The sequence below is a fragment of the Anas platyrhynchos genome, chromosome 1 (assembly GCF_047663525.1).
Source record: "Anas platyrhynchos isolate ZD024472 breed Pekin duck chromosome 1, IASCAAS_PekinDuck_T2T, whole genome shotgun sequence".
Lineage (NCBI taxonomy): Eukaryota > Metazoa > Chordata > Aves > Anseriformes > Anatidae > Anas > Anas platyrhynchos.
Window position 1 is genome coordinate 110247560 of NC_092587.1, and position 121701 is coordinate 110369260.

At 42.1% G+C, this 121701-nt stretch overlaps 3 protein-coding genes across 4 annotated transcripts; 1 reads left to right on the top strand and 2 right to left on the bottom strand.

Annotated features, from left to right (window-relative positions):
* Positions 1 to 45315: 45315 nt before the first annotated feature.
* MIS18A (MIS18 kinetochore protein A) lies at positions 45316 to 48289 on the bottom strand. Its single transcript, XM_038165782.2, has 5 exons — positions 48035 to 48289; positions 47891 to 47957; positions 47612 to 47734; positions 46759 to 46852; positions 45316 to 46176 (listed from the first exon to the last, which is right to left on the bottom strand). Exons 1-5 carry the CDS (start codon positions 48240 to 48242, stop codon positions 46099 to 46101), a joined length of 570 nt encoding a protein of 189 aa, XP_038021710.2. The 5' UTR covers positions 48243 to 48289; the 3' UTR covers positions 45316 to 46098.
* A 114-nt stretch (positions 48290 to 48403) lies between these two features.
* MRAP (melanocortin 2 receptor accessory protein) lies at positions 48404 to 64018 on the top strand. 2 transcript variants are annotated; one of them, XM_021268406.4, is made up of 4 exons: positions 48404 to 49046; positions 53794 to 53893; positions 61345 to 61541; positions 61697 to 64018. In XM_021268406.4, exons 1-4 carry the CDS (start codon positions 48941 to 48943, stop codon positions 61702 to 61704), a joined length of 411 nt encoding a protein of 136 aa, XP_021124081.1. In that variant the 5' UTR covers positions 48404 to 48940; the 3' UTR covers positions 61705 to 64018. The 2 variants fall into 2 exon arrangements, with proteins under 2 accessions (XP_021124081.1, XP_005013896.1); XM_005013839.6 differs by lacking the exon at positions 61345 to 61541 and having other exon boundaries at positions 48411 to 49046.
* Positions 64019 to 66024: 2006 nt separating this feature from the next.
* URB1 (URB1 ribosome biogenesis homolog) lies at positions 66025 to 112300 on the bottom strand. Its single transcript, XM_027449198.3, has 39 exons — positions 112098 to 112300; positions 111826 to 111965; positions 110341 to 110492; positions 108566 to 108698; positions 107740 to 107836; positions 106266 to 106351; positions 105794 to 105919; positions 104598 to 104728; positions 103256 to 103451; positions 101835 to 101972; positions 101290 to 101463; positions 100508 to 100658; positions 97855 to 97977; positions 95955 to 96067; positions 95119 to 95238; positions 92013 to 92129; positions 91212 to 91350; positions 89984 to 90154; positions 88714 to 88910; positions 88173 to 88397; positions 87697 to 87876; positions 86028 to 86883; positions 85080 to 85281; positions 84810 to 84987; positions 83975 to 84033; positions 83050 to 83243; positions 81737 to 81847; positions 81585 to 81648; positions 79625 to 79796; positions 78935 to 79037; positions 74842 to 75002; positions 74347 to 74458; positions 73178 to 73284; positions 72451 to 72594; positions 71597 to 71706; positions 70753 to 70929; positions 69798 to 70039; positions 68391 to 68981; positions 66025 to 67780 (listed from the first exon to the last, which is right to left on the bottom strand). Exons 1-39 carry the CDS (start codon positions 112240 to 112242, stop codon positions 67575 to 67577), a joined length of 6843 nt encoding a protein of 2280 aa, XP_027304999.3. The 5' UTR covers positions 112243 to 112300; the 3' UTR covers positions 66025 to 67574.
* Positions 112301 to 121701: the final 9401 nt, after the last annotated feature.

The following is a 121701-nucleotide window of genomic DNA, read 5'->3' on the forward strand; positions in this document are numbered from 1 at the left end:
TGAGGCACTGGAACGGGCTGCCCAGGGAGGTGGTGGAGTCACCATCCCTGGAAGTCTTCAAAAGACGTTTAGATGTAGAGCTTAGGGATATGGTTTAGTGGGGACTGTTAGTGTTAGGTTAGAGGTTGGACTCGATGATCTTGAGGTCTCTTCCAACCTAGAAATTCTGTCTAGTTGTTAGGGACAGTTGTCTAAGAAAGGTGTGAACTGGATAATGTTTCAGAGGAGAGCAGCAAGAACCAGGTCTAAAATACAAGACTTGTGAGGAAGTCTTGGAGGAAATGAAAATATTTAGGCTGAAGAAAAGAAAATGAAGGGAAAGATGCCAGCAGTCTTCAAATGCATGGAAGGTAGCTGCACGGAGGAAAACATAAACTGTTCTTCATGTGCTCAGGGCGCAGCGAAAGAATTAATGGCCTCATGGGAAGATTTAGGTTAGTTGTGAGGAAAGCTTTCTAATGAGCTTTGGACAAGGCTCTGTACCAGCTTGCCTGAGAAAAATGGAAGCTCCAGCAGGGAAAGTTTTTAAGAACAAGCTGAAGTAACATCTGCCAGGAGGGGTTAAGTACAACTGATCCTGCACATAAGCTGTGAGACTGACCTTGTCGAGTCCCTTCCAGCCCTCTCCTCTGTCAGCCCATCAATGGTCCCACAGCGAAATGAGAATTTGCTCAGTATATCATTAGCCTGTCTGTTCAGAGCCATCCACTGTAGTCAAGGCTCCTTTGGCTGTTCCTGCCAGGAGAAGAAACTGATGGTGGAACTGGGGATCTGTGTCAGAAATCCGTTTGTTTACAAAAGGTGGACAAAACCCTCTTGCACTGAATCCAGCAGAAATCCTACAGCAGAAGCCAACTTCTTTGCTTACAGTTTTCAGACTCCTTTCAGCCAACTTGCAGATCAAAACCATTCCCACAGGAGTTTCGAGCTAGTGTATCCCCAGTGCTGAGTCAAGCTGCATCTGGTGTTTTTTTACTGCCTTCTCTTTGACTTCTTTCCATCTTTCTGCTATTCCCCTTTTAAAAACACCCAAGTCTTCACTCTCCTTTCCTCCTCCCTGCATCACATTATCCCTTTGTACATGTGTTTCCATTTTGTGAAGGATACCTGATTATGCAGAGGCATTTCACTTCTTTCAATCTGTTCTTTCAATAATCAGAAGTGAAGGGGGTTACTTAAACATCCACATTCAAAAAGATTTAATTCAAATCAAGCCAATATTATGAATGACTAAAAACTCCCCGCAAACTGTAAAATGGCAACATTTGCAGGCGACAAAAATGACTTAGTGTTAGTCATGATTGTGAATGATGATTTGGGTGAGGAGATTGTGAAGAGAAACCTAACAGAGCTAGGTGAATGAGAAAAGAGATATTCAGTTTAATGCTGGAGCATGCATGGAGTCTTGAAATTATGCAGGTGAACTCTGCTGAGGCTGGAAAAAAAACAGAAAGTCAGCTGCAAAACAGTTCATACCAATGACAGATGTGCTATTCCTGTTTAACAAGTACTTTTGGGCTCTTTTGCCTGGAGAGTAGTCTCCTCGCTCACGTTAATCGTGATGATTCTTTTAAAAACACTAAGTTAAGCAGCAAAGAATAAAATATATTTATTCTAAATGGAGAGGCAATTACCTCACCAATGTTCCCCTGTGCATAAAAATCTACACGCGCTGCTCAGTGGAGCTACAGTAACCTGCTCTTGCAAGTCGTTTAGCACGCGGGATTGAGTTGTTTTTAATTGCTTGTTGAATTACCTGGGTTTCAGCTCTCAGCCAGTTCCAGATGTAACTTAGTTACGAGCTAAAGCAGAGGAGGCAGAAAAGTTGTGGGTTTCAAAGGAAGCCTGAAGAGTGCTTTCCATTTCTGATAAGGTATTTCTGATCTGGAATGGAATTGTTCTCCAGCTGGGAAAAAGAAGTCACTGGGGATGCTCCATTCAGACCTCTAAACAGATTTCTTGTTCAGGTTCTCCCAGATGGAGGTAGACCTGCTGGTTTTGGCTTAGTTTCTACCTATCGAAGGCAATAACAGATTGTCTCAACATTGTCTACAGCTAATATGAGGGGACAGGTTCACACTCATAATAACTTCTTTTTTTTTTTTTAAGCCTTTTGGTATGCAAAAAGGTGAGATTAAGTGAAATTTTTGAAGGATGGCTTGTCCTGAGTTAACTGAGGATCGTGGGTTGGATTTGCAGAAAGCCGTTCTGACCCCTGCTGTTAGTTTTGGGGAAAATAACGTTTTCAGCAGCCAACAGCAATGCAATCCTGGAAGCTGACCTGGAGAAGAACTGGTATCGCCATGAAACGTCAGTGAGTGGAAAGCCAAGTAGTTGAGGCTGAACCTGCCTTTACTGGTTGCTGCAATAGAGCAGCTGAAGCTCCCACCAAAGCCCAGGGCAAAGAGCATTAGCTACAGCAGGCGCTGGGCAGAGCCCTGCCAGGCAAATCTCCTTTGCTGCACCTCCCACATTCTCTCTTATCTGGGGGCCTCATAGTCCCTTCCTCTGCTCTGGATCTGAGCATGCTACTGCAGAAGCAGGGCAGAGCAGCTCCTCTTGTTCCTCTATGACCAGAAACAACAGCAGCTGGATTTTTCTGCCTCAGTCTCTTGCTTTTCCCATGCTCCCTTATTTTTGTGACAGCACCTGAATCTCTGAGAACTCAAACATACTGACCTGCTACACCCCTGAAAATAGTAGCCTTTTGGGTAGTCTTGACGTGAAAACTGACCCTTTGCTCAGCCAGATGTACAGCTACACAGCAAGGAAGAGGAAGAGGATTGCTGCTGGCAGACTAGAAGACTTTTAGCATCTGTATCACCAGGAAAGCTGGACCCTCAAAACCAACCCACACCCATGCTTCAGAGTCCCATAAAATAAAGCCATGATGGCAATTAAAAGCAAAGCCAAGCCCAGCACTGAAGATACCACTTAATGCTTTGCAAATGTGCATGTTTTGTTCTGTCATATTTGTTTGCCAAATTCCAGCCTGATGCAATTTGAAGCAGCTGGGACCTTTAAGCCCTGTGGTGACTCTGGCCTTCCGAAATCAGAGCTTTTGGCACCGTGCTGTTCCTGGTCACCACAGGACTCTGTCTCCTTTCCTTCTGGCAACAAGGGCTGTGTAGCTGCCACCAGAGCCTTTAACACCTCCAGGTGTCCCCTGGTGTCACTCTCCTGTACATTGGAGAGAAGCTGGCAGCTATATGCTGCTTCATGGTGCTTCATCCCAAAGCTGCTAGGATCCTGCCACCTAGCAGGACATCACCCCTTTGAGCTGGCCAGGAAATATGGGATTCCACTTCATTTGCTGCTCACAAGCAATGAAGCTTGGGAAGTGAGTCAGAGGAGAACACACACGTGCTCTCTGCTGGAGGAGCACAGATGCTACAGGGAGAGCCCACACATCCAGGTCCAAAATAGGCTGTGACAGGGAGCATCATGAACCAACAACACACTAAAGGTAGAACAACTGCAGTCGAGTGCTGGGCTGAATACACTGAAGAGGCAGCCCAGGAAATCATTGTCTCCATGACAAAGAACTGAAAAGCTAGTTCCTATATTACATGCAGCAGGCTGGCTCTCCAGGCCCTAGTAGGCTGCGTGTTGTACTGAACTGCTGACTCCTGTGATGAAAACTCAATGGGAAATAAGTCCAGTCAGCACATACATTACATTACACTTTTATTTTCATTTTTCCTTTTTTTTTTTTTTCTTTTTTCCATTGTGATTCAAATACCAGTCTGAGGAGGTCATTCAGAGAATGGATTTGTTCTTTGCCTATCTGGCTGGAAATCAGTGTCAAGCTTCAGACATGGCCGTGCTCTGAGACCCATCCAAGGCAGAAAACACGGTGCTTAGATGTCCTTTATGAAGATTTGACCTCTTCTTTCACTGTTCTGCAGAGAGTTACGCACTAGACCCTGGCAGCGAGGTATGTTTTCCTGTGCTGACGGAGCCATCGCAGGCAGAGACAATGGCACTCCAGCACATTCAGGTCATGAGTTCTGCTTTTCACCCTGTGATGGATTAAAAGCTCACAGACATTGCTGGAAAGACTCCCAGTGTCTCTGACAGTCTCTGGAGCAAACCTGCACACAGCGTTAATACCTCACGGTAGGTTGCAGCTGCACATCAGGCAATGTTCGGAGCAAGGATGAAATCCAGCCTCGTGTCCTCGGTTCAGCATATCACTGCTGCATGTAGTCACAGGGGAGAAAGAGCACATACAAAGTCAAGTAGGGGCAAATTTACTGACTAGGAGGGTTTGACTGTCTCATCCCATTAGCCATGTCTGCTGCTGCACGTCTGCTCTCAGCTGTGTGGTGTGGCCACGTAACTCCTGATCGGCCTTTGCTCTCCAGCCATACAGCAGCTGCATCCAGCCCTACACGCACACAAAAATCCCCCTGTGGAAGTTGTTTCAAACCCATTATAGCTGTGACCTTGCAGAGCCCAGCTCAGCAAGCTGGCAGAGCCAGTGGCACCATGAAGCTGCTTTTAATGCAGAAAGGGCCATTGCAAAATTCCTTTCTCCTTTCTAGTTATGTCTTTCCTAGAGGAAGTTTTTTGACATGGCTTTAGTCCAGCTGGCTCTCTGAGGAAAGACTTTCCACAAATCTGTTGAACACATAAACCTGCTCTGAACTTCATGATATTTTTTTTAAATTGACAAAGTTAAACATGTCAATTTTCAGTTGGTACAATGAAAGTAAGGAGAGGAAAGAAGTAGTTTTATACACGTGAGACCTCTTGTTCTTAAAAACAAAATGGAAACTCAAAACCAATCAGTGCTGCATATGGGCCCAAATGATCTCTGCAGGCAATGGGAATGCAAATAAAGAGGGTTATTTTAAGAACTCAATAAGTAATCAAGTTCCCATTTAGGTTTGGCTGATCATAAGCAAGTGAATAGTTCCTTCAAAAAAAAATAAATTAAATGCTATTTCAGAGCATGTAGCCTTGGAAAGTCATTGCAGTGGTTAGCCTTTTAAGTAGTTTGCTGCCTCTCTATAGGACTTAATTGAGGGACAAAGGGAATAAAATAGGAAGCACATCACTTTGTTGATGTGTGACTTGTGCCTTATCTGTTACAGAACGCATTCTACAGAAGGAAAAGGGGAGTGATCTTCATGGCACAGTGAGGCCTTTCCACTGACACTCTTACAAAGGGTCTGAAGCAGATAAAAACCTTCTCCAAAATATATCCAGATCATCCTTGCCCTTCTTGAGGAATGAGAGGAATGAGAACTATTGAGATCTCTTTGAAAGGAGCCGATCATGCCACTGTCTCAAAGCAAAGTGACTCCTGAGGCCACATAAGGTGATAAGAAAATACCCCTTTTGGCCTAGCACAATAGTGGACTAGCAATAGAGAATATGACTGTGACTGCAGCACACATACCTGGACTGTCAGCAAGGGATTTTTGGTGACAGAACAAGGGATTTAGAACATGGATGTGTGAAACAGTAGAGGCCAAATTCAGCCCCAGTATAATCAACCCAAATCTTAGCCATATGAGACTCCATTTGTTTTAAGCATTCCCCAAATTGAAGTCATGCCTTCCTCTGGCGCATGGCTACATATCTTCAAGGCAATAGGTGCACGAGTCTCTTCTGGGTCTTACCAGACCCTGGGAGCACAACCACAAGGTCCCTCCTTGAGCTGGTTGGCTCTACAGCAGCTCTCTGGTGGATATGGAAGGAGTTGTGTGTCCCTCAGAACCATCAGGGCAACTAGGCCCATAAAAGGGATCTGGAGACCAAACAGCACTTTGTGAGGTCCCCTCTCCCACCCTGGCAAAGTGAGCGGGTTCCTGAGTTTGACAGAAGCTAGATCTGACTTTCAGCCTCTCACTCAAGACCAGCCAGCTAATTCAATCTGCAAGTCTGCCTAACTTGAGTCAGAGACTTTTGTACCCAGACAGGGTAATTGCTTAATAATCCAATTGAATTTCTGTTGAAGATGTATTCCTAGAGTAAATACAATTATTTAGACACGCAACAGGAATTCAGGATGAGCGTAGCATAGAAATTAGTTATGCTGAGCGATTGTCCAGCAGGGCACACTGGATGTTGTGTAGCTGTACGCTGATGGCAACGATGTCTCATCTTGTAACTGAGGATTCGTCCCAGCATCTTCTCAAGGTGAGGACTGACATAAAGAATTTTCCAGTCTGGTCATCTGCATGGAAAATGGGGACAAATGAACAAATACATACAATGAGCAGGCTGAAAGAAACTGTACCTTTTAATTTAGTTTTGTTCTGCTCCTCTAAAAGTCAGATGAATAAGTTGTTAGGTTCTGGAAAGCCATTTTTTGGTGTGTGTGTCTGTGTGTACATACAGATATCTGTCTACATGTACTATTGTACAAAATATGCCAAAAACCTGCATATTCTCAGAATCAGTAGCTCTTTAGGCTGAGGGCTAAGTGCTATTTCTTTTGAATAAAAGGCAAATTATTGCTCATTAGTAGACTAGGTGCTCTGTTCTCTTTCACTTTAGAGTATTACATTTTCTTTCTATTGAAAGAATGCCATATCACATTGAAATAAGTGCTGAAAAGTGCAGTATAACTCTAAATACCAGTAAGGAGAAGAAAAATGCTTTTAAGCCTAGAGAAATCCTCTTACTCCTTAAACTTTGTGGGTAAAATCTTGGACATACAGAAGCCAAAGGCGAGACTCCCACTCATTTTACTGAGGCCAAGATTTCAATATGCTTTGTGTATTCTCAGTGTGCATAACTTGATCCCTTCTAAAGAGATTTATAGCAGACAAAAGAAACTACAATGCTATAAAATGTTGGTGTGTACATACAAAGTGAATTAATAGACACAAAAGATTTTGGCACTTGAAGTTGGGTTTGAAAACATAGCCCTTTTTCAGCCTGAGCAAATGCATGTAGTAAATCCTGGTAATTCTTGTGGAACTGCTTGCACATTTTTGAGCCTGTGGTTTCTGGGTATTACATGCTTTGCTTGCCGAGCACCAGAGCCTGCAATCAGTGGCAGCTCCGTCTGAGTCAGGACTAACAAGCGAGCCCCAGTAATGCGTTGCAGAATATTCTGCTCCCTGTGTGTTATCTCTGCAGACATTAAGTATAGATGTTAAATCTGGAAACTTTCTGTGGAGAATTCAATCCGTTTCCCATAAACAAAAATACTGCCTATATGCTGAAGCAGGCAATCTCTCATTTGCAGAAAATTCATACACCTGGATACAATGCAGAGTTTTAAACTATCACACCATGAATTCTGTATGAAGAGGAAACACAACTGAAGGGCTCTAAAAGAGCTGTGACATTTTAAACAAATAGCCCACCATTAAACAAATACATCTGAGATTCCTACTGGTAATAAGAGGGAGAAATCATATCTCTGTGTTATATTCTCCAAATTAATCTTGAAAAAGACCTTTAAGCAACCCAATATCCCTGTCAGTTATGAAGCTGCAAGTTGACTATTGATCTGTAATGAAAACAGATTTTAACCTCAGGACCTTCTGTGAAGAAGAAAGGCTGGCTGACGGGCATGTGAGGGTACAGCTGGCTCTCAGGTACTTTCGCCCACAAGTCCAGCACCTGGGAAGCAGCCATGGTGTCACTGGAAGCATTTCCAGGTATTGTCATCTGCTACCCAGCCATCTCCTACCACATGGAGAGGCTGGGTGGGTGGAAGGGGATCCTGCCAGAGCCTCCTGGAGAAGGCCCAGAGCCCCAGCAGGGCATGCAGAAATGCTTTATCAAACAAACAAACAAATAGATTAAGGATCCAGATAGCTTTTCACAGGAGCTACATGATTGTCCGTTGCTGCTGTTAGGTTTGTTGGGGACACAACGTGGCATGTGATGGTGCCACCAGCTCAGTGGGGACATGCCTTTGAAGCAATTGTGTGAGCTGTGTGCCCTGCCAGGGTGGAAATGAGCCTGTAATTACTATGTGGGGACAGGCCAGGGGCATGGTGGAGCTACCTGCCTGTTGGCACCAAGCTGAGCACCACCAACCAGCCCAGCAATGCTCCGTCACCTCCTAACGGCCTTGTCACTGCTCAGGCCATGCCAGCCTCCACAGCAGGAGGGCTCTCCCATGACACTAATGGCACGCCAGTAGGGAAAGCACTGGCTACAGATGAGGTTTGATCTCACACCAAACAGCAAGCACCCCAAGGCTTATTCCTGCTCCAACTTTCACTAAAACTGGGTTTTACAAGTTGCTGTGTCGCGGCACTTTGCAAAGTGTAAATTGGAAGCGCACAGAGCAGCGCCTTTGTAGGCAAACAGGGCGGCCATTATGTGCTTGGCAGCACACAGGGGCCTGAACACTGAGGGCTGTTTTATTGAGGGAATAAATGCAGGTCAGAGGGGTGAGGTTGCCCTCTCCTCTCTGAAAAAGACTCTGGCCAGTGACCAGGGAGAGCTCACCAAAAGAGACTCTTCCATCTCTTTCAGGCGGGTTACTTTTCAGAGGTAAAATATTCAGGCTGGTAATAAAGACATTAATCTGAAGCACCGCCTATGCATTTATCTAAATGCCCATAAACTGTCGGGCTGTAAAAGCAAAATGTTTTATTTAATTCCAAAATAGACTTGCATAACCTTAACTCTCAAGCTTGGTGAAAGGAAAACATGTGTATAAAATGTGCTATCTGGCATCTAAAGGCAGTACAGTTTCAGCCTCAGGCTTTTCCACAACTGTTGTGCTTGGGGCTACAATTAAACTTTTCAACTTTGAAGAGAAATATTTTTAAAATGAGAATAATCCTCCAAATTATTCTGACACAAGTTGGAATGTTTACTTTTCATAAATCAATGAGGAACATTTCCACACCCGGTGATGAACTTTAAACAGGATTCAAGGTGCTGCAAGAAATTTACCACCTCCAATACTCAGGTTAAGGCAGCATGGGGAGCATTTCAGTGACAGGCAGCGGTACATGATGGAGTTAGTCAGGGGAAAGATTTATTTACTTCTCTTTGTAGGAAATGGATTTCCTAAGATCTTAAAGCCATTGAAACACAGTTCCTAAGACTTTAACAATCTAGGGCATGCATTATATACATGATACTCCCTTGCATATTTTGCAAAGGATTAAAATGATTAGTAGATATTGTAAGAAGTCGCTGACATGAGCAGTATGTGCTACAGATGGTTATAAATACGTCAGTAGAAGCTTGCTTCAAAAGATTTCATTGACCAATGGTCTCTTTCTTTTTCTTTCTTTCTTTCTTCCTTTCTTCCTTCCTTCCTTCCTTCCTTCCTTCCTTCCTTCCTTCCTTCCTTCCTTCCTTCCTTCCTTCCTTCCTTTCTTTCTTTCTTTCTTTCTTTCTTTCTTTCTTTCTTTCTTTCTTTCTTTCTTTCTTTCTTTCTTTCTTTCTCTAAGGACAGTGAAATATTTTCAGGACATCCATTGCATGGCCATTCAGCATAATGGTGGCATTGAATAATCAGTCATTAGGTGAACAACTAGAGAAAAGCTATCAGGACAAAATTATATACTTTTAATGTATGAAAGTAGCATGGTCAGAAGAATTGTCCATACACTCGTGTTTCTGGGAAGGGAACACTGTTAAGTTAGCCATGCTTTTGATCATGGGCAATAGGAAGTGTTCCCACACCCTTGCTCTGCCTTTCACACACCTGAGCTACCTACAAGCTGTCAATAGGGGGGGCAGACAATTATCTCAGAAGCTACTTCGACCTTGGCTGTCCCCACTGAGGGAGCTGTGAGCCAGTTGGCTGGTCACTCATGTCAGCAAACCCACCCCAGCCCGTGCCCCAAGGAACCAGCTATCCACCTCGTGCTCTAACCAGGAGAGTCCATGCCTGAATGGCCAGGCCAGAGCTGCCTGCAAAAACCTCTTTGAAGCCCTGGAGAGAGAAACAGAGCAGCAGGGCAGCCACACACACATGCATATGGGCTCTCTGCTATCTGGCATTTTAAGGGGGTGGCTGTTCACAGGTGTTATGGGGAGGTATACACCAAACAGGATGGGTAAAACCTTCTCCTTCCCAGCAAGCCATCTCTGCTTCTGGGGATCAGAGGGCTAGAAATAATAAGAGGCACTTTAAATCACAAATTTAAAGAAGTCAAAGGTCCTTCTTTAAAGTTAGCTCTAACCACTTTCTCCCCAGATAAATTCCTTCATACTTTAATTCCCAGGATATATTACTAATTTTCATTTGTTGAACTATTTCAGTTCAATCTGAGTTCAGAGCAACAATTTCTCTCTCACACTCAACTCCCCACTTCTTGCCCTGCCCAATAATCTGAAGCACACTGTGATATTAAGTACACAGGATGCATTTTGGACAGCTTTTGTTTCTTGTTCATACAAAAAGGAATGACAAACCTGTGCTCAACCGTGACTGTCTGCATGACCAGGACATTTACCACCATGTGATTGATTAACTTATATACAGAGAAAGGTGAATTGCGAAAAAAAAAAAAAATAAACCATTTTTTCTTTCCAAAATAGTACTTATGCTCTTGCCAGGCAAGGGAATAACTGTGTTCCTCTTTATATCAAAATTTTAAAAGAGGTTGGTTCAAAGCAAACAGTAAAATGAGCTTAGAGGATTCCTAACTTGATCACAGAATGATGTATGCAGTCTTCTGAAATATCTGCAATTTTTTAGAATCAACAAATTGCCTAAAGATTCAAAACACCCAACAGGCAAATCATTTCTGGTTGATATGTTATTACAGTTTCCTTGGGCTCCATCTGCCCTTCACCCAGCTTGTAAGTTCTCTGGATCGAGGAGCGTCTTCTTTCCCCATTTGCAGAGTCTCCAGCACCAATGGTTCCCAGGCTGATGGGTATTGTTTTCACTGTAATAATTGAAAATATCGGATTTACCATGGAGCCTCTGTAGCCCTTCTGAGGTTATGCAGCTCTGCTTCCCTTAACTTTGCAGCCCAGTTTGCAAACTGTACTTATTCTGGGGAGTTTCTGACAGAAACTTGGCTTTTAACAAGGACTTAAATTATGAACAGTTGCTATTAGACTGTACCGAAATGCCTTCTTGAACAAGGGTAGACTGAAATCCACATATACATGCTTTGCTGTAGGTGGCTTTCAAAGCCCACTTCCCTGGAAAGACGTGTTGCCTTACTCCTCTCCAGGTGTTAATTTCAAGCACTCATGAGCCAGCGAGTTCCTCTGAGGTGACAGAGGTCCTCTTCCAGAGTCTGCAGTGGCTTCCCAGCCACGTCATTAGTGCCTTCGGGGAGGAAGCATGGCCTCATGTTGAAGGAACCAGGCTTCCTACCTGGATGTTGAATTACTGGAACTGCAAATACTGTGCTTTGCATTAGTCATGAAGAAAAGGCCTCAAGATCCCCTCTGCCAGCATCCGTGGACAATATGAAGCATCAACGGCACATGCTGCTATTCTTGCTGGGATTATTACTAATATGCATTATAATAAGAAAGCTGCTCCCTACTCCTAATGAGCAGAGAGGATTTAAACATCTCCCTTGAAGAGAAAACAGGTGATTCATCTCTCTTACTGGGAGGAAAGACTGACATATGCTGAGCATATTGTACCCTCTCTTGTGAAGTGATAAAGCTTCCTCTGTAGGCAAGGATCACTAAGAAGAAAATGCCTTCCTTTTCTCTCCCTTCCCCCCAAAATGGAAACCATTTGATCCTTCCCTACGCTATAAACAAAGCTGCCTGTGTGCAATTGAGAAGAGCTGTTCAAAGATGTGAGATGTACAACTGAAGTCAACCACAGAAAGAATGGCTGAGGCTTGGCTACAGCTAATTAAAGTCATTCCCTTACTTATGCTGGAAACCCAGACGATCTAAAAATACCTTGGCTCTTTTTTCTGCCTCTGATTTTAGGCATGTGCTCTGTGTTTATTTCTTTTTGGTGGCAGAAAAATGTTACCTAAGAAGTTGCCCCTCTCTTTTTTTTTTTCTTTACTTTTTTTTTTTTTTTTCACATGGGCTTTTCATAAATCCTTTCCTGAAAGCCAGGACACAGATTTTACAACAGTTGGGGAATAGCACACATCTGATACATCGGTAAGGTATATTATAAACTATAGCCATTTCTCTGTTGAAAAAATGCAGGTGCCTCATTTGTGGTGGGATTTTTTTTAGACTGCAGACTAGCTAAATAGCTGAAGCAAGATTCTTACCCTTATTTTTTCCAGCTTGTCACACAATTCTAATACCATCAGCTCGACTTCTGTGAAATGGTCCTGAAATTGCTCACACCCAAATTTTTTCTTTGAGCAGAAGGACTGGATTAACAAAAGGAATGTTGCTTTACACCATACTGACGTCTGTGTATATGCAATATTGGCATCTCAGAGAAAGGGTCTGATCTGATCTGTCTGGCTAATTTTGAAATAAGTCCAGAGAAGTTCCCCAGCTTACTCTCGCTGGCTTTTGTTTGAGGCCTGGATCATAAAAACATATTGAAGATCATGGGATCTGGAGGATGAATTTTGAAAAGTTTTCAATAAAATGGGTGTTTCATCATTGTTAGGAACACAGAAGCAGAAAACAACTATTTATAACAGCTTTATGTTGTTGATTGCTCTTTTCATTTTTATTAACTACTAAGAAAAAAATAAATAAATGACCTGCCAGTCACACTGGCATACAAAATACAAAAAGAAGTTGATGATTGAAAAATGTATTTTTTCCCAAACATGGTCATGAAAATGCTATCTTTAACCAAAACTTCAAATGTCAAACAAAATGATGTGTCAGTTTCAATTTTTTATAAGCTTCATAGCTGATTGGAAACAAGATTATATTTTCAACCTTTTCAGCTGAAAATGTTGATTGAAATTAAATATCTACTCCAAAATAGCAAATTTTGCATATTACATGAGCAACAGCTCATTCTTGTGCATATAAAAGTAAGCATTTCATGGTATGGCTATAATACTTACACTACAATCCAAGATGGTATGAAAGAAGAAAGCAAAAAGAATAAAACCATCTAGTAAAAGGACCATGGTACGACGAGAACAGCAGAAAGCACACGACCCATTCTTGCCTCTTATTAAGTTGCAGCTCTTATTCTCGCTTTTGCAAAATCAGTCAGAAACTTTAGTCTATGGGGGATTCTCACAGGACATTTAACATACTGTCATTTTATTTTATTTTGTGGGTGCTCTGTCCTTGCCTTTGGGGAGCAAGCTCCCTGTGAAGCTCTAGCAAAGCGGCTTTCTTTGGCATCCTGGGGCTGCTGCAGTCACTCTGGACACCCAACACTCCCCTCTCCCAACCTTGTGGGTCTGTTTCCCAAGCCCAAATACTGCTGCATCAATAAAGGAGCTGCTCCAAAGTAGTTCCCCCCAAGTTAGCTCTGCAGTCCTGGCATTTGCCTCCTGCTTCCCTTCTCCCTCCTTCCCCTCTCTGTTTGCTCAGCCTCTTCCAGGCCCACCAGCAGATGGGGAAGAAAGTGCTGCTCTGACAAATGTGTTCATCTTCATTTGGATAGTCCGCAAAGCTACACGTGTGTGGGAGACCCTACTGAATATACACACCCAGGCACTGACGGGACTCCTGCACAGAGCACTAAAGTGTGCTTCGAAGCTTGGAAAAGATAAAAACTACCTGCAAAGCAGCACCAGAACAACAGAAGCCCACCTGTGGGCCACCAAAAAGCTATAAAGAGATTTATCATCTGGGCCAAGCTGCACATCTGAGGGACTGCAGAAGGAGGGATGTACTAAGGGGCGGGGGGTCTTTACAATACCAGCTCTACTCCATGTGGCCCCACCAGCCTGTCCCATGCACAGTCCTTCCACCCATCATGGCATGCAGTGTCCTTCCAATATCCAGGGGTCCCTGTGTCCCTGCAGCGTACAGGGGCTTGGAGTAGGGGGGCAGAGTAGGTCCCTCACCCCAGCCCCATTGCTGCCCCTAGGCATGGTGCTTGGAAAGCTCCTTCTCACATGCTCAGCTCACAAACCTCCCTCTCCACTCCTTCAACCGCTGTGTTCACATGCTCTGGGAAGGTATGCCAGCTTTCCTGGGTGATGCAAGGGATGGTGAAATAAATGCACTAAAAACCTCATTCAAAAGAGCTACCTCAAAGCAAGCCCTGAGCTCTGAATGGAGACCAGAGTTGAGTGGGGTTTAATGGAGAACAGAAAAACCCTAGACTTTACACTTTCTGCTACAAAATTATATGAATAACCACACTTACACAGAGCATATAAGCACACATGTGGAAAGACTTGCAGTAAAGTATGATTAAGACCCTCAGAATTGCCAAAGCTGAGCAATGGCAAGCAGATGTTTCACAGGGCCTTTTGGTACAGCAGCATCATGGCAGGAGGGAGTTGTGCCTCTCAGAGACTCTCAAAAGCCACTTCTTGACTCAGTCCCAGATCTCTGGGAGTTTTCTCTCATTCACCACACCCTTCAATTTAAAGGAGATCATGAAATGTAGAGAGATGATGTGATGTGCCCAATCCTGCAGGTTAGGTCAGTAGGATGGTCCACAAACAGCCACGGACGTCGCTTCATGGAAGGCTGAAAGCTGCACAGCTTCCAGGACTGGCAGCCTGTGCATAAACTGAAATAAATAGCCTGAAGTGGCAGCTTGACAAAAGGTCAGGGAAAATATATTAAATTAGTCTCCAGAGCAGTGTCTGCCCAAGTACTGAAAGCTGAGTTATCTGAACCAAATACACAGAAACAAGCAAATATATGTGTATATATGTATATAAATATGAAAGGAGTGCAGATAAGAGAAATAGGTGTGTTGCTCTGAGTTTATTTTCTTGGCATTGGAGCTGAATTTTGAGTGGCTGCATGCCAGACAAGGCACGAATTTACCCCAGTCTGTCAAGTCACACCATTTTGCTGCCAGCCCTCTGCCCAGTGCAATTGGAGGGCTTCACCTTCCAGACAATGTGGGCTGCTCCTGTCAAGGAGCCATGGTTCAGCTCTACATGGGCATGACCCAACACACACAGGTTGTGCTGGGGGTCCCGTGGCCATGGGGATCACAGCACCAAGCTGTGCCCCTGCCAGCTTGCAGCTCAGGACCTCACCTGCAATGCAGCTGCTGCAGCCCTGCAGGGCTGCAGAGACCCCTCTGATACCTTGGAGGCAGAGTGCCCAGGTGTGAAGACCCCATATCTTTCTTCCCCATCTATTTTTTAATTTTTTAAACTTACATTACTAAAACAATAAGATTTTGCTCCTCTAGGGGCAGAGAGCGTCTTTTCTGCAGACATGCAATCTCTTCCCAGACAGATGTTAGGAGGTGAAAATATTTTCCTTTTGGGTGTTCTTTTTTACTCCCTCTCTGTGGCACAGTGAAAAAAAAAAAAAATTAAAAAAAAAATAAATTACTGCAATAACTTTCTGCCAATGCTTTCCCTGGGTCCTGGCAAAGGGTGTGCAGCTGGCTGAGATTCTGACTAGTTAATCACAGCAAGTCAGGCTTTAACCTTTAAATATCTGAGAAGGGGCCACCCGTAACAGATATAAGGCTTGAATTTATGGTCAGGTTCCAACGGAGAATTTATGGTACTTTTCCCCACCATTTTTGTGTTCGACTGCCATACTGAGATCATGCTACATAAAAACTGTCAAAAGACTTGCAGAAGATGGACAGGAAAAGGAAAAGCAATTGAATCACTAAGTATAAATACTTTTAAAAACAAGTCAGAAGATTCCTATTATAGCTGAAACCCTGGGTGAAAGAAACTTCAAAACATCAAGATAAATGTCAAACACTCACCCCTGGAAGTTAGATTGCTTAGAGCAGGTGGATATTTTTTTTTTCCAAGCAATAAAATCACAGAAAAATCTCATTCTGGGTTAACCAAAGCTAATCACAACTCCAGGTCAAAGCATCATACATTGATTCAGTATGATAGGAAAAAAAATAGCATTCAGAAAATTTCAAATGTTTCAGCTCTATTTTCATAATGACATTTTCAGCTTCTCATTTCACAATAGCATTTTCATTTCAAATTGACCTGAAAAAAGGTTTTCAAAAAAGGAATGAAGCACTCTGATCATCCTGAGGCAATTCCCTCCTTTATCCTTCCTTTCTTCACTGCTAATGAACCAAATCAAAACCCCAAACCATTACCACTTTAGCTGCATTGCTTAAAAGGAGAAAGAATTCTTCCAAGAAATTGAAACCTTTTGTATGCCAGCCACCTAATATTTTTTCATGGGTTACAGACCAATATAGTACAAGTTCTCTTTGGATTGTGGACAAATCTAGTAAGTGCTGAATTCGTTTACTCCAGAGCACTTTCAGCAAATACCGAGGATGCCCTCGTTAATATTCCACAAAGGTTTCAGGATCAACAGTAGCATGCATAATAGTATTTAATGACAGCCGGGCTTATTATCAGAACAATTTGGCCTCATCTGGCCTCTTTTGGCAAAATAACATGCATAATAAGGTATGTTAATATTAGGCTCTTTGGCAGGTCTTAGAAGATGAGACGGTACAGCTGGCAGGATGAAATGGAAGCAGCTGGAAGAGGAAGACTTGGTTTCTACATATTAAAACATTTGACATTTGGTATCTGAAGGGAACACTGTTTGTTTAGAGCTAATAAATAACTCGCCAACGATGACAACTTGTAATGACAGCTTTTATTATGGTCTGGTTAATCCTCAAATTCAGCTTTGTCCTTTTAGACCATCTGCCGTAAATTTTTTGCTGTTGTTAAGTGTCGCGCACTTGAAAAGTTGTAGCCGTGCAAATACAGAGCGCCTGTCCTGGAGTCGCTGCGTGGTAGGGGGCAGAGCTAGAAGATAAGCAAAAGTGAGTGCACAGATATCCAAATGGGCAAGCAGAGATGTTACCATAGATCATACGGTATTCCCTCCAAGGCAGCAGTCAGCGGATGCTGGTTTGCGTGGAGGTCTGTTTGAATGCACTTTTCTTCAAGCATTCACTTTTCTAGGCATGGGAAAATGCCACTTTTCTTCCCACTGGATGAATGTGGCCTCTTTCTGCCAGAGAAATCATAAGCCTCTCTCTCTACAAACATCAAACACATGCCAGCACCCATGATGCCTTCAAAGCCTGCAGAGATAACTAGGCGAGGCCATACATATTCCTTGCAGACACATCTGGTCAGTGTGGATGTGATGTTGCTGTTTCTGTCATGGTCCTCATGATGTCTGATGTCACTCATTTTTGGTACATCATTGGAGCTAAACATAGTTCACAGAAAAGAGTGCTTTGCACGGAACTATGCAGAAAATAACCTTTGCTTTCAAAAGCCTGGCTCCAGTGTAGTGACAGGATTGTCCTGTCTCCTTTATTCCTATACCTAAAATACCTAAAAATGAGGTATTTTTTCATCTTACTGAAAAGAGCCACACCATAGAGGCTCTTCAGATATCAGAGGTACTTCAGATACCTCAGTAGATCCATCAAGGTTTTCCTGGCTCACACTTTGGAACTGAGATACATAGTTGGTTCACTGAGCTTTCACGTACTCTGCTGGATCTCCACGTTGAGAATCAGCACTCTGCTCCTGCCTCCAATAAGGTTTCCAGCATGACCTTGAGTGAAGCCTTCAACTTCTTTGTCCCACAGGATTCCTACCTGTAAATGGGAATAACATCCTCTGTCCCAGACAAGAACTATGAGGTTAACTTCCCTTGCATTGCTACAAAATGCCTATCTGGAGAGCATTTATCATACAGGCCATACTAAAGAAACAACTGGTTTAGGCCAAAGAAAAGTCATTTGTAACACTGTAGGTAGTATATCCATAAAAATATTCTTCAGTTTCCCTTAGGGAAGAAATAAAAAACTTCCAAATGAAAAGTTCAGCCTTCATCTGTGTGGGATTTCTTTTGTTGTTTAATGAGTAAGATCCCAAGGAAGAACTGACTGCCCTTTTCAGACACTTTTTTCGTGTAGCGGAGTGTTTTTTCACCTGTTAATTGATTTCCATCACATTACTCATGTTATGAAGTACGCATCACAGCAGCCTTTCCTGAATATTAAGTGCAATATATAAAAACAGGTCTGTCTACTGATCATGCATTTAATCATATCTAATAATGCTTAAATATAACCACAGAGAGTAATTAGAATCAAGAGTGCACATCTTACTACTGATTTCACAGCACTTTTTTTCTGTGAATTTGCCTTTGAGATCCTGAATGAAATGAATCAAGCAGAATATTTTAACACACTGCTGCTTTATGAGCAGCCTAGGATGACCAGTCATTCTCAGCATATTTAGAAACAGGCTCTAATTAGGCCACTTACATTAGTCAGGCAAAATCGATGTTTACATAAAAAGCCTTCAAGTGAATGCAGCAGAGTGAAAAATATTATCTTTTTTTCCACCTGGGCAGATTAGATGGGGATGCCTGCCAGGCTATCTGCTATGTGTATTTCCATCAGTGCTGAGGAGCTGCAGACCCAGCCCAGCCTAGTGCCCTCAGCACTGCTCAGCCCAAGGCGATTCAGGCTGCGAAGAAACAGGTCCTGCCCAGTGAGGCACTTTCACCACCTACAGCATGGTTTCCTGATAGCACCCAGTGGTCATCATGCTAGGACAGCAAATGACTTATTTGGGAAGGTTTGATCTCTGGAAAACACCGTGAACTCAGCCCCTTGCGAGCAGCTTGGTAATTCCTTTAAACTCATGAAAATTTCCCCTTGGGGGTGTAAGAAAAGCCCACTGTGTCCTACCTCTGCTCTGACCTGGCAAGCTCATGGTGGCAAGAGGCCTTTGCTGTGGTGAAGGCATCGGCCTGTGTCCAGCTCTCTTGGGGTCATCCTCTGTGATGCTGGGCAGCTACCTGGATCTTTTCCTTTGGTTACCCCTCTGTAAACGGGGTATGGGACTTTCTTTTGTGCAGAGATGGTTTGAATTTAATAAAGCTCATGACATCCTCAGCCAGCAGAGTTATAATAGCTGAGAGACACACTTACAAATATGTCAACCCAGAGGTCAAACGTATTTCTGCAGTTATGTCCATGTTTTCTAGTACTGCTTTAAACCAGCTTTGTCCACAAAGCATAGAAACAGCATCCCAAGGGGGCTGGAAGTCCTGCCCATGGCACTGGTGCCTTTAGCAGCTCACAGCTTATTTGTGCTACCTGAGGTAGTTTTCTCTGTCTCTAAACTAACTCTTTATAAAGCATTTACAAATTTAGTGTCAAAGGCTAACAGGACATTGAGGAAATTCAGAAATTCAGGACACTAAACTTTTTTTTCTCGCTACTCTGGACATGATTATTAGAGAAACATACATCAGGAAAGCTTCATAACCAGACAGTCTTGGATTTTTTTCCACTAACTGAGCCACAGATGTCCTTTACAGACAGAGCTATAAAATACATGTAAATGTTTGTTGCTGTGTGTTTCTTTTTTAAATCTGTCTCACTCCCATCTTTCATTGGGACTTTGATTTGACTTCTTAGAAAAAGCAGTGAAAAACCTTAATTAAAATTTTGCTGCTCCCTGGACATCTGTTCCTGACTGTTATATAAAATATTACACATCGTTATAAATATACATTCAAATTTTATTTTAAACACATTAGTAATTGGGATTTTATAGGGCCATAGTGATTTAAGCATAGGATTGCAGCAATAGAGGCATATGTGCACACACATGGCCACAAACCTGTATAGATGTCAATATATGTATAGATGTGTATGTATGCATATGTGCATGTATAGAATTTTGTGATGTCAAAAAAAAAAAAAAAAAAGGAAAGCTTTTTGTCAAATAAGCAGTCAACTTTTGCATTTACAGTGTGTGCTTTGCTTCTAATATTGCTCTTGCAACTGCAAAAAAAAAAAGACTCAAATGTCCTGTAAGTGAGGGTATTCAGGGACAGCAATAACCTGCAGCATTTTTCTTCCTTTTTGGTGCTTTACAAATGGATATCTGCTACAAGGCATGCATACTAAAGCGCCTCTTAAGGATGCATTTGTAAGCACTAGTCCATTCATGCTGCATCCAATGCATCCATCCGTTACTGTCAATGCTGCAAAACTTAAAATGTTGCAAAGAAAGCTGTCAGGGCTCATCATTCATTTATTCACTTGCTCTGAATGATCCAGTAGATGCGATTTTTTTCCCCAGACACTTTTGAAAGAACTTGCAATGGGTTTAAAAATAAAAGCCTCCTTGCAGTTATGAACCTAGTTACCATCAGAGACCTGATCCATCTCCAGGGTGAATCTAAGTAGTCTCAGACTTTCTGAAACTTTCCTGTGATCACTTCATGTCACATAAAATTGCACGGCTAATTAATAACAAGTCTTTATTGGAAACTGCTCCAAGTATGAATCACTCCCACTTAATGTTCAGCTAGAAAGTCTAGGAGCAAGAGCCCTTGAGCATGCTGCCTCAGAACTGCTACTGCATTTCCAAGGAGTCCTGCTTTCAGAACAAAGGAGACAACGTGTGGCAGTTCCTCTCTAAACACTCCAGCCCAAAGCTGAAGGTGAGGAATTGGCCAGAGCAGTGCGAGCAGAAGAAAAATCTCGGTATTTCTTCTCACGTCATGTCAGATAACATGGGACAACGAGTGCAGCAAATCAACTGCTCCACAGATTCTCTCAGATAGGTCACTTGTTCACCTTTGGACTTTCCCTGAACTCCTGTCCCTCTCTGTTTTCATTCTTTTTTCCTTCCACATAGTCTCTGGAGCTACTGCACTGGCCTCTCCCAACACATGCAGATGCACAGAGCATCTCATCTCAACAGCACAAACTCAAAACGAAAACAGTCTGATGTCTCAAGTAGAAGTTTGACGAGGATGTGTGAAAGTCCATGAGACTTGTCATACAGTCTGTGGGACACACTGGCCTATTGTATGTGGATGTGTCTAGTGCTGGATTTACCTAAGCAGGACGAGGCTTCACAAAATGTTTGCTCTTACCCTTTGGTGGTCAACAGGGGGAAATCTCATGTCCGTGTTGAGTTACTGCCTTTAGCTCACACATGCCTCTGCATTGGCTGTATCAGTAGAGGCCCATAATTTAGTGCTATATGCTGTATTATTTCACAACTTCATATGAAATTTTTTCCAGTCCTCATTCTTCAAACACTCTTGTAAGTCAGAGGCAAGAAAAGGGTCCGGTGAGGAAGAATCCCCCCTACAAAGGTACCGTAAGGAATTTCAGGGTGGTTTGTAAAGATCCCCAGCCATATGAGAGATATGTCCAATGATTCCTTATAGATAAATGTCTCAGCTGGGTTTTGCATCTCTTCAGCATTATATCTGATATATATGCTTGATGAATTTTCAAAGCCTCCAATTTACTGGGGTAGCTATCAGGAAGATGTGTAGGTCTGAGGCCTCAAAGCAGGCATCAGTTTCGAGTATCGACATGTATCATGACACTCTGGTTTAATTAGTATTACAGAACAGGTGAAGAAAATCTGTCTTAATAGCACCCTATCTCGGGAAACAGGTGTCTCTGGGAATGATGTAATACACACAGGAATTAATAGAGTTTGCATCAGATACAGGAGATGTCTTGCTCCATGAAAAGGGATTAAAACACAGATAAGCCTCCCTTTCTGCAAGCCTGGGAAACGATTACTGGAGCCAGCGAAACAGCCTGAGCTGGTTTGCTGTGCACAGCTCAGCAATCTGAAGAGCACTTTATCCAAGCAGTGTGTGGCCACTCTTTATGGGGCAACAGAAACCTCAGACCAGGTGTTGGTCCTGGAAAATTAATAAGGGATCTCGTAACCACCTGACATAACCATGGATTTCCGTGTCTTTCTCTAAAGCTTAACAGAAGCCCAAGCTTCCTGTTGTGGTGACTAAAAGAGACTCTCACACTCCGTACGTGACCTGGTGCAACCAAAACCCAGCCGTGCCACCAGTGCCCCACGGGGAGGTAACTTCCTCCTCGCTTCTTCACCTGAGGCATGAAGCTGGTGCCCAGCATTGCAGGCCCTTATACAGCAAACCACGCTGAGCTGCAAATAGGTGACAGGGAGCTGTCCCTGGCCCTAAAACCAGCCAGCATGAAGAGCTGCAGGATGCAAGCTGTACTCTGGCAGTGGGAGAGGTGGCGAGGATGTGCTTATCTACCCTCTAGGGAAGAAAACAGCTTGTTTCATGCAGGAGTGGATATGGCAAGTCTGACCTAAATCTGTGACGGCTCTAGTGCAGCAGACTGGAAACTCAGTGGCAGCTCCAGATAAATTAAAAATGGGGCAGGCTTTTGTTGGATTGTGGAAATGATTAGCGTGAAACATGATTGTGTCGTACTTAATTGCATTAATTGAATGTTCCCACATCACGTTTCATATTCAGAGCGCTGCTGAATATTGTATGGAAAATAGCCACACAGAGGCTTAGCCTAGCAGGGAGAGAAAGACAAAGATTTTCTGATTGTGAAAGGATAAGGATATACCTGGAATTATTCTGCATGTTGGGTGTTTCCTCTAAAATGAGCAACAGGTGAATAGTCAGGTGCTGGTTTTCATTCTTAGGTTCTGGCATTAACTCCCACATATACTTTTCAGCAAGGGCAGGAGTCAGACTCATCAAGAGGCTGCTTGCAGGTTCAATCAAGCCTCACTGGCAGATGGTACAGTGGGTTTCTCTGAGCCACGTCTCAGGATTTTCTTCTTAGTTAACTGTATTAGCTAAAAATCAGAGCTGGCTAAAACCTGCTAGTTTGCATATTCAGACAAATGCTCTAAATCTTCTTACACCCCTTCAGTTCTGTCAGCCTTTGCGGGTAATTTTGCTGAGAAAGATGTTTGTGATTTAAAATGCCTATGGCAACTTTACACTGGAACAGCCAGTATCTGTTTGGAGCTAGTTTGGGCATTTTATGGGAACCAATGTTCTTATGAATACGCTTATCAAGCTCTCAAGTAGGTAATTGTTTACATCTTTCATCAAGCTCTACACAGATAAATATGTATTCACTTTGAAGGGAGAAATCATTTTTCCTGACGAGCACAATGACTGGCTACTTCAACACAAGTTCTTTGTCGTCTGACTGAAAGGTCAAGTTAACAAGTTCAAGCCAGTATGACTGCTCCGGTCAATTCACTGTGCTCCACTGTATGATTTCCTAAACGAGCCTATAATTATTTTAAATTGACGGATCTGAAAGGCACTTCCATTCCAATATCTTTTTAACTTTAGAAATTGCCAGGCTGATACTCAGATATCAATTTTCAGGCGGCTACCGCAGGAAAGTGCTGAGCCATGGTCATCACACTCTGTTTTGACGATCTAATGAAGGTTCCTGAGCACGCAGAAAATGTGCCTGCAGTACAGGGGTCAGTAGGCAGGCGTCTGAAGTTGCGGGGACAGAAAAGCTGAAACAGAGTTTCTGGAGCGGACATGGAGGCGTGAGCTTTGACCGTGTCTAAGTGTCACAAGTTGGCTGCTCCTCATTTTTTGGCCCATCTTCTGGCTCAAGAGCTACAGTTCTCATCACACAACATAAGGAGCTAGTTCCAACATTACAAGATAGTTTAAGAGTCAATACTGTGCAACCAGGGTCAGAATCCAAATGCGGTGTAGCAATGGGGCGACACAGCTACAGAGTGTTTGCTGTTGTGTCAGGATACTACCCCCAAAACCAGGTGCCTTGGTCCTACTGGAGGTGTTAGGAAAGATTTCAGCACTTCTGTATCTGAAAACAGAAATATTATTTCAACTATTGGCACTGTCTACACGTACATGGGAGAACGCTGTTACGTTTTTCTGCTGGAATTGTTTGAATTGAAATGTTCCTACTTTTAGAGACATTTCCAAGATGATGATGTTTTGTAATAGTTCATCATCTTGAAAATTACAATCCATTTCCACTTCTTTCATGAGGAAGGCAGTAGGTTGTCTGCAAAAATCCTGTGTCCTTGATTTATGTGTTTAAATTCCTGTATTGTTTGCTCGTTTTCTTCAAAAAGAGCAAAACCCTGTCATGCCCTGCTCTTATCATCTGCCAGATGCCGCTGAGCACTCCTTGTTCTGCTGGCTCATCTTCCTCAGACGTTGTGTTTGGTCATAAAACAGTCTTCCCCAGCAGCTGTATTGCTGTTGTACACGTGAAGGAGCCAAAGTTATGAAACCTAGGTGTACAGCATGAGCTTTATAACTCAGTGTTCATGCCTCTAAATAATGACTGTGTGTTTTTTGTTTTTTTTTTCAAGGAGTCATCCTTATCAGTTTTCATTGCCCTTCTGTCATTGCTGATCCTGTTTTCAATGCCTTGGGCTTTAGATAAAGGGGAAAGGATGGACACAAATCACAGGGACATCTTGGAAGCCAAATAGCAAAAGAGCTTCAAATGTTATGTAGCCTGATATCTGTCATCTCAGGAGTCCCACCCATTCCCAGGGGATGTTGCCTCTCTTTGAAATCAGTGACATTTTCTGCTCCTTCCTTCCCTCAGCTCTTCCCAGAGGAAAGCCCCCCAGGCAGTGCTGAGGGGAGGTGGAGACCCGCCACTCCATCACAATGATTTCAAAAGAATGGGACTCCGACAGCCTGAAAGGAGAAACAAAAGCCGAGGGATATTTCCTCTTTGCCCTGTTAAAAGGTGAAAAGAGACTCGCAGGGTCTCTTTTCTCTCCTTTTTGTTTGCAGCTGAAGAGGGGCTGGGGCTCAGCTGGGGGAGTTCCTCTGCTGGAGGAGGCTGCTGTAATTGCTTTTCCAGCTGGACTGCTCCAAGGCAGCCTCTCCTGCACCCTGTGAACGAGGACCCTTTATTCACATGCTCCGGGCACAGAGACACTTAGGGAAAGGCCAGGGCATAGACACTGTCCTGCTAGGTTTCTAACAGATACAAGGCTCTCGAGCACGTGAGAAATTTTGGGTGCCCTTTGCAAGCCAGAACCATTCCCATTTAGAAACCAGTGTTTGGTCAAGCAAGATCATGGCTTGAATTAGTGGACAGGGCTCACACAGCATTGCAGTCAGTTCGTGGACTTAGGGAGAAAGTAGAGGTTTCCCCCAGAAACCCATAAATGAAGTACTGCTGCTGTGGGGTCTGCTGAGGATTGTCTCCAAAGAGAAGTGGAATATTTTCCTTATGGTGAACCACAAGAGAATGTTACTACATCCTGCTCTTTGCATGGCATATAAATAGAACAAGGAAAGGAATGACTAGTTAACTGTTTGACCTCAGTTCAGAAAAAAAAAAAAAAAATGCTCCCAAGAAACCTCAGGAACTCACCCCATTAAGCATACAGGAAAATGTCACAGATCTGGCACCTTAATTATATGCTAATAGCATCCTACTAGGAAGAAAAGCTTCAGATGTCTGAAGGAAAAATATTTGACTGAAAGGGGTTGTGTATGCTCACATAGCATTTCCCAACAACTATCACTTCTTTCTTTTTCATCTTTTTTTTTAGCATTCAAAAAACAAAGAAAAAAATAAAAAGCAGACTGAAGAACTAGGTGAACCTTTGACATTTGTGCTTGATTTTCAGCCCCTAGGCGTGAATCAAAAACAAAACAAATCCCGCTGCAGATTTGTTCATCAACTGTGCAGACTTTCAATGACCCTTCTGTTCATAATACTTTTCTGATATAATTCTTGCTAATATTGCAAAGGGCCTTTGCCCAACGCTTCCTGGTGAACTTGTCTGCAAAACAGTTAGCATTTTTCTATAGACTTATTTGCTCCACATTGAAAAAAAAAAAAAAAAAAAAAAAGTCTCAGCTGGTATACATATGTAGCAAGGTTAACGAAGGTATGCCCAGATATTCAATGTAAGAGCCTGGTATGACTTTAATTGACTGGCTGATTTGTTCAAATCATTACTTCACAAGGACTTTTGCATTACACCTGAATGCTCATTGAGTCCTCTACTAATACCAGAAGCTAATGATTACATTTAATTGGGCAGTTCTTCTGACTAATATTTACATCCATTTGCATGCGGTGCACTTATTAACATTGGAATTGTGCTGTATTTGATTGCTAAATATTCTTTTGCAAAACTTTTAGCTGAGTACCTTAGTTTTTTCATTGCTTCAAGCCTCAGTTTGATTGGTACTTCAAACCAGGCCTGAACCTGCAGGCAAGGAAACCACAAATTGTCTGCTGGATCCCAAAGAGGTAGGAGGCAGCTTGGCATGCCCCAAGTCTTTCCTTCAAGGTTTTACAAGTGGGAGATGTTTCACGGGGCTCCAGCTGGGGAGCTAGGACTCCTTGTCTGGTGGAGCTCACAGTGGGAGCAGAGGAGCTTCAGCTCTTCTTACAAGGCCTGCAAAACAGCACGTCAGATGTGAGCATGTGAGCAGAGTCAAAGTTGCTTGCATGTTTAAGAATGACAGTAATGAAAGAGAAAGAGATTTCAATGTCTGGAAATAATTAGGAAAAAAAAAGTTCCGGAAGGACTACTGAATATTCATAGACAAAAAAAAAAAAAAAAAGAGAGAGAGCCTCCATCATGATGAAAGCAATCCCTAAAATAATGGTAGAAAACTTGTTTTTGTCTCCACTGAGTTGAAAAAATATTTGAGCCCAGAATGCCAGCTCCAACCCCAACTAGCAAGGGACTCATGTGGCAAAGGCTGCATGGAGAAACTAGCGAAACTGGTGATGGAAGAACAGATACTATTGTAAAAGAATTAGTGCGTTTCCAGGGAGAAGTCATTATTCCGGAATAAAATTGTTTATATTATTTTATTTAAGAATAACACAAAGAGGTTATTCCAGGATAGCTATGTGAAAGCCTAATGTGACAGTAGCTCTTCCAGTTATTTTATCCAAATGGGCAAGTCTTTACTTACAAGGACAATCCTGCTGACTTCCCAAGAGTGTCTCATATATGGAAATGCTGCAGACTTGAGATCTCTACCTTGCTTGTTACAAAAACGTTACCAAAAAATGTCTTTTGCTCCCATTTTCTTCCTCTTTTCTCCTTCAGGATGGCTATTTTTTCCTTTTGTTATTTTTGGGGTCTATAATTCTCAGCAAAGTCTATGTGATAATCCCTTCAGGCTTTATTTAACATTCAGGAAGTAGCACTGCTATTCGGGCAATAAAAGGAATTTTGTTTTCTACCAGAGGGCATAAATTGGGTTTATTAGATTTAATTTATTGGATGAAAAACTGTTTTGTTTAAATTATGCTAAAAACATTAGCCTTGTGTGTGTCACAAGGATTAGCAGTCATGGGACACAACAACACGGTTTTAAGAGACGTAGAATAGAGACAGATGAAGCCAACTTGAGGCTTTCTTCTTGCTAGAAGATGTGCCATTTACTCCAATATAAACAGGCTATATGGGCTAGCCAAAAGCAAAACCCCATTCAAAGCTATTTGGGATGAGTTAGCTTTACTCTGAGATACTCTTGTTTGTGTTCTACTTAAGTGACTCGCTCATCTGCTGGATTGGGTAGAAAGGAGAGGAAGGATTTCATCGTGGGGAGCAGGCTGAGCACAAAGCCAGGAAGTAGAGAGCAAACTTTTCATCTAGCTGAGTTTGGCTGATCCTACAGCCTCTTGATCCCATAGCCTCTTGTACCTGCAGTCCCCACAGTGGCAGGTCCCAGCATGGCCTGCTCTTGGAGGTGCCATCCTCCTCTCTGAGGCACTCCTCACTGTTCCTCCTCCACCTCTGGTCCTCGTGTTAGGAATGGGATGCAAATGTCTTTTGCAATGCCTCCTAGAGCCAGGCACTTTTGTATCTAAAGGAGTGTTCACCTTCTACTTTATAGCTAAATAGCTCAAGTACAGTAAATATTTTTGTGGGGAGGACACATGGTGCTAGAGGCCCCGTTGGATTGACCAAGTGTACCAAAGGTCAAACTGTCAATTAGACATTTGCTCCATTAAATTCATGATCACTAATATAAAAGCAGCCTTTTTAAGAGAAAAATTGCCTTATGTCATTAATGCCTGACAGGCCTCATAGCGAGTTGCTCTGCCTGTACAAGTTTGTTCCTTTCCACCACCTCCATCCCAGATGAGGGGATGTAGCCATCACTCCTTATGAGCATTAAGTGATGTTCTCTCTGCCAATTAATAGCAAAGAAGCTGTACATATGTCCATAGGATCTGCATTGAGATCTAATAGAAGAAAAGTGTCTGCATGTACTCATGAGTGCATGAGGAAATGGGCGTATGTCTGCGGGCATGTTCGTCTGTGCGTGCAATTGTGTCTGCACACAAGTGTTCACAGGCTTGTACGTGCAAAATGGAGAGAGACAAACAGGCTGTATGCCTGAAGCAGCTGGAGTCCATGTGAACGAAAGCGAACAACAGGAGCCTCTATTCGATCCGAATGGACAAATGGGGTCAGGGAAGTTCTCCCAAACTCTCTGCCGAGCACTTCAGCTCACACAGCAGCACTGAACGCGCTGCTCTTTCCTCGTCTACTTGACGGGGCTTCTAACTCCTTCCAGATGAATGTTGTTTATTTAGCTTATTGATTAAACCAGCTGCTGCAGCTAACAGGAACTTCACAATATACAGAAAGACAGATAGGAAACTTTACAAACTTTTAAACTGGCGACCCTTTCCCCTGCCCCACTTCTAAGTGGATATAGCTGGTTCTTGTGAAGAGAGGCAGCTTGTGCCACACAAGGTTGAGCAGCCACAGGGCCAGGAGTCCTGGTGAGGAAATGAAAGGAAGTTCTGCTTGAAGGAAATTTCTAAAGTTTGGGTGTCCGTTTCACTTTTTAAAAAGAAAATACTAATTTTCTTCAGCATGAAAACAAAGGTGACATCAGAAAATACATGTACAGTCACTAAAACAGCTTCATTTACAAAAGTGTTTTGACTGTCTTGCCCACTGCAGAGCAACCTGGTGCACTAGACAAAATGCTTTGGACTTGCATGGAGGAGCACACGAAATATCCCCTCAGCCACTGCAGCACCACCTGCATGGGTAACATGGCTCTCAGAGCCAGCTTTCCTCAGTTAGCCATGCCTGTGGCCTTCACTTTTTCAGTGGGAGGTGACATGGTTTCTTTCTTTCAGGAAGTTGTTGAACCATCTGTGCACCTGGATCAGTCATGAGCAGTGCAAAGCTGCATTGGTCCAGTTTTTACTGAAATCACAGGACACTCACTCCCTAGCTGCCCCTCTGGGGCAGATGAGGAGGCAGCAAGCATTGCACAGCTTTCTCCTGGCTTGGTCTGCCTCACAGCTGCATACATGCAAACCACAATCTCACTGTCTGATCACCCACTGATCAAGGACTGTGTAGTGGCTCCATCAAAGTAAACTGCAAAGTTTTCCTTGATTTTAACAGGAGAAATTGGAGACTCCAGCTCACTCGGTCTGCTTGTCCCCTCTGTTTAGGACATGCTGGTCTTACAGCATCTCACTGTCATGTACGAGCAAGGTCTTTGTTTACCAACCTTCAAATACATTCACCAGCCTTTTCAAGACAGCTGAAAATCCCTGGAGAATAAAGGGGCAAAAGGGTAAGTCTTATTATCAGGCTGCTGAACCTGCATAACTGCTCTGCAGCCAGAGCAGCCTAAGTACTTCATGCCCTAAGAAAAGAGAAGTTGGGCCAAGTTTAAACCAATCTGCCCAAGAGCATAATTTCTTACTATGTCCCATCCCCAAGACCATGAGGAGCCCAACCAGCTGAGATAATCCGTTAGATATTAGGACACGCATCACAAAACCAAGCATACAGTCTTAAACTGCAGGCTTTCCTATGGAGTGATGACTGATCTCCGCTCCCTTCGCCAGCACTGCAGTAACTCTAGCTGCTCCATGTCCTCTGTCGCACACGTACCAGATGAGCACTGTCATGTGCTGCAGTTCTTCTGAGGCTATGTTATTCCCAAGCGTATAATGATTTAATTCTGCCCACCTTTCCCTCGGTAGTACATTCTATACTGCCTTCCCACCACACTGCTGTATTTAACAAAGTCTATAGCCCTCAGTTACCTTGGATACTCTTACTGCTTTGTCAATCTTGACTGAAATGTCCACCAAAAAAAGTTATTACAGGGAGAGACAACAGGCAGTCAGGCAAGCCCACCTCCATAAGACAAAAATCCCAGACATGTACTGGCACAGCGTATATGAAACACATTCAAATACCAGCTTGTAGGAGACTCAAAGCTGTGTGATGAGGCAGTGCCACCAGCCTTCCTGTGCACTGCTCCTATGCCTGGTGTTTCTCCCCATGAAACAACCACCCCTTGCTGGTTACACTTCAGAGAGAGGCACTGGGACTCGTGCAGACAAACACAGAGCAGCCTGGAAGGAAATTGCCTTCTTGTTCCTTCCTGATAGGCAGCAATCCCAGGGAGTATCTGACTGAAAGCTATACATCTTGAAGGTGCTCCCTTCTGCTAAGAAAACATCCAAGGGGGCACATCTTTCCTACAGCTTGGAGAAATTCCAGCAGCTTGACAAAACATCACCACTGTGATACACAAAAAATCCCAGAGGAAAAGATAACTCAGAGTGATCTCCCTGATGGTTGACATGTTGAATGTTTCCTGGGGATCCTATGCTTCACGGAACCCTAGAAGCCTAGATTCTTCTAGGTTGGAAAAGACCTTCAGGATCATCAAGAGATGTCTTACCACACCAAGTGGAGAGACAGCAAACAACTATTTTGCTGTGAGATGCCAATTTATCTGTAATACATCCAATTGAAACTGTGATTTTCCTCAATTCCTTCTTTTCCTCCAGGAAGGAAGGGAATTACAGCTGTGCTGGAAACCAATGTGGATAAAATGACTGAATTTGTGAACATTTTGAAAGGTCACTTTAGCAAATGAGTTTAGTAAACGAGTTTCCTCATTCAGTACCCCCATTCACTGCAACTTTTTCAAGTCCCATCCTAAGCACAACAGCCTGGAAGGTACAGAACTGTTTAAAAGCAATCCTCTTGGCCATGCCACCCAGTGGTACTTCTACATCATCATTTCCTGTCAGTTCCTTCTGTGTCCTTTCCACCCACCCAAAAGACTTCTCAAGAGAAAGCAGAGGGCAGACAGATACTACTCCCATCTTGTGCTGTGTGACTGAAGTATGACTTGCAAATTGTTCATTTAGAAATAAGAGATGGGTGAAGAAGTAAAGGAACAAATTACAAGCTCTTCTCCACCCCAAACAGGAGAATGCCCTTGTCAGTGTCTGAAAATCATTTTTCCAGTATAGCATACTGAGATTCTAAACACAGTTGGTTTTGCTGATGATGTTCAATCCTTTTCTTGTTAAAATAAAGGGTAAAGATCCTCGCCGGTTTTAATGGAGCTAGGCTCTTGGCTGGCTGGTGTGAGCCAGCACAGTCCCTGTATGGGCAGACTGATTCCCCTAAAGCTGTGACTACCAAGGATGGGGGTGCACTACAGGGACAGCAGGTGAGAAGCACATTTATTAAGAGCCATATTGTTAATGCAAATATAGGCAGATGGCATCTCCACTTGAGTGAACGCAAACCCCTAAGAGCGTCTAAACATCCTGAGAGCTTTAATGACCTGTTCAGTTCTTAGTGATTTTGCCCTTCAGTCAAAATTCAATACCTTTAACCATACAATAAGGCTGCTATCTAGAAGGGACAGTATTTCTTAGGTTTTCACTAAATAATAATTTTAAATGGCTTTTTTTTTTTTTTTTTTTTTTTTTTTTTTTTTGCTAGTGAGTATGATTTTTGCAAGACAAAAATCCCAGAGGAAAATATGGTCTTCACCAGAAGATATAGGGTTTGAAGAGACTCCAGTGTGAAAGTACTTTTCTTGCAAGCAGTAACTCTACCCATATGTGCATTTTGATCAATATCAATGTCATCATCTGTGGTAAGGTAGCCTCAAGGTGCCCCAGCCAGGCTCAGGGGTTCATTCTCCTAAGCTTTGGTGACAGTCAGCTGAAGAACTGTAGCAAATAAAAGGGAGAGCAAGGATGGAGAGAAGAATGTGTGAATGCATAGGAAAGTATAGGCATTAATTTGTGAAAATACTTTCTAAACAATATAGTGTTTTTAAACCAACATGCAAACACAGTAGTCACCAGCATCTTCCAGTGGCTTCTTGTTATTTCTACAAAACCCCTTGAGGAATCTCCATGAGAAGAAACACACACGAAGCTGTGGTATAATTCCTGAAACTGTACAGGGCACTGTGGTAGCAGACTGTTATTGGTCTGCAGAGATGAGATGCTTTCCAGCAAATTACACCACCTCCAATTCTACTCCCTCCAGATATGACAGCTGTGGTGTCCAGGCTCCCAAACTATGTGAAGCCATTTACTGACAGGGTTACCATTGTATTGTTTCTGTTTTCAGAGATAACATTCACTCTTCCCAAGCAGAGCAGGAAAAAAAAAAAAAAAAAGTAATAATAATTAAATAAATAAACACAAGAGCACACAATCTCCAAGGAGAAGAATGTGATCAACCCCAAAAATTCTGTCATGTGCCACCAGGGCAGACAGATGTCCGCTTAGGGGTAAAACAGGCAACAAATCAAGAATTCCTAGGGCTCCTACTGCAAATATTCTGAAATATATTTGAGAAACAAAGGAGGAAATAGAAAGTAAAACATTTCTTTTGGATTAGCAGTGAATAAAATCTTGTGAGCAGGGAAAACATTGCAAACAACCAAGACAGTGTTAGCAACATGCCAGTTCACAGTGAGATATTGAAGCTGAAGTGCTGGTCCCATGGGAATCAGACAGTTCTGGGTAGCTTACTGATTCCAGCAGATGCAGTATTTCCTTCCCTGTGTAGTGGCAGCTATTTGCTTAGCTGCAAGATCAAGAGACAAAAATAAATAAATAAATAAATAAATAAATAAATAACAAAAACAAAAATAAAAAATAAAAACAAACAAAAAATATAAAAATAAATAAAAGGGGGGAAGTTCTGGCATTTAAGATAGGTTTTTGTTTTGTTTTGTTTTGTTTTTTCTGAGCTATCTAGTTTAGATAACAGTTCTGTCTCAGTCTTATTAATGCTGCTCTCTACCCTGTTGGAAGACTGCTCTGTGTCCTGTCAGTGCTATCTTTCAGTTTTTCCTGGTCAAATTTACAAACACAATGTTGTTTAATAAACTTTTAAAATGGTATTTCCTCCTCTCAGTGTGGAATTGGATCTGCCTCATCTGACTGACAGACCATGTAGCCTTGAATTATTTGGGGTCCTTTGGCCATGTTGCTTATTGATTCACAGGATTTTCCCTGCAGCCCGATGCAACCTTCTGTTCAAAGTTGTCTTTTACCCCTGTATGTGCCAGATTTGACAACAGCCAGCATCAGGCACATGGATTTCTTTAGCTTAGGCCAGTAAATCTCTACCCTTGGTGAGAACAGAATAATCTGAAGGACATTGGGACATTGCTGTTGGGTGTTGAACAACTTGCAGCCACTCTACAACTGAGCCAGACATAGTTGTGTGTCCTTGCTCACCATCACTGAGGGCCCACAAAACACGTGGACAACAGAGGGGAGGCCTGGAGCATCCCTAACACCCCAGCTGTGGAAAGAGGGAGACATGATAGGAGACAAGCTCCATAATAGCTCCCTGCATTTACCCTGACACATCGAGATTTTTAACATCTGGCCAAGCTTGTGTTTCACCAACAGATGTGATCGTTTACCCCCGAAGTCACCCTTGTATTTTTTTAATTTCTCTTAAATGCCAAAAGCCCATGTTTGGCCAGAAGCTGTACTATGTTTAGAATATCTCCTGAAGTTGATTTTTTATGCAGAGTAATGTTTGTATTGTATCATCGGACTTGTGATGACACAGTGTCCAGTGATGAGACAATATGTCCATAGTTTCTCCTCTACATGTCCTAGGATCAGATAACCTTGACAATTTCAAAAGGATCATACATGAGCTAGCCCAAAGCCATTACAGGAAACATTACTGATCTAATCATGTGAACATGAGGCAGTTATGTATCCTGGTTTTCAGTGGAAATCAATGACAGTAGGTAAAAACCTATCCAAGAAAAAAAGTGACAGGTTTTTGTAAAGGAACGCAGAGAATGCACTCTGTGCAACTTTCCTACCTCGTGACTACTACAGTAGCCAGGGCAGAGGAGAGGACAAAAATGGTCATTTGAGAACATTTTATTTCTACAAAACAACAAATTCCAGACCGAATTTTACTTCTTTAATGATGATTTCCCATGTACATTACTGCGTTATGTTGCACCATCATTCTGGGTTTAAGGAAGAAAAGATTGTTTGTGCCTAATAATGAGTCAGTGCCATTGGCAATTTAGTCATTATAGGCTGATCTGACAGAAGTTTCACAGCTGGGGACCATGAATTCGACTCTGGTGGCAGCAGAGAAGGCAGGCTCAGTGAGGTGGAGGACTACAGACCATCTGAAACATGCTCACAACTCCAAGCAGTAAAAGGTCTCCAGTATTTTTGCAAGTAACTTTGTCTCTCCACTGCTCTGACAACATCTATGTGCTCAGAACTGCCTTTGCAAAGTCTGTGGTGAGTAAAGCACAAGTAAAAGGGGTGCAGAGTGGCCAGAGAGGTGAGCTGTGAGATGTAACACCAGGTGTTTGCACAGCATTGCTAGCCAGTTGAGGGAAAGCATTGTCCTGCTTTACTCCATGCTGGTGCAGCCTCCCCTCAAGTACATGTGCAGTTTTGGGCACCACAATATTAGAAGGCTGTAAAACTATCAGAGAGCATCCAAATGAGGGCTACAAAGATGGTGAGTGGTCTGGAGGGACGTACAAGGAGCAGCTGAGGCCCCTAGGTTTGCTCAGCCTCAAGCAGAGCAGGCTGAGGGGAGGCCTCATGGCGGCCTGCAGCTCCCTCAGGAGGGGAGCGGAGGGGCAGGCGCTGAGCTCTGCTCTCTGGGGACAGCGACAGGACCCGAGGGGACGGCATGGAGCTGGGACAGGGGAGGGTCAGGCTGGGGGTTAGGGAAAGGGTCTGCACCCAGAGGGTGGTCGGCACTGGGACAGATGTGAGCTCCCTTGTGTATAGACAGGCCTTGTGGCGAGATCTTGACAAGTCCGAGTGCCAGGCAATCACTGACGTATGAAGTTTAACAGGGACAAGCGACAGATTCTTCACCTACATGTAGGTTGGGGCAACATTGCCTATGCATACAGAGTGGGGGATGAGCAGCCCTGCAGCAAGGGATCTGGGCACTGTGGTCAGTGGCAAGTTGAATAGGTATCAACAGCGTACCCTGCGGCCAGGAGGGCCACCCATACCCTGGGCTGCATCAGGCACGGCATTCCTAGCCAGCTGAGGGAAAGGATTGTCCTGCTCTGCTCTGCTCTGCTCTGCACTGATGTGGCTTCACCTCAAGCACTGTGTGCAGTTTTGGGTGCCACAAAATAAGAAGTACTGTTAGAGAGCTGTTAGAGAGTGTCCAAAGGAAGCTAGGGAAATGGTAAATAGAAGGTCTAGAGGGCAAAACGTGTGAGGAGCGGCTGAGCTCCCCTGGTTTGCTCAGCCCCGACAGGAGCAGGCTGAGGGGAGGCCTCATGGCAGCCTGCAGCTCCCTCAGGAGGGGAGCGGAGGGGCAGGCGCTGAGCTCTGCTCTCTGGGGACAGTGACAGGACCCGAGGGGACGGCATGGAGCTGGGGCAGGGCAAGGTCAGGCTGGGGGTTAGGGAAAGCTTCTGCACCCAGAGGGTGCTTGGGCACTGGGACAGGCTCCCTAGAGATTTTTGGGGTGGTCCTATGTGAGCCAGGATGACTTGCTGATCCCTGTGGGTCCTTCCAGCTGAGGAGATTCCATGATTCTATGACAGAGCGTAAAACAACTCTGGTCAGTTGTTCTACGGGAACATCTCAAACAAGTTAAAAGAGGTCTTTCATCCTTCACAGCTGAGACTGACAGCTCACAGAGGAGGTGCCAGCCTGAAACTCAGTGCCATAGCACTATGTATGTTGGGTCCTGCTCTCTGGCTGGGGCTCAGAGTCAAACTTTGGGCTGGTGGAGTCAAACTTTGGGCTGCTCCACTCATGGAGCAATGGGATGGGCTGCAGCCAGCACTGCCACCATATGATGCTGCCAATTTTTGAGTTGTGTTTTGAATACTGCAGTGGCACACAAGCAGGCATGTGGGCAGAAAAGGCAGCTGGTCTGGGGAAGAGTATACCAGCAGCTCCCAGATGGAGTGGGGTATACATGGATGAACTCATCACCAGCACTGCAGAGTCTGGCACCACTGGTGTTCAGAGAGAGAGAAGAGTCTCCATTGACTTTCGAGGCAATTACAAGTCCTGCATGCAATTCCTCCACAGGGGATTTTTGTGATCACATGAGCCTCTTTGTGTTGAGGTCTTCTCTAGAAAAAACTCACATGTTATAGGTCAGGCAGTGAAGATTGTGCCACTGAGAGATGGACACTCCTAGGAGGTGGCTCCTCTCTTTCTTGCTTTAGAGTAGCAGGCACCAGACCCAACTTCTGGCACATGGTATCTCACATCAAGAGTGACATGGCAGCTCTGCATGGCCATGAAGTATGGGCATGGGGTAAGAAGAGCTGCAGGTGGGTTGGCTGCTCAGACGGTAAGGGCTGACAGTCTCACACTGCCCACGCTTTCATTCTGGCTGACTCACTAAAGTTAAGGCAGAAGCTTCAACATGGTGGTAAGGAATCTCCATTTTCAATTAACCTTTTTTTTTTTTTTTTTTTTTTTTTAATTCAAGACAGCCAATAAAAACAATTATGAATTTAAACCCGAATGGACAACGTGCTGCTGGGGGAAAGTGCCCTGAAGTGAATCTGGTCCAATCACCTTCCCCAGGATCATCCAGGATGTCTTATTTCTGCAGAATAAAGCCATTGGATCTAACTAACAATGTGGTCAAATGACACATACAAATAAAAAAAGAGGTCTGCAAGTTGTGTCCCTGAGCCTGGGCACCCCAGCCTGGGGACCCAGCTTTCACCATGCATAACAGGCTGGATTATTACTAGAGCAAGACGGATAATGAGACACTGGGCTAGATAAAATAAGCAGCATGAAATTTAACAGCATTATTATGAATGGGGACTTTCATGGCTAACCCAACCCTGCCTGATATATTTATTACAGCTGGGGAGGAGGCACTTCAGTAAAAGATTTTTTTTTTTTCTGATAGTGGCAACCAGGAAGAGTTTGTGTATTTGCAAATGGCTTCCAAACCCTGTTAATTTATGCTCAAATACGGAGCATTGTAAGCTTAACCTTCTTTTCTCATCAACTGCTTTCAGAAATGCCCTGCTGGCTTGATATAATGCAGTTCTACGCTTATACAAATCTTGAAGAACAGCCATTAAAAAACAGCAGTAGTTTCAGAAAGAAGTTGTTTTTCAGGGGTTCAACTTAAATCCAATGTTATTCTCTGGATGTATGCTACAGTTACAAAAAAAAAAAAAAAAAAAAAAAAAAAAAAAAAAAAAAAGGAGATGTACAGAAATCGGTGATTTGGAAAAGAAAAAAAAAAAAAAAGAAAGAAAAAAGGAGAAAACTGTAGTGTGAACAATGAAGAGCCTATTGTTACTCATGCAGAAATCACGGCATGAAATCACCGTGTCCCAGGATATTTTTAAATACATGTTCAGTGGGAAGCTGTTTTGGTTCTTTTAGGAACTAAGTATTCAGATAAGTGAGATTTGCCAGCAGCATTAATTAGCTAGTGGTTAACGGTGTGCAGTTTGTCATTCAAAAGTTCAGCTGTAGGCTCGTTTTCTAGAGCATCACAGTGCCACTGAAAACTAGATTATGGTTTATTTGTAAAATCCTTAAATATGCAAGTTTTCATGTTTTCTACCTCACATTACTTTGCTTTGTAAAAATAAGCTAAAGGGTTTTAGTTTCTGTCAAATCACGGAAATTTGCTTCTTGATATAGATTAAATGAATGCTTGCTGCACTTTATTGCTTCTGTAACATCTCATGTGTCAGAAGCAAAAGACAGACGTGAGCTCCAATTTACTCTCAGGATTAGAAAAATCTGTTTTATTCAGGTTTCTTTTTTTTTTTTCTCTCCCATAGAAAGCATGATAGGAGTAATAGCAATCCTCCCCAAGGAACCTCCAGGGAAGTAATAGATAAGAGTCCTACAGACTCCTTTATGGCTCAATCATAATAGCTTTGAATCTAAACAGTATTTATTCAACAAACCTACACCTCCTACCTCCCAGTAACGAAATAGGGCAGCTTGCAGTCCTCAACTAGGCTGCTAATTCATCTTGAAAAGCAAACTGGTGAAGAAAGAAAGGCAAAAATGCAGCACTATGTGGTGGAAAAAACAATGTCCTGAGTGAGCAGAATGATTTGGAGAGGAAAATCTTGACTGCCACTGTTAAGCAGCAGTGAAATTCTTATGGAGATGTGCCCTCTCCTGGCCTCATTGGGAAAGCATGGACGGACGACGTGTGCCGGGGGCACAGGCACCGGAGGGAGGTTTGGGAGCCTGTATTCCTCTGCTGAAACATTAGTAAGCAAACAAATGAAATGCATATCAGCCTGGCCATTCCGTATTAACAAGTCAAGTCATTTGGGTCAAGATTTAAATAAATAGAGGGGCTGCCGAAAACTCAGCTCCCAGATGGCCATTTAAGCACTGATTTTTCATAAGTGCTGGAACACCTGAGCCTAAAGTGGGTTTAATCCCCTTAGATTTCACTTGGATGTTTGACAGCACCTTGAAAGTCACACCTCCTATTTAGATGACTGAAAATGGTTACTTGAACCCAGCTTTCCATCCCTGTTTTGTTGTTATTGCTGGTCTTGTTTGTTTGTGGTCGTAAATTGGGGCCCTGGAGGGAAAGCTTTACCCAAACGGAGCCAGGAAAGGCTGCCCAAACAAGCTGTGCCAGACTGCGTGAGTCCTGGCTGCAAGCCCCGCACCTCTTGGGGACTGCTTTAGACTTTGGCACAGAGCTGTGGCCCAGGGACCCCACAGCAACCCACAGGCAGCTGCAAGCAGTGCCTATCTTACAGATTTCCAGCTGTGGATTATCCTTTATTTGGGTACATCGGTGTACAGGAGTTGGATCACTGGTTGTTAAAAATCACACACTTTATTTCAAATATGACTTCTGTGTAGCTTGCAGTCCAAACCATGGGCCCTTCCCCTTGTGCCACTAGACCAAGGATGCTTGCATTAGCAGATCCCCACTCCCTGGGGATGACTTGACAGACAACATTTAAAATTCTGGTCCCAGGATAAACTAAAGAACTTGAATGGTTAAAACATATAATGACATAAAGTATGATTTCCTTCTGACATTCTCCCGGCATCTTCACCAGCCACCCTCAAACCATGGATGTCACGAAAGAATGTGGTCAAGGCACAGACTCCCTGGTCTTTCTCAGTATTCCTGTCTTCAGACTGTGGTCACCACTTCAGTAAAGTACCGGGGGGTGGGGGAGACGGTGATGCATCTTATTGATTTATAAGTCTGTGGCCTATACAACCACAGACCACACGGCCCATTTGGCTACCAGAGCTGTTATATGCAAATATTTACGCTTGGACCCACACGAGATTTTGGTTCACAATTAGATCTCATTTTTCAATTGATCAAGACAAACCATCACTTGGGAAATTTTGAGATGTCCTTCTGCTTTCCCAAGTGGCTGTTGGTTTTGTTTGTTTTGTTTTCCTGCCCAAACATGAATATGGCATGAATAAAGCACAGATCCCAGGCTGCTCCCTTTAATTCCAGTGAGCCCCAAATGTGGCCCCAAATAATTAAAATTATTTGAGTCTTGGAGTTAGCTCAAACTATTTAATTCTTCCATCCTAAACACCATGAGAAACACACATGCCTAATCCTCTTGTAGCAAATTCTTAACAGAGAATGAAATTAAATGGAAAGTGAATTGTGGAATATCCTGAGTTGGAAGGGACCCACAGGGATTATCGAGTCCAACTCCTGGCTCCACACAGGACCTGAATGGTTCTGAAATGTTTAAAATGTTGAGGCTGTACTAATGGAGTAGATTCACGTGATGTTGTGTAGTAATATAATGTCATTTTGACCGTTTGGCATAAAAAACAAGTCAGAAAAGCCAAATGCATTTCTAGTTTTTAATCCCTTACTATTCAAACATTCTACTTGCTGTGCTGAGGTACTTGGGAAGTTTTCTCTCAGTTTACAGAAAATTTGAAGCAAATCTTCTGTCATCCTAGTATAAGAACTAGCCCCTGGGGCTTAAGGGGGAAATGTAGCTTTTACACCATCAGAGAGGGAAAACAAGCAGATCTTTCCTGATTTATGACCTCAACAGTTTCATCATAGCAGTAAACATAAAGCCTTGTACTATAAAATTACATGTACATAGGTTTGGTCTCCTGGGTAACTTGGCTGAGCTTGGAGTTTTTAGTTTAAAAGAAAATATGATTGTGTTTCTGTGCTCATTTTCAAGCTGCTGATGATACTTCACTCCTCTTGCCACACAGTATGAAGCCAATGGGAGACATATGGAAAGAATCGCCTGGATGGTGTCATGCTATGTAGAAATGAGCCCTCTATTGTCATCCTGTAGCACAGTAAATACAGCATCTCCGTTAGCAGGCCATCATCCTCCTATTCTCATGGCAACAAAAGGCCTAAGGGTTTGAGAAACATTGTTGGCACTTGTCTGGTCTTGAACTTATTTAGCTTGCTTGTAGCTGTAACAGCGCATCACCAGTAGTCAGCTTACTAGAGTCTAATTTGGTTTAGCTATACTGGTAAAACTGTCTAATAAACAGCTAATTAGTGTCTAATTTGTTTTTAATTTTAGATTAGTGTTGTAGAACTAGCTATTACACCAAAGCATTGTACTATATATGATCACTAATTTTGCAAGCTTGTTATCATTATATTATTAAACTTGTAGGCCAGCCAGGAAGATGTTGACAACCAGCTGCCTGGAAAAGTTCAGGAATCAAGCTGTCCCCAAAAAAAACACAGCCACTATATACACACCAGCACATCACCGGGTGAAGAACCTGACACTGCAACCAGCTGCAACATCCCAGCTAAGGAAAAAAAAACCCTCCATATATAGAAAGTCTATATATAACAGTTTCACTAGTTTATTAGTAGGAATTAGAAATAACTGGAAAAATGTAACAGCAAGCTCTGTTATTTTAACTGGACTGGTAATAGCTGCTGCTACTATTTTGCATAATTGTTAAAGCGCTAATTACAGTAACAATACATTCAAATTTTTGGCTCCATTTAAAAGGAGCCAAGTGTTCATTCTAGGCATAACATTATCAGTTCTTGTTCATCCAACCATATGGATATTGAGTAAAAACCTACTAGGATTTAGCTCATTTTCCTGTTTTCTTTGTTATTTTTTTTCCCCACTGAAAATTTTCATTGAATGATTTTCTTTGACTTCCTCTTTTCTTTTCAGTTATGGAATGTACTTCCTGCAATCCTTTCTTGCCCTGAAGGCTTGTGAGAAGGGTTTTCAAAGGACTGTCTGCTTTTTATACAGAGAACCTGACACGTACCTACACTTCAGTGCCTGCTCTGGTGTTGTTCCCCATTCAGCTGCATTTTGTGAGAATAAGTATTTTATCCCAGAAACAATCTTCTATGTCAGTCTAGTCTCTGGTAACTGTATCAGACAGTTTGCCCATGTACACAGCACCTAAAGGAATGCGATGTTCAAATCTCTCTGGAACTAAACTGACTCAGGTGCTTTGCTCCTTTTGGAATCCACGCATCTATTTTTGTCCTGCTCACTCCCACAGTATCATGCTTTCCTGTCAGGATATTGTGTGCCAGTTTTCTCTTTACCTTCTGTTCCTTCTGCTCTGGCACATTTTCTCCAGTTCAGGCTCTCTTTCCAACTTTCTCTATCCTATCAGTGCTGAAAAGGAAAAGGAGGAGGAAGAGTCATTAAATGGAGGTGGTTTTCCAGTTAGCGGAGTCTCAAATCCTAGACATGGATAATCATCATGTATTAGGGGATTATCGAGGAGTGAAGGTCTCCCACTAAACGCTTGTTTCAGTTCATATATTTACCTCAGGTCTCTAAACAAGGATGCTGCCTTTAGTCGTAAAAGGAGCCCCTTCCCCTGCATGTGGAGGACAAATCGTCCCTAACGTCCCAAACCTCAGTCAAGAGGTGCTCTCCTTTTTCCTTGAGCATTCAGGGTGTAGCCACAGAAATGCCTCCATCTTTGTCTTGGTTCCTCAACATGCATCCACCCACATTAATTCCCCCCTGCCAAGTGAAATCTCTCCCAGCCTTGAGTAGCATTTTTGTTTTGAACTTGCACTTCACTTTCCTTGTGTCTTCTCAGCTATCTTTCTTGTTACCTTAGTCTCTTCCCAGAAAGTCTGGGCTGTTTCTGTGGTTCTTTAAGCTTAACAGCAGCAGTTACCATTTTCAGCCCACAGCCAGTGCTGTCTGCTGGGCCTCTGCTCTAACACATCTCACCATACACTGTGTACCTACCTGTTCCCTACACTTTTTTCCCAAATCCTGCAAAAGTCATGTCCAAAACAAGAACTTTATTTTCTGCTCATTTCCTATTCATGAGCTCTATTGGTTTTGTTACTGAATCAAAAGTTATTCAACAGCCAGAAGAGTTTTTAGACCATCGCCTTTTAGGCCTCTCCCGAAACCAAGAGCTACAGCTACCACATGGAATAGCCACAAGCTACCAGAGGCAGTAGAGAACATCTTTGTCGGCCACTCCATTTTCTTGTCAATAAAGGAGTTGCTGTCCTCACGTTTGGTCCCTCACATTTCCTAGGCCCTTACTGACAAATACGGCTGTGCTGCTAAAAGCTTTCCAATCCCTTCAACAGTAATTCTACATGGCTAATGACTACCGCGTTAATTACTGCATTCGCCCCAGCCTTGAGACAATTAAGGGCCACAGTAGGCTAGTTGTCACCCACACAGAAAGGGGAAGCATAGTGGATGTTTTTCCTCACAGCACGTGCAATTCACAGGGTTATTGCCAAAGCTGACACACGCTGCTTCTTTACAAGGAATTTACCACCAGTGGAAACTTTGGCCAGTATCCCTTCTTATCATAAAAGTGTTTATCTCAAAAATCAGCACATATAAAAAGGAGACAAATCATCACTTTTTCAACCAGAAATAAATCACCTTTTTTCTTCTGCAGCAGTAGCTAAAACTTCTGGAGGTGCTGGATGGGAGAGTTCCTATCAGCATTACCTTGGGCTAAAGAAACAAATGGTTACTTTGCTGTTTTAAAAATTGTTTTCTTTATTTTTAAGCTAAGTAGTCAGGTATAATAGGTACTTCAGGCATTGACAATGTAGCAAACAGTCTCAACAGTCATAAATGGAATGATAGGACAAGCAGAAGTCTGAGTCATGCTCATTAAAAACTGAAATTAGGCACTCTGCGAGCAGTAAGATGAGAAACAATTCAAGACCTGCTCTTCATCTTGAACATGACCTATTCACTAAAATAGAGCTCACCTGTCTATTCCCCCCCTTCAGATACAGTTTATAGAAGCTCCAATCTCATCTCAGCCAATTCCCAGTTTTCATCTTTCTTAAGCATATGAAGATCTTTTAGCATACCTGCATCAGTTTTCATTTTATTAAAATGAATTAAGTTCTTTAAAAATGTATTAAAAAAACTGCAAAGAACATATGCAACATGATCCATTCATAAATATTCATTATGTACTGGATGTACTGTCTTCCCCACTCTCAATCCTTTCCTCCTGGTGGATTCTGTACATGCAAAGTTTTGCTTGTTGTTCTCATCAGTGCTTTGAGAATTGTTTTCAAGTTACAGAAAAGCGTTTTAAAGTTTGAATATACCAAAACCTCAATTTTTAATTTTCAGAAGACACATTATATCATTTCCCTCTCTAAAGAGAGCATAGAATAAGCTGTAAAGTAGTCACATTTGAAACAAATCCTGCCATATTAACTGGGTACAGAGTTCAAGAACTCGAGAAATGAGGTGGTATGTTTTTCCCCTCGCATTGCATTAATGCATAAAGTGTCTGGGACTGGTATCAGGAAGCATACCACGGGGCATGCAGAACCCCAGTTAAACTTCCTATTTATCCTGTATTCGAGGGTAGAAACTGGGTATAGAAGGAACCATCACCTAGTAAATACTGCTTATTAGGCAAGGAGAGATACCTTTTACATGACTATACACTGTCCATCATGCTGGCTAACTAAAATTTAGGGAACTACAGCTTTCATTAGTGTCTAAGAACGGTTCACTAGCAGAATTGTATCTTTTGGGTTCCTCCATCTGCAGCTATTTTTCCCATTGTCGCTGGAAAAGATGGATAGTTATGAAGGGTACACGCAAATAAGTGACTATTTCTTCTTTTGAATGCTTGCTTACACATATACATTTTACTTTCATTATACATGGTAGATTATTAGCATGTCTCCTATGTATTCCTATCTAAACAAGTCACAGAAGGAACTCAGGTGACAAATCTGTTTAGGAAATAGCTCTCAATCACAGTTAGCTGCCCTCCACATGTTTAATGGAGAAATATGCCTAAACTAAACATGTTTAAACTACAGGTGCTATGTGAGGATCAGCAGACTTGGCTCTTTCCATCAAGGGTACAACTAAATGCTTATATATATGCGTGCTCAATGTCATTTAATGTAAGAACACACTTGGCACCACACCAAGGCTGACATACATTAGTCTACTCAGTCTCTGACCTCTAGCAGAGCACTAGTTTGGACATCAAGTAGTTAGAAAAATATTAAGTTCATCTTTGTGTCTTGCAGCTTTTTTGTTGGAGAACATTTTAAAAGAAGACAGCGTAGTTCTTTGTCATGGTCTTTGGTCAAAAACCTTGAGATGTTCACGTCTGAAAAAAAGGAAAGTTCCATTGAGATCCTTATGAGCTTAGCTTGCAGCCCTGTTCCCATAGTACTTAATACAAAGGAAATCCACGTATTAGAAAACATGTGGAAAAATGGTTATGTCTGAAAAGGCAGGCCTATCAAGCCATCAAACGCTAGCTCTCCTGACAAAAATGTATTCACTATACAGTGAAAACCATCAATCTTTAATTAAAGGGCAGAACAGTTTATGGCTCTCTTCAGCCATCCAGAAAGAAGTCTACGGTGTAACTGAACAGCAAAATCATGCTTCGGAGGAAGCTGCCTCACAAAGGATACTAATTTGATTGGAAAGATTAGTGCTTGTGACTTAACACCTATCATGAAATTGCTATAAAGTGGTTCTGTTACTTGAACATGAAAGGCTAGGAGAGACAATCAGAACAGGCCAAATAAAATGCTACTTCAAAACAAAATAGAGGAAAGTAGAAGATAGAGGGTAGGGTGTTAGAAAATAAAGAAGCTTTCAGAAAATACTTACCAGTGGGAAGAAGAATAGGAAATTCACCCCAGGCTTTTGGAGAAGACTTGAAAATTAGTAGTAAAGATTAGATTTGGGTAATGGGGAAAAGAAAAACAAAATTACTCTTCCCTTAGACTATTTTCATTTACTTTTCTTTTGTTTTATTGGTGAAAAAAGTCACTGAACATGAACACCATATTGGAAACCCTAATGCCTAAATACACAGAACAAAGTAAAAGCCAAAATATCTACATTGAAACAAAGTAATGACAACCACTCTTAATTAGTGCTGAATTCACTGCTCGAACACACACCAGCCTTGTTTGTTTTCCTTCCCTTGAAGCTGTCACACATGACCTTCAGTATTGAATGGAAAGCCATTTAATCAAATGCTTTTAAAGCCTTCTTTACAGTTATTTCATTTTAGCCTTGAGCTTGCAAAAAAATGTTACTGGACCATTTCTGTCTCTGAGCACAGGTCAAGCAAAGGCTGTAGAGACAAGAAAGTAACATATATTGCTACTTCAACTGAAGTCAGAGGGTTTTGTTTTTTTTTTTTTTAATCAGTTAGGAAAGATACAAACCTAGTTCAGCAGATACAGCTTTACAGTGAATTCAGGAGATAAATGCTTTGCTGTCAGAGGTAAAAATTTAAATAAATATTTACATATGAAACAAAAGTCTATACAAAAACTCTCCCTGGGGTATTCTCTTTGAAGGAGAAGGCACTCAGTGGTGAAGAACTGTTGCAGTAGAACAATGCTGACTATAGCAGCCCCTTCTGTCTTTCATTTCTTTGTTCAGCTTTCACAGTGTTCCCACAGATCCCAAAGTATTAGAAGGACAAGTTTCACACATATCCTTCTCCAGCAGTTAGTTTAGATGCAGGAAGCTCTCTTCCAAAGATTATTTTGAAGAGAATCAGACATCGTGAAGAGATTCAATACTCGATTCAACAGCAGTCATCCTCGCCTCCAGAGCCTTTAGTATGGTGTCTGCCTGTAAGGTAAACGTGGAAAGATGCTTGGTTAGAAACAGAAATCAACAATACAAAAACGATGCGTAGATGTCAGCATTCCATTTTCAGAGCCAATCTGATTATGCTGTGCTCCCAGCTATCCCCACAACCTCTTTGTGTAGCAAAATTCCACTCCTTACACAGGATCTCAATACAAAGTAAGAGCAAAAGCACGAAGTCAGTTTAAGCACAAGACAATCCTATAGAAGAGACACGATTAAAAGCTAAATGAAAACGTGAAGGTTGGACTTGATGATCTTTCAAGGATCCTTCCAACCCAGGCTGGTCTATGAACTGCCAAAGTCAAGCTGTCTTTCTCATTACGGACAGATCTAAATCTAATCTAAAGCTGTATTTGATAAATAGAAAACGCTAATTAATGTGAAAACTAGAAACCAAGTTACTGAAAGCTTTAGATAACAAAACAGCACAAAGTGATAGCATATATTAAAACCCAGAGTTGATCTGGATGAAGTTATAGGTTGCTCTGCAGAAACAATTTAAGGATATTAGTATTTCACAGTGGTGACGTACACAAAGAATGATGCAAAATTAAGTCTTACCCTTTCTAGTGCTTCTTCCAAGGCAGCTCGACTTTCAAGAGTTAGAGGTTCTTCATCAGTAGCAGCCTGCTTTTCTGAAGATCCTAAAGTGTAACTGATATGCTACAGTTTAGATCATGCACTTTTCACTCTGAAGGCAGAAGAATGAGCGTAAGATTCATCCACCATTCTCGATGATTACAATTAATACACTAACACAGTAGAAGAATGATTCCAGGAACAACAACAACAAAACTTAGTCATCTTGCAAACAAACCGTTTGGTGGAATGAAAACAGTTTTAAGTTCAAACAGTAACGCTCAGATAAGAGTGTGGGGACTGAATTCTGGATGTAGTTATCAAGGAACGATTTAAGACCAGTTTCAAGTGCTACAAATCAGATGAAACCGATATAACAGCAGACCTTCATTTTCCAGACACTTATTAAGCCCCTGTGCTTGTGTTCTCTGCTGATGACACACACCTCCAATGGTTTGGAGCCAGGCATATTGTGTATTACCTATGACTGCAGGTATTAGTTATGACTGCAAGGTCTTTTTCTCTTGTCTAGGGCAGAGTACATATGTACTCACTTCTGAGAAGCTGAGAAGGAACCCTCCTGTGTTGTTTACAGGAATTTTCAGAGGTGGTATGCAGTTTCTAATACTGGTGACCCTGATACTTTCCTTTTCTGGGACTTGTCTAACATTACACAGATGGTGCAGCTACAACTTCAGCACCACAACGCTAGCAGCAGTAACACAAGGTGCAGAAACAGCTCTCTCTATGCATGCTGTGAATGTTAACAGCAGCGTCTTTGAACATGACGCCCGGAGGGTGAGGTTTATCTTAGCGAGAAGAATCCTGCCTTTACCTTTCAATCGAGTCAACGTTGAAACAGAACAAATCCCTCTTGTAGTCCAGATGTTTCGGGGTGCACCTGTAGATGCTGCCGAGCGTCCTGGAGCAGCCGGAGCAGAACAACGTCTCAATCATGCTTTGAGGAAAAAAAAAAAAAAAAAAAGTATGTGATATTTACGCAGGAAGGAAAATAACTACAGAAAGCCACCTGTGCCCAACTTCATCCCAAACGGGGCTCATCTAGGGTGACTTGGAGCCTCCTTCGCGCCCGCCCCCCATCCCCGCGCCTCACCATCCGCACTCTCCGGGCCGCTTGGACAGCTTCTGCTCCTTGTCCACCGAGACGCTGGGGGAGGCACCTGCGGGGAGGGAGAGGTGACCAACGGCCGCTAACGGCCGCCACGGGCCGCTCGGAGGGGCGGCGCCGGGCACTCACTGCGCAGCACGACGCAGCCCGTCTCCTCGTCGTTGGTCACCCAGCTGAGCGTGTCGCCCACGGGCCGCTTGCAGCCGGCGCACAGGAACACCATGGGCATCAGGTCCTCGTCGCCCTCCGCCTGCCCTGCCGGCGGCGCCAGCTGCGGCCGCGGGTCCCGGCCGCCGCCCGCCTCCAGCAGCAGGAGCGAGGAGTCCAGCTCCGCCATGCCCGCCTTCCAACTGCCCGCGCCGGAACTGGCCGTGACGCACTTCCGCCCGCCCGCCGGAGCCAATCCCCTCCTTAGAGGGGCGGGGACTCCTCGCCTCATTTGCATAACCACGCCCTCCCCGTCTTGTGGCCACGCCCCTCGAGGGCACCGCCCCGATGTGGCCCCGCCCCCTCCCTCAGCCGCTGCCTGGGGGCAGCCCCAAAATGGCGGCCGGGGCGGGCGCTGTGAGGCGAGCCCCGAGTGGGGGGCGCCGCCCTCTGTGAGGGGCGCCTCGAGTACTGCACCTAAGCACGCTGCTCACTGAAAGTCCCCCAAACAACCTCTCCCCCGTAGCTCCCCAGGGTGCCTCGTTGGTTTCTCAGTCTCCACGACACCGTTGGCACTTGTCCATCCCATCGCCATGTCCCCGCCAGCCCCAGGCAGGCTGAGGAACACCCTAACAGCCCTCTGGGGAGCCACGGTCACGCCCGAAGGCGGCTGTCCCTCCTCTGTCAGGCACCAACATTAATTTCTGCCAAGCACGGTCCGGCACCAAGGCAGTCCTTGAGCTGCGGGGTGATTTACACAGGCATCGCTTACGCAACCTCTTTCTGAGGGCGCTGAAGCACAATGAGGGACAAAAAAAAAAAAAAAAAAAAAAAAAAAAAGTATTTGGTTGGAGTACTGAGCTGGTTTAAAATGCACTCCCTCCCGACATGGCCAACAGGACCAACTCGTCGGAGTACTTTTGGTCCTATGAGTATTACTGGGATTACATTGACCCGATCCCAGTGGATGGAAGGAAGCTGAAGGTTAATAAATGTGAGTAACGCTGACTGGCAGGTGCTGATCCAGCACAGCGGGCAAAATGTGGCAGAGCTTGTCACACCGACTCGATTTTGCTTCTTTGTGAGAGTTATGTGTACGAGGTCTGTATGGACGGCTGTCTGCGCGCCCAGCTGCCTTACCTGCGCTGTGCCCTAACAGCACTGCTAGCAATGCCGCTCTTTGCTTTGCCTCACAGTGCTTCAAACTCTAAGGCTGCTGCTATTAACTCTTATTTAGAAGGACAGATATTTTTCTTAACCATTTGCTAAGTATAAACCTTACACTGTGCAAATCTGTAGTGTGGGGTGTGAGCTACCTGCTTGCTGCTCCCAGAAAAGTCAACTACATGAGCACAATTTTTTTTGTAAGACTATCCTGTTTTGTCTTGGGACGTATGGCTTACATTACAACTGATAAATATTTAAAACCTTGGTAAAGGAAGATGTTTGTGTTTCCACTAGCCAGGAACAACAAGCTGAAAATATATTCTATTGTTTTTCCTCCCGTGATTTACTGCTACTGAATTGTAAGCAGTAATATACGTTATCATCAAAACACTTGTTGCCATGAAAGCTGATTCTGCTGGGTTTAGGAGTTTATTTTCAAAGTGCCTGATGTGACATAATATTCTCTGAATTCAGCTGGGGACAGCTAATTCAATTTCACACTTGGTTTTGCACAATGGCATAGCAATGTATTTTTGCTATTATTTAAGTCAATCTTTTCTAATGTAACTGCATTGGTATGGGTTTACTAAAATAAAATCAGTAGTGTTGTGAGGGATTAACTGAAATGAGTATAGCTGGATGGATTGATGAAGATCAGAGGCGAGCATATAGGCATGTTTGAGCCGCTAAGGCTATGGGCAGCGCTCTCCTGGGATTCCCATCAAGTCTCTCCCTGTGGTTGTATCCTTGTCTGAGTAATACAGCTGTGGGCTTTACTGGTCCCTATTCAGTTAGCTGAAGACAACTGCAACTAAATGGGTATGGGAGTCACTGCCTCTAGAAAAGCTTTTTTGCCTGTTCTGAGGAGCCTAGCATTATTGCCTCCAACTTTTGGTACCAAGAGCAACATACCTTAAATAAGGTGACGTAAATACCCACAGCCTTCGGTATATAAAACCCTGCTCCAGAATGCTGTAGAGCAACATTTGGTGCTGCTGGGAACAGGCAGGTTATGAGCAGCTTTACACCACTTTTCTAATTCTCTTAATTTTAAAGTTATGGCAGATAATTGCCCCCACATTCTTCCAGGGAACCTCTGAAACACCAAGTTTAGCAGGCTGTAAGTCCCCTGTATGTGGCTGGACTAGCAGAATTCAGGAATCTCAACTTTTTTTCTTTTTTTTTCCCCTCATTAATAGCATCTTTTTAACATTTGGAGTCCCTGATATATAAGAGAGGTGGAGTTTGTGTTGCAGCATTTCCCTCCATGGTCATTTGTAGGATATTTCTCTTTTCCCAGCTGCTTGTTTTCTTGAAACTTGTGGAAGTTTTGCTTCTGTGAGAAGACGCTCTCCTTCTGTTAAATTTAATTTAAATGCATTGATAGTTTCACAGAGGAAATCACCACATACCTATTTGAGTGCTTGTGAGTGATCTCATATAAGCCTTATTTCAATTAAAAACAAAACAACAAGAACCAAACAGAGAAAACCTTTCTCTTACTGATTTTTTTTATTTGTTCTCTCACCCTGAAGACACAGAGAAGTCTGACACCTGTCAGGTCTTTTTGTATTCTGAGGAGGTGACTTATGTGATCAGACTGTGTGTTTACACATCCAGTCTGCTCCTTCAGCATCTTCAGCTCATTGACTGAATAACAAAGGAGTGGAGGCCCCCCAGATATAAAATTTCCTACAAGTTCCTACAGCTGGTGGTTGAATAATGGGGGAAGAACATGGTGAACGAAGACCTCTACTGACCAAAAAGCTGCAGGCAGAGATCGTGCCCTGTTAGGCACCGAGGAAATCACCCTTAGGCTAAGCATTGAGAAACAAATCTGCAGGAAACCAGGCTTCCGTATTTCAGCTGCCCATCTCCCAGGCAAAGAAGAGAAAGAAAGAGGAAACAGCATGGTGTGGGATATACTATTTTTCCCCTCTGCAGGCTAATGTTAAGGCAATTGGTGTCCCCTGGGGCGGCTGCTTATGTAAGGTATTTCTAGGCAGCGTGCCAAAACGGAGCTCTGCTCCGTGATTTGTGTCTTTAAAAAGCCCACGTTGGCTGTATCAATTTCTAAATTCCAAATGTTGGGTTTGGTTTCCTGATAGGCAGGGAAGTTAAATTGATGGTTTGGGGGTTTTGTGCTTCTTATAAAAACAGACATTTTTCCATGTCAGCGGTCCAGGAGGAATGGACATACTGCGTCATCTTAGTACTTTTATTCTTCCTTCTCCAAATACCACTGGGACAGCAAGCTATAATAATTTTGCAGCTGGTTAGTTTCTTCCTTGCTTTGAGGAAAAGGGCTGGTCAAGCAATGAAGATACTTTGTAGGTTTTCCCATCTTTACAAAATCTTTACGTTCATATATTTTATATAGTTTATATAGTTTATATAGTTTATTTATTTATTTAATATAAAACAGAGACCTGAATCTCTGCACTTTCTTTCCTCTGTTATGTGGCCTGTCCCAGAAGCATGGTGAGAATGTGTTTGTCTCATGAAAATGAGCCTAAATCCAGCTATAAAGACTTGGTCTTGCTTTCTGTTAATAGCATTGTGTACTTCTATCCATTTTGTATAAAAATAATAAAAAGCTTAATTGGCCCATGAACTAATAGGATATTTAAAACAAACACACACCCATACAAACGGTGACTGTAAACGTTAGCACTCGGAGAGCTTTTTATTGATTGTTAAAATACGTTATCCCAGTTCAGAAAAATCCTAATTGCAAGGCTTTAAAAACAGTCGGGAAGTTTCTGTTTATCCCTCTTGAGTTCAAATTTCCCCTGAGAGCTGAAACAAATTCGATTAGCTTCAGTGAATTCCATGGATCATACTAAAACTTCTCTTAAAAGGTGAACCTCAAATAGCTGTGATATAGAGGGCTATAAATTCCAACTCTGCACTTCTGTCCACTTGGCTTTGAGCACTTAAATACTGAGCTTTTCAAAATATTTCTAGATCGTGAGCTTTTTGGTTTTGGTTTAGTCTTTTTAAACACAAGTCAATAATTTTCCCCTGAGGAGCTGAGACTGGCCAGTAGCACCCAGTCACCGAGTCCCTTCATTTTTGGAAGAGTAGGACAGAATACTGGCCCTCACATCCTAACTTACCTTCCTCTGAATTAAAGCTCAGTAAAATTTTGTTTAAAAGGGGAAGAATGAAATAAGCCGATGCTCCAGAAGTCATTTTGCACATTCTTATTTCTCAGTATCCCAGCCAAAACTGAACTCTCTGATAAGAGTTCCGCTGGGTCAGCTCTAGTTTAAGGTTTAAAGGAGCTAGAATAACCCCATAATCTCTTGGTGGCTCTGATGACAACACGTTCTGAACTTTTTCACAAAGAAACACCTAATCAAACATACTGGACCTGTTTCAAAGAACATGAATGTTTTTTGTCCTTTGAGATAGAAGATTTATTTTATCCTGGTCAATATTTGTCTCTGGAGTCAATGACCCTTCTTTTTCACCTCAGTCGAAGTGGGTAGCCAGTGATGAATTCAGGGCATTTCTCAGCTTGTGCCCTGCCCAACTCACAACCTTTCCAAGGCTTTAACTGGGAAGTTCACCACTGCACTGATCCCAGGAAGGAGCATGTTGAACCAGTGACCAAAGGTGCTACTGGGGCAGGAGCAGATTCATCCCATCTAATAGCAAGCCTGTAACTGAGGCAGTAATTTCAGCAGCACTGCAGCCTTAATTCATTACGGACCAGCTCCCAAAACTGTTTCTGAGCCCCGTTAGTGCTATTTTTTTTTTTCCTTTCACTAATTTAAAAAAAACAAACAAAAACAAGTTTTCATCTGAATCAGAGATAACAGCAGTGGCAGTACCTTAGGTTGGTTTAAACCAATTCTGAGCACGTACTGCAGTGCTAGGAATCCACTTATTGGTTCCTTACAGAAATCAGTCCTGGTAAAGTAGGCTTCATTTTGAACAATTTCGTGATGATGACAGAAGTATTACAGCTGGGCAGGGGACAATCCACAGTCTCTTCCACTGGACTGTTGTGTTAGGAAGGTCACGAGTGCTTTTCAACATGCTTTCCTGTGTGAAAGTCCAGCATTTCCTAGTAGAAAATATTTTCAAAGCTAGAATTCCCTCCCTGAAAGCATCCTCTTAAGGGTCACGTGTAGTACCTCTTCACCTGAGGGCAGGATGTGGCTGTGCACTGAGCAGTAGCAGCTCAGTCTTGAGTACAGCACTGTGGTTTTGTAAAAGGAACTGTATTCCCTATGAACATCCAAAATGGAAAAACATCCTAAGTACTCAGGATTACCTTTCAAAAATATGCATAGTCCTAGTCACCATCACACTTACTCCATTTTTTCCAGCCTTTCCCCAGCCCTGGCCATATACTGTCACAATAAATTGCCAGGAGGGTCTTAAGACTTTTAGCAAATTGGCACTCGCATTCCCCTCTCTCGGGGGCTTAATTAAGTTGAATTAGTTCCATGACACACATGATCATAAACTATACGCTATAAACTATACAGATCATAAACTATATTGCTGCGTTTTGCATTTGCTGTGTTACCAGTGACAGAATTACTGTGTTGTGTTCACAGATTCTATTGTCATAGCCTTTTGGGTTGGACTTGCTGCCTTTGTGATGTTTCTTTTCCTTATTTTGCTGTATATGTCCCGCTCTGGATCAAGTCCAGTAAAGTAAGTACAATCAGAAGTGAAGTAAGTATAGCTAAGCGTGATCAAACTATCTGCATGAACCATTCATTCACTGCTTTGAATGATCCAGCAATTATATTCAACGTTTATAATTGCACACCGAGATGACACTTGTTATGTTATGATTTGGTTTGAGTGCCTCTCAACCCACTGCTAGGCACTGTTGGTATTAATCACCTGGATAAAAATAGGAATTCGTAACTGTTGGGGTTTGCTGATGAGAGAAAGATGGGGGAAGAGGAAAGCACAGGGACGGGCAGAGAGGCCTGGTCTACCCGGTGCGTTGGCAAACATTTTACTTATGCCAGCTATCAAGGCTGTGTATTGTAAACGTGTCTGCTTTACACACAGAATGAGGGAGTACCCCACATAAAGCACACCCAGGAAGGAAGTGGGAATAATGATGGTAAAGTAGGTGGACATGAGCTTCCAACACGATCCTGTAAGACTTGATTAAGAGAAAATTTACCAGTGAGACCACAAAAGTCATAATCCTATGTGTGGCATTGTTTAGACCATTCCAAGAATGCCATATGTATTTTAGAATACTCTCTCTAAAGGGGGTTTTAAAGAAATTGGGAAGAATTGGGGATAAAAAATGAGATCCAGAAAATGTGTCCTAAGATGAGAGAAATATACTCAAATCAATTAATTTCTCAAGGAGCAGCGGCTCAAGGATGCTCGTTATGAACTCTCCGTTTCTATCTTTAGAACAGCTTTTAGTGCCCAAGAGCCCGATGATAACAATCAAAGGGTAAAGTGTGGTCAAGTATTAAAAAGCAATGGCTGGAAGCTGCTGCTGCTCAAGCTCGCCTGTTCCACATGTTTCATCTGAGGGCAGTGATTCACTGGAACAATTTAGAGTGGTACATTAAGTTGGTTGTGATTAATTCTTTTTTTGCTTGATGACTTAACGTCTAAAAAACACGCAGTTGTATTCATCCCCAAATTACTGTGAGGAGTCAATGGGCTGATGCTCTATGCCCTGTTGTGCAGAAGCGTCTTTCCTGCCTGAAATAAGTGAGTAGCTCACTCCCTAAATACTTTAAAGTTCTTGGAATTTAAATTAACTCTGTGAAAATACTGATGTATAGCTCTCTGAAGATCTAAGCCTATTTTCTATTCTTTTCTTGTTTGGCAAATCCTGCCAATAGACAGACAGTGCTTTCCTTCCCAAAGGGGGCCCACATCTGAACTGCAGTCCTTCAGCATAGTAAGCCCTGGGTAAAACTACAAACACTCTTAGTCAGAGGCAATATTAATCATTTGGAAGTGTAGTTGTGAAATGACTTGAAGCACCTGCCAACCACGAGCACGTAGCATTCACAATACCAGTCAGCTTAGGAGTGAAATAACATGGTTCAACTGGGTTTTCGCTTGGGCCAGAATCTGCTGGAATTAGCCTCAGGCCATTTCCCTGCAATTAATGCTTACATTCTGTTACCCTTACCTTGGTAACTTAATTGAAATTTCAGTAGAAGTACTATTCACCACTAGGGAGACAGAGATGGGTTGCAGCTAGTGAGTAGCCCCGTAAAGCATGATGATGATTTTCAGGCTCAGAGTGTGTGCAGTACACGCAGCTCTGTAGAAGGGCATCTGGATTTACAGGGAGATCCCAGATGGGCATGTTAGTGTCAGACAGACTGTTTTTTACAGCTGGGCCTGACAAAACAAGGAAAGATCCACCAGTGGCAGATAGCTGGAATAGCTAACCTGTTTTAGTAGAGTGTTTCTACCCAAAGCCTCCGTGGCTGAAAAGAGACACCGAGTAAAACCCCCACTGGACAGGTGTCCCCAGTTCTCTAAGCATTACAGACCCTGCCCTGTGAAGAACCAGGTGGGGGCTACTCAGGTACCTGTAGGGGATGCGGACGCAGTGCTCACGGATGTGCAGCACCCACGTGCTGAGTGGGAAGGTAGTTGTAACGCTGCCTGTCAACCTGAACTTTGTCTAAGGACAGGTTTCTGTTTGCAGCTTTCTACATTTGGTTTGCTTTGTTTGCTGCTGGGTTTTCTGGCAAACACGTTTTATGCAAACAGGGATGCATTTGCCCGCTGCTCCTCCTAATCTGATCAGGACACAGAAAATTCAGCTCAGCAAATTAGGCAGAGGTTCAAGATTAGGTCACAAACAAGCAGAGGGAAGCAAGGGTATAATATGGCAGTAAAAAAAAAAAAAAAAAAAAAAAAAAAGGGAACACTAAAACACTAATAGTTGAATTTATTGGCACCCTAAGGCCTCTGGCATGCTCACAAAAGGTAACAGCAACAATAAAAAAGGCAACTTGCCCAAATAAACCACAAAGCAGGAGGCAAGCTAATAATACAAGAAACACATGGAAATGGACATGAAATTACACGGTAACAGAGGCCTGTTCCCATTAATCTGCTGTTACTGAAAAAAGTGGCAGAAGTCTGTACGCATGAATATCTCGGTGTGTTCAGAGGATTTTTTTTAGAAGTATCTTTTTTAAAATCACTTCTATGTTATGCTACTGAATTAAATGCTGGGCTTACAAATATCCATCTTCATCCCCAATATGTTCAGTCTCACCCACTGAAAGCTGTTGTGACCAAGGAGGTTTTTGTGGAATGCCTAGGAATCATTAATGGAAAGCAGTATTGGATGAGGTTTGCTTAGGGCTTTAAAGCATCCTGTCTTATCAGGTTTCTATGCTTAAAATATACTGGGGGAAAAAAAAAATATTAAACCCTCCAAATTTGCTTTTTTGGATTGAGTTCCATTTGTTTTCTAACCACCTGCTCCAATTACTCTTCTCTTCATTTCAGCAAGAAAACATAGTAAAAATTCTTCCTGTTAGCTTCCACCATCCTCCTCTTTCTTCTTCTTTTTCTGTAATCCATTCATTATCATTGGCATGCCTATCAACTATATTCAGCACAGATATCTCCTTACTCTTTTGCCATGATAATCGTGACACCTTCACCTAACAAATGTACATGTGCGTCACTGGTCAAGGCTGGGGAACTTTTACCTTCACGGTTTCTGTGTTCATCCGTCTCTCTGTCAAACCCAGGGGCACATAGGACGTTATGTTCTGTTTCAGCTTGCTCAATTGCTTGGTGAAACAAGCATGCTTTCACATCTGAACATTTATAGGAGCATTTCTTCTTGCTTTCGCTTGTCCCCAGCTGACCGTCAAGCAAACCCCTACTGCCATAGGTCATCTGTCTTTATTGTCAGCTGGATCTCTGTGGGATCCCTGAGGATTACACTTTGGCCTTGTACAACGTGCAATGATCATCTCTCTTCTACCACTGTGTACGCCGATGTCTTAATATGTTGGCAAGGCCATGACATCTGCCACAGGATAGTCTGCTGACTTTTAGCTGCATACCCATACGGAAAAGAAGCCAAAGTGTCTTCCAAAAGCCGTATGCAATGACTAGATCTACTTATTCCACAGCATAATCCTGAGATGCTGAGAGGTCCCGGACCCAACGCTGTGGTCTGATTGCACCACGCTCGTCTCCACAATACAGAACGGTTTGGTGCCAAGTCAGATGAGCAAGCTCAAGAGAGGGGCGAGGGTTGATCCTCGCAAGACAGCTGCAAGAAAGAATCCATGTCCCAGTCCCTTTTGTCACTGTTATGCCATCCCTACAAAAAGAAAGAAAAAAATGGTTTGGGACCAATTATTTCAAACCCATTAGCATGCCAAGGCAGTTACCACACTGTTGTAATCAAGAGCCAGCACTAACATTTACATAAACTGTATTTCTTACCATCCAAAATGATATATCCAAGTGATATATATATATATTTCTGTTCTTATGAATATTTAGTGATACAGAAAATAGGGTTAGTGGCTGGAAACATCTGACTGGAGACTTGAACGTGATGCAGATAACACAACTTCCTAGTCCTCTTGGGGAAAACCTGTGTTCCCACTGCTGGCTGTGCATCCCTGACGGCCTGACTGAGGCTGCTGTGGACATCCAAAGTCTTCAGATAACCACTTGCCTCACAGACAGTGTAATAGGGGAGGCAAAAAATGAAGATCTGCATATCTGATCCCTTATCAACACTTCTTGCTGTCATGGTAGCCTCAGAAGTGGAATCTACCAAGTGGCTCTGGACTCCTTGGCAGCATGAGCCTTGTGGACTCTTGCAGTAAGAAACCTGACTCAGTGTTTTGATATTTTTCCCCCTAACTACGACCAACTTTTACCTGATATTGCTGAGGCATACAGTAACATAGCTTTGGGATCCCTCTTGCCAGACAGAGATGTGTGACTTGGCTTTAAAACGCTTGTTCTGCAGCCAGCTATTGTCTCAGTTTGCAGGTGAGGGCTTCCTTCACGGACAGACAGATAACCACTGCTTTGGTGGACAGACTGTACAATGTCCATGTGTTTTTTCAATTCTCTGCTCCATCCAGATCAATTGCAACAGCTGCTTCATTCCTGGAACTGGGGAACTAATTTGGATATTTGGCAGCTCAGGGATTTTGATGTGTAGGACAAAAAAAAAAAAAAAAAAAAAAAAAAAAAAATCTCTGGTAATATCCTAGATCTCATATGAGGGCAGATAATTTTCCTTTTTTTTTTATTTTTATTTTTTATTTTTATATATATCTTCAAAATTGAAATATGCGTTAGTGAACAACATACCCACTGTGTCTCTCTTACAATAACAGAAAGTACCTATTCCTGTACACAAAGGCAGTCAATCTGATACTCAGGGTGCCAGATTATATTCCTCCTGCTGACAATAAGAAGTGTCATAGCTCTGCTTGGCCGTGCCACCTTTTCTTTGGGGAGACGAAGTTCTTAATAATACCATAGTAAGAAGATCATCATGAGAGGTACTTCTCTGATAAAGCAGGTCATGCTCTGCTCCTGTTCTCTGCTATCTTCAGCCCTCTCTCTCCTGTATTTAGGACAGCTAAATCCTTAAAGCTGGCTTCCCATATGCAGTGTTCCTGGGGATCTATCCCAAATTCTCCCTGGTACAGTTTCTCAAACAGCAGATAATAAGTTTTCCTCAAGGCTCTGGTTTCAAGGGATGAAGCTGTCTTCCACACCTCCATCGTTAGGAGAATTTTCTCTTTTCATGCTGACAGACCCAGATCCTTTTCATGTAAGAAGCTGTCAGAGCCAGAGGAGCACAGGCTGTCAAAGCTGGTTACAGGACTTCAGTCATCAGAACTCAAGTTACAGGGCCTTCACAGAAAAGTGTTCCTGCTGCTGCCATCAAAGGCTGACCACCTGGAGCACGCTCCGTACCTCTTGGCAGGCATCGTGGCTCTGTCTGATGTGACACTGGTACAGTGGTGCTGAGGTTGCTCAGGGAGAACTTATCTCCAAGTGAAAAATAAGTCTGGGGTTTTGGTTAGCACCAGCCAGAGTCTGCATGTGTGTGTGAACTCACAGACAGGAAGAGAGATTGCTTACCAGTGATCAGGGTCCTTCCAAAAACCACATGCATGATCACTGCAGATAGACCAAACTATACTAAATATATGAAAATTTAGAATTATAGTATAATCTACTACAGGTTTTCAAAGATCAAGTCTGTCTCTAGAAGTCCATAAATACAGAATATTGACTCTACATTTTTTTCCTTATCATCTCTAGCTTTTCTGTGCTGTCACAATTTACTGTTTTTAAGGAGAGCCATTTTTGAAAAGCCTGCAGTTCTCAATGAAGATTATTACTGCCGGGATTGAGGCTTTAAGTTTAATTTTGTTTGAATAGGTCCATCTTACCTGGCTGTCCAGTCTGTACTATGACTCTTTGCTCTTCCTTGTATTGTTGTATCTTGATGTGCAGCTTTCTTTCAGAGTGATTTTACACGTGCTTCCAGATCACTGATGAAAATGCCGAGCTGCATCAGGTCCCTATGGAGCCCAGCCTGAAACATCCACAGTCAGTGATCATTCTCCAGTTACGCTTTGAGCAGCCTAACTCACTTAACACCTGTTTAATGGGTTTGGGGCATACTTCTTTTTAAAGAAATCAGTACAGAATATTACTTCAAATGCCTTGCTGCAGTTCAGATAGCTCACATACATGCAACTACCTTTATCTTCCAAATGGGATTCCCCTAAAGAAATTAAATCAGCCATGTTTCACTGTCCTTGTCTTTCTATAAAACCACACTGTTGGGAATTACTTTTTTTGTCCCTTGGAATACTTGTTCAGTTGTACCTTACCTTAGTTTTAATTCCATGATTTTTTCATTTTGCCTGGGGCTGAGGTCAGCTACATTGGCTTGTGGTGACCTGGCTTGACCAGTTCACTCCCTTTGGGTACTGGGACACCAGGGCCCTTCCATCACATTTCATCTCATCACATTTCTTCACTGTTCCAAGGGTGGTTAAAGATTAACAAGAGCCAGCCAGAGCTCTCCTCAGACAGTTTGCAGGTCTCTGGGAGGCAAGTTCTCCCGCTGATTTAAGAATATGGATAGCTAGCTGATGATGTTCAGCTGCTTAATGGACTGGAAAGAAAGCATCCCACTTCGGTAAGAGTATTTTTGTCTTGCTTCTGTCAAACAGAGAGAAGAGAGATCTCTTGAATATGCCTGCATCACATCAAAGCAAACTCCAAGTCTGCCTGCCTCCATCCCATGGTGGGCGTATTACTGAGACTTTGGGGTTTTGTTTTATTTATTTTTGTAATTACCATTAAGCAAGATCCCTGCTGAATTAGTTTTGTCAGGAACAGATATTTGAAGCTTTCCTAAGTAATTAATATAAATTCGAAGTTACAAAGTTTATATTTTCCTTCCTCTATATTATTCAAAATAATTATTTCCCATACAATTATTTTCCCAATTTTGTTACTTTTGTGTAACTACTGAAACAAACGTAGCGTTTAGTCAAAGATCCCCTCTTTTTTTTTTTTGTCTCTTAATCTGTGGCACCAGGACATTAATAAGACTTTTCAAAAAAATTTCCATTTTCACTTATACTTTTGGGTTACATTTTTCTTCCCAATGTAATTTTCCTCCTCATCTTTGAAGCCCTAAGAATGTAGTTCTAGTTGGGACCATCTTGTGTTTAGCCATACAGAATGAAATTTACTGCTTTTAGCCCAAAGCTATCTGCCGTTTATTTTTTAAGGGTGATGTTTGGGAAGCTGCTGGGAAGAGGAGACAGGGTATGCTCAGCTGTTCTCATGTCATCACCCCCTACACCCCACCACTAACTTGATTCTTCTGGCAGAACCATACATCTTTGCCATGTTATTTGTACGCTGAAAATTTCACACTACCCTTGTGCTACCTTCTTTTTCTTGCTCAGATCCCCACCCCTCCTTAAACTGCCTTTTCCCAGTGCTAGTGTCAGGGAACCTCTCCCAGATGTCACACATCCCTCTTGCTGTCGCCCCCAGTGTAAGTGGCTCTGTCTCTTGTACTCTCACTCGATTTACACATCACTCCTAACCCCCTTCCCTTCCAGGACCAGCTGTGAGAGGTCCCTTCACTCTTGCTACAGAACAAGTCATAGCAAAGTTTCTGGTTCCCTCTTTAAAAATCGAGATAAAGAACTGGATCAAGGGCTTAAGGGCTGGACTGAAGGTCTCATGTTGAGTGAGGGAGTTCACCAAATGTGGCTCACAGCTCACCATTTTGCTGTTGGTCACACTCCATTTGCAGGTAAGGACATAATTCTGATGGTGGATAAAGAGGGCTGAAGTCCAGAATATCTATATTTCTAAAACATTAATAATGTACTTGCTTATGAAATTGCTGCTATCTTCCAGGCTATGGTCCTCGATAACAATACTTTTTTTTCTTTCCACATGTTACAGACGGGTGATTGTAGGGAACCAGGCAGAAGAAAGCAGTTCCAACAGCGAACAGCCTCACTGCGATGACCTCAGCAGCCCATACACGGATGAGGTTGCTCCTGGAACACCTAACTAACTCCCTCTCAGATGAAACTGGCATTCATGCAAGTACCTCAGCCTGAGATAAAACTGGAACAGGTTAAACAAAAACAGCTGGACAGTTCTCCTGACTGTAGAGAAGATTAGTTCCTTAGGTTGCAGCTGGATTAGTTCAGGAAAAGATGAAAAAAAAAAAAAAAAGAAAAAAAAAAAGATGTCTTTCAACAAAGACTGAAACTGATGCCTAAAAGGAAGCACTAACCACCATATTGGAGCACTGTTGCTGCAGTTGCCTGATTAGAAGAGCATTTTAGATTCTGATGACTGCAAAATTTCTCTCACTTAAGTAAAGATTCAATATAATCTTTCAGTTATGAGGTGCAAAGGGTGTGCTGCCTGCTGAGTGATTCTCATTAACACCCATTTGGCTGAGAGCAGATTTGCTCCTCCAGCAGAAAGCGCGTCACAGTTACGCCCCATGTCCTGCAAAGAGTTCTGCTTTGCTTACCTGAGCACACGCAAAGCCCTTTTATCCTCAGGGGTGTCTCTGCAGCATCAGTCTTCACTCGGTTTTCTTGCTGTGAAAGAAACCACCAACACATTGATCAGGCAACACAACATTGTTTATAGCCACGATGACACAAGTCATCTATTTCTGGCTCTGTCCTCAGCTCGCAGTCTCATCAATTGCATCTTAGAGACATCTCCACTTGGCCAGCCTCTGAAAAATAAGCAGTAATGTCAAGTGCAATATCAACAATAAAACTTTGCTTTTGGAAGGGTTACATCTTGCTCTACTGTCTTAAAGCTCAGCAGTTCCCTCAAGGACAGAATATACTTTGTATTTATTTTCCTATTGCAAAATTATATATATTTGGGTTAGCTGAAAATTATTAAAACACTGGTTAGCTAGAACAGCCTTTAAAAAGCTATTGAGCTATTGGCAGCATTCATTATCTCAAGTGGTTGTGTCTTCCTGAATAAACTCGTTAGCTTTAGCAATTGCCCAGAAATAGTTTTGCTGCTAATAGCCAGTCCCCTTTTCCTTTCTCTTGGAATGGCAGGTGACAAAGAAACTGAACAATCTCGAAACGGTATCTTAGGGCTACAGCAAGCACGGCACCACGAGTGCAGAGTCGGGCTGTGGAAGGCAGCGAGGCTGGAGTGGCTAAAAGACCCCACAGCGAGCTGCTGGGCTGAGGACCGCACACAATTCATTCGAAACTTGAGGAAAAACTTAGAAATTTCACCTCACCAAGCAGGCAGCCAAAACTCCTCCAGGGAAGCACTGCCAGAGCGGCCACGTGCTGCGCAGGGAGCGCGGGCTGTGATGTTACCAGAGAGCGGGTGGGCTGGGCTGTGGTAAAAAAGCCTCAAACGCAAGAGACAGACCAAACCACCAGGCATGTATTCGTGTTGAGTGTTGCTTTCTTTAAAAAAAATAAAATAATTTTTTTTAAATCTCTGAGGTAAACACTTCTGCCGTTTGCTTTTTGAGCAAACCGACCACCGCTTTGGTTAGGCGTGGAATCCGATCAAGGCCTCAAGTCCACCAAGTCAGGAACAAGTGGAGGAAGCAAGGGAAGACTGCAGAAACTGAAGACATTACATGGACAGAGACGTGTCAGAGATACGAAGTTTTCCATTAATCAGCTCAGATGGCCTTCCCCACCTCTCAGATACGCTTATCTCTTGCTGCTTCACACAGGACACACAAATAACAGTGGTGGTGAAAGCCGGACTACCTTCTGTTTAGCAACAAAGCTCCCCTTGCCTTAAAGGGGGGGAGAATTTCTCCCTGGTCAGCACCTGTCCCACTGCAAGTTGTGTCTACCTCGTGTCTAGAATCACACCAGGAGGCTGAAGAAGACCTCACCATCTCAACCCATTTTCCTCCTCAGGGATGCATCTGCCCTGACCTAGAAATCCTCTCCAGCAGCAGGACATCACGGCCTTGTGGTGCTGTTGGCTCCACCCTCCTCTTCGCTGACTCGTGACAGACCCCACACCTGCTTCTCAAGAGCCTCCTTTCCACAGATGGCTTCCAAGGGGATTTCTGAAACGTCCTGATGCTCCCATTCGTAACGAGGAGCGTTCTTGCAGTAGGCACACTGAAACATGTATGTGGTATGTAACCACAGAAAAGGGTGTTAGTGTTTTTGTTTTGTTTTGGGTTTGTTTTCCTATAAAATTATCTGGAAACGTTCACAATGGCTTAGGAATTAAAAGATTATGATTACTGCCTTTTTTTTTTTTAATACAAGATAAAATAAGCAAAATGCAAGCCTATCTTACATGTCTAACTCGGGAGGAAGGGACAGAAATGCATTTCTTGCAGTGACATTTCCATACACACCCATTTCAAGGCCCTTTCAGTGCTCTGCTGTTCCCAGTTAGTATTTAATTTCTCCTTCCCCCAGACTCCTCAGTTAACAGAGGCCTTCCCTCCGTAGCCTTCAGCATCCCCACCCTGTTGAACTGCTGCAGCCATCAGCCAACAAGGCACGACCCAAATCACCTCATGCTGCAGGTTCAAATTGTTGACGACCATAAAAATCCTACCCCAAAATGCACTGCCCTCCCCAAGACATGGTACAAGCAACTGAGCCCGGTTGCTCACAGTATGTGAAACCCTCCCAGCACGTCAGACGTCTCCTCACCTGCACGCCAGCACCGTGGGGCTGAGGTCTACTTAAACCTGAGGAGCCCCACCTGCACTCAAACCTGCAGGTACCTCCTGTACATACCTCGTACCTCAGGAAGCAACGTGTCTTTGGGGTTGTTGCCTTCACCAAATTCTTGTCAGCTTTGAGGAAAAGGCTTAAGAGGCCTGTCCTCATGATGACTTCTGTGAGGGCAGGCCACTGGGCCCAGTGCAGGGCATGGTTCTCATCACAAGAACATCGAAGCAAATAACTTGCACTAAGCTGTAGGAACTCCTTGTTTTAAAACACAGGTCCATACACAGGGCAAGCCTTCCACTTCTGAATCCTCCCTACAATTTATTTTATTGAAGCATAGTTTTTTTAAATGACTCACCGTGTAATTTATTATAATGAATTTTGAGCATGTTGGCAGTAATTCACACACACAAATCATTCAACTGCTAACCATCTGCTTTTTTAAAGATATTTGACCATTATTTCCTGAAGGACTCCGTAATAATCTTTTAATTGCTACATAACTACAACACATTGAAGCTCACAGAAGCAGTGAGAGATTAATTTGTTTCTAAAAGTTCCCACATGCAGAGCGGCGTTGTCTTTACTGAGAAGCAGATATGAGCTATACATTTTTGACATGAGAGGCTGGCAGCTTTAAATTGTCAGCTTATTTACATTATTTTTGTTTCCAAACCAACCATAAAGTGTATGAAGAATACTCTTCTCCAACCTTGAATGTTTTAATAGCAATGTTGGAGATGCTAACAAAACACTAAAAGCCAGGGAGACATCAATCAATACTGTTTTTTCCAAACATTTAAGGCTATCAGAAGACCATCATTTAAATATGCACCCTCATGGCAGGCTCACACATAATTAGCCTGCATTTAAGAAAGCATACTGACACACATGACTGCCTCTAGGTGCAGTCGTGGTCTCCTCATGCTACTGTACACTTCTGTAGCACCACGCACCTTGTCAGCTAAAGCCAGCTGTAACCTTGACAGTCATCCTACTTATTGTAGCAGTGACAAAACTGTGTGCAGACATCACCGTTTCCACTAACAGAGGGAAATATCACAGTGTGCAAATTGCTGTTTAACCAGAAGTAATTCAGCGTGCCCGTTTGCATGTGATGCACCTATTTCCAGAAACAGATCTGAACTCACAAATTGCTCTTCCACGTGGATGAGATTCAACAAATGAATTCTGCTCTGGCCAGTAACACAGTTGCACAATTTTTTGTAAAGCAAACAGGGCGTGAGAAAGGGTATTACAAGGCACAGAGGTGCACTCTGCAAAACAGCCTGGGCTTGCAACTTGTGGAAGACTGTAAAAAAGGGGGTGTTGCACTCAGGGTTTGGGTTTTGTTCACTTGGAAGGGTCTACAAGTACATCTACTCCTGGTCAGTAACACATCAGATATTGTGATGGGTTGACCCTGGACTACAGGCAGCTCCCACCCAGCTGCTCTCCCGCTCCCCCTCCTCAACAGGACAGGGAGAAAATAGGATGGAAAAGCTCAGGGGTCATAATTAAGACAGGGAGATTGCTTACCAGTTGCCATCAGAGGCAAAACAGACTTGACAGGGGGAAAATTCATTTTATTTATTGCCAATAGATTTGGGCAGTGACTGAATTTCTCTAGTCCCACGTGAAAACACATTTCTGCATTGCAGTCTTTACATTGGATGAATGGTTCTATCTCATTTCTTAAATTCTCTCAAACAAGTCATACTATAAACCATTGCTAGAGGTCTCTCAAGACAGCTGAAAACTCTTTCCCTGCATGTCATGAGTCCTTTCTGTTACAGGCAGATGAGATGGCAAGACAGCTTTCCATTTAGCTCCAGTTCTAGCCAATTATTTCATATTCTGGCACTTGCAAATCCTTCGGTTTCATTCATCTCTTCATTTTGTTTTTTAAATTAAATAGAAAACACCTTTTCATTGCAAAGAAAATTTCTTGATGCCACACTCTAGGGATTCTGTATCAATATTATGTCACACTTTAGCCTTTAATGGGCTTGCAGCATTTTCAAGATGTATTTTGCTATTTTTAAACCAAGCCTTCAAACAGATATTATGGCTTATTTAAGAGAAAATATTTACATGCAGAAGCAATCCTCATTATTTGCATCTCACGTTCTTTTATTCTTTAAAAAAAGCACATTATATAAATAACACAAGGAGTGTGCATTTCTGATTTTTTTCTCTAGTACAGAATTTGTACAAAGCACCTAGGCACAGCACGTTTTCATGAGTCAATTTAATAAATCCTGTTTTACACTTCAAAGGCTCAACTTCAGACCCTGCGTGTTTGCATACCTGGAATGGTTTATTATCTGCCCTCAAGGCCACATTCAAGAAATATGTATCAGATTTCACAGAGAATTTCCAATAAAAAATATGTATTATCAATCAGCAGCAAGTCATTGGAGTTTTAGTTCTCTCTCTCAGCTTTTCAGAGTGGAGAGAAGAGAGGTCTTCATTGCAAGTTCCAGCAGTGGTGATGGTCAGGATTTTTTTTTTTAATAAAAAAATATGTATATATATATATTAAAAAAAAACAAAACAAAAACAACAGAGAACCGAGAGAAAAAACACTTTCAAAAGGAACTGAAAAAATAGAAGAATCCTACACCATTGCGATGCCAGTGTTCAGCATCTTGTCTTTGTACCAGTTGTATCATCTTGTATCATGAAGGAAGCTGGATGCTTCAAAAAATAGTAAATCATCATGGCTAAACTCCTGAATACTTGTTTGCACTTATACTCGACTGTGGTGATGTACTGCAGTCCTTTTCCCCATCTTACATTGGAGAGAGGATGGAGACTGAAATAGAGTCCAGAGGCAACACATTCATCAGCCCTTTTTGGTTCTTCAGAAAGTTAAAAGTGGTGTAAATGACATTCAGTACCCTTACTGTTGAAGAAAAGGAAAATTACGGCTTTAATGTTCCACTGAGAGATGATGAATACAAGTCTTCCCCCCTGAGTTTGCACACAGTAATAAAATATTGATCTTATGACAAAGTAAGTTAGATTTGTATGAGGAACAGTTCAGGAGGGTTTCATGGCTCACAGCAATGATGACAGAGCATATAACATTAAAGACTAAGTGTCAGTTCACTGAATTAATGCCCCAATGTAGCCGAGTAAAGGGTTTTGCAAAGAGGCACAATAGTTTCTTCTCCTTGTTTATGAGTTTCCATGTCATCATCGTTTAATTCATCATCTGTATTACTGCAGATCAATTTGACATGGGTTATTAACATATCTGGCTCCTGTGCTCCAAGCCATATGTCCCCAATGTAAACAGAAGTCAGGAATACACAAACAGCTGTGGAAGAAAAATTAGAGAAAAATCAGAACAGATATGCTTATATTTCCACATCACAATACCAAAATAACCCACTTTACCTCCAGAACTATGTTTTACTAACCCTTTCCTAGATGGAAAACGTGTGGGTTTTTTGCTCATACAAAGCCAATGATCCTTCCCATAGTGAGGGATGAAAGTGGTTTCTTGTTAGCACACCCTTCTGACAGGTTTAAATAAAAAGCTTTGAAATCTGACCTGTGTCTTTCTCTGTCAAATAGGAACACTGAGCAGTACATGGATCATAACCCACCTGGACTTATTTGTTGCAGACTATTTTGTCCCTTGGAGTTGTGTGTTATACACCTCACTGAACTCCATTATAATCCTAGAAATGAAAGTTTCTTCCAGGGAGTATGACTACTGTACTACCAGAAATCCCTACAGTACAGCCACGTTCTGTGCTACCAACCCACGTGGCTACACCACCAGAGATAAAAATCTTCACTTTGTTGAGTGATGAGAACCAACAGACACAGGCAAACTTCAGTTCTGTTGACTGAAAAACCCCATGGAACTACCATTAGCCCCTCTGCCTTGTAATCCAAGTGGAAAAGAAAAGACAAGTTACCTTTCTTGTTCACCTCCTCTTCCGTCATCGCTGAAAGGCACAATGTTTTCACGAGCTCATGAAAGCTGTTGTTAGTCAGGCCCTGAGCATCCATGAGGTGAAGCATGATTGAGCTAAACAGACAGAGCTCTTCCAAGTGTCCAGCTGTCCCACTGCTGGCCTCACAGACGCGGGTGTAAAACTTGAAGATGTTGTTTCTCAGCGTCTCGTCCCCAAGCACCTCCTGCACTACCCCTGGGTGCGGCAGGACGCAATTCTGCAGCCACCGCAGAGTTAGCAAAACATTTTTCATATTGAGACTGTGCTCAACCATCGATTTTACGAGCCATTTAGTTACTATGGAAGTGGTCGCACAGTTAAGATTGACTGCTTCATCTGCAAGGTCACCAGATTTGAGGGGATCCTCTGGATGTTTGGTAAGCATTGCCGGGAAAGCAGGTTCCCAGTGGGCAAATATGGCATTCAGATCATCTCTGCATTTCTCCAGCTCAGAGACTTTTAGCTCCTCAGCAGTGTCATCTTCTCTTTCTGTCTCTTTCTTTCTCCGAGTGTGATGATGTCCTTGAGACGAGGCTTGGGATTTGTTCTTTTCTTTAATATTTTATGTAAGAAAAACAACATCAAAACAGACATCAGGTCCTCCAAAGGACTTTGTACAAAATTATTCAGTACAGACGGCATCGTGTGTTGTTTCAGTTGCTAAAAGGATAAGTAGTAGCCTCATTAACAACCTAACTGAGCCTGTGCAATTCAGAGGAAACGGACTACAGGCAGCTCCCAGTAACTCCCAGGCTGAAACACCTCTCTCAACTGGATTGCCTAACTTGGACACGGACAATAATGAGGCCCTGGCTCAAAGCAAAGCGATGGCAGGTATTTCAGAGGTCCATGAGATGCAGTTCTGCCAGCAAGGCTACATTATTTATACCAGGTCATGAGAAATCCTCAAACAGCTGTAATTTGTGCTAGTGGAGTCACAGCACATGCCAGCCCACAGAAGGTGATAGCAGCAGTTACGCTGCTTTTTAATAACACAGGCTGAAGGAGCAAAGCCTGCTCTCCTCCAACACAGCTGCATCCCGGCTGAGTGTGGCTGATAAAGTACTGTCAACCATGGGCTTGTAAATTTTTCCCATCCCAAATGTGCTAGATCTGCAACTAAGTTCTATTTTAAAGCTCCTTCCCTTTTTAAAACTGAATTGCTTTAAGGCTTCCAGAATTGTGTTAAAGTTAGAAATCACTAGAATAAAGACCTGAAAATTGGCTTTCCATTTCCATTCCTCCTCCCCCGAGCTGTAACTGATTGACAAAAGTTATTAATACTTTCTGTGAAGTGTGCCTAACTTTCATGGTTAGTGTATAGAGAAGCAATGTTGTTGGGGTTGCTTAAATATTTTTAGTACTTACTAAGCAATTCTTTGATTTGGTATTTCTGAGCGAGAGTCTGCACATCATCCTGGAGCTGCAGGTCTTTCTCAATGACACTCCACTTATGCAACAGCAGCAAAATGTCTTTGTTTGAGAGAACGCTGTCGTTCACAGTGAAGCGACTCATCTCCTTGAAGGCCTCAGCAACTGTAGCACGATATCCCAGCACGGAACTGAATGTAGTCAAAAACTGAGCCAGTTTGGATAGATCTAAATTAGTCCTATAAAAATAAAAACAAACAAAATTGCCATGTAGTTTTCTGCATGCTAATTAATAAAATGCAGTAAGTACGGGTTTTTCCTCCTCACAGTCCCCTCCTACAGTTTTCTCCTGCAGTTCTCCACACACATACTTTTGTTTCTCAGGATGCCAGTAACAATTAATTCTGTTCCCACAGGATCTCCACTAGTGTCTGGCAGAACAGACCGTGCAACATAGCCTTTGCTCTCCTACTTGTAAAAACTAAAGGCATGTGGCACACAATAAAGAGGCCAGAGGTCCTGGAGCTTCACCTACACTTCTTCATTTTGCACGTATTTTCTAAATTTTGAGGAAATAAAAACAAACATGGATTTCCTAGGCTATGGGAATACTTGTCTGCATGAAGAGCTGCAGGTGTTATTACAAACACAAACAGAACTGGTCATCTATCCATTTCCTTACAACTCTCCCTGCTGCAGCTGCTGTGCATTGGCAGCTAAGTTCACTAAATCTGGAGAGAAGAGACTGACCCCTTCTTAACATCATCGCGTAAAACTCTGCACAATTTCTTCTTGTACAATTTGCAGACACAGTTCAGAAACTGAAGGGGAGAAAAAGCATTAAACTATCTGGAGATCAAGAAATTCCTCTAGCCTTAATAAATTTCAAACTGGACAGGGAATGACAAGCAAATTGATCAAAAAATATAAATAAAACAAACAAAAACCTCACCTAATGTGTTTGATTAATGTTATCAAAATGTACAGAAATTCATTTACAAGCTGAATAGGAAGAAACTTCCTCTTCTCCTGGGATTTTTTCTTGCTTTCTCTATTGCCTCCTACATTTGTGAGCCACAGAGTATGTGTTAAGGAAATGATTTTATTTAGCAGCTTGTTTTCCAGAAATCTGAAACAAAGAAAAAAACAAATATCCATTAGGAAGACAGATCCAGGGGGAAAACAGACGAGGAAAAATAGAAAAAAAAAGTGATCACATTTTTGTACAGAGGATGCAAGAAGAATATTCTTCAAAAGTACAACCAACTTTTTGACTTCCAACTTGTACCAAATTGTACCAAAGAGAGGTGCAAAACAGCAGGACAGGACTCAGCCCCAGTACCAGCTCCTGGGAACTGGATGCACTGTGCTGTTACCATTGTGGGGTTCTCAGTGGGGACTTGGTCAGGCTGATCACAATACCGATGACCTTGACACCTTGTGTGAACCTGCCAGGAGAATCTATGCCAAAAAGATGTGTGTGCATGCCTGCATGCATATATGACCACATATGTGAGGGAGAGGCAAGTGGAGGAGCAATGTTGTAACTTCCCTGTCATGCCAAGTACTTTGTCAGAGGTCCTGCAACAGGGCACGAAGTGTGGGTATTAGAAATGAAAGATTCATGTACACAATAACTTTTTTTTCTAATTTTTTCTATAGCCCTAAGTGCCAAACATCACAACCACCATCAGGCCATTTTTGTATGTCACCACTTGTTTTTATATTCAGTTGCATAATTATTTCCTGTGTGCACAATGGGATTGTTCTCATTTCACCTGTATTTCCCTAGTTACCTTTTCTCTAAAATATGTAGTATCCAGGTTAGGAGGCTGTGGTCTTGTATGAGCTCATAAGCAGCTTTGGTGACATGGGCAGCATTTTGTAGTATCTCCAGAATATGATTCTGAAACAGAAAATGTAATTTGTTCTTTCACGAAATCAGAATATAGTCAAGATATTATTATCAATCTTTGAGAAGTATACAATTAGCAATCTGGCTGGCATCCGGGATCTAATCAACTTAAAGATAAAATGTATTTCCAAACACCACGTGTTTTTAGCAGCCCCAGGGAACAAAAGACATTCTCTTTTTAAGGCTTTCATACACACAGACACTACTCTTAAAAAAAAGAAAGTCTTTAGTAGCAAGACAGCTTTCTGTATGTCAAAGATTCTCATATCTAACCAAGATACTCTTAACAGACTGGATTTCTCAGGGTGGATGTCTTTGGACATTACAGCTGCTTTCTTCTCAACTTTCTTCCAGCTAAAGCACTGTACAGATAACATGCTAGTTAGGGAATAAGCAGACCTAAATAAGCAAAGACCCTGATCATATGAGGAAAACTGAAGCTGCTGCAGTATTTTTTTTTATGAAGAAATAGAAATAAGACTGCACAGCCAGACCATCAGCTGATGAGAGTGACTGAAGTTCCATGATGGCAGTGATCTGTTCTATTCAGGAGCCAAGGATGTGACTGATTTAGACAAAAGTAGGCTTTTCCCTCCCCAGCACATACAAAATCAACACGGAACAGATTTTCAAGAGGGAAAGGGAAGAGTCAACTGCTCCTTTCTGCTTCATATTTGGTTAAGATCTCTTAATGGTGCAACTTATTTATTTATTTTTTAAAATATATATTCTTACCTGGGAGACCTCATCACACAAGGGACTGTTGAAAAACGAAAGGATGACATGGAAAATCCTCTGGTAGTCATAAAGCTGGTAGCAATGTTTATCACGCAGCCCTTCTCCGAGAAGTCTGAGAACCCACTCACGTTCTATTTTGTGCTGGAAGCCACAATAAAAATAGTTCCGTCAGACATTTAAAATATCTGCTCATAAAGCACAACAAACTGGTCCCCTGGGAATGCCAGCACAGTCTTAACAGCTTCTTCTGCACTACTCAACCTTTATCCCCATCAAATTTAATCAGTAACAACATCCATCAACAGTTACTCTACAGCCCAAATATGTACTGAAAAGCTTGAAAAGTTCCTAAGAAGTTTATAAACTGAAAAGTATCTAAAAAAAAAAAAAAGATTCCAAAAAATGTTTCTAAACTACCTCCACTGAACTCAACTTTAATAATCTACACTCAAACACGAATCAAGCTGCCTAGGACACAACATTCTGCTTGTTCTGCTATACAGTGCACAGCACAATTCATGATTTCATTACCTGCTATTATTAAAAAATCACAAAGAAACACAGAAAAAATACTTATTCAAATATAAAACAAAACTAAGAACTCAACAATTACCTTCCTTTAATTAACTAATTATGGAAGAATAAAATTTGTTTGCATTTTCATAGCTTTTTTTCTATTATTTTCAGAAGAATTAGTGGATACTTATGATGGGATTTGCATTACCTCAAAATCAAAACTGTAGAAAAGCTGAAAAAACCCTGGTACTTTCCTCAGGTCCAAGTACTGGTGTGACAGAAGGAATCTGTTTATCTTTGTATACATGTGCTCCTCTGTGAAGAGAAACAATGGTTACTGAGGAGGAGGACAATGTTCCCAATACACAACCACGCATAAAAATAAATGCAACCTGTATTTGCCAGTTTTTCAGCTCACTGTCAGAACAGCACGCTAATTACAGCGAGGAGGCCTTGTGCTCTGAGGCTGATTTTATTGTTGGCCATCCTACTGCTTCTCTTCCCCCAACCTAAGTTCATTCAGAATGTGCACACAGCAGGTTCTAAGATAAATATTCAACACGGCTCAGTTTTCAGCAAGTCCAATGTTACTTCAATGACAAAAGAGAAGCCTTCTGCAAAGTTAGAGGCAAATCTCTCCATGTTTCAAGCTTAAGACTTCACATCAGGCAGTCACCATTTTCAGTCTACAGATATACATCAGTACAAAAATCCCACACTTCTCTTGAAATACCAGAATCCCTCCAATTTTACTATTTGACACAAAGCATTGTCAATAGCAGGTGGGAGCAACTAGCACTACACTTGTCCCTGCTAGTAAACATCCATCCAAGCAGTGGATAGCAGAAGTGCTTTCTCCTGAGCCAGCCACAAGGTCTCATGAGGGAGGGAGGCACCTGCTCAGCCCCGACCTGGGATGCTGCACTGTGATGGTTTGGCTCCACGTGCAGACCTCTAGGGCACAACTTGAGCTGGGCCAGAGTAGTTGGAGGGGAAATTCAAACATGGAACCATTTTTTTTAATTTTTTTTTTTAGAGCTGCTAAGGTTTGGCCATTCCACAGGGTAAAACAGGCACCCCAGCAGAGGCTGCCTTATGAGCATGTTCAATCCAGTCCTATGCACGTTCACAGTCACCTCACAACTCTGTGCTATCAGCTCTACTCATGAAACATGAAAATACCCTATGAAAATTGTTACTGCATAAGTGAGAGTTATAAGCACAGAGTTATACATTTAAGTGTACCTTTGAAATACATGAAAACATACTTTATGGTTGCTGTGACTCTTACAAGCACCTCAGTCTCCAGGACATCATCCCATGCACATGCACTCTCTCCTCGTTAACGCGCCACAAGTTCAACACACAGTAGATTACCTGGCTTCAGCATCTGCTGTGCCACACGAGCGATGTAGAGGGTTAAAGAGAAGGTAAATCTGAGGTTCTCCTTCTGGATTCCATTTTGCACAGCATCCATGAGATACAGCAACTGCAGCACAAGAACCCAGGGGAGAAAAGCTTGAAACCGCATCCAAACAAATACAACAGGAGTGTGTGAATGCATAAATAAGTTTTTAGAATATTTCATAGGCAATAATCAAATATCAATTCCATTGGGATTTCCATTCCTACAAGTAAAAAACATAAGAATTTCTAGAACATTTTCCCTTTTTTTTTTTTCCCCACCCAGTGGTTACAGAAGGAGCAAACACAAAAGAGGACAAACAGTGGAGATGTAGACAGAGGATAAAATGCTTCTTTTGGCTCTTTTATCATGTGCAGGTAGACAGATGAGTAAGGCAGCACCTCTCCTGTAAGTGGCCATGACATAAAATGTCCAACTGACAAACAATCAACTGAGTTCAGACTCACCTGCCTCTGTTCTCGGAAGCGAGCCCCTTCCAGATGAGAACGAAAAGAAGACAGAACAAAATATGCTGCTGCTCTCATGTTGGCATCGTAGCTGCTAAGTGCAGCCACTGTTAGGCCCAGGGCATTGACTTCGACAAACTTGTGACATGCCACTACACACTCTGTAGGAGAAGAGGGGAAAAAAGAAAGAAAAACATTCAGCACGTCATACTCACACGTCACAGGGTATGTAACAGCACTATAATCCTTAGCAAAACCTCTCCGCATAAACGCCAATTTCTAGATCTACCCTTACAAACTATTACTTCACCACAGCTGCATAAGCTGAAGGCGCCTTCAGCTAACAAATCATCCTGCAAATTACTCTGCAAGAATTCTTCACCCGAGCTGAAATTAAGGCGGTTACCCTCATTTATTTGAGACAGATACAAGTATGCCTGGGAGATCATGCAAAGTTAGAAGTAAATTCTGTGAACACACATCATAAATCTCACTGTTTCAGGAAAGCTAAGTGCAAGAAAGAACAAGGAAAACTCTCTTCTACAACCGTTTTCTAGGCATTTGGTGCCTGAAAGAAAGACCAGCACAGCCAATGGAAAACCTACCTGCATTAAAGAGCTTCTGTACTAGAATGGATAGGAGAATAATATCTAAATAAGCCATAAGCCACAATAAAAATAGGGAACTGTGATCATGCATGCACGAGCAATTCTGCTGGTAAGGCATGTTCCTACTGAAGTACTGAGCTGTACCCCTCTGTCCTTCTAAGACAGAAAAAATCCAGCAATGAGCAGTAAGCAGCCAGATTAAGAAAACACACCCTTGAATCTAGCATTTATCTTCCATACAGCTTTGTCACCAGAATGTGGAGTTTCTTATTTAAAGGCTGTGTGTTTTGAGGAGCGCCGCTTCTGCTCACTGATGGCTAGAAATGACTTGACGCAAAACCTCCAGATTACGTCCTGTCCTACTACCTAGTGTATGCCATTCACCAGTACTGGAACAGAACGGCACCTTGCTTGTATTTTGCCAGCTCAAGTGAAAATGTATGGAGGTTCTGAGTTCAGCAATCATTTTCATGCAATTTCTTGCAATTCACACTGAAGACCAAGAGGAAGTTTTGGAGAAATAAACATTCCTATTTAAGAGGCTCTAGCCTTCAGACAAGTTCCTATATTTGGTCCTCTGATTTCCTTCCCAATCACCACACACATATGCCTAATACATTTCAAAAATATATATTAAAAATAAAAAAATAAAAATCACAGATTATTTATGCCCCCGCAGCAGCAGCTGGGCTATTTCCCTGCTGCCAGAACTCCTCCTCCTCTCTCTGCCTGGCAGTTTCACACCCAGCTCCTCTAGTTAGGGGACAGGTCTCCGCCTCCCTGCACTGCCTCCCACCCAGCAAGCTTTGACATGGCCAATGCAAAAGCATCACTGAAGTGCAGTACCAGGTCTTTTCAGTAAGTGGTTTTAGCAATTATTTCAGTACTAGGAATTACTGTACACTTCCCTGCACCGCTCCTCACTAAAGCACATCCACTTTAACTGTCGTAGTTCAAAAACAGCTCAGCCATTCTCCTAGGGAGCAAAAAGATGCCTGGTTTGTTAGGATGGCACTCCTCTCATCTCACCAGAGCTCGTACAGATAAAGCTCCACCTCCCTCTCCTTTCAGGAACTGGGCAAGGACAACACCCAACCGCCAAAAGGAGCGTGTAACAGCACGTAAATGGAAAACGTGAATAATTCCATGCAGTGATATCACAGAGAAGTCCAAGGTCCTTACTACAGCAGTAAAGTTCAAGCTGCTCACAGAGAGATTTATTTAGAAAAGTTTCTTCCACTGCAAACACGCACTGGAAATATTTTCCATCCAGCTGACCTTCGAGAGTGTGCTCAAAAACTAACTAAGCTAAAATAACAAGCTATTATTAAAAAAAAAAAAAAAAAAGAAAAAAGCTAATTCTATGTCTGTTTAAAGTACCTTGAGAATCATGATGGAAAAGCTTTCCACAAGATGCTTATCAGAGCTAAAGTTAGATAGAACTTGCTATCAGCCCAACTCCAGACTTAGTTTTTACTCACTGAGCATTAAACACTGTGCCCTAAGTCTGTGTTTATAAGTTCAGCAGTTATATAACATCTGTGCAGGACACTGTGCAGCCAGTACAAAGAGCGAATAAATAAAGAATTGGGGATTCCAAAAGCAGCTGACATGATGTAGGAGCACCACGGGACTCCAGCTCACAAATCATTTGTGCCCTCTAAAAATGCCCCTCTTAGGACACAGACTCTCACTGGGTGTGGAGTGATTCAGAGAAGTGTTTTTCCCCACCCCAGTTTACCACTCAGCCTATGCTGAGGGCTAAGGCTAAGGGCTCCTCCTGCGCGAGCTCCCTCAGCCCTGCTGCTGCTGTTTTGTAGCTGTCCTCGCTGTGTGACTGTACCACCAACACATCACCTCATCCCTGCCACCAATTAAACTGGTGGCCAGTGACAGCATTATGCACTTTTTCAGCTATTACACATAGGTCCAAGAGAGCCTGGCTTGCTCATGCTCTTCATCACTAACAATCCCAAACCCAGCATTAACTGGATTGCCTAAAATCCACCCTACTGCAAAATACCTTGTAGCTTTGGTATTTTTTCCTCAGTAAATTAGAACATGAAATTATAAAGAGCAGACTGGAACTATACCTAAATAAATGCTAAGAACACACAAAACAAGTACCATACTATAAGGGTTTAGGTGAACAAAGTAAGACTCAGTTTGATTTCACTACTAATTGCTCGTGATGTTATTATTGTGGAAAGCAAAATCCAGTCTAACTACACGGTGGTTAGCCACAATCAACACAGAGAGGGCGCTGGTTAGGAAATTCCTTATAGTTGCCTCACTTTGATCTCCAAACAGGCAGCTGCATGTGAACAACAGCAGGGATGTCCATATGCACAGCAGTCATGTCAAACAAGGAAAGTGAGGCTAAGCAAACGGTTTTCAAGCACCGTGTAGATCGTATCAGATTTTCCAAAGCTAATAAGCACAGGCATGTTCATGATACACAGTGGCCCCACACATCTGTCTGATGGAAAATTAATTGGCTGAAGTTTCCCTATAAAATAAGTACAGCCTGTATCAGGTCACACCTCCAGTCGTTTCTCTCAGCATCCCTCACAGAAAGTCTCTCTGGTTAAGAAACCACCTCATCCTTCCTCACGAAGGGCAGCTTCCACCTTGTGCCCAGAGCACTCCTCTGAACGCTGCAGGGCATGTTCTCCAACCTGTCTTGTCTCTGCCCAGCTCCCGTTGAGAACATGGCTGAAAGTAGGTGATTATTGCTCCTAAAAATTCAGCCACAAGGCAGCCCCATTTCAGAGCATTCCTATCAATTGCAGGTGGGGCACCATGTGCACCTGCAGAAGGCACCAACTCTCCAATGCCTTTTTTGCTCATCATGTTTCTGTGACACCAAAACTGGCACAGGATACAGCTCTACACAAGCACCAGAAAGTATACAACCTTCCAGCAGAGGATATTCTCTACTGGTTCATTTTACATTATAATTGTACTGTGCTGTACAGAATGATATTCCATAGATAACAGAATACAAATCTTTGTCTAGTTTTTAACTCTCCTAAGCTGTTTTTAGTTCCAGTTTAAAAATCTCTCATCATATTAAGCAGATCACTCCCTCTACACAGGGTTAGCCAACTATATTTGAAAGAGATACAAAGGAACACCTAGTCTTCTGAAAAAAAATTGGTTAGCATGCTGTACTGCTGTACCTACCCGAGTACCTAAGTTCCACTAGAAAGATAACCCTATTTAGAAAATTGCTTTAAAAAAAAAAAAAAGGACTTTAACAGTAATTATGTCCAGTTACTTTTTAAGCCATTCTTAAAATTACAATGCAATTCAGTAGATGGTTAAAGGATGTATATATTTTCTCTCCCCAGAACAAGGCACATGATTTCTTTGAAGTATTATCCCTTAGACTTTGAATAACAGAGCTACAGATGGAGCCATGCAGCTCCCACAGCAGAGTAAAAATAATTAAATAAAATATCAAAGAGGAGCATTCACTTTACCTGGTCTGGTCAATTCACTGAAGAGCTGAAGTAGAAAACAAGGATCATAGAAGTCATCGAGACTCTTGACATTTTCATCTCTATACAGTGACTCTTCCAACTCCTGAAACCAAATCCAAACCAAGATTGTGTAAACAATGACACTGTTTTCCAGTGCTTGGTTTCGAAGTGCCCCAAGCACTTCATCCCGTTATGCAGCAGCAAATACTAAACCGTGTAAAATCTAATGCAACACAGACCAAGACACTCTTCATTTTATAGTTGGCTTTCACCATCAGGGTTCCAAAACCAACAGAAGAGATACAGAAAGGTGTTATAAAACTATATGAAAGACTAAAAAGCCCACTGTCAGCCAAACCTGGCACAGTCAAATTGAACAACTGTTAAGAAGTCAAATTTTGATTTCATTTATACATGGCAATCTTTGCAATGCTCCACAATTACACCTACAGACAAGATGTGGCATATTTATTTATTTTTCAAATGAGTTACAATATAATGTTTAATTTCAGACAAAAAGAAAACACATTGAGTAAAGTGCTCTAATGCCAGCCCTTTTATTAATTTTAACGCCACTCCTGAGGCAAACAAATTGCAAGATATTATATGAATGCAAAAAAAGAAAGGACTAACTTAAAGGTTCTTTTTCTACAGCAAAAGAAGGTAATTCAGCAGTTTGAACCACAGCACCTCTGATGGCAGAAGATGGCGATGCTGAGGGAAAGACAGAACTGTCTTCATCATCTTTTCTCGATCCAGCAGACACAGAATCTCCTCCATGGTTGGCTGCTGCCATAGTGACTTCCCTAGACTCTTGCAAGTCTTGTGATGCTCCACAGCAGCTGGACCCCACAGCAGGTTTCTTAAACATTGTTAAAAGTAAAGACATTAGTCAACAGGCTGATAGCACTGAGCAAAAAGCAATTACAGAGGCTATAAATTAGTATTTAAAATTTCCCTTCACTTGTACTCATTAACATGTGAGAACTTGAAACCAGAACTAGTTTCCCTGGCAACACCTTTTTCATCCATCTCAAAGCTTTTCAAATTCAGTCTGAGGGTGTCTCATTAACTATTTCCTAACCTGTTAATCCAAGTCAGAACTTACATTCTCACAAAAAAGGCTTTTTAACTTACCTGCATTTATAGCTTAAATATGATAGCAGCTGCATGAAAATACAGTGAAAAAGATCTGGTCAGAGAAAGTTGTCTCAAATGCGACTTACATTTCAAAACAGCATCACAGTGCTTCAATAAAACAAAACTCCTTACTCTCCTCCTCTGAATTGCCCCTTATATCCCACTTATTTTGCTATTGTGATTAAAGTGCTATCGATATTGTTATTTACTACATGGGTACTGCCAACATCATGCTTCTCTGTCAGCAAGGCAACCAGAGGGATGGCTGTTAGGCTTCTTATCATCCAGAACCTGAAGGCTCCCATCTGTAGCACAAGCTGGACTCTACTGGGTATTTACTTTTCCTGAATGTGCTCTCTACTCAAACACTTCAGTGCTGGGATCAGGTCTAGCCAAGTGTCTGGCTACCAATTCACTTCAGGATACCGTACAAAATTGTTCCTCCTTTAAAAAGGCTAGAAAAGTTTGGGGCCCTAATTACCTCTGAAAATAGTCTCCTCCTATCTTAACACCCTCCCATTTGCAAACACTTTCAGTGAAGATTTATGCAGCACACAGCTGTTGCCAAAGTCCTTACTTCTGGAAGCCACTTCAATTCCCTGCTAACGAGAACCTTCATGTACTATCCCCCATCACTGGCTGCAAGGATCATCTATACTCTTGGACAAAGCTAGGGAAGGAAATTAGCTTCATAATTCAGAGTCCAGTCCTGCTCCAACTGCCAGAGCTTGCACTCTTGCACAGCTGTTAATATTTCTGCCCATACCTCAAAGACAGAAAAGTGCATTTGAGCAAAGCAGAACAAAAGCATCAGCATCTGTAAGAACTAACCGCAGCTGACTTCCCTGTGGACTGATTGTACAAAGGGCCTGAGTAGGATTTTTTATACAAGACATGATTCTCTATTAAGAAGCACATTGGTGTATTCCAAGACTGCACAATAATGAGAGCTCCAGTCCAGAGTAGTATCAGACAAGGCATTCATACCATGCTAGGAGCCCAAATCTAACTACACATGTTTATGCAAGAGCTTACACATCACTCCTCCACTGGCATATTCCTCCCCTCTCCAGCAAAGCACCGTAACAGAATGCTGTGCACACAAGGGCAATGGCATCAAAAAGGGCAATGGTTGTGCTGAGTAGCAAGTCCTGTATCCCAAGAGAACAGGGAAGGAGTTCTACATTAACAATTTCTGTTTTCACCTTTGCTTGTGATGAAATCCCCACAGTAGGCTCTTACTATAGTGACAGAGGCACTACTGAAATTGAAATCCCATCACTGACCCTGCAGACACTCACACACCGATCTTTTTGTCCAAAAGTCTGGGCAACATAGGTATTATATTTTATCAGTCCATAAGAAAAATGTTTCCAAAAGCAACGTTCACCTCCAGGTCTGACCTTGCTCACTGTTTATCTCAGTTAAAAATAAGACCCTGGAAAAACGACAATTCTGAGGCTGCTTATTTGCAGATAATTAGTCAAACAAAGGAAGGTGGTCAACTCACCCGGACTTTATGAGACTTTGATTATTCTTCTCATACAACTGAAGCAGTAGCAGTATCTTCTGATCTAAAAAACAAAAACAAAATCCAAAGTCAGTCACCTATGAAGATGAAAAACAGATCTGGTAGGAAATACCTTTCCCAGGCTGACATACCTACAGTACTCAGCGTAGCCCCGTAGGCACCCAACAACACAGCAAGGTGACTGCTCTCACAGACAGAAGGGCTCAGTTTCACAACTGTCAGCAGTATATCCACCAAGGCCTCTGAAATAAACACACACAGGCTTAGGTTTGCTGCTCCCTCAGTTAGATGGTTTGCACAGAAATGCACACACACATATATGCTCTCTAAATGTATGTGCACACATAATTATGCATTTCAAATAAAGATCTAGCTCTATAAACAGCAAAACACCACATTTCCATGACTACACCAGAGGATGATCAGAAGGCATTCAATCCAAGGCAAAAAAAATGTGTTGAAGAAGTTAAAAACAATATTTCCAAGACAAACAAATGCTATTTCCTAAATGCTACATCTACAGGAATATAAAATAATCAAAACAAAATAGATCATAAAGACAAGGGCCTAAACGAACATGCTCTTGACACCAAGTTTCTTAATTACTGAAGTTAGCCTCAAATAATCCATCTCCATGCTCTACATAAATACATTCAGATGGTGAAACGCATACAGGATGCAGCAAAATCTATTAATTACTTTTAATTTCAACTAAATTTGTCACTTCATAAGAGCTTTTTGCTCTTTTCAGGTGATTTAGAACTTTGAAGTTGTTTACCTGTTGCTCACTGATATACACAAAATTTATCAAGATTTGCCCTGAGAATTGCCTACCCTTATACAGGTCCTTCAATCACCGAATCACAAAGTGCTGTACAGTGGGAAAAACTGAGGTGTATGTAGGTTAAATGCCTGGCCCAAGGTCAGGCAGTACTTCAGTTGGCAGAGACAAAGAAATAAAGCCAATCCTATGCAGGGACTAGGACCCAATTCACATTGCTTATGGAAGGAAAGCTCAAACTTTCATGAGGAACATCAAATATACATGGATTAAATTAACATTTTAGATGTAACTTGTAGAATGAACTTAAAACTTCGTGTTAACCTATTTAAAGGTCTTCCATCACACGTTTCTAACGGAACCTCTAAGTGCTTCAGTGATCTTACACTAACAGCTTCACAGAAACCAAAAAAATCAATTTGAGATTTCAACAGGATTAAAAAAAACACCTTAGCAGCAGTTTTATAAAATGTAAGAGTTGTTTAAAACTGGCACCTACAAAATAGAGGTAGGATATAAAACTAAACGCTAATATTCTGCAATTGTTTAATAGCTCTGCAAATATATGTAGGTGGATAGGTTACTGGATGGGTAGAATATAATGTGAGAAAGACAAGATTACTAAATATAGTTAAAGGGAAGGAAGAAGAAAAAAAAAGATACCTCTTGTCTGGATGTTCGTGCCATCTTCTTCTCTTGACCTTAGCATGGCTGACAAAAATAGAGAGTGCTGCGTGACCATCATGTGAAGTTTGGAGAGCTTGACTAATCTCTGACTAAGTGAGGATTCTTCCTTGTATAATAACTGAATAGCAATGTTCAAGACTTTCAAAAACGCTTCATCTCTGTAGCGGTACCTTTAGAAGCAAAGATCACAGAACAGTCATACCCCAACCAAAAGGAAAGCTGCTTGAAAAAAAATGTTTAAGAACTCAGAACTTTTCAATGAAAGCAAATTTAATAAAACCACACGAAATTTTTAAAAAATGAAAATATGCACATCTTCCCCTTAGCCATTTTGAATGAATTCTTACTAGTATCTTATTTATCAAAAGGAAACAGGGTCAGGACACAGTCACACTTGTAGCTGCAATGAGCTTAACAAGGAATGAGAATTTTTCAGACTAACCCTTCAGACAGCAACCCTTCATATTAACACTTCTACCTACACAGAAGTTAAGATTATCCTGAACTACCCACTTCCTTTGACTTCTTATATTTAAATGGTTCACATTTAAAGCGAAAGATCCGATTCTGTTTTCATATGAACTGAATTCAAGAAATACCTCAAATTAAAACGAGATATATGGGCATAAAGCTTCTTCATGCCAGTTGAAAAGAAGCCAGTCCAGCTACCTAGTCAGCCACGTCAGTTACACAAACCAGAGCACAAAACACAAATCTGCCTGCAGCAGTGCAGGTTCAGGCTCCCACCAGGACAGTGGTTGAGCTTTTATTGGCATAAAAGCATGAGAAGCAAGGAGCATCAAATTTGGGTGAATTCAACGGAGACGGCGTGTTTCCAATATAAGTAGGACAAGGCCAAATGAACAGAACAGCATCTTTGGTGCTTCTCAAAATCACTTACTTGAGTCCCGTCTTCACAAGGTTGTACCAGTCATCTGGGTCCACTTCTTCAACAAAGCGCTGTGCATGCAGTATACAAAAAGATATTTACATTTAGCATGTAGAATTTCTACAGAACCAGCAATTTGTTTCATGTACACACTAAAAACAGGCAAGCCAAACACTTAGGTGGGACAATCAAAGGATAACAGGGAAGAAAACCCTTGGACACAACAATCCTGGTTCAAATGAAACTGCAAGTCTGGTTTTGTTGGGCCTGGGAGAAAGGAAGCATACTGGCTGTATGTAATTAAAGAGCAAGCTGGTCTCTAGGTACCAAAAAACCGAACCACCAGAAAGAGGTCAAAGGCTGCCTGGAGAGACCTTCAATTTTTACGTCCTACAAGGATTTGCTTACCCTACCCAATTAAAAAAAATACAGCAGTACAGAGGGAATGATCGAGTAGGTGTGCTTTATGATCACTCAGTTGCGTTTCTGCCATTGAGTTCAGAAGGCATGGCATGTGGGTCTTGTCAGAAGCACACCTCTCTTGTCGCTCTTTATGTTTTTCTTTAAAACATCCATCAGCAGCCTTCGGTTTTCAACTCCACAACACCTCGAACACTGATTTTCAAAGAGCACTGTTAGCAGAAAGCTATCATCAAGAACAACTCAAAACTGATTTGCATAAAGGTCTGGCAGGACAAAATTAAGTCTGTACAAGCTATTAAAAGCCCACAGAAGCCATAATCTCTGAAACAAAAAATAAAACCCAAGACACAAATACAAAAGCACTGTAACATATATCCACACAGTCACAATTTTGGATGCCGGCAGTGGACATAAGAAGCCTCACCAGCAATTCTTCTAGCCTCAGCAGCATTGACCTTTCCACTTCTTGCTTGCTTTCCTCTTTATTGTTGTTGTACATGGCAATTAATCCCTTCATGCAGGCTGCTAACAGGCTTCTCCTCCAGGAATTCAGCTCTTCAGAGTTTTCAAGCACTCTAGATACAGCATCTGCCACCATCCAACTGTGGAAACACAGACTTGCATTCATACATATCTACCACAATGCTTTATGACACAAATTTAGTCATGGAACAGGACAACTGGATTTGCTTACCTCTCGTTATTTCCTGCTTTCTCCAGAGCAGCAGGAAGCTGGTCAATAAGCTTTCGCAGCCCTTTGCTTTCTGCAGATGGCAACAACTTGGAAAGAACTTGCAGTTTCAGAGTGACCTCGTGTGATGTTTCGGTGTCTTGAAATACACTGGAGAGCTCTTTCCACAGAGCTTTTCTCAGGACAGGTATAACAGCTGAGACAACTGGAGGGGGCACAGATTTCACAGAGCGTGTTAAGCAACAACAGATTTTTAATTACAAAAATTCCAAATTAATTCTCTAATCAAGCCCCAGATTACTTAGTTTCTAACTGTTATACCACAGTATCTGCTAAAGTGCTACAGAGAAGTGCACTCTGTAATAGCATCACTAGAAAGTACTTTGTATATACAGCAGATAACCACTTGCTACACAGCTGACATATTAAACATGGGAAAACTACATAAAAAACATGGAAAAATTCAAAAGGGGGACAACTTCACAATAAAAAGCCTTGTCCTTGCTTATCAGCAAGGATGAAATCCTTACCAGTTCTCTCTGCCCATGGACTTGTAGGAATTTTTATCTCACGTCAACAGACACCTAACAAGTACCTTATAAATCAACTCGGTTTGCTAGCGGTTTCCTATACTTCCTACACCAAACCACATAGGAAAACATGAGAGATTTTTCACATGTGCTAAGTATTAAGGGTTTCAAAAGAGAAAACCAGGCAACAGCAACCGAAATAGCACTTTGCTTCAGTCTAACATCAAAGCTTCACTACAGTCCTTTACTTTTTATATTGGGAAAGTGTTTTAAAAAAAAAAAAAAAAAAAAGAATAATTAGATGTAATTAACTTCTATGAGCTCTACTTGTTGTGCAGAGGATCCAAGATTTTAAGGCCAGAAGAGCTTACACTGAGAATTTGGCCTTCTGAATCAAAACAGGGATGAGTTGTGGCTTTACCTGTGGAGGGTCGGGTGAAACCACACTGGTCTCTGCATTGCAAATACGTATTAATGAGTGGAAGAAAGCTCTCCATGTTCTTCCTCAGGTACTTTTCAGTGTCACAGCTTAGACACCACAGCTCGAACTGCAGCAGGTGAGTTCTGCAGTGCTTTATCAGCGTGCCCACAATGGCAAGGCAGGTTTCTGACCCCTGGTTAAGGCAGTAAACATGCACCTCTACAGTGACCATGTGTGCAAATACTGGCTCGCTTTGGAGAGCATGAAGGAAAACTTTCTCCAGGTCTTTACTGGCTGATGCTGACATCAATATCCCCAAAGCTTTAATGTGCTCTGTTGATAGCAGTAGTTCTCCTCGTTGGGGTTGCCTTTGGTAGCTCTCTGTGAGGAGCTGCACCAAAATTTGTCCATACAAACTCAGCTGCTTTCCTTTTTTAGGGGATTTTTCAGATTTCTGAGTAGTCAAGATCATCTCAGGAAGCTGCAGCATGGTTAAAGTGATCTCCTTCAGCTGAGCTGCAGACATGTACACATGTAATTCCTGAAGAGCCTCCAGCTGGTGAGACCTCTTGGGAGAGACCTGTTTTCCTCCTTTCCCCACAGCGTGTAGCTCTTTCAAGACACTTTTCCCAATTGCTTCAAAATATTTCAATAACACATGTACGTTATCCATGCTCTGCAACATTGGGGCACCTGTCTTCAACAGCTGGAGCACACCAGAATTTACATGAGCTGACAGGAGTTTCACAGTGACGGGGTTTAAACTGTGCTGAGGAAGAGAACGTTGTTCTAAAGCCAGGAACCAACTCTCCAGCGTAGGATGCTTGAAAATCAGCATGAGCATATCTTCTAGGGTCTGTAACAAATGGTTACAACAACATTACTGAATGGATGATTACAGATATAGAAAAAGAAAATCGTATTATCTGCCCATCTTCCAGAACATGTTTATTACAGTAACTGGACATGAAATTGCCTATTAACTGGTCAGAAGATAAAAATATTAATGAAATACAGGCATAGTATTACAATTCTTCTAACATCTGTGATGTGGGGGGTATGCCTTCACTGAGCATTTTCCACATCTAAACACATTTCCAAGGGAAAAACTGTTTCTTTGTTGATACAATCCTATCCTAATCTCTAAAAATCCATAGAACGTATGAAAGGAAAGAAAAATTAACTTTTCCCTACATCTTTCTCCCAGACCTTACCAGCAACTCTCTGCATTAACCTGTTTCCATTCAATACACCTCTGTGAAATATAGTATATGATGTCCTGTTCATTCCCTGCCCTTCTGAAGGCCTGGTAAAAGCTGTAGTAAGCTTCCACAAAGCAGCAAAATCCTATTTGAGCCCTTATACAGAGATCATGTAACAGACACACTTTAATCCTAACTGAAATCCCAGAAGTCCTCAAGACTTATCAAGTCACAGCACTCACAAAGCCTGATCCAGAAGAGTTTCCCTGTTCTCTGTCTCTGTTCATTAGCCAATTTCATGCTCTGGTGATTGGTGACAATGTATCAACAAAATCTGTGCTAAAATATCATTCAAATCTCAGATGATTTGCTTTAATAAACAGTTCAGTAAAACTTATGGATGAATAAATCAAATCAAAGTTTACTACCAGGTAAGCTTCTGGGCCATATATCAATGGGTTCTGTACCTTGTCATCTGAAGACTCCTCTGTAATCAGAGATTCCTCATCCATAAAGAGATCTGATGCATTCTGATGCTCTTTTTGTTTCTGCTGATTACCCAGCTCTATCTCATTTCCCCGGCACAACAAGCTGCTCAGCAGGTCCAAAAAGAAGTCAACAAGGCTGGGACCAGAAGTTTTACTAAGCTGTGAAAACACAGACATCTTAGAACTTGAGAAGAGAGGAAGATGGAGACAAAGACAATTATCTAACATGTAACAGAACAAATTAAGAACTTCCCAGATGACAACCTTTCCGGGGGAAGGAATTCCCCGCTGTAGAAACTTAATTTTAAGAAAATTCTCAGGGTGCTAGACAAATACTTATAGATTTTCATCTGTAAGTATTGGAAGTGTGACTTCTAATATAACACAGGCCAATGAATTTTATCTCCAAAAAGGCTTCTTAAACCCACAGTGCTATCACAACACATCACTCTTACATTGCCAAAGTCCTCCACTGTGGATTTCAGGTACAGCAACACATGCTTTACTCCTAATACAAGCTGTTCAGATGGGAGCTGGGAAGCCAAGTCTCTTAATTTTGTCTGGATATCATCTTCCAGCAAGGTACTGCTTCCTCTTGCATAGGCCTGCTTTAGCACAGTTGCAAACACAGAATCCGGGGCCAGAGCAGGTTCTTTGCATGCCTCTTTGCATTTTTTAAACTGTTTAAAAGGAAAAAAAAATAGGAGAAAATTAAAGGTGAATATTACCTAAAGTTTCTTTAGCTACCTGTTTTGTGTCCTGGATTGACAATCCAGGGTAGGACCCTTGTGCTCTGGCTTCACTTCCCAGCCACAGCAAAGACCTCTCCTGTAGTTAGAGAAATACCCTTAAATGCATTTGCGTCCCCCAATGGGATCAAGCAGTCATGATTAGCTGAATGTAAATGCACTTTGCAAAGAAAATGTAACCTTTATACACTGTGGGCTTTTTTGTTATACTGGCTCAAGCATTCAAGTAACTGCAGGTATTCCATACCACGGGTTCCTGAACTTGCTGGGGTATCCAGAGATTATAGTACTGGTTAAATTGGTAGAGTTGAGGATATTTAGAAACTTTCAGGGACTGCAGATCTTTATCATACAGCTGGAACATCAAGCAGAGGGAGAGGGCATCTCTCTGAGAGTGCAGAAGGTCAGTGAAAACAGCAACAAGATACTCTACGATGTGTGCTCCTGGAAAGGCAAAATAAAAAAAAAAAGACACCTCTGAAGTAATCTGCATAAACACACACACATGCACTAAGGCAACCCTCTTTCCTTGAGACCCGGACAACAAGCCTTAAAGCATTATTTTTAAAAGTACTGAATAGGATTAAAAGGTGTTTTTGACAAGCCAGACAAGTGTTCCAACTTCACTGAGGTATCTGTAGTAGTCCTTGGCAAAGTAAATAATCACCCTACTTCAAAATACATGCTCAGATGGGCCTATTTCCTCCCAGACAAGCATAAAACTTACTCTGTCCTTACTGCATTGTGCTAAACTTGCCTGCATTTTCATGGGTAATGACTCCAGCCCAGCACTACATAAGAGCAGAACTGATTTGTACTGGAGGGAATACACTTAGGTTAACACACACTAGTTAAATTTGGAGGATTTTATTTCAGAACTGTCAAAGTTCCACTTCAGAAGCTATTCAACAGCCAGATATACATTGGACTCAATGAGGTGAAGGCTAGCAAAGCCTGCTCTCAAGCCAACAGCTCCCCCTGTGACTTCACCAAATCCTTTCTGCCTCCAGCCATTGAAACCACCCTCCTGTCAGGATCCACATATCCTGTGTTTAAACACTGTTACTGAAGCACAGCTGTCTCAGGCCAAGATTATCCATGCAGGGACACTCTGCACTGCTCCTCAGTCCCTTCTGTAAAGGGTTTTCTTGTCTGGCCTGAGATTATTTGTTTCCTCCAGTTCCCTGCACCTCACCTGGGAAAGGTCAGCTCTCTTGCTCTCACCTAGACAGTTTGCTCTCCCACAATAAGAGCTCCCTACATTTTAATGGTAGTTTATGAAGTGCCCACATTTCCACTTCTTTTCCTACTCCAGGAACCAAGGAAGAGCTTATCTAGGGTCAGGAGAGAAGGACCCACCTCATAAGCCTCTCCTGAACAAGGAAAACCATGGAAATGTACCTCTTTCTGCTGGCAATGGTAATAATAAAAAGTTTTGTGGAGCTCACTGGGTAAGAACAATCCCACTTCCACTCGCCACTCCCATGAATGATACAGATAAACAAAAAAGTTTGTACCTGTTTCAGTTTCAGCCTGAAGCAGCAGTTTATTCCTGGCTTCTAACGCAGCAGGGACAACAGCACTGAACGGAAATGTTTGGATAATGGTATCTTCATTTAAAGTGAACCCGATTTCTTCATCTAGGCCATCACTATCCTCAACTAGGACATCCACCATATCAAGGACATCTATGGTGTGCAGAAAAAGTATAAGCAGAGGATTCAGCCTAAGTAGGTACCAATGGAAGTATAATCCAACACTTCAGGAAAACGAGGCTGCTTCTGAATACCCAAAGCAGAAAAGGGATAAAAGACAGGACAAAAGACACATTTGTCTAACAAAAATCATTCTTACAGTGCTCAATTTCAGGGTTTGCCATTTAACACCACTGTTCTGCTGACCGAAGGGAAGAGAAGAGGTGCATCAGCTGCTAAAACCACGATTGCATGAGCTAACGACTACCAGATCATCACGGTGACAGGAAACATGTATGGGCAAGTAGAAAGGGAGCAGCTACTTCCCTATAAAAAGAACAGCCTGGCAGTCCTTGAAGAGCTTTTCAGCTTGGTATAGACACAGAACCAAATCTTGGTCATGAAAGAGTTAACAAGAGATTGAACATATGAAAATAGTGTTACCATGTATTCTGTGGCTGGTAATAGAGCCAACTTAAGGCACCTGATCAGTCTGGGTCTGAGTGTTCAAGTACCTCAATTATCTTAAATTTATGTACTGCAAAAACCTACGCATGGACAGTTAGAGCAGAACAGCTAGCACATGGTAAGCTGGCTAACTGTCCACATCTGCAGAATTTTGATTTTGCCTGCAGTAGTACTGTGACTGGTCCCTGACAGCATGGGCAGCAAAATTCCAGCCACGTTAGTTAGAAAGCTCCTTGTGCACCCCAACCCTCTCCTCACGGATGAACGGAGATGAGCAGTCCCAGGGGAGGAAATGTAATAGCTTTCATTTTAGTCAGAAAATGCTGCTGCAGGACCCTGAAGAGAGATTTAAAATACTGCTAGAAAACCATAGCTGCATCAGAAATTACTTTGTTGGGCAAAGACGTAACTTTGCAGTTCAGACTTCTACTTTTGATACTAAATATAGCCAGAAGCCTAACTCCTACAAATATATACTGAAGCAAGAATTCTATGGTTATCACTCTTCAGTTTGCTTGACTACAGCTAGAAGATTTAGCACAAAGTCCCAGAGCACCCTGTTGTTGAGGGGATCGCCACATACCATCAATGTGAGAGATGGGGATGCTGACGTTATCAGAGTCTTGCTTAAACATATTAACTTGGAGCATGCTGGCCTCCTGGACAACGTCTGCCGCTTTATCTGTATATGGATAGGGGTTCGTCACAAGTTTCAGCAGGATCTGTTAACAAAGGTTGAGAGATAAATGTAAGTGCATAGGCTAGTAAGTCCACAGAAACCATGATTTGTTAAGACAGACTATGGGCTAAAAGCTCTTGGAAGCTAGGGAGGTTTTAGGAGAACAATTCCCATATGCTTCTGAGGGAATCTGCCTGTGGTTACCACTGCACGTTGGACTTGTGCCCGGTGGAAAATGAAAGGTCCTCTGCAATTTTGCAGCCGAAGTGCTACCACAGACTGAATCCCAGGGGAAGCTGTTATGGAAAGGAAGCACTGGGCATTTAACATCCTGCAAAGTAAACAGGAAACATCAACTTTTCTTGTAAAAGACTACCAGTTTCTGAGGTCTGATAATTTTGGAAGGTATTACTGTGTAAAGAAGAGGAGATAAAAGCTATCCCCCCACCCCAAACGCTCTACTCTTACATTAACAATCCTGTAATAACAACTTATCTTTCTAGATTTAGTTTTCCTCCGAATCACTTCACCCTCCTCCCACCCAAGACAAAGCTGTCAGCTCTGTGTAAAGAATTACAAGCACTGCCTTTCTCAGAATTCATTCACTGATCTCTGAGAGGTTTCTCAACAACAGCAACGAAATAATTAGTTTCCATTAATGCTATTCCTGGCATTGTTTATCCAGCTAATTTGAACAGTTGTTACCCTTTCCAAAAATTGAATCACTGCTTCCTTCTTGTCTTCTTTTGTATTATCCAAGTGTTCCAGCCAAATTGAAAGTTCCTTCCATGTGTACTCAAACACTCCACTGTCATGCAAAACCTGTCCAGAAAAACAGAAGGGGGTAAAAATTGATAAATAAAAATATAGATCTCTTTGTACTGCAAATTCATGCTTTCTTCTTGGAAAGAAATGAAGAGCAGGTGGTTGAAAAGAAGTAGCTGTCATTCTCACGCCCCCAGTCCAAGAGGCCTTATTCCTACTTATTAAGGCCACTCTAACTCTGTAACTGTCTCAAAATGAATGCATTTCTTCAAATGAAAGCAAACCTCCCAAGATTTAATCAGCTGGCCTCAGATTAACTATGGCCAAGGCTTCATCGTTGCTGTTTTGCTTACTGCTCTCCCAGGAAGAGCTGAGAGGTGAGGCATGAGTGGTTTACAGCTGATGAATGAAACCTGCTAAGCTCTGCCAGACACATGCAGGCTCTGTAGGAAGCGGGCAAGAAGCAGTCCTAGCAGCCGTGGGGAAGAGAACAGAGGTCTTTAAGAATGACCAAAGAGGCAAAACACGGCTTACTCCCTACTGGAAAAATCTGCTAACAGCAGCTTCTTCTTTCTGCTCCTGTCTTCTCAGAGCCTGTCCTCCTCTCAGCTGCTGTGTGCAGCACAAACCCTGCACAACTCTGCCTTGTTCCTGTCCTCACACAGATCACGCGTATGGGATGGATCCCACATGCACACTATTCAAGTTTGCTGTCAGCAGCTGTCCACCTGACAGACAGCAAGCATGTCACGATCTCACTATGAGCTTTCCTTCCTATGCATTTGGAAGGCAAGACTTCAACGAGCACTAGGGACACAGGAACCTACCACAGCACCACCTTACATGTACACTGGAAAGGAAGATCTCCCAAAGGCTAAGAGCCAGAAGGACTCCTGGGTCAACACAGCAAAGTCCTGCTGTTGTCAGCAGTCAGTCAGCACAAACACCACTGAGTTGTCTGGTCACAGAGCATTCATCCCTTCCACCTCAGCAAACCTTACTCTTGCTATTTCAGGGGAGCCAGCTGTGCTGCTTTAAGTGGGTTGTGCTTCTTTGTGACCCCAGAGTGTCGTTACAGTAAGGAAAAAAAAAAGGCCAGAACCATTAAAACAGCCTGTTGAGAGGCTACTGAAAACTTTTAATGGACTACAAAAGAAAAATCATTGCTAAATTAAATCAAAATCAGGCTATTTGTGCAGAAAAGAGTTGGGTGAATGGGTAAACAGAAAGTAAATGAACTGCAGGCCACGACCACTGCTCAGAGAGAAGTCTGGGCATACCTGTAGGTGGCTTGGGTGGGGAGGTAGACACAGTTTTACCACAGTCAAGTCCCAAGTGTTAACATATTTAGAAAAATTTGCCCACTTTTACCCTATCTAAATTCAGGCTCTTCTCTGAGACACCCAATGAGGAACTTGGCGAACCTCTGCTCCCGCTGTGAGAGAAAGGAGTAGGAGGAAGAGGAGGAGGAATGGCTGTCTTAAGGACCATCCAGATGGCAGGCAATTTGAACTACACAATGGTGTATCTGCCTGTCCCTCACTCCCAACAACAGACGAAACCTTGACCAGCTTCCAAACTCTGGCACCTACGTTGGATGCCTGAAATTATGCAGGATGAATCCATGCCTTTGTTTCTCCCCATACCCCAAATACAAAGAAAGCCATCACAGCTCATTTGCTCAATATTTACTCTGTGTACACCCCAGCAGCTATAAAAATAACACGTCTGCTTACAAGAATCTGACAGGATAATTCATTTAATGAGGAAAAAAAAGAAAAAGAAAAAAGATCCATTTTTAAATAACTCACTATTTTTGGCAGAGTCTCAAAATAGAAATACACTTGCAGCTCTTATGAAAACAGGCAGGAACAGAATGTGAAATCCAAAAACATGCTTTCCGATTATACAGCACGGTGTTGAAAAATAAGCAAAACACACTCATTAGCATCTATTCTTAGCAGCCTTTCTGCTGACATAACTGCCCTAACTTCACTGCTTCTGTCTTCTCTAAGAGAAAATGAAATGGACTGAAAGTAAAAGAGGAAACAAGAATGAGTCAGGCAGCCCACAACCCCACTCAGCAAAAGAATCCAAATACACGAGAAAAACTGCACTGGGTAGCTTTGGATTGAGATATTCTTCATCACTGCAAGACAAAGTTAACCTGCCTCTAATCTCCTGCAGTGATCAAAGGAACTACAACCTAATTAAATCACTCTAACTTTGGTTTAGCGTACTGGATGTTACAATTGGGCCCTGTAATTGAAGCTAAGTGCAGAAATTAAACGCGAGAAGCTATATAGATAAACTTATATGCAACTATAGTTACAGGACATTATGGTCAAGGCTCAGAACACCTTTTTAGGTTTGTTCTTAGGGAGAAAGAAAGCTTGTTTGGTTGGTTTTGTTTTTAATGTAGGACTATCCCTACTAAAAGAACTAAAAGATGCCCAGTCTTCTTGAGACTTGTAGTTGATAAGCACTTCTGAAAGTCAGATCTTTCCTACTTAAATGCACAGAAGTGGATTTAATTTCATTTTAAGACAAAAGCATTCCTTAAATCATAGCTTGATTCAGACTAACAAGAGTTTTATAAGGGCAGAGCAAACATAAGACTTGAGCAAGGCAAGAGTGACAAAGCGCAGATTAAATACATCAAGGTAAAAAAAAAAAAAAGAAAAAAAAAAGAAAAAAGATCAAAACTAATCTTTGCTTGATCAAATGTCTAGGCCATTGCAGGCACAAACTACATCGTAACATTTAACTCAGCCTAGGGGATGGACAAACACTGAAGATGTTTTTCTTACTGTTTCATCAACTGTTGCAGCAGATTCAGTTGACAGCATTTGCTTTCATAGAGTACTTGGCTAATAGGTTATAGCAATTTCCAATAACAGTCACAGTAAATGGAAAGAAGACTCTGTTGTCCACACAAGTACACAATAAACGTATCCACCTACTTTAAGGAAAAGTTCTTAGGATCTTGAAATTTCAGATGAATGGAATATAGTGAATATCCTGATATTTCAGATCAAACACTTACCTTGATAATCAGCTTTTTGGTTGAAATTTTCAGATGAGATTGGTTACTTGTAATGAACATTTTCATCAGTAAATAAAATACTGATTTTTCACCGGCTGTCTTTTCTGTCTCAGAGACATCCTGTAAGACAAATATAATAAAATTCCTTTGGTACTGCAGAACTGTACAGGATTATTTTACACTACAGCAGATATGTAAAAAGTATATGATTTTATAGACATGCCCAAAAGTAGCAAAGCCAGCAATTAATGGGATAATTGCATTCTGTGAACCAGGAATATAAGTATAATGTGGGTTTTTTTTGGAAAATGGGAGAAGAGAGGAGTAGCAGAAACACCAGCTAACACAAGAGTCCCAGATAAAGCCACCTTTCTCCACAATCATCCATTCTGCTTATATTTGTTATCCCCAGGAATTCAGATTTCCTAAAAGTAGTGTCTGAATAAGACAGTACCGTAACCATTTAAGAGATTGAACTTGACCCTCAAAGAAAGGAAAACAATACAAGTCACAGGGATGCTGAACACTATCCGAATATCAAATGACGATCCTCCAGCCATTTCCCCAAATCAGAAAATTCTTACTCTTGCAGTTCTCTGAGGACAACAAGAGCTGAAGGAACCCTGTCAGCCCTCTTTAGGTAGACAAAAATTTCTGTCCTTGCTAAAAACTCTTCAGCTCAGAAAGAATTCTTTACTAATGTTAAGTCTGTAATTTCTACCGGTGATACAAGAGTTACCCTCTAAAAGAACTAGACTGGGACTAGTTTAAAAGCAGGCAGTTCTGGATTTGAGGATTATGGGCTAAAGAAGCATAAATCTGCCTTGAAGTCTTACCTGTACTCTGAACCAGGCAAATTTATTTGCAGGAAGTTCCAATGCCACTTTCAGTATATGGTACTGCAGAACAGGGGGGACCTCCTCTCGGAGGCCCTGTTCAGTGACGATACCTGAGGTTTGAAAGCAATAAATTATCAACTTTTCAATATCTTACTGAGATCATCAGGAACACTACTAATCATTTAGGGTTTCAAAACACCACTCTGAGATAAAATGGCAATTCGTTAAGTTTCCAAACCATGAGACCTACACACACACAGACAAACCTATCATGGTTGGACAATCTAAGGCTGGAACCCAGCAGGAAGAGTCACACCAGCCCCCGGCACAAGCTATTGCTGGGGCATGAGAATACAAAATCTCTTCCATCAGTCTCAGCTACCCTGAAAAGCTGCGTCCTATAGGAAGCCAAGACCAAAGTATAGAATTTAAGTCAACAGCAGATCTTAATGCTTATAATATTACAATATTTTTAATAGGTAATTGAACTTCACATCTCTTCCTGCACCGCTCTCATCATCTGCTCACAACTGCTATGGCATAACACCACAACTATTCACCCTACAGGCCACAAAGTTGTGCAGAGACCCTCGCAGTGGGCTCCAAAAATTGACTTGCCCACACTTTGACTGCAGTCTGAGATCAGCTGTATAAAGCTTTGATGGCAGTGTACTTTTCATAGTCTGTATAGCACCTTTGTGGTCCACATCAGAGAAAGAACAGTAAACTTTAAAAAGTCAGCATCACATCAAAAGCCTAATCAACAGCAAGACCAAATAAAATAGTACCAGCTGTTTAATGCACACACTGATACAAGGCAGAAAAACATGCTGCCTTTGGAGAGCATGTTTCAATCAGGGCAAGGAACAACAGAACTCCCAAGCTGGAATCCAAAGGAGGGAAGTTTCATGATTAATTTACCCCACATCATTGTCTACTTTATCCTCTTTCATCAAAATAAATATCCAAGCTCCCTTCTGACACTTTATTTTCCAACTTAATTATTTTATTGTGTAACAAAACATACCATCAAAGAGATTTCTGCCTCACAAGAAGGTGTTCTGCCTTTTGTCCATTTTGAAAAAAAGCAGAGCAGTGGAAGAAATAAAGCGACAAACAGGATGTGTGATTTGGATTTATGTGATAAGACAGCTGATTTGGGGGAAGGAGGCGGGGGCGGTTGTTTGTTTAAAACCCCTTTCCCCCCTGACAGGTTTTAAGCATGGCTTTCATATAAAACTCTGGTTCTTATAAATCCCAGACCTGCCTAGGACTTGGACAATTGTTCTAATTTGGTGGCCTATGAGCTCTGCTGGCCCACAGACAGCAATAATGCCCAAATAACATTTTGCTCTCTCCTCCAAATGAAGAGAGTAACGGCTGTCTTTATTGTACCACAAGCAGTACTGGAAAATCTTATCCACAGCCCATGATTTTGTGGGTCATCATCCTTGCTGCATTAAGCAGGTACAGGACATCTGTTGACTCCTGCTGTGTGAAGAGGCATACCCCCAGTGAACGCGACACCAGAGACAAAACACAACAATATTGCTAACATGCTTCCTCATATGGGTTTTTCACAGCATGCCATATAGAATGCTGTTCTTCTCCCCACACGCTGCAAAACCATAATAAAACCAAAAACCATAATAAAAACAAAACAATTAACAACACATCAAATGGAAAAAAAAAATATATATATATATATACTTGAATGCTAAGATTTTCCAGAGGAGACTGGCAAATTGGTACATGATTCTCTTTCACCCCAAACTTTCTGCGATCTACCCTGGTAAAACAAAATCTGTATCATTGTGGTTAAGAAGAATGTGGAAGTAACTTATTTTGCAAATAGCCAGTGACACCAATGAAGGTAAAAGAAATATGCATCACATACCTTTTAAGAGCTTGCTAAAATCAAAGTTGCTCCGTGCTACCAAGTGGGGCACAACCTTCTGATAAAGGCATATGACCTGAAGCAATGCAGCTTTCAGGAACAGAGTCTCAGCATCATCTGAACCTAAATCAAGCGTTAGCAGAATTAGTTCCTTCTTCCTTCACATCAAGAAATAACAGTGTGGCACCTGTAGTACCAATCATGAGAAACACTAACAATATTTTCAATAGACTCGGCTATAAACTGATCATTTATCTTCCTCACGAACAACAGAAATAAAAGACACATTATGGAATCCCCAGTTTCCTTTTCCAGTACTCCTGTTTTAATTTTACAAATATTCTATCAACTTATTCAGTGCTTGAATTGACAACTGCCATTTTTATTTTGATTCTGAACTGCTCACACAGATAAAGGTAACCTCAACATTTTAACAGCCTCTAGAAGAATCCAGCCAGTCCCACTGCTGTTCATTTTAAGACTGAAAAACAGAAAAAAGGAAAGGAAGAGATGATAGTCGGGCTGCTATTTTGGGGGGATACTATTTTAACCATATGCCAGGTAGGTTTGACTGGGGAAGGGCATAAGCCAACACACTAATTTGTTAGTTCAGTTAAAGATTTCTTTCTTTCCCTTACTTCTTTTTCAAGGTATCTTGGCAGGAGGATGACAAAATGTATCTGGAAGAGAGAAATGCCAACCCCAGCTAAGGCAGCCATTTACTTTTTACGAGAAGCTATTTCAGCAGCTAAATATTCTTTCGGTTTATAACATGAGGATGCATAAAAGCTACTTGTTATCCAGTTACTAATGAGAGGAAGCAAAATAAATGAAAGGCAGCCAGAACTTTTTTTTAACACTTATCTTCTTCTTGCTAACTAGCTCTCCCTCAGGGAGCCATGAAGAACTGGATGGATGCCATACACAAACGTTGTCATTGTTTTCTTGAGTCTCAAATTCCATTAAAAGAGAATTTTCTGGTTGCCACAGTGCAAATAAAGCTGCAAAAGGTGAACTAAGAGTAACTAATAGAATATTAGCATTCTAGCATCAAAAGAAACTAAAGCTACAGTTTTGTAAAAAAAAAAAAAAAAGCTGCCCCATTGGTTTTAGCAGGCACTCTACCAGTAAATAGCCTTGGAGGGTCAGCACTGAGAACTAATCCGCTGCCTGAAGTCACACACAGAAGGACATTCTCTGAAGAACTCTCTGCTCCAGAAAGTCTCAATGTGGAGCATGCCCTGTCAAGGGCACAAAGCTGTCTGTAGATTTATCTTCAGCCTATAAGCAAACCATTGCAGGCTGCTAGCCAAGCTACAGAGGAGTACTAAAAATTCCAGTTCCCTGCAAGTCCTTCAGTAAGAACACTGTTTTTGTGAGAATAAAACTGAAGCCTTCCACAACAACCCTCTGTTCCTCTTCCAGAATTTGCATGTTTCCACTCCTGTGCTTACAGCAACGCAAGCATTTGTATAGCCACAGTAACTAGCTGCTTCCCAAAAAAATGATCTCATGGTAAAATAACATGCCAGACTAAATCACCCAAAGGGATTTTTCAGCTCCCCTGCTTGTTTTATTGTGTCACAGCAAAATACTTGTTCTAGCATAGGAGGATCAAGGACAGAAGGGTTCAGTTTAACACAGGGAACTACAAAGTCCTGCGCCTGGGGAGGAACAACCCCAGGCACCAGCACATCCTGGGGGCCACCCAACTGGAAAGCACTTCACAGAAAGGAACTGGGGATGCTGCTGGACACCAAGCTGAACACAAGCCAGCAACGTGCCCTTGTAGCACAGAAGGCAAATGGTGTCCTGGGCTGCATTATGCAAAGCGTTGCCAAGAGGTTATAGAAGGAGATCCTTCCTGTCAATTCAGCACCGGTGAGGCCACAGTTGGAATGCTGCGTCCAGTTGTGGGCTCCCCAGTGCAAGAGAGATATGGAGCTACTGGAGACAGTCCAGGGAAGGGTCACAGAGGTGATTAAGGGACTGGGACATCTCTCTCATGACAAAATGCTGAGAGTGCTGGGACTGTTTAGCCCAGCGAAAAGGCTCAGGGATGTTCTCATCAATGTCTATAAATAACTGAAGGCAGGGTGCAAAACAGATGGAGCCAGGCTCTTTTCTGTGGTGCTCAGTGCCAGGACGAGAGGTACAGGGCACAAACTGAAACACAGCAGGCTCCATCTGAACCTCAGGAAACACTTTTTTTTTTTTTTTTTGAGGGTGATGGAGCAATGGCACAGGTTGCCCAGGGAGGCTGTGGAGTCTCCCTCCATAGAGGATCTTCAAAACCCAACTGGACAAGGTTCTGGGCAACCTTGTTAGATGGCCTGTTTGACCAGGGGGGTTGGACCAGGTCATCACCAGAGGTACCTCCCAACCTCAAGTATTCTGTGATGCTGCAACAGCAGAAAGTCACGCTGCTTAACCTCCCAGGAGCAATGCCAGCCTTCATTTATGTCAAACTGTTTTAGGCAATTACAACAATGGTCAGAATTAAACTGCCTGAAGAACTGAACAAAGCAAAGCTGAGTAGTAAATGCATGGCTGGTATCTGGACTCTGCTGGTAAACTGCCTTACAGGGGACAGGATTTTACACCACCCATTCACACACATGTAAGATGTGATGACTTCACCTGCTTTGCCTACCATGTTGTTCAGCAACTTCTGCTGTCTCAGTCGTTTCTTCCACAGTGGAAACAGCAGTTTCCCTTTTCTCCCCTTGCCCATCAGGACGTTCGCTCCCTTGCTTCAGAAGGGACTGCCAAACAGCTACAATATTGTTCATGTCTGGTAAAAGCTAGAAGAAAACGGAGAAAAATTGTGTTAACTCTCCTGTGTGAGACAAAGCCACTCCAATGAAAATCTTTACAACCAGCCAACATGAGGAGCTGCTGCTCTTCACAAAGTTTGCAACTGATCTTCTATTCACTCTGAAAAAGTTCTGAAATCAAGTAGTTTACCTTCAATTCTGCATAACATAAATACATGAAAGAACATTTTATTGAAAAAGATTCCTGTAAAAAGTTTTTTTCTTCTTCTTCTTCTATCTGGATGGCATATTTTCATCTCTAAGGCTACCTTGTCTAGTAACTTTTAATTGAACAAACTCTGCTGACTTCAATTTACTTGAAACAGGTGAATTTGCTTCTGACCCTGCTCTTGAAACTCATTTGCAGCACAACAGCTGCCGATGTTACAAATCTGTCTGACAACAAAGTTTTATTCATATTTCCATCAGCCAGATTTGTAAGAAAATTAGTCTATTACCATTACCAGTTATTAACATTTCTTAAACCACAGCTTCCCCCCCCGCCAAGACACCATCTCCTTGCTTTCAGGCCACAACCACTTAGGGAGAAAGTGCAGAGGAGTAGGTACTTGCCACGTAATGACTCATGTGAGACCCCAACTGCCTTTTTACTTTGTACCTTGCTGATGGCTTCTCTGTACAGCTGTACAAATTCCTGCATCGTTGACAGTGAGTAGATTTCTGATTTTTGCCAAGTTTCTTCATTCAAGCAGTACTCAATATTCTTCAAAGCTCTTTTCAGAACCATTGACACAAGTGACAGTATGCTGTGCTTCACTACTTTGCTGGGTAACTGGAAGAGGGAAATTGAATTCATGATATTTCAGTAACTCTTCTTACTGCTTTGAATGTTCTCTGTATGTTAACATTTGCTAATGAATTAATTACTTTCTAAGCTTTGGATTGCAGGAGAGAATCTGTAGGTTTTCAGATTCCCAGCCCAAACTGCTAGGGAGCATTGGCAGAACTGGTGCTTGAGAATACCTGCTGGAAGCAGTACCAATAGGTTTTAGTTCATGTTCCAGTGCTTCCCCATGCCAGCTTTTTGCTGCAATTGACCATATAAAACTTTTAACCAACGTAAACTTCTTGGATGATCCCATACTTGAGTCAAACAGTATTAATTAGGACATAAAAATCCACTGAAATATAAGCTGCTCTTACATTTAGTCCTTGGGTGAACATTATTTTATTGCACACTGCAGGGACTGTCGTTACCATCACCATAGAAAGCAACCTGGGAAGAGGAATGAACTCTGAAGTCTTAAAAGAGTTGGAAATCTCTGGTTGAACCTCATAGATCTGAAATAAAAACAGATTAATCAAAATTAACAGTCACAGAGATAACAGCTTCTTCTGAGGAATGATTTACAAAAGAGCTCTGACTTTTCAAACATAGGTGACAGCACTAAATATCAACTTTTAAACAGAAATGCTAAAGAGCATCCCCCTCAGGCTATTCAATGAAATGAAACATCTGCATGCAACCTGCACCCCTGCTACAAGCCAACACTTTTTACCAGATTACAGGTCGCACTTCCTCACTTCAAGCTAAAGCAAAGAGGCAGAGGAATACTGGGAAAGGACAGAAGTTTCTTCTAGCTAGGCTTCTGTGTTGCCATATCTCAAAAACTGTATCAACAACATGAGGTATCCTGCTATTTCTTATGCCCATCTCTTCCTTCCTGGTTTAGTTAAATGTTTATACAGCCTCCTGCTCTAAATGGGGCTCTTTAGCAAATGACCTTCCAGCTCACTCTGTCTACACTTTTTAAAGCAACTATGGCTCTGAGCCACAGCTCATTTTCCTTCGCACCCACAGAAAACAGGATGCCATTTCTCCCCCCTTCATTTACTAACTTTGACATTTAACAGCATCCTGCTGCTTCTTTCCTAACATGTCCACAGTAATTGATGGTGTTATTTCAGAGCCATTAAGTCCTTCCCTTTTAACTCACTTAAAACTCCATCACCTAACTTCCTCAATGCTGGTTTGTTTTAAAACAATTAGTTACGAAACTCTGTGTCTGTCTGCCTTTTTAGTGATTTTAATAAACTCTCCTAAAATACTGTTCACTTACAGCTGTGAACACAATATATCTTCAAACAAATGAGTTTCTTCCCAAACAGAACAGCTGTTTCTAATAGGAAAATAAAAAACACCCCCTGATCTTCAACTTATTTGCTGATTCATTCCAGTGAAACTCTTCCCTAGGAGGACCTGGTCTAAGTTAAAAACAGTTCTGTTAGTTTATACCTAACATGGCCACACCACAGGCTGACTGGGTCCTGTACGGCAACAGCACCCAAACTATAATAAATTTTACACAGCAATGGCAGCACTTGTAATGTGTTATAATATCTGTCTGTAAGAACTGCAAAGGCAGGCTTCCCAATCAAAGGTCCTTTGCTTAGTAACTTTTCACTAGGTCAGGAATGTCTGACTTTGCCATCTTTCCTATTATGATTAGGGGTATTTCTGCAGTATTGCTTAGTCAACACTATTCCGGTTTTCAGAGGAAAAGAGAGAGTGTTGGACTTGCACATTTCTATTTAGAAGTGGTATGCATCTTTCATTCTCTTACCTTTTTGAGTAACTTCATATTGTCCATCCAAGCTGACTTCACTCTAGGAACAAAGGAATACTGGGTCTCCTTGAAGTACCTATTCAATAGATCTGGACATACTTTAAGAATATTCACCACGAGATCAGCAACCATTTCATCTTCTGTTGCAGTTTTTAAACCAAGCAGAAAGCGCAGAAGCACCACATTTCCTCCCCTATCAAAGATAAAAAAAAACATTTTTTAAGAAAGAAATCCTCACTTCAATACATGCAATTCTAACTCTACAACTCCAAGTTAATACTGCAATGCAAAAAGTTAAATTGCCTCTGTCACTGGAACAAATCCAAGGCAAGATCTCTCAAACTGTTCACATAATCTGAGTTTATATTGAGAAAAGTAAGAACTAAAGTTACCTCTATTTTTTTTTCAAGACAAACAGTAATTACCTTTAACTAAAACCACAATGTTTCACAAACACTCTAACCAAACTTCACAAAGCTGAAAATGTACTATTACAGCTTTAATATTAAACTTGAAAGCATTCCACGTTCTTTCAATTCTCCTCCCCTCCCCCCCCCCCTTTTTTTTTCTGTATGTCCCCAAGCAAAGAGAAAATATCAGGTTAATACCAGTTAAAATTTTGCTCTAGCACCACTCAGTACCTGCTACTATGATCTACTGCCTTCATTGACCAGCTAACATAATGAAGCTGAGGCATCCTATGGTAGTCCCTCCATAGAATCACAAGAGTCTAAACTGTTTTCTCGATGAATTAAAGTATCAGTGTACATATATTTTAACTAGTTACCCAGTGGAAACAGTAAGGTAAAACAGTATTTCAAGATGAGGTGTTGCAGGCCAAACTCTGGCATTACTGAAATCAACAGTGACATTTTGCCAAGTTCTAGGATAAACCACATCTGGTTTTACCATATATAAATTAGATTAGATATTTTACCATCTGGTTTACACTGCAGCTTTGGTATTTTATTTTCACACCACAAACCTGTGGTCCAGAATCAAACCTTACAATAACAGACCTGGTATCTAGTCATTCATTAAAATGGCTCAGAGAAACACAACCAGTGCCTCCAAAACCCTACGAATATAGCTGAACACTCTCTACTCCAGTAGGCAGAGGCATAAGGAGATATCGTAGTTTGATCTTGTGAAATTAAAAATAAAAGCAAAACAAAAAACAACAATATATTTCTTTCTTGTACTACAAGTTGCTGAGACAGAAGTAAAATTAAGCAAAGTTAACTTGCAAGGGCCTGGAAAGGCAGACAAGAAAACTAGTGATGGCTTTCTTGTTGCTAGCACAAAGCACATGTATAATCTCAGCTCACTGGTCATTTACCTTCCAGAAGTTCCAAGACTCGGATCATAGAAAGTTATGCCATGTTTCAGAGAGCAGCAGAGGTCCATCAAGAAATTATGAACAAGTTCTCGTACCATCAATTTTCCCACATCTTCAGAACCTTTAGTTACCTAGAAAAATCAAAAAGGAGTAAAAAAGACATGATTTTCAGTATCAACAAAGAAAATCTTGCCTCAGTTTCACTCTTCTATAAATTTTATGGAGCTCCTTTTATACAGAGATGCTAAAAGAAAGTTTAATTTAGGTTCAGATTAACAAGTTTCAGTTTCTGTATTAAACACATTAAATATTACAGTATTTGTTTCACAGAAAGCAAACCTCACAAACTTAGGTAAATATGTACTATCTGCAGGACATTACTGACTTAGGACTTTTGTTAAGAAGACAGAGAAGACAGAGAAAAGTGAATCTACAGAAAAGCAGCGATATATAACTTATGTAAATTGGGGAAAGGCCACACTGGGATTTTGAAGACAAGGGTGTAAAATTACAAACTTTCAACCTTACATGCAGGTTCAATATGACAAAGTTCAGAAATACAAAAAATAAGTCACTGAAGCCTTCAGTGTAAAGCAGTGTAGGCCAATTTGGCAGAATATGGAACAACTTTACTATAGGACAAGAAAGATGGATAGCTAACGATGCACTGAATTTGCCAATGTTTCCGGGAAAGAAGATAGGGCATGAATGACTTTACAGTCACTGTACAAAAATGGAAGTAGTAACCAAATACCCATACCTATCAAAAAGAAGAAAAAGAAGTGAACCCAGATTCCATTAATCTTTTACATTACTTTAGGAATGTGATTTTGTGGCAGAATCAACTACAGCTCAACCCTTAGAAACCCTGCCAGCCTCTCAAACTGTGCAAGTTGAAAAGGCTGGCAACTATCTTGGAAGTTTAGATCTCATATCAGATCAGTCTGTAGGATGGAAATGAGGCACATAGTCAGAACTGCTCCTAGCATATTATCCTATAGAGACATCAATGTGTCCAGGCAATGGAGCACAATATTCAATATTTCTTTTTCAGTAGCCCCAGCAGATCTCTCCTCTTGAACTCCTGGTTACCTAACCACAGCTAGATATTTGAAAACCCATGGGCTGAACACAGAAGAAGAAGAAGAAAAAAGGCAAGATAATGAATATAACAGACAAGAAACAAGCTACCAGACCTTGAAATCTGCAGAGCTGACATCAGTAATCCCATTCCACCTGTAAAGTGAAGCTATGTGATTCAAGACTTCTGCAGTAAAAAAGCGCACCTTCTGTGTTTTGGTGACATTTTTGTTTTGAACCACCTGAAATGAATTAGAAAAAAAAAACACTTTATTATAAGTTATCACAAAATAATGGCAAATTAGCAACATTCCACAAAATCTTTAACTATCTGCGCAATGACTCACTTTCAAAGAGGACATCAGAAAGACATAACAAGCTGCAGTCCTCAAACAGTATTATGGCCAAGCTATCAACCTCCAACAAGTAGCATCAGCAATGGACACAGACAAACTTTCAGCAGTTTGCAGCAGCATGGTGCCAACATACTGAAGAGCTGTGTATTTTATGAGAAATTGTGCAAATTGTTTCCAGCAGCAAAGAGAACAGAAAACAAGGAGGCAAAGACATTTCAAGTATATATCATACCTTAGTTTTCAGTGTGGAGAGTAGAAGATTGACAGTAGAAACTTTGTCTTCCTTTATTCCAGAACGAAGAATATCTGGAATGAAATCTAAGACGACATTTCAAACGTTAAGTGAAGATGTGAAAGCTACTTTCATACTAAAACACTTCAGTGAATTCATCCCCATTTCTCTTCAATGTCATACTATTTACTTTACTGTTATTTTAAAAATGAATCAAAAGGCTGCAGTAAGAGTTCAAAATGATGATGCATCTATAACTAGTGACAAATATGTAATGCTGCCAAACTTACTTTCAGCATAACTAGCTAATTTCCCAGGTCAGCTATTAATGCCATCTGTCAACTTCAAATATATTTCAGGTCCCAATCTGCTGTGCAGTACTTGAACTTGAGTTAATGATGGGCTTCCTTTCCACTGATGGGCTCACAACTGTTTCACTGGATGAGTCTCAAAAGTTTGCAGGTTACATCTAAAACTACATCAACTTTCAGCTCACCTGTGCGTTCCAAGTTTAGAGAACTGCAATGTCCCAGACAGGGTAATGAAAGCCAGCTGGGCTGACTGGCTCAGCACACTGTAAACTGCCATCCCCTGATCTGAAAGAACTGAACTGCAAGCAACTGAAGGAAATCTGCAGCTCACAGGGTAGCGTGAACAATAAAAGTAAGTAGTTCTGACCTGGTTTTACTCCCTTACCAAAGAAGAAATGAATTCCAGCTAACAGATGTCCCATTTTAAAGTCCTGTTTGAATTCCTTCATAACCACACCAAAGGCAGTAATTCACTGCTTGAGAAACATCAGCAGTACTTTTCAAACCATGGAAGCCAACATAAGTCTTACATTCAACTTGAGCACATAAGGGATCAAGTTTTCATAAAGTGTATGTAGGATTTGACTTTCTGGATCCTTGTCAGGTCAGTTTGGACCCCTTCTCCAAGAGATACACACTGGGCTTACATATAATGCTTCCAAAAAGGATGCAAATGACGTTACATAGGTCTCCTGAAACACGGACAAAAAACAGTCTCAGAGAGTATACAAGAGTTGGCCTGCATGAGGTCGGAAAGGAAACTAAAGTAAGTGCAGACTTCATCTTCAATGCTTTTCAAAAAAACGTAATAATAAAACACATCCAGTATGTGTTATGAGCAAGTCTAGAGGCCATGTAGTTTTTTTCTGTTTATTGACTCTCTGGCCTCAAAAGTTGTATTACATTTACTTTTTTTAGATCTGCGTGATCAAGGGCTTTCTATTTTTGCACTGCCTTTTCAGATACAAAATGTTATTCTCAAGTAAAAGAGGCACTTACTAAAATACTGAAGTAGTTTAAAGTTTTTCGTGTAACAAAAATAAAAATATGCTTTGTTATCTTATTAGTGCTGTTTTAACTGGTTCACATTTTGAAATAGTTCATATTTATTATCATCTTTAAAGGACTCTACCTTAAAATAAATGTAAGCAGTTGTGAAATACCTTTTAATTCCAGCACTTGTACCAAGATTGCATTGTCACCAGCAATTAAAAAGGAGAGAGCAAACTGAATGTAGGCCATACGGACATCAGGTCTCCCCTTAAAGAAAGAAAGAAAGTATCATTGGTATGCAGTATTAATTTTGCAGTTCTGTACAATCTGTAACAATTCATTATCATTGTATCAATCCTCTCTCCATTAAAACAACTGCAGAACCTCCATTTATTTCAGTGGGGCCAAACTGCAATCCTTGCATTGAAAAAAAAAAGACTTAACTCTTCACATAAACCAATCACTGATTAGTTTTCTTAAGTTTACCACCACTTTCACTCTGTTTTAGCCAGTGAAAAGCCAGAAAAGGGTAGCCCACCTTTTATATTTCATCAGAGCTTATTAGAAACAGATAAGGCCATTTGATGTTAAGCAGTAAATACTACATAGCAGGGTTAAGAAGGTTAGCCTGAGGAGCTCTGCACCCTGACAAGATGAAAACGATCAGCATGGGATGAAAAACGAAGCAAGCTGTACCTCAGGGTGCTTGCCAGATATCCCACAACTGCAAAGACTCAGAAACATGCCCTGGGGATTTCCTACATAAGGAGATGGGAAACTCCTGCACCATAGATCAGTTCTGCTGCCTATTAGAAACAATCAAGAAGCATTTCAGCCTGACACAGGACAGGAAGGAAGAGGCACGTTCTTGCAGATGAAAATATGGCAAGAGAGTCTTTGGCAACAGTTTAGTTTTAAATAACTTGGTAGAAGAAAACTGATGGGAGCCAAGGCATAGCATTCCATGGCACACCCACAGACAGACATTTAATTTACCTTCTTATCTCTTTTCTTCACTAATCCAGGCAGAGATTTGTTATTGAAATCAAAGTGGCTGTACACATCCCTTGCTGAATCTGGCCCCTGAGCCACCATTGCTGACAACAGGGTAAGGCACACTCGGCTCATCCTAAAATGAAACAGAGGACAACCTGCAAGTTATTTCCGGGACGACAGCTATGCAAACCACCAACCCAAGAGATTAAAACGGAAAGAAAGATGATTTTGTAACAAAATAAATTATCCCATTCCTCCTCTGACATCCACCCAGGCCTTCAGATGTTTCAGGCATAAAGCAGTTTGCAGAGCCAGACCCAACATGAACAATCAAGACAGCCACTAGGAGAGTATCCCCACTCACACAAACCTCTTGCTGTAGTTGATTGGAGCTTTAATTGAACATGTAACCAATTATTTATACATCACAATACAAATTTAGACCAAACAAACATTATTACATTATTTATAAAGAACTCTGGTGTTCTTTATAAACAGCTTATTCTTCCAAGCATATTTTGCAGGACTGAGGCCTCTGTACAAAAAAGCTTATGCACTGCCACAAACAGGTCCATAGGAACTAAAATTGATATTAAAGATAATGACATGCATTGCACAGACCAAAGAAAACTGTATTTGTTTATTCTTTGGTGTTGTGCTAGTTGAATGATGGCAATTTTCTTGCACTTAAGTATGCAGCACAGGAGCCATGTTCTTGACATTGATTTAAATCCCAAGATTTACTCTCAGTTTGGATTCTTGCTCACTGACCACTGGGAACATTTGCCTGAGAAATCAGAAGGGAAGTTAAAGTAATCAAAACTATTGTTTAGGCCATGATAATAGCAACTGCAACTGGGGAGGAGGGGAGAGGGAAGAAGGGAAAAAGGAATGCCTACTTATATTCTTCCCGAAAATTAAGCTTCAGTGAGAGGCTGGATATTCATCTCATAAAGATAAAAGGAATAACATGCCAAAAATTAAGGACTCCCGGATTCCATTGACATCTGCAATTTATTTCAATGGGAACATTGACACAGCCATCAGGTACGAGCATGAAGTCCTCCATCACCTGAATAGCCACTACCCAGTAAGAGTTTTGGAGTCTGTCCATGGTTTTCATTCATGGACAATCTGTAAGAAAGCAATACGATGAAAGCAAAGATCCTATCTAGACATATCACTAGTACATGTATAAAACCCCTTTGCACATCCATGAGGTAGCACAGAAAAAGCAGAGCATATTATTTTACAATGCTCACATTCTACGTATTTTTATTGTGAAGAACATTATGAAAAAGCAACTGACAAAATATCAAAAACTATTCAGCATGGGCAGCTTTGTTACTGAAAAAAAGGATGACATCACAAATTTGTGTTTTCTACTGTGCAGGTTCTAGACAGGTTTCTCCAGAAGTTGTAATCTTTAAATTATTCATAAGTGCAAATCTTGCGCAGTTTCAAAATTTATTTTACAATATACCTATCCACACACATTTGGAATTGTACGTGCAGTTAAAACACTTGTTGCAGTGAGATCAGCTCAGTGGTCTAGGAAGTGTGGTCATGTCCATGAACTGGAAACCTTGGAAAGCCTTCCAGGTGCAATTATTTTACAAAATGTGGAACAAAATCATTAAATAACGGTGGATCATTAGCAATAAGTCAGGCTGAGTTTTGCAGTTTCTTGTATTTATGTGCAAGACCCAGACAGCCCTTTGGGACCAATGCAGAGCAACTGAGAGATTCTCCTCATCACTATGGAGAAGACTTACCTGTAATTTTCAGAATACAATGCAGCATAGATCAATCGCATGTAGGTATGAATCATCTTTTTGACTATGTTCATTCCCACAACAGAAAAATGGGAGAGGTCACTGGCTGTCCTCAGTAAAATGGCTTCCAGAGCTTGAAAGATTAGTATCATCTGTAAAATACATAAATATATTAATATCAGATAGGGCTTGAAACTGTTAGCTGAGCAAACAGTAAAAAATGACTTTAAAAAGAAGAGTAACCCTACCACAAGAGAAAAACTTCCAAATATGAAGGCAAAATTAACTTCTGAATTCTCTCCTAAACGCTTCCTTTTCTAATGGATCAATTCTGAGAGTGTGAATCTTCAAGAAAGCCCCTATACAGACACTATATGAAAGACCAGAGAGTCACAGAGGGGCAGACAACTCCTCTTTTTTTTACAGCTGCTAAACTAATTAAATTCAAAGGGCAACTTTGTTTGGAAGCCCACACCATATGTGCTGACTGAAGGCCTGGACAACCCTGGATGAACAAAAAAAAGGGTCCTTCTTCACATGTGAATGGAGACCTACGTGCACATGCATGATTTATCTGTATGCACAACTGCAGCTTCTGGGAAGGCAAAAGCTGACTGCAGCATAAATCTTAGCACAGGCTGGATGGATCTTTTTAAGCCGGAGGCCAAGACCTAGGGCTGATGAACCTAAGCTGTTAAGAGGGAACAGTTACTAAGTGCACAACGAAATCTGCTGGAGGAAACCATGTGAACTGTTCCAGCTTCATAATGAACTCCTGGCTGAAACTGGAGCCCACTCTGCAAGGGGAATGTATTCATTACAAGTATTAGCCTCCATTAGTAAAAGGATCTTGAAGAAAGCATTTAATTGAACGTGGTTGTGATTACACAGATTGTCAGTACATACACAGAAATGACAAACTAATGCAAAGACCGACACACAGAGATTAAAGTGAAGAGCATCAAATTTTATATTGTAGGCAGGCCTAAGTTAATAATGCTGCCATGGTGCTCACTGTGAAAGGAGCTTTTTAATTATTTAGTTTATTCATCTTATTCTGAGGAAGACAAACTGTGTCAAGCTCAGATGATAAAAACAATGTCAGATTTAGCAGTGGCTTCTTGGACATGCTGGTGTGTCAGGAAAATGTCTAGTTAGGAGAATAACTGTTTTCAGCAGACTATTTTATTGTTGTGTAGTTGTTTCTGTTGACCCCTTAATTTTATTTATGGTCTCTTGTTGACAGATAAAGACCTGTAAGAGGCTAATTTTGGCTGGACTGCTGGTTGTGCTGCGCATTAAATACAGGGATGTCTTTAGCATGGAGAGGCCATCTCCCACTTGACCAATGCTTCTGCCACTGTGACTTCCAGTGAAAAATTCAATAAAAAGGAACCACACAGCTAAGTGTTATCAGGGTTATTTATGCTGCAGAGCATCTCTCTGGCAGCGCTGCTCCCAGTCAGGGATCACCTCAGGGCTCACCTCACTTTCCGGCTTCCTCTCCCCATCCAGCAGCTTGAAAATTTCGGCGCACTCCACGGAAATCTTGACGTAGCCCTCCACCACGTCGTAGAGCTGGGCAGCCGGCAGCTCCTTCGCCAAGGACACGAAGGTTTCCAGCCCTGCAAGACAGCGGCGAGCTCCGCATGAGGGACGCTTGCAGCCAGCCGGGGACGGCGGCTCCATCACCTGCCCCTCGCGGTGTCCCCCACCCCCACGACCCCAAAGCGGAGTCCCCACAGCCAGCCCCTCACCCTTCCCGGCGGTGCTGGGGTCCCGTAGCAGCGCCTTGAAGCGGACACCGGTGAGCTCGCCCTCCTCCTCGCCGCGGGCTCGCTTGGCCGCCGGCTCGCCGGCCCCAGCCCCGGCCGCGGGCACGCCGCGCCGCTTGGGCGCCATGTCGCTGCCTCTGCCCCGGATGCGGCCCGGCAGGAAGAAGCGGCCTCATGCGGCCGGAGCTGAGGGGAAAAGGGGGATGAACCGGGCTGGGCTGCCTCAGAAAGGGCTCTTTTGGGGGTGTTGTGCTTTGGGGTGAACGGGGGGGGGGGTTTGTTCTCAGTGGGATGTGCCCCCAGGAGCGGGGTGGGAGTGAGGAGAGCCTTGCCCGCAAAGTGCTGGGTGCGCAATGCCGGCAGGTGGGACTCGCTGCACCTGAAACAGTGCTGCAGCGCTGAGGCAAAATGAACAACTTGGAATAACATCCAGAATAACCCTTTGCTCCTACTGACAAGTCACAAATAAAGGCGACGTGACTTATTAAATGCTTTCCGTGAGATCATTTTTTTTGGTCAAAACTGTTTTTTTGGCAAAACCGCGTGGAAAAGGAGTGGTCCAGAAGAGGGCAACATTAACAGCGTATCTAGCTCTTAGGGTGGGCAAACGCCTTATGTCAATCGGAGATGCTGCAGTGTTTTGAGAACGGACGGTAGGGTAAAATAAAAGATAGCAAGCAAAGTTAGAAAGCACAAAGAGATAAATGCAGTCCTTATATTAGGTATAAGGAGTCCTTAGATTAGATATAATGTGGAACTCAAAAAAAAATGGGGTTGGATAAAAGCAAATGTGAGTTGCTAGATATTAGCTACAAGGGGTTTTTTTTTGAAATAACTGAGTAGAAAAGGCTGAGAAGCATCTCAGTGCTGCTAGTTATGGCATGCCCCATTCAAATTACGTTAATCATTTACAATATTTCCAGAACTATTGAAATATTAACTCAAAAGATTTCAACTATTTCTCTGCTTGTTTTGATAGCACTTTCATGTGGAATTCACCACAGTATAGCAAATCATGCATTCAGTTAATCCTTAAAAGATCATCAATGGGTTGTTCTGAATGGTGGGAATCCTTTATTTCACCTTGCATTTTTCTTGAAAATCACAGAATCACAGAACAGTTTGGGTTGGAAGGGACCTTAAAGCCCACTTAATGCCAACCCCCTGCCATGGGCAGGGACATCTCCCACCAGACCAGGTTGCCCAAAATCCCATCTAACCTGGCCTTGAACACCTCCAGGGATGGGGCACCCACAGCTTCTCTGGGCAACCTTTGCCAGTGCCTCACCACCCCTACGGTAAAGAATTTCCTCCTTATATCTAATATAACATTTCCCTGGAGCCTTCTCTTCTCCAGGCTGAACAACCCAAACTCCCTCAGCCTGTCTTCACAGGAGAGGTGCTCCAGACCCTCGATCCATCCTTGTGGCCCTCCTCTGGACTCATTCTAACAGGCCTATGTCCTGCTTGTGCTGGGGGCCGCAGAGCTGAATGCAGAGCTCCAGGTGGGGTCTCATGAGAGCAGAGGAGACAATCACCTCCCTCGCCCTGCTGGCCACTCTGCTTTTGATGCAGCCCAGGGTACGGCTGGCTTTCTGGGCTCTAAGCACACTGCTGGCCCATGTCGACCTTCTCATCAACCAACACCCCCTAAGTCCTTCTCCTCAAAGCTGCTCTCAATCCATTCTTCACCCAACCTGTATTTGTACTTGGGATTGTTCTGACCCAGGTGCAAGACCTTGCACTTGGCCTCTGCCCAGGTCCCTCTGGATGGCATCCCTTCCCTGCAGCATGTTGACTGCACTTCTCAGCTTGGTGTCATCAGCAAAGTTGATGTGTATGCATTCAATCCCACTGTCCATGTCACCAACAAAGATGTTAAACAGCACTGGTCCCAACGCTGACCCCTGAGGAACACCCCCCGTTACTGATCTCCACCTGGACATTGAGCCATTGACTGCAGCTCTTGGAGTGCAATCATCCAGCCAATTCCTTACCCACCGAGCAGTTCATCTGTCAAATCCATGTCTCTCAAAATGAAAGACAAGGATATAATGGGGGACAGCGTCAAATGCTTTGTACAAGTCTAGGTGGATGATGCCAGTTGCCCTTCATCTACCCAGAAATGCTGGAACTGAAGGTATGCAGATACAAAAATACATTTGAAATTCCAGAAATTGGCGAGGGTACATATAATGTGTGATATAAATAGCATTGTCAAGAGGGGTGTGCTTTGTTTTTGAGGGGATGGAAGCAAAGGCTAGAACTAATATGACCAAAGCAAAAACAAAAAAAAAAAAAAAGAGTTTTTAAAGGGTTCAAAGCACCCACACTGCTAATAGCTTCCAAGTAACTTGTAGTTTTTGGACTTTCAAGTCTGATCATTATAATCACACCCTATCTCATAGAACATTAGTACAAAAATACTACCATAAAATGCTAGCAAAAATAATTTTAGTTTCAACTTATATTCAATCTTTCTCTCCCCTTACTGTCAGCGTAGCCATGAGCTACTTTATGGCTTTAATGAGGATGGTGAGGAAGACTGTAAATTTCACTTCAAACCAGATTACTTCCATGATGTTGTTGTTGTGTACTATGATGAGCCTGCGCCCCCTCCTTTCTCTGTCATATTTATGACAATTTTCTTCCCTACAGTCTGTGTTTTGGCAAACACCATTCAAGGAGGCCTGCTCATAGAATGAGACATCAAGCTCAGACAACGTTGCTCTGCCCTGTTGTGCCTGCATGCCTGCATGTTTAACAGATGTAAGCAGTGAATGACTCAAGTATTAATTTCTGAGCTGCCCAATTTTCGGTAAATTGAAATGTACTCCTGTGATTCTTGCCAGATGAACAAGTAATCATATCCAAGATACACATTGCCCCTTTGGCATTTGCTTGTCTGAAAAATAATTCCCAATGCCTCACAAGAACCTTAGCTCTAGCCTAAGTTCACTGAACAGTTCCAGGTACACAATTTATCAAGCCAAGTAACCCTTTCCTGCATCAGCCATAATCCAGCTTCTGAAGCCTGTGCTGGCTTGAACAGCATCTCGTGTAACAAGCCTTAGCCCTAGAGTCCTGCCCAATTTGCCTTCGCTTCCCAACTTGAACTTTATTCCTAACTCTAGGAACTCCATTCATTCAATTTTGAAGACCAAATTCATTTTGTTAGGTTCTCACCACTAGCTTCTTGAAGGTCTATCTGGTTTCAGCATAAACTCTCCCATCCTGCTCACCCACCCACCATCTGTAGCCTTTAGTCATGGCTCAGCAACATGCCAGACCTCAAGCTTAAGTTTGTTGTTTTGAACTTACATCATTTCTTAACTCTGCCCTGGTGGACCTTCACTAAACTTGGCCTGATCTCCTGGCCTTCAGCTGCACGCTACAAATGAGTGACTGTCTGTATGGGTAGAGCAGGACTGCTGACAGACCCATACCTAACTGGAGCTATATAGCCCATGCTAATCCCAGACCAGATTTTACCTTTAAAGCCACTGATGTTTGGTTTAGCAGAGCCAGGAACTGCCCCTGCCTGTTACAGTACCACTGCACCCCTCCTGCTCTCAGTGCAGGTATCACTTAGAGACCTCACACAACCTGATCCACTACTCCACACTAACTTTGGTCCAGATTGTGGAGGAAATGCAGCAGTTTCTTAACACATTTTTTCCAAGAAAGAGCCTTCAGCTGATGCACAAATTAATCATAGAAGTAATTCTGAGGAACTGAATCTCAGCAAATACCACATTTAAAACTGCAATTCTCAATGTTCTTTCATGGCTTAAAGGATTATTTCATAGAAATGTTTATTTCTTTCTTTTTTTTCTCCCCAAAATTCATGTTCCTGCAAACTTGATGTGAGAAACAGCTGTTCATTAGATCTTCTTGCTTTCCAGCTTGTGAGCTCTGAGCTGTTGGTTCACAGAGGGAGAAATGATGGATGCTGACAGGAGGTTGGGTGTCAGGACCCTTTCCTCAACGCAGCCTCTCAAGAAGGGAACATTCCCAGCACAGCCCAACACCAGCACTTCTTCCCCATCTCACGTCCAAATGCAACGTGCCCCACGCTCCCACCACCCTCACTCAGGGCCAGCTCATGAGCTTGAAGACAGAGAGGTTGCAGAGCTGGAATTACAGAAGTTTGGAAACAAGGGGTCTGAGCGGTGCCCCACAATCGAGTACGGACTCAGGAGCCACGTGGGTAGGCTGGGCTGAGGTAATAACCCTCGTGAAACCGCGTTGCAATGCCAATGCCTCTCTGGCATAAGCAGTTACAGCAATTTAGTAAAACCACAACTTTTTCTGCTCTTGAAGCTGAAAAACAAAACGACCCCTCCTTCTCCAGTCTCTTAGTTATTTCAACCACAGCAGCGCTTTTCTGAACAGCTTAATGAGTGCGTTTTAAAACCTGACTAATGATAGTTTATCTTCCCTGCCATTACACCAGAGCCCTATCAATATCAAAGGACCCAACTCGCCTGTGGCGTCAGCAGCATGAGCATGCATTAGCACCAGGCTTTTGAGCCGGGGCACAGGATGAGTTGAGAATCAGGCTGCTTGCCCAGATGCTGAAGATGAAGGGAAAGACTGGGCAAGAAAGGAGTAGGACAGAAGAGGGGAAAGGACAGTGGGCAGGCTGGGATGAGCTAGTGGAGGTATAGGCTGAAAGCAGCTGCAGATATCTACTGGGGGTGAAGTGAATAAAGCCTTTAGTTCAAGGCACAGAACAGGACCCTGGCTCTACAGGACAGCTACATCCAGAGGCACAAAAGGGATAGCTTCCATGAATACTGAAACCCGTACCACCTTCTACTCATGGAATAATATTCAACCACCAGTAGCCTGAGTTAGTTTAACCACAGACACTGAGCATCTCTTCAGAATTTACCATTGAACCCATACAGTTCAGTGAGGAAAAGCCAGCACTCATAAACTCTACAATGCTATTTCCAAATTTCTGTCATTTGCTTCTAGTTTTGGGGTGTTCAGTTTGAATTGCTGTGAGGTCTGGATCTCAAAACCATTAACACTCACTGATTAGATATTGATAAGGTATTTTCTGAAACTCCCAATTTAGCATGCCTTTGCATACCTAACTTGAGAGACCTTGAGAACAGATTTTCCAAGGCTTTTGGAAAAACCACCAATTTTTCAATGCTTTGACATTGATTTTGTGGCTGCAAAAAGCTGCCGTCTTGAATTTCAAGCACACAAAATCATTAGTCATTTTGGAAAATCTTAGCCTAAATACATACTAAAGGAAAAACGGTGACAACAACCAGCTGAAAGGCAGGCTCATAAACCCATAATAAGGCATTTTTGCAAGTAAACAGGCTGATTTCCAAGAATATGGTCCACCCAGCAGCTCTGTCCTAGTGTCCTTCCTAAACAGAGAGGCAAGGCATGCAGTGTCCTCCAGTCCGCATTTTAAGGTCCTTTTTGGGATGTGACCAAGGCTGACTTATATGCTTTAAGATGGCATGGAGAGCAAAGCCAGGACCTTTTCCTTGGTGCACTTATTCTTCCTCCAGCTTAGGTATTTTTTTTGTTGTTTCCAGCAGCAAGCTCTGTGGGATGGGACAAGCCTCTCATTTCTTGTCTGTACAAGTGCCCAGCATGCTGATTGTACTGCTAGAAAAAATAATCTGCGCACAGGAGAGGTGCCAACAAGACTGGCAGCATGAAGGAGGATGAGGAGCAGTGACCTTTCTGCTGTGTGCGGTGAGGAAGTTGAGATGGAGTTCAGATGGAATGAAACATGAAAAGACTGGTTTTACAAACTTCGTGTGTTTCGTCTTACTGCTCTTTTGTGAAGTGGCCAGGCTCTCTACGGTGCTGTGAAAAGTCAGGCCAAGAGCTGACTACGTAGGATGCAGCTTATGACCACAAAACTCATAACTTGTTAGTTCTCATAACTCCAAGGTGACTCAAAAAAAAAGTAAAAAAAAAAAAAAAAAAGTCAGAAAATAGCAAATGTGCTGTGCTTTGAAATCCGCTGGGTGAAATACTGTACTCTGTGTTCATTCAGATTTCTACCTGCATCCATTAAAAAGTTTTTTAACTGCAACGTGCAGAATTGATCCTCTCAAGATCAAGTTACTGCACACTTGAAGACCTTGTTAGAACTCAAAACGTGTGGCACCCTGTTAGAGCATCCAAAACACACTTAGAGTTGAACTATACGAAAAGCTTCTCCATCACTATTTTCATTCTTGTATCCATAGAAATAGAGGTTGAATCAGGAAAAATGTGCTATGTTATTTTAAATAATCACCATATAGTGATTACAGTAAAGCATGTGCTTTGTTTTAACGGGTTGGACATTCATTTCCATAGAAACAGAGAGAGGAGAGCAGCCCGCTTGTTTGAACTGTCTTGTAGATTTCATCTCTGTCAGAAAGCAAGAATATAAAGCGTTTAAAAATGTGGGAAAATCCTGGGGTTTTGTACTTAGATTTTTTTTTCCCCCAAAAAAAGCCAAAGAGAGCATAAGTGAACTTTTTGGGACACTTCATCCAGGGAGGAAAAACAAAAAATCAGCTCCCAATAAGTTTACTGGGGAGGAAAGAAGAAAAAGTGGTCGAAAGTATGGTGGGGATAGGTTATATATGTGAATTATTTTCCTGAGTTAAAAGCAATTCCAACCCAACAAGTGCTATAATTTCGGTATTGTTCTATAAACCTGTGATTTTTTTATTTTTTAATTATCTTTTGCTAAAGGGAAATTTTAGGCCACATAACTCAACTTTCTTCTATTATTTCACATTGTAAGTTTATTTGCTAAGCCATGATACAAGTTTCAAATTGACAGTTTGGCTGAAGTTCAGAGAAAAATGAATAATATGGAGAAAAATGAAGAGCTTAGATTTTTGTTTTGCTCTTGCAAAACTTCCCTGCAACAACAAGGTTCCTGCTTTTTTTGACACTGTAAAATGATTTATTTTCTCCCTGAGTTCAAAAGAGAGAAACTGTTTGAAGCGAGCATGCTATCTAGCCTGGATATAACTTATAATCTTTCTTTTGTCTTTGGGGAAAAAATGGATCTCGCTCCAGTTTTGCATAAGGAAAGGCCAAGACTGGGAGATTCTGTAGTTCTACATGCTGAACGTGTCTGGATTAGTTATGTTGTCTTCCAGCTGCTGAGCATTGCCAGCTTGCAAAAAGTGCTTTCATGGCTATGGCATAGAAACACGTTCCGCACATCAGGATAAATAACGCCTCCTTCCTCCCTACCGTAGTGTTTCACTCTGTTGTCTGTAACCTTACCTTACCAGTTAAGCATGAGAATGGAAAAGTGAGGATTGCAAGAAACACTACAGATTTTAGATGAGGGTTGAATAGCAAAGTATCACCCATTCATGAAGGAAGGAAGGAAGGAAGGGAGGAAGGAAGGAAGGAAGGAAGGGAGGAAGGGAGGAAGGAAGGCAGGGAGGAAGGAAGGAAGGAAGGAAGGAAGGAAGGAAGGAAGGAAGGAAGGAAGGAAGGAAGGAAGGAAGGAAGATACTCAATGCCCTTTTCCCATTTCACTGACAGCACACCTTCAATTCCTGTTTGCTGCAATGTCCGTAAGGTGCTTTCCCCCATAAGGAGGCTCCCCTGAAAGGCAGTCATCTACACAAAGGAGCACCAGGCTGCACCTTTCATTGTTTTTCAGCCCTGACTGCTTCACCTCCCTGGAGGTTACCTACAACAGTCTGAGCCTCTCCCAGCTCAGTCATTCCAAGTGAACACTGACTTTGTGTTTGGGTTATACCTGCACAGTCAGTGCCAAAGCATACCAGGCTCATCCTGCACCACCAGATGGTCTTTTTCTTGCAGCACCACAGGGCTAGAGAAGGCAATATTATCTCATTGGGAAGAGAAGATTCACAAGTTCTCATTAGGCAAACAACCCTGCAGGATCTTTACTCTGGCAGATAATGACAGGGTAAAGGGGAATGATTTTAAACTAAAAGAGGGGAGATTTAGATTAGATATTAGGAGGAAATTCTTCACTCAGAGGGTGGTGAGGCACTGGCACAGGTTGCCCAGAGAAGCTGTGGATGCCCCATCCCTGGAGGTGTTCAAGGCCAGGTTAGATGGGATTTTGGGCAACCTGGTCTGGTGGGAGGTGTCCCTGCCCATGGCAGGGGGCTGGAACTGGATGGGCTTTAAGGTCCTTTCCAACCCAACCCATTCTGTGATTCCATGATTCTATGATCTTATGATTCAAAGCCTTTCAAGCATGAGTACAGGATACGTTTCTTGGTGATTTTTGATGTTTTTTATATTTTTCTGTGTTGGTTGTGCTTGTCACAGATCCTTTGTCTACTCATAGCCACACATAGTAGATTGAGTTGTTATTGACAGCTACATCCCATAAATTAGTGAGCAATTCAGAGAAGGGGAGGTAACACACTTCTGACAGAACTGTAGCAGGTAGCCTGAATGTAAGTTATCTGTATCTCTGTGTTGACTGTATAAGAAGTGAAGGTCTGGCATCCTACAGCCATAGGTCATCTAACTTCACTGGGCTGAAGTTACAGGAGATATGTAGCTATGGTAGACATGGCAGATGCAAGGTTAGAGTAAACAAGTCCACCACAGTCATCTAGGCAGCTTTTTAGAAGATCTGAGTATGGTCCCCAGGTAGTTTCTCTTATAGAGGGGTAACAATATATGCTACTTTTTACATTTTCCTGACATTCGCTTCCGTCTTCAGCGGAACTGACCTGTGATAGAAGGTGCAAGAAGCATCAGATTAAATGCCCTGGTATAGCATAATCAAGGAAAAATAAACTGAGAGAAGTAGAGAGGAGACTCCTGCAATTTTCTTTCTGATATCATGATCAGAAGGCACAGGGTAGCTGGTTCAGTTCAGAGGCAAACCCAGTGCACACCTGAAGCAGCTGGAAGGATGAGCATCACACTCCTGATGGAGCTATTGTCCTCTCTTCCATCTCTGTTTCCAGATGCCATGTCCTGGTTTTCAGCATCTTCTATGCCATTTATTTGAGTTTAGTAAAACATGAAGGAACGTCTCTGACCTCAGGCAGGTTTGTTTGAAACCTGGTTTGCTCTTATCTGACCAGGACTACAGAAGGGTGAATATACTGTGCACACAATCCTGTTGTTTTCCTGTGTGTGAAGAGGGGGAGGTTGAATAAAATGAATTCCTATGCAGACATGAAGTTCCAGTTGGTCAAAGTTCAGTGCAACTTCTCGGAAGAGGTGCCAAAGTTAAGAAATTGAAATCTGGATGCGATCCAACTTCAGTTGGAGCAGGAGGAGAGGAATGGGTTTAACAGCATCCCTTTGGCCCCATCATCTCTTACCTCCTCACCTGTGTCAAGGAGAAAGCAGAGGAGTGTGAATGTGCACGGCAGGCTGACGGCAGGTAGGTGTTCCTGCCTGCCCACTTTACACCTGAGCACAACCCAAGGGTAGAAAAGGTTTTCATGCCCATTTCCAGTGCTGCTTCTAGGGTCTCTTGCCCTTTAGCCTCGCGTACCTTAATAGGAGCTGCAAATTACATTTCGAGGTGGCTTAGCAGGTCACACAGCGAATTTGTTTGACCTTCCCGCTGGTTTGCTTTCCA

Excerpts from the sequence above, each read along its gene's own strand:
- URB1 (XM_027449198.3), bottom strand. The coding sequence starts at position 112,242 with ATGGCGCCCAAGCGGCGCGGCGTGCCCGCGGCCGGGGCTGGGGCCGGC. Across the intron at positions 107,837-108,565 it reads TGAAGAAAAGAGATAAGAAG|GGGAGACCTGATGTCCGTAT; the intron begins GTAAATTAAATG and ends TCTTTCTTTAAG. Across the intron at positions 87,877-88,172 it reads CAGTGGAGGACTTTGGCAAT|CTTAGTAAAACTTCTGGTCC; the intron begins GTAAGAGTGATG and ends GTGTTTTCACAG.
- MRAP (XM_021268406.4), top strand. The coding sequence starts at position 48,941 with ATGGCCAACAGGACCAACTCGTCGGAGTACTTTTGGTCCTATGAGTAT. Across the intron at positions 49,047-53,793 it reads GAAGCTGAAGGTTAATAAAT|ATTCTATTGTCATAGCCTTT; the intron begins GTGAGTAACGCT and ends TTGTGTTCACAG. Across the intron at positions 53,894-61,344 it reads TCTGGATCAAGTCCAGTAAA|GACCAGCTGTGAGAGGTCCC; the intron begins GTAAGTACAATC and ends CTTCCCTTCCAG.
- MIS18A (XM_038165782.2), bottom strand. The coding sequence starts at position 48,242 with ATGGCGGAGCTGGACTCCTCGCTCCTGCTGCTGGAGGCGGGCGGCGGC. Across the intron at positions 47,735-47,890 it reads CGGCCCGGAGAGTGCGGATG|CATGATTGAGACGTTGTTCT; the intron begins GTGAGGCGCGGG and ends TTTTCCTCAAAG. Across the intron at positions 46,177-46,758 it reads TGGAAGAAGCACTAGAAAGG|GCAGACACCATACTAAAGGC; the intron begins GTAAGACTTAAT and ends TTTACCTTACAG.